This window comes from Anarhichas minor, unplaced genomic scaffold, assembly GCF_050575085.1.
Source record: "Anarhichas minor isolate MPS153535 unplaced genomic scaffold, ASM5057508v1 ptg000002l, whole genome shotgun sequence".
Lineage (NCBI taxonomy): Eukaryota > Metazoa > Chordata > Actinopteri > Perciformes > Anarhichadidae > Anarhichas > Anarhichas minor.
Genome location: NW_027466448.1, coordinates 3,313,183 through 3,422,334, shown reverse-complemented (window position 1 = coordinate 3,422,334; position 109,152 = coordinate 3,313,183). Strand labels below are relative to the sequence as shown.

The 109,152-nt window shown below is 42.8% G+C and overlaps 1 protein-coding gene across 2 annotated transcripts; it reads right to left on the bottom strand.

The window, feature by feature from the left end:
- Positions 1 to 28,963: 28,963 nt before the first annotated feature.
- On the bottom strand, positions 28,964 to 94,180 carry col5a1 (procollagen, type V, alpha 1). 2 transcript variants are annotated; one of them, XM_076098180.1, is made up of 68 exons: positions 94,081 to 94,180; positions 79,815 to 79,982; positions 74,079 to 74,292; positions 73,491 to 73,653; positions 63,572 to 63,703; positions 62,633 to 62,740; positions 62,102 to 62,530; positions 61,409 to 61,475; positions 61,187 to 61,327; positions 60,759 to 61,084; positions 60,586 to 60,642; positions 58,931 to 58,972; positions 58,335 to 58,397; positions 58,141 to 58,215; positions 56,251 to 56,343; positions 55,684 to 55,740; positions 55,484 to 55,537; positions 55,192 to 55,245; positions 54,984 to 55,037; positions 54,809 to 54,862; positions 54,657 to 54,710; positions 54,219 to 54,263; positions 53,430 to 53,483; positions 52,909 to 52,953; positions 52,132 to 52,185; positions 52,002 to 52,046; positions 51,312 to 51,365; positions 50,461 to 50,505; positions 50,181 to 50,234; positions 49,443 to 49,487; positions 49,005 to 49,058; positions 47,572 to 47,679; positions 46,528 to 46,581; positions 46,022 to 46,075; positions 45,182 to 45,226; positions 44,945 to 44,998; positions 44,819 to 44,863; positions 44,675 to 44,728; positions 44,522 to 44,575; positions 44,372 to 44,425; positions 43,697 to 43,804; positions 43,406 to 43,495; positions 42,814 to 42,867; positions 42,438 to 42,545; positions 42,229 to 42,336; positions 41,099 to 41,152; positions 40,901 to 40,954; positions 40,677 to 40,784; positions 40,528 to 40,581; positions 40,299 to 40,406; positions 37,957 to 38,010; positions 37,680 to 37,787; positions 37,480 to 37,533; positions 37,325 to 37,378; positions 37,142 to 37,195; positions 36,962 to 37,015; positions 36,743 to 36,850; positions 36,482 to 36,535; positions 36,327 to 36,380; positions 35,999 to 36,106; positions 35,814 to 35,867; positions 35,678 to 35,713; positions 35,510 to 35,563; positions 35,118 to 35,385; positions 34,234 to 34,346; positions 32,586 to 32,654; positions 29,783 to 30,016; positions 28,964 to 29,564 (listed from the first exon to the last, which is right to left on the bottom strand). In XM_076098180.1, the coding sequence occupies exons 1-68, from the start codon at positions 94,178 to 94,180 to the stop codon at positions 29,418 to 29,420; spliced, it is 6,045 nt and encodes a 2,014-aa protein (XP_075954295.1). In that variant the 3' UTR covers positions 28,964 to 29,417. The 2 variants fall into 2 exon arrangements, with proteins under 2 accessions (XP_075954295.1, XP_075954214.1); XM_076098099.1 differs by having other exon boundaries at positions 60,759 to 61,201; positions 61,352 to 61,475; positions 62,636 to 62,740.
- Between the last annotated feature and the right edge of the window lie 14,972 nt (positions 94,181 to 109,152).

The following is a 109,152-nucleotide window of genomic DNA, read 5'->3' as shown; positions in this document are numbered from 1 at the left end:
TGTAAATTCCGGATTACTGCAATTGAAAAAGTGTGGTGGAATGAATCAGTTTTCACTCATTTATCTTCATCCGGACAGATCCATGTGAAATCCAAAAATGCAGCCTTTGACGCTGGCTGTCAGATGCCAGATGTTAAACATGGTTCTAGCTCTGGAGCGATACAGGCAGCCATCTACTGTGACACATTAGTTCAGATGATTGCTCTGCATGATTGTATACCAGCTGAGGGATATTAGACCGTGTTTACAGCATCAGGTGCACACAGTGAGGCAAATACCGCTCCCATACTGCAGGATGGTAATGTCACCAGACACCCTGTTAGAGCAATTCAAGAGCCATTTACGTCGATGTCGGGATGAAGTCAAACACATAACGGCCCCTCCAATCACCACATCCAAAAATCATTAAAGCTTTATGGGAAGTTCGCAATCACAGAGACGAATTAGATCATTAACATCTAACATCCATGCCCTAACCTCGTCCATCACAGGAATGGCGGCTTTCCTTCTTTAAGGATGGACTAATATCTCGATAAATGCAGCCGACAGAACACTGAACAGTTTTAAGACATTTCTGCAATTGACAATTTGCTGAATTCCATCCCATGAGCAGTAATCATCCAATCATAGCTTAGCAACCGTAACTAGTCACGGCAGATCAAGCTTTGTATTTCCCCACATGTTGAAGTGGTGCACAAGGGGGCACAAGAGCATATTATTCAAAGAGTTTGGACAATGGTGGGTTTATATAGCCTTTCCAAAACAAAAATACAACAGCAAAAGTGTGAGAATTTGGTTGAACGGTGAGTTTGTCTGCTCTAACTTAAGCTGCAAACAATAGCAGGCGAACTAGCTGTGGCACTCTATTCGGTACACTTGTACAATCTGATTTAATTCAACAGCTCTGTCATATGTCATAAAAACACCAAACGGCACAAACGTGGAAGTCAGTAGTCAGTCACGTAAGCAAGTATGAATGTGTAATAATATCCTTAGCAAACAAAGCATCCGTGCCCGTGAGGAAAGAGAGGCCCCTGTGGGAAGGTGATGTTTTAATATTTTGGCTAACTCATTTACATACATGAGAGGGGCAGAATATAATGTACTCCAGTACACCACCACCACCCACTACGACCTCAGTAATGAACACAAAGTAGAACTATTACTCTTCTGACGGCGTGTACAAAAACTGAAAAAGTAGAATCTGTATGAAAGTAGAATCCATAGCGGAGCTATTGTATTGGGTTGCATTACATTGCTAATGTTACATTTCACACTTCATTAGGTACACCTGTATACAGAGGCGGCTCTAGACCATTTCAAATGGGGGTCCAGGCCGGGGCCACGTGGGATTTTAGAGGTACCAATAATATTAAGTTTAGAATTGCAGTTTTAAAACAAGCTAACGGACACAACGGTTTAGTCATGGAGGTAACGAATTAGCTACAGTACCTAGATGGGTTGTGACAACCCAGCTAAAATATAATATAATATGCCAGGGACAGTTGGTAGAATTGTCAGTTTCTGGCTAGAAATAAACAGCTTGCTTTTGTCTACCTCTGTGTGAAATGTTTCAGAAATTTGTAGGACTTTTGAGTGGTAAATCTGCCACCCTTATAACTGTATACACTGCATATGTGCCATGCAAGAACAGAGTACAGTAACTAAGGGGGGAAGCACGGGGTGTAGCGAGTCAAGTTTGGCCTCCTCCTGCCCCTGAATCCATCTTTTTGTACAGCTGCAGGCTGTTTAGGCGGATGATGGAGACGTTTCCGAGAGCGTTCTGTAGGTGGTGTAGGTCGCTTTGGGTGTTGCCGAGCCCACACAGTTTGCTCCGGTAAACACAGGCAACTCGAGGCTGCAGGGTGGAGAAGCCTACAGGCCAGCCCTCAGGCCCTGCCTTTGATTCACAGACTAAGCACTTTGATTTGACTAATGCAGACATTTACAACAACGGCACAAAATCCTAAATTGACAAATGTTATGCACGTCACGCCTACACCTTCAGCCAGAAACGCACCCAATCCAGAAAGATCCAGACACATTCACTGTGCGACACACTTGCTGTAGATGCTCTTTTATTCAAGGTTGTATATGCGGCCTGGTACACGCATGCTGCCCACAACCACATTGTCAAACGTATTTACAGTTGAGTGACCGTATGGGTATAGAAGGTTTCAATGTCACTTTATTAGCCTATTTGTTTTCCACTGTGTCCGTTCAGCTGCTTCAACCCTCTATTAAAACTAAGGTTTGTGTATTTCTTCCTTCATCTCTTAATTATCCGTTCCATTTATTCTTTACTACACCCAGTGTTCTGTGCCGAGATATTATCATCACTCAGACAGTGCGGTCTCTCTCCATGTTTGTCTGCCCCTGAATAGGCTGCAGTGCTGTCTGCGTGTGTTGTTGCTGGGGGGCACATGTCAGCAAACGACTGCTATGGCTCTGATTTATGCTTGTCTGTGAGTGCGAGTGTGTGTGTGTGTGTGCGCGTGCGTGTTTTAGTGACATACCGCTGCTCACAGCCCCTGGAGGGACCCCTCTGTCTTAGAGATCCATGCATCATAATGCATCAGCTATATACAAAATAGATGACCAGAGGTTATGTAGGTCATGCCAGAACGATGCTGAAGGCATGCACAGAGGGACATTGACAGAAAATGGGAGACAGCTGGGAGAAAGAAAAAATAGGAGAAAATGCAGCAGGAGACGGACTGATGGACAAGCAAAACAAGAGACAGAAGAGAGTATGTAGAGGAGAAGGACAGGTTGTTCTTTACGTTAGTATTTCTGTCATACGGTACCATCCTTTGTTTGCTCATCACACGTAGCATCTCTGCATGGTTGTTGTATTCATGTCAGAGATAATTATACGATGATGCCGCCAGTTGCCAGATCAGTAGTTAGAGGACGGAGCTGCATCTCAGCAATGTGCTTTTCACCCTACTGGGTTGCCAGATTTGTGAATGTCTTTGTTACGCCGCATAAGCTCGCAGCAATGACTCACCTTCTGCGTGTCCTGGAATAATAGCGTTGATGGGCTACTGATTTCTTCACAATGTTTTGTCTTGAAGGTCAATGCAGTGTAGTTTAACCCTCATTCAAATGTTTGTTACTGTAACTGTGTAGGGTATAGCTGTTAAAGTGTGCAAACAATATCATTGATTTTTGATAGTACTTTGCAAAAGCTGTACATGTCACCATGTTGTTTGAAATTGATGTAATCGACATTTTTAGATTAACAATGGAAGAAATGATTCCATATATGTGAAAGGATGTAGTGTATTTTAGCATATATTACCTAATTGTTTGGCTTTTAAAATGAGCTAAAAACTTTATTGTTTTGATTCACTCTCACCATTGTCATATGGGTCAAGCTGGGACACAACTGTATGCAACCAGTACAGGCCTGTTTTGTCTGTCTTCTGCAGAAATCTAGCTGGTGAACATATGAGCATTTTGCCTTCTGTATCTCAGTTTTTTTGACAACCAAAACCATTAGACGCTAGCAACTAGAGGAATGAAGAGGACGATGAAGGGCAGGAGTGTGAAGAGCTGGTGCCGAGCGGGCGGCCACCTCAGCAGACCCCCAACCAGCAGCAGACACCACATCAGCAGCCACCTGAGGTGAAGTCACCCGGTTGCAGCGCAGGAGGAAGAGAGGGAGCAAAGCAGAGTTGTAGGGCCAAGCCAAAGCAGTCTGCCAGAGGACGAAAAGGTGAAGAGGTTGAGGAGGCTCTTCAGGGGCAGCGGACGCAGTCCTGGAATACGCCATCTCTTCTTCTCTGACTCCGTTGGTAATAAAGTTGGTAGGATCTATGTGTATGAGTGCGTTGTATTATTCTAATTAGATGTGACACCCATAATTCTAAATATGTATTCACAGAGAAATACCTGAGGGGTTACCAGAGCTTCCACGAGGGCAGCTGGAGAATGCCCTCATTAAGGACAGCAGGGTAAGCTCTGTCATCTTTTTAATCGCCCACGGAGAGAAAGACCTCTACTCCTAGCTGTGCCTGGACAGCATGGAGGGCATCAGATAGTTAGTGTGGCTATCCTAATCAATTATCAGTAAGCGGCTATGACACAAGTCTGATGTGAACAGCTTCTAAATCCAAGCCTGTGCTTCTGCAGATGGTCATCCCACCTGAAGTCCATGGGCAAAACAATTACAACAACCATCGTCTACCTCCGAAATGTATTTCAGTTTGTGAAGCCCCCCACTTTCCTCCCCAGGGTCCGATTTGGCTTTGCTGCTGTTAACTATGAATTAATTATTGACATTGAGTGTAACATTTCCACAACACTACAAGATATATGAGGAATGCTTTATTGGAACCTCAGTCAGTACACAAGATTTGGTAGATCTGTCTCAGCAAAACAGTATCTCACGAGTTATTATTGTCTGGAAATTGGATTTGCGAGTCTGCTGTGAAACACTTTCATACATAAATTGTTCAATTATACATCGCGAGTGAAATTGGTTGAACAGCACCGGGGCCACAAGAAAATGAACGGCGAGATGAGTAGACAAGAAAAGTGAGTTTAGTATTCAAGGTTGGTCCGAGGGAAACTTGGCCAAGCTGTTTGCAGTGATTTATGAGGCTGAATATGTCTGATTTGTTCTTGAGAGCAAAAACTGCCCTCTCAGTTTAATAGTGATTTGAATGCGTCTCAGCGTTCCTACGTGAACGTTATATACGCTGGCACCGGGGAATTCAGTTAAACACTATTCCAAAGCCCATCAAAGGGAGCATTCGGATTATAGTGATGTATTTGATACTCTGAGACATCACAGTGTGAGTGTTACAACTTCAAAGTGGCAACTGCAGTTCCATTGGCTTGAACACTGGGGTGCTATAGAAACCAAAAAAAAAAAAAAAAAAACCTGTGTAGAAAGAAAGACAATCCATGAATCAGACAGAGTAGAGCATCTTCGGTGTCTTGTAAGAGGATAATCTTTCTAACATCCAAGAGAAGCTCTGGCTTTTATCTGCAAACTCTTTCCTTTTTTCGGTCTGTTTTTGACAGTTGATGTCAGTTGTACCTGCAGGAGGTGGTTACAACCTCACAAACACTTGTACAAACGTAATGCACCTCTGTGAAGCTTAGAATGTTTGCTTTTCTTTAAAAGAGTGTGTGAGGGAGGCTCTTTGTGGTGTTATAACGGATTGAAGTGTATAAACTGCACCTACTATTTTGTCCAGCTCTTCTGACAGTACATCTTGAATCAAGTTCAGACAACCAGGTATTTTCCCAATTTGTTATATTTATGTCTCCCCTCTCTCACTCTCTCTCTCTCTGTGTAACATAGTTTTCATCTTTTTGTGCTGTATCTGGAGGATGCCCAGGCGGGGAAATTCATCATCCTAATGCGCCGTGTATAAGCACTTGTTAAAAACCCCACACTGCATTTTTTCGATATTTATCATGGTTGTAATAATTCAGCTTTGGGTGCCGAAGGCAACTTCTGCAGCCGGTCAAAGAGCATCATTAAAAAGAGTGAAATCAAGCAGTATCCGGTGGAACTCCCAGATATGAAAGAAATGGCTATTGCCAAATTTGTTTATTTTGCTGGTGGAGAGGTCCAACACACACACACATAGCATGTCTAACAGTGAGGAAATACTATGCGGAGATCTAGATTTTTGTTTTTCATTCTACAAGCTTTTAAAACAAAAATCCATGCATAATAAAACTGAATCAATGTGCGGTAATATAACACCAGTATTGTCAAGCTACTATGAGAAAAATGTAGTGAAATGCACCAGAATGCTTTTATCTATACTGTCAGAAAAAACACAGTCATGTTTTCTTGACTTTTTGGGACACTACATTGACTTACATTTACACTAACCCTTGCTGTAACCTTAAACCAAGTCTTCACCCTAAAATGTAAGGATTTACTTTATGGGGATGCCAATTTTGTCCCCATAAGGAAGGCGAGTCCCCACAATGGGACTGTGTAAACATATTTATGTCCCCGCAACACGGGTAACACACGCCCACACACACACACACACACACACACACACAGTTTCACAGAAAGCCAGCAGCCTGCCCATCTAAATGTAATTTATTTTGACTTGTTTATCGCCTTTGTGCCACACACATACAGAGACACACCTATATGCATTAAAAATGAAATGAGTTTGCCTGGCTTCTATGAATGATAATGATGCTGTTTAACTGTTTGCTTTGTCGATGCCGAAGCCCCCCAGGCAATGCAGTCCCCTGGGTTTGTGTGAGTGCCATTGAAGCATTAAAGCCAAGTAAATGTCATCTAAGGGGATAAAACACTCTTGCTTTCAAAAATGCTGCTTGACTATTTTTTTTAGTTTTTATTTTAATAGATGCATTAAAAGTATGATCATGAAACAAAATGTTTAGTTGGTTCTCTGATGTAACAGCAGTTCAATCCTTAAATTGACCTTATTTTCCGAACACGGTCTTTAGATTATGTTGTTAGAAGTTATATAGAAAAGTCTATATTTAGTGACTGCACTTGAATGGTATCTTGCAGAAAAGCAGTATTTTATTTGATTGTAATTGAGTGAAGTCCTTCTCCTAGACCCGAGCACATAATTATTTAAAATGTGAGATAGTATAAGCGCAGAGTCACCACAAAGTGGTGAAGTCAAACAATGGAAAGAGACTTTTGAATAGGTGGCACTGTAATGAATTCTGAAATCAATGTCAACAGGCTGTGGTTTTGTGGTTTTTAAAATGAGTCCATCCAAAGCTCTTTTCTCAACAGCTCGTCCCCAGACACAAAAAAAAATCATTATAATCCTAGATGGAGACAAAATTAACCTTTCATGATCCGAAGCTATTCCCTGCCCTATTTTCTCTTAATCTTTGTGTTGCATCATCAATTATCAGCCCTGGGGTGTCAATACGTTGCTACACTAATAAAGCAAAATGTCAACATGCAGTTTTATCAATTTCATATTGAGCAGCTTCACCGCAGCTATGAACGTCTGATTTAGGGCTGCTGCCATGCCGAGTGACCACCTATTGAAAGGAATGGCTGAGCCCTTGTTAGCCGACCCATCACGCAGCACCGCAGATTAATGTTCACGTGCGTCCACAGTCTCATGATTAGTTTGAGAGCAAAATCGATAGGGAGCTCAGTCTCCCTAAATATTGGGCCCTGCAGGGGAAGAGATCAATGACCAAACCCGAGGCAGGTGGATGATCCAATTACACCTGCGTAGCAGCAAGCATCCATCTTGCTCGTTGGCATGTGCACAGGAGCATTAACCCCTTCACGAAATCTCACACCAACACTGGGATGGAGAGAGAGACCCCTGTGCTTAAGACACAATCGGACTCATCCACCCCTCCCCCATTCCTGCAGGCTACCACACTCATGCAGCTGTCCTCTCTAAAGATTAACGAAGACGCTAGCAAGCAAACGAGCCGTTGCTGTTCAACAATGCTGTGTGTTAAACCAGAAATATTTTTATTTACAGTACATGCACTCTTGAACATCACAGACAATTGTCATTGACATTTGGGCATTGTGCAGGCAATCTTGTGCAATTTTCAGTTACTGATGACACAATATTGGAAATATATCTAAAGGAGCAACCGAGGTTTTCAGCAGTATTTTGTCACATAAAGTGTGTCAAAATCTTTCACTGTTTGAGCAAATAAAAGAAGGGATTTCTTGAGTGTTGATTGATTTGCTGGCACATTGTAATGTTTTTTTGTGCAGTTTCATATCTTACATGATTATTCACTAGACACTGTGATTAACTGAATCAGTTGATTGCACAATGCTTTCTAGGTCAGCGCTACTTAGACCAGTAGGGGTTGTTTGCAAAAGAATGAATAAAAAAATATTAATGCAGCATGCCAGCAGATATGCTCTCATCTAGCTTGAGGCGTCAAACTGTTACGATTACTCTATAAAGTCACTGCCTCTCTATTATTTCAGGAGGCTGCACAGTGAACGGAGTAAATCAACACAACCCTGCAGAGTTGCTTTTTGACAAGGCATATATATATTTTTTCATTTTACATGAGGAAGTTGTGGGTCTCTTACTAACGTCTTCATATATCAGCGCTGTCTGTGAACAGAGTGCCTGCCTGATTCAGATTTGTGTTGACAGATCCACATCATGTTAGAGTGCGCTGATGCGCTGCTGGCTGGAAACAGCATGCCTATAATATCTATTGCTCCAACTGGACACTGAGTAAATAAATATAGGTAATCTTGCTAAAAACATTCACTATTCTCTTTTTTTTTGTGCGAATGTTTACTTGAGCGGAATTGACTTGTGCGTACACAACCCAAGCCTGACTTAATGCCCAAAGCATGTAATATTTAACTGCACCAACAGTTCTCTGAATGAAGTCTCTGAATGACACCATTTGCTCGGCTTCTTCAGCTCCCTCAAAAAGGCAAAGAAAGGAAATTGTCAGTGTGATGATGAGCACTGAAGACTGCTCATTTTGAAAAAGAATTTCTAATGTCATTTGAACAAGCATCTGCAAGGCTTCATCGGGATTTCCTTCTGCGTTTTATTTAGTTGCAATGGTATGAGAAAAGATATTGTGTTTGCAAGTGAATTTGGACCCAGATGTAGAACAGAGATTCCATCCAAACATCATTAGGTCTGAGTTTTCCCCCCCATCTATTCTAGGCGAAGCCAGGCAGCGGCTATGAATGATTCATTTGCATCACATTGGGCATCATTATAAGCTCCTTACGAATCTTTAGACAGTGAGTGTTGCTTTTTTTTTTTTTTTTGTCCTTACCCTCAAACTCTGCAGGCAGGAAAAGATGCAATATGGGAAAAGAGAATTTTTCTCAAGCTTTTATTCTAGTCTGAGTAATTCATTATAGTTTTTACTGTATAATAATATTGTTAGAGTCACAACCATTGCATGTAATTGACCATTAGCTCAGCACAACCCCTCTCAGCTACTCTCTTCCAACAGGAAGAGGAAGGGGTAATTGAACATCCTGTCTGCTTTTTCTCAAGTAAATATAATCTGGGCACTTAAATGAGTGGAAGGTGGACCATCGATGCCAGTAACCGTTTGTACAGATGATAACCCTTTATTTCTCCTATCGAGCATGCAGAACGGTAACCAGAGACCAAACACTTGACTTACATCATACAAAAGGTCGGGAAAAATGTAACAGACGCATTTTTCTGGATGTTCAGTTGTAGCCTAAGAAGAGGTCCAACACCTTTCTTTAGCCAGACAATGGGGCATTTGGTGAGAGGAGGAGATGAGGATTTGCCTGGAGTGAGAGTGGACCTTTCCGCCTCTGGGTAACTTGAGCTATCCAAGTGATCCAAGTATTCTGGGAAGCTACGTTTCCCCATAGGACAACACGCTGCCTTCATTAAGCTTCATTGTCTGCTAATGCTCCTCTCGGCTGGCCAATGCAGGCACCTTGCATTACACAGAGTTCACACAGAATGCTGCCTTGGATTGATACTGTGATCTAGAAGATACTCTTTATGAATAAAAACATGGAGGCTCCCTCATTTCTGTCCGGTGTGTGTATGCTATTGACTGCTGAACCTGGAGTCGGTGAAGATGTAGTGCTGTGTATCAGTAGAGGATGATAGATCTAACAACACCACCCTCTGGGTCTGTCTGGCTTTCTCACCGACTCCATCAACAGCAAAATAAAATAATAATAAAGAAATGATACAAAAATATCAATTCTGGTTTATAGAGAGCACCTCTTTAACTGCCTTTTGACACATCTGATCTGTATTTCCTGTTACTTTCCGTAAGTCATAAAAGTCAGTGGGAGAGCTTTTACTGCAAAGCATGCTGAGCCAATTAGAGATCACTACCGTCATAGCTCAATACAACTTTTATAACTCTTGACAATGGGTGTCAGCCAGGGTTTGAGAAGGATTTGTCCAGAAGTAAACGTGCTTCAATTTGTCCCATGGAGAGAGAGAAAGAGATGCTAAAGTAACACCTCAAAAGCCTTTCATTCTGCCATTTACTTTCCCCAGTCTATTCTCCGGGCTCAGCATAGTATCTTCACAACATCAGCAGCCTCGACAAGTTAACTTCTGAAATTCACATAGTAGTCTCTTTTTGATATGCAACTGCCATGCTTTTCCAGGTCCCAAAAAATGCAATTCATTGTAACTCAGCTGTTTTGCCTATTTTATTTAAAATGCCCAACAATTTTTCCACGCAGTTCAGAAAAAGCAATTTTCCTGCAATGCCTGTTTTTCTTCTATCTCTTTTACTCTCATTATGTATAGTTAGGAATTATTAAAGCATCATTAACATCCTGTCTCCCCCGGGAAATAAAAAACCTTCCTCAGCTTGCTTGCCTATATATACGGGGAGAGGAAAGGACAGCAATCATGTCCAACCACAGACAGAGACAGGATGAGAAGCGGCAGAAAATCACAGCGAGTGATGGAATATAAAAGCGGAGTGAAAGAAAATTGGTAGTTGGTGTGAAAAAAAACCCGTCAGATAGGGAAGGTAAACAAAGAGTCAGAGGAGATGGGAGACCATGCAGTGCAAGAGGAGAGGGGGGCGGGGGATTTAAATTCAGCAGAGCAATAAATGTTCCCTGAAAGACAAAATAGGAGAGCCAGACAAAGTGGTGGAGGTGGATGGACTGTGCCAAGATAATGGGGTGGAGACGTGAGTGACAGGAGTGGACGGTGTCACCGAGACCATCTTTCCACCTTTGCCTCCTCCTTCTCAAAAAGTGACAGATATGCACACACACACAAAATGCCAAAGTTAATACAGAAAGAGTGATGCAATCAAGTGGGAAATGGAGAGAGTAAAAACAACAGCAGCCTTCTCCTCATCTCCAGGTTTATAGAATAATTGTAAAGGTGACAGACAGAAGTCATCAGTCAGTCTTTCACTCTGTCAACAACTTTTAGCGTCCATTTCTCTCGCATTTTACTTCTCTTCTTTCGTTTTTTCTTTTGCAAAAACACAGACCTTTTGCAAAATCTGAAATGGTTAGAAAGGTTATAGAAACGGTTAATAAAAACTCAAACTATATATTGTAGGTCATTGAAAAATTACCAAAAACAAAAAAAGACACATGGGGCAACATTCAAATTCTGTTGCCATTTTCCTCCAAATATAGTGTTGGTCTCCACCAGCTCGTGACATTCATCCACTATGTTAACCAGTTAGTTGTTACTTTTGTTTGCTGTTTGGTGTCAAACAATAATTCTCTGTGGGCTGTGTTGCCATTATGCAAATGAATGAAATTTTTCAAAGCCCCAACATACCTTTTATCACCAAAAGAAGATTCAAATCTAAGTTTACTTTGATGGATTATCTATAACAAGCCATTTTTAATTTATCTCTAAGTTAATGAGGTTTTCTGAAGTGCTGAAATGAAACCAATGTCTGGAAACAAATGGCTGCCTGGAAGGAATGAAATCAATCTAAAAACTTCTGCTATGCTTTAGAAAACCGTCGACAGCAATGCGGATTGTAATGAATCGTCTTACACATACAAATCTGCCGGTGTAAACTGTCATTTCACTAGTTCATACAAATTAAAAATAAACCCGTTGGGAGTCTGGCTCTTCTGGCTCTTCTCTCTCTCTTCCCTTTTCCTTGTTTTGTTGTTTTTTCGTGGTCTAAATCAGCATCTCTAATTAGAAGAGGGATTAGATGGGGGGATAATGTGTTATCAACAGCTTCTGTCCGATCATGCCTTTATTAGCTCTGTTTATCATGGAGGAGTGGGGAGACAGATCTAAGTATTGATGGATTAACACTGCCCCTGAGAAACCGGGCAGCTTAAGAAGGGTACAGCTAATACCGTTTTGCACAAATTTGAGCCGTGATATGAAAGCCATTACGATCCTCAAACTACAGTAACCAGTTCTGGGACGTGAGCTGCGTGGAAGCCATCAGCACAGGAAGTCCAACAACTCAGAGGTCGATGACGTGTGAGCGAGCGGAGGAGGATTTGCACCATGGTGGGCTAGGCGTCATGGTCGCTGAATTGAAAATCTCTTTTCACATCCTCATGTCATGACAAAATAAGTGGCCCGCGGACAGGAACTGTGACTCACTGCCGGCACCGTGACTAGCCCCTGACAGCTGTTTTGGCAATGCTTCATGATCCAATTTCTCATGTTCAGTCACAGGTTTCATACAGAGACTTTAATCCTTATGAAACATTGAGTTTCTTGGCCACACGCCTAAGGGAACACTGAGACGTGCTTGTGTGTGTGTGTCTTGCGCTGCCTCTCCCTCTTCCGCTCGGTCTCTGTGCATGTTTATGGCATCGTGCTGCAATTCTGCCATCTGTCCTAGCTGAGAATCAGGTGCCGAATGCTTTGTGACTTGGCTTCCAGCTAATTCCGTGTTCCCCACTCTCATTCCCTCTCTGAGGCAAGTTCATGCCTAAATGAGCCCAATTGAAATTACAAGGATATACTGGCACTGAGCTTTTCAGGTTCAATTTGCATCCTGGAACTAAGGAGTGTGTCACAATGAAAATACTGCAACCTTCTACCGTCACTACTGAACCAAAACTACAATAATTTGTACTCCAATTGCTTTCATTTTCTTTGCTCACCCCCTGAAACGACAAAACCAATTGAAGTACAAGAAATGAATGCAAGGTGGTACTCAGTGGGGACTCAAACAGCTGTTCATCTATTAAATAATTAACACAATAATATCGGTATCAAAGCCTGGTTGCCTTGATCATCTTGGTGGCAAGAACAGCATTTTTTTCCTCATGTGTCGCAGCCCATCCTGTACTGGACACTTGCAGCGTTATCGCAGCACAACATCATTAATAATGCACTGACTGAGGGAACCATGTGGGCCGCAGTACAAAAGCTATTTTCGTGTCAAAGCAAAACACACTGAATTTGCCTTTTATTTACAGCAAAAATTGGCAACCACACGGCCGTTATGAGCCTTCGACATTTTGTTCTCTTATATACTGTCGCTCTCGCAGAGATATACATGAGACGATAAATAACCTAATATTCTGCTCACTCAGACAAACGCGGAGAGAACGCAGACATTGACGACAATATGAAGGCTGTCTGGCCTTTCTACACGCGTATCGTCAATGCAAATTCATAGCCGTGGCAGTGAATCACACCAACACAGTACGCTGCTCAGTCAGTTACTGCCACCTACATATAAGACCCTGTTGGAGTTTATGGCTCCTGGAGCCAGTTGACATGTTACACAGCGGCTCAGCTGCGTTCCCTGCTCTCTGTAATGAGTGATACCCCACCTCTCTCCACTGATCGTAATATATGACATCACACGGCCTACTCTCATTCCCTCTCGATCCAATTTCCTTCCTATGTAACCTCAGGGCATCTGACTGCTGTGCAACTAACTCCCACAGTCCTGTGCAAATCATCTCGCCCCGTTCGCCTTCCTGTTGGCTTTGGCGTTAATGAGTGGATGCCAGCACATTGCATCAGGCGCTGTGGAGATCATCGAGAAGAAATAGCGAATTAGCGAAAGAGGAAATTAAATGAGTCAACAAAGACAGATGGCTGAAAGGCATGCCTATGTCCAGAGTAATGCATGGATATCAGAGCAGACTGCTAGAGTAATTGCTGTGTTCTCCAAATGCAGTAGTGAATGAGTGAGGCAAGCTATTTAAAGTGTATTTGAGAGACTTTAATTTCTTGTTGATTTTGATGGGCCCTGTGCCCCTGAGGACCCGAGTCCCTTTAGAAAACCTGTTGTTTACTGACAGTCGGCTCCGTGCAGTCCTGGTTCTCCCGTGCCTCCCTCCCCTCCAGTGGGCCCAGCAGCACGGCCTTAACCTTCAGCAATGTGGTGTTGGTGTTGGCTCCCGGCGGGGCCCCGCGGAGCAGCGACATGAAGCTCTGCTCCTGACCGGAGGAGGAGCCGCTGCTGCCAAGCACGGCGAGCGTGATGCTGTCCCAGTGGCACCAATGACAAGCATCCCAATCTGAGAGGGTAAGGAGCAGCACCGCCTTGACTGTAATTTTGCTCACACACATTGATTTTTGAGTTGTTTCAAAGCAATAGTTTGACATTTTGGAAAGTACGCTGATCATTTTATTGTTGAGAGTTTGATGAGAACATCAATACCACTCGTATCTATTTAATGTTGTAAATGTAATGATGTAATGAGCATACAAAATGTCTTTCCAACCCAAAATGTCCTCACAAGACAGGCTGTGACATCAGTCCTCACAAGTATCGCTAAACCTTTCCCACACACGTGCAAAAAGGCAACACATGTTCCGAATAATTACTGATCACATTTTTACACTAGATGTTCTGCAATTTACCCCCAACTCTTGCACTCTCATACTTCTTTGAAAGTGGATGCAATGAGGATGCTGAGGACGGACCTCATAATAGGCCGCTGTGATGTCTGAGAGCCCGCTGTTAAAAATTCTCATGGTCACGGCCTTCACTCGCGGAGCTCAAACTGGGTTTAATTCCATCCTGTCAGCAGTTGCACCACAGCGAGGGCTGTAGCTACCAGCTACTGCAGCATACGTGGCTCCCATAATGATCCCCCTGACTGCTGCAGGGTTTTGCTCTCCTCGAAGCTAATAGACGAACACAGGGTGCAGCAGAGACCTGACAGCTAGAGATGTGATGCTAAGCTATTTATCCAGACTGTTGTGTGAACCCCCAACAAGCATTTCTCAGACAGGTGGAATCCTGCAAATTGCCATTAGGAGCGCACCTAGTGAAGCGGAGAGTTGCTATTATTTTCCAGGCATCTGGGTTTAGGTGAACATCTTTGTTTTCCTCCGAACTGGGCCACACCGTAATTAGTATTCAGAGCGGACAATCCGCTTTTTAGTTTTTGTCCTCAGAGGCCATGCATCACATTTTCACTCGTTCTAAACTTCTAATTCAAACTGTTTCTTCAATAAAATCGCCCGCCCATGTGTAGCTCACACAACGGCCTCATTCACAGTCTCTGCTTCATTTTGCTTTGCTATTAAAATGCTGAAGAATAATGCCGGTGTTTTGAAGTGGTTAGTGAGATATATCACACAGCTGTCAGAGCTGTTTCTGCGTGACACTCTCGTTTCCAACTGCACACCTGTCCTGGCACTCAGTAGCATCTACATGTCGGACAGGCACGGCTGCACCCTTCTCTGAAAATCTCCTGAATTGAACAGCAAGTGACAACAACAAATGGTGAGGAGGGGTGGAGAGGCATGGAGAAGCGTCTGGATTTTTGGTGATAGTCTGCCACTTTATGACAAACGACTGGTCGGGTCCATCCCTAATTCATTGTTTAGCGCCTTAATTAGAAAGAAGAAAAGCATATGCTCATGAGACCTATCCCCTTTTAATCTCATAAATAAGTTACACTCCAAAAAAGAAACAAATGTGAATGTGTGTGAGTGTGTATTTTGAAGCAGGAGAGAGAAATCTCTCTTCTTGATTTATCATTAATTGAATACAGTTATTCACGACTGAAAATTATAGATATGCATGTCTGTGAGCAAGAGAGTCAGAGAGAGAACAAGACACTGAAAAAGGTAATTATTTGTAAAAAAAAAAGACCAGTCTTAATTTATAAAGCAGGATTCAGAGGGTTGCAGATTCAGGTAGATTTATTGTAAGAGCGGGAGATGAACTGAGAGAGGAACGAAAATGGAACCAAATCAATTTATTGCAAAGATGTGCATTAAAGAATCTGAATCTGACTGTAATGAGGTGCTCTTATCTTATTTCCCTCTACCCTCACCAGACTGATATCCATAACGTCTGGCATATGACACCTAAAGGAAGAAGTTATCCTAAATTACCTCAAAGCATATCACAGGTGTGTTTTTTCTCTTATCGCCATTCATAGTAAAGATCTAAACCAAAGATCTTTTCACCACAATGAAACACTACCGTCTGTTGCCTTACTCGCTTGAGACTATATCGGCTCGCATTGTTTTCAAAAAATATATGAAACAGCTTGTCACAATACTGTTGCCTTGATTAACGTAATACATCATGTTGAACAGCATGTGCGCTTTCACCTTTACCATATTGTCTTTTAAAAAATAAAAACAGCTGTTTCTGTTCCTTGAATATCTGGGCCCATGTTGTTGTTTGCCGACAGATTTGAGTGATTCACGTAACCCATCAGTGAGTAAATTTACAAGACATAACATCACTGACACTTCCTGAGCCGCATGACCTGACTAACCTGTTTGGGGACAAAAAATTTGATGCTGGTGGCAATCTATTAAACCCTGTTATTCTCAGTGTGTACAGTGTTTCTAAGCTGCAATACTACCAGGACTCCAATTAATGGTAATTAAGTACGCACAAAATTTTAATTTGTCGTTAAACCTAGTTTTGCAAGAATTGTGCCTTCCTGCCTATTCTGTTGGGACTGTCATGGTCAGAATCTCAGGGTGGTGGAGAATGTCTTGTGAGGGTATCTGAGGATTGCATGTCTTCCTTTTGTGGTTCTTCTGGCTCCATCGACCCTTGATGCTGGGACGGTTTGTGAAGTGTTCGGCATGAGAGTCAGCAGCTCAGTGTCTGACGCTGTGATACTTTGCTCGATAATAACAGCTCTCTCTGGGTTGGGAGTAAGTTGCTGCCCAAAGTAAAGGAGTTGAAATATCTTGTTTTTTGTGAGAGAGGGTAAGATGGGGCATGAGATCGACAGCTGGATTCAGCGCCAATAGAAAGGCAAGCGTCGTATCAGATTTTTGCAGTGAAGAGGGAGCCGAGTCCAAAGGTGTAACACCTGAGTTACCAACCTGTCTACTTTCTTGCCCTCACCTTTGGTTATGATCTTCAGGTAGTGACCAAAAGAATGAGATTGCCTTAGGGATAAGGTAAAGAGGTCAGACATCCGAGGGGAACTTGGAGGAGGGCCGCTGCTTTTTCGTAGGTGGTTCAGGCATATGATAGGGATGTCTCCTGTCTTCCTTTCGAGGTTTTCCAGGCATGTCCAACTTTTAACGAGGGCCCAGAGCATCTGGCTCGGGGACATCTTGGTGTCCCTCAGGAGGAGCTGGAGGACGTAGCTAGCGAGACGGGTGTCTGGGCTACCATGTTTAGCCTGCTCCCATTGTGACCTGGACATAGATAAAGATGATGGATGGAGTCATCAAACACATAGGAGGAGCAGGGAAGAGGCTCTTTCTTCCACAATAGCCACAACATACCAGATAGGCAATAGGTACCATTGCAAGACACACTTACATTTGAATAAAGGGCATGACAGCAATGATCGACACTCACCAATGTGCATGTACTAATTGCCGTGCTTGCTATATTTATATGCTCTTATTTCCACCTTTGTATTATAGCTTATTTTTCTCTGGGTTTTGTTGAAAGCCTTTAGGGGAACAGGAAATCACAAACTGAAATAGAAGTCAAAGGTGGTTGGCATAAATTGGGTGCCCCACAGAAGCACCCTACCAACATTCATCACAGGAACGTCACATGTTGATGATAACTAACAGTGTAAGAGCACCTGAGGGTGGATTATTCCGTTAAAACTTAATGCTTCCTGATGCCTGCCTAGGCGCCATTAAAGATGCATCAGTCAAGTTTCTTTGATCCAGCTCGGTTTTGATGATGAAACATCTTTGTTGTACTTCTAGCGGCAGGTCCTTGGCATTTCCAGATCCAGCTGTCATTTCAGGTAACGGTTGATGACAACTCGCACAGACAAAAGTGATGTGAAGTCAGCCCTTAAACAGAATCAGTACGACTGAATCAGGGGTGGTTAGAGTCGTGCTGCCGACGCACAACAGGTGGAGACGTTTTCAGGTTCCTACAGACTAAAGAGGTTATCTTTTTGTTGAGGACTTATTTTATTATTGCAACACGGTATGAGTAATGGATCTCAAAATTTTTCAAAATGTTGATGCGATAGTTTCACGCGAGTCATAGGCAAATATAATCTTAAATGTATTCATATAGCCAATTTCAATTGGCTATTTATGCTACTACAATATCAATATGAACATCTCAAATTGCGAAACGACTTAAATGATTTGAACCCCACCCATTGCAGTCGTCGGCCGCCTTGCTGTGGCAAGACATTTGGACCCCTCTGGTGACACACCATCAACAGCACTTGTAATTGTATCCCATTCCTCGGCTATAGCAGGTCCCTTCAATCCGCTGCTGACGCTGTCAAGAATTATAGATATTCCTTTATGAACCTCAATATAGGTTAGGTTGTGGGGCACTCTGTATGTATGGTGTAATTGTGAATGTGCACTCATTTATGCACAGGTGGCATTCGTCCTGTTTACGCTGGTCATTTACACAGTTATCTGAAGTTAGGAGTGTGTGCTGAATCTGACGTGGCACACCGTACTTACTTGTCCACTGTGTGTGTGTGTGTGTGTGTGTGTGTGTGTGTGTGTGTGTGTGTGTGTGTGTGTGTGTGTGTGTAAAAATGTGGAGAGCCAACAGTCTGGGCTTCTGCTGGTACCAGGGGAGACGCCTGATGACAGCAGTGAGCAGTGTCAACGTAATACCATTAAATAAATTATTCTCCCCATCAGTCAGTCTGGCTCCGCAAAGAGAATAGCACAAGCTTGACAAGCTGTGGTCCACTTGGCCCAGTCTGACTGATGTCATTCCAATAAACGGAGCATAAGAACAGAGGCTGCATGTTGACGATGTATTGCACTTTAAAATAATGAGTTGTTTTTTTTGCGTGTGCATGAGTGTTTGTTTGCCATTCTTTAATCAGCTATAGGCCTTTTGAAATAGCGTGCAGCACAACTAATAATATTAAAGATAGTTCTGGTCACACAAATTGAAATTAAACTTTGGTGAATCGACTGGCGGATTTCAATTGTTGACCAACTGCAAGCCGTCTTGACCTCTGAAGGAACAGATATCCAGAGTGCTATCATAGCTTATTAGCTGTGTTGCACCATCCACTTTTATTTGACCCTACTCTGTCAGAGTATAAACTACTCAACAACAGAGTACACCTGTGAGGAAAAAATCATTATGGTAAAATTATGCCTTTTGGATAAACTATGTGAGGTTATTGCCCCTTTAGCGACCAGGCTAACGGCGAGATACATTTCGCCGCACTACTTTCTGGTGTGACCTGGCCTAACAGAACCAGTGAAATGAAGAACATTTTCCCAGTTTTAATCCTGTTTTCCTGTATTAATTGTTCATTTATCTCTCGTTATATGCCAAATACATGTCAGCGGCATGTATTTGAAATAGGTCACAGTGCAGAAGCTAAAGACGCTCTTATTAGTCAAACTATATGTAACCAAATACTTGGATGCTAATGGCAAATGCATGTGTGAGGACTGATAATAGCAAACTGACTTAAATCACATGAATGTATGCTAATCGTGTTTAAAATATGCATTTTGTAATACACTGAACTCAATTTGAATGTCATGGGAATAGACATGTCATTCAGGTTGACACATAATAATCTAATGCAATCCAATATAATAGCTGTAGGTGTAATACATATATTAGCTTTGTAAAGCATAACTGTCACTGTAGTTATATATATATATATTTTTGTTGAGATATTCATTCACTATTTTTGGAGCAAAGAAAGCCCTGAGACAAATGATGTTAAATTGCTCTGAGACATATAACCTCATAATTAAATGTTTCTCATAGGACTGGTTGGAGATCAGTCTTGCTTAGCAGACTGCAAAAAGAGATGCTTCACTGGTTTGACTCTCCTTGGCATCACATTCTCCGCTTGATGTTTAATCAGAGGATGGTCATTGTGATATAGACCTACAGGTGTTGATGTTGAAATGACAGTGATGAATTACCTCCATGCTCTGTGACCCCAGGTGGTACATTCACACTTCCGTAATTTAATATTCCCCTTTTTCAAATTATATCTTTTTTTTGGCAGGATGCAGTGGAGGTGGATGACTCCAGGTGACTCTAATCAATGCAAAATCTAGTTTTGGGCAAGTTGGTACCCTGGGGCTTTTCAAAATTGAAACGCCAAAAAGTGATTACAGGGGATCAGGGACAAAATGCAAGAATTGGAGCTGAGAGGGTCAGACTTTTGCTCGATGCACACACACATAAAATGATAAACCCTGCGTTGTAGAAACAGTATTACAAATCATTTAAATGGCCATTTGAATGACACGGACTGAAGTATCGCAGGCACTGAATGTGGTCAAGGCCAGTCCAAGGAGCCGACAAGTGGCTATTTTAGTGGCTATTAGGGTCAGTGTCTCAGTCTGCAGAGAGCGAAAGAGAAGAGCCTTGGTCCTCTCTTTGTATTTTGATATATAGAGCATAACAAAAAATGTCACATTGTGATATAGAAAGCCAGTATTTCAAATCTGTATATTCATGCAAGGGTATGCATAATACAAGTCTCTCTGCACTAATTCATGCATGTGTTTTAGTCGCTGAATTTGCATCAGCAAACTGGATTCTATTTTGTCATTGCGCGAATGATTTAATAGCAAATAAAAGCACAGGAGCGGAGTCGGTAGCTTCTGCCAGCATCATGAAATATTCAGTTGAGTTGCATTGAAATCATTTTATCACCTGATCCTGTTAGACATATGCTGATGAGAGCTGAGAGATGTGGTTTCCCACCCGAGAAAATACGGACGAGCTGATGACTGAATCAAACTGACATATTCATATATATTTCCTCACATTGTTGCTTATAAATGGTATGCAATACATGCTATTTTGACTATGTACAGTATATCTAAAAGGAGATATTTCGTGCTCATTTGTAGGCTAATACTTGTATTTAGGGTGTCTACTAGAACATGTTTACTTGCATTAATGTTAAAAAGGTTTAATGTTGTTTTTACTCACTGTGTTTCTGCATACGCATATTCACACTCTGTCTGGAATGCTCTGTTTCAGCTCTCTTTAAGACCTCCTGAAAAAAAGCCCAGTCTGCTCTGATTGGCTTGTGATAAAAAATCGGGTGCACCTTTGCAAAGGTAGTTCTCGTGTAGTAGTTGGAAATACTCAGATGGGGGGGGGGGGGCGGTGTATTCTAATGAGCCTGTATGTGACATAAGAAGGGGAGCCAGATCTGAATGGCTTGCTGAATCACGTTTTCTGATCTAGGAAGCCCACAAAATCTGACTGGGATGCACGAGAACTGAAAATACATAAAAAAAAGAAAAAGAGTTTTCCATGAAATGTCCCCTTTCATTGACCTTTGAGCAAACATAAATATGAATAAGTACGTATTGTTAATATGTTCTAATAATGGCTACTTAGTCGTGCACATTCTTCTTAAACTAAAGCAATATAATCCCTATCAAATCCAGACTTAAACATATAATGCATTTCACACCTTTATATACAATTAAGAGCTCAAATGATGGACACGTAAAATAAATAATGAGTCCAGAATATTTGTTCAAACAGCGTCAAGAGCCTTTGGCTGAATCCTTGAGTTACTAGAGCAGCCACGCAGCACGGTGCATGATAAACAAGTGCGCTGCTTTTCACTGTTCTTCTTTTTTAAATCCATGAACAACTCCACATTTTGCTCCCACCGGTGCTTAACCAATGTATTCAACAGCAAAGACGTGCACCATCTGTTAGGAGAGGAGGGCAACACAACGGTCGAAGAAAAATTATGAGAAATTGTTTGTTGATCCACAAAAAAAATAAAAATCACCCAATCGAGTGTGAGAGCAAACAATATTGGTTTCTGTTTTCATCGACCTCGCCCTCTTCAGTATATCATTTTTTTCTGGCTCTAAATGTCAAGCTATCAAAGAGATCCATCTCCTCCTGCCACTCTGCCACCCAATCCTTCTCTCTGTGCGCTGGAGAGTGCACCTCAGGACAGAATAACATGAGACCTGTTCATTTCCATCGGAGTTGTCTCAGCTGCTGCCCAGATGAAAGATGTGCTGGTGGAAAAGGTTAAGCTAATTCCCACCTAGTCGCCTGGTGGCTTGTCAGGGGTTATTGTCTCTCTGGTTTTATTGGGCGGAACAATTGCTCAATCTTTTAACAGTTTTGGTTATTTTGCATGGTATGATTTTGTAACTGGGATTGTGGGACTCAGTTGGACAAAAAGAGATGTGCACGTATTTCCACGCAGCGATATGAGTTCAGCAACATCACAATCTGATTGCAATTGTGGGTTTTTTGCTGATGTTGCATGCTCTGTTTTTCTGGTAGTTTTTCAATGTTAAACTCTTGATTTATATTGAATATTTGTACCCAACTTTAACTGTTGCTTATTTATTCATGAATAAATTCAGGCAACAACGCACTGACGGATGATCACATGACACCCACGGTCTTTATGACGCACCGGGCGTTGTACTAGCTCACACAACAGTTTTAGGGCAGAAATGTACAAGACACAAAGAAACCAAGTAGAGAGTCAACAAGCAAGTCCTTTAAGTGAATAATCAATGTGATCTCATGGGAATGCGTATAAAGAGCAAGCCACTCTTAACCCCTAACCTAAGTTAATGCTCCGTCATTGAAGTGAAACGGTCACAGTTATGATTAGGCAACAGGACTAAACAAAACATCATCGTTCATCTTAAAATGAGTACATAAAAGTAAAATGTGAATACAAACGTCAAAATAAGTCACCAACTTTTGTTTTTGCTCAGGTTATGGATACCGGTGTCCTAGGTAAAAATTTCTTGTGTTAGTTTGACCAAAAAGTAACCTGTCAATCACGAGGTAGCCCCGCCCTAAAGCATACCCTGCTTTATTGTCTATTTTACCATAAACTCATGTTTACAATGCTGACTGAGGTAACATATCAAGTGAGAAGTAGGGTCATTTTCTCATTGACGTCTATACAATTAGACTTATTTCTGCTGCCTGGTCAGTACAGACTGCACGGCGTGAAATTACACCTCAAATGCATGAACGGCGTTGTGATAGCACATGAAATAACTTAAGAAATTGGCATGTAATTCATATTTCATGTAGTGAGACCAGGCTGGAATAATGTACTCGTCCTCGTTTGTCTCTCTTGAATGACATCAAGGGAGAATTAAAAGCTGCTCTCACACTGTGTCCAGGAAAACTAATTAATGCCGTTAATGTGGGCCCGTCCTTGGCTGCTGTTTGGGGTCCAGTACCACGCGGGTCTCTTTGACCCTCTCTCTCTACAGGGAACCACCAAAGTGTGGAGGAGAGGCCCGCAGCTTCAAAGCTGATACTCCAGGATCCTGAAAATAGAACAGAGCTACTGTATGTGAGTGAGGGGGAGGGGGGGGGGGGGGGGGAGTGCAGGACCATATGCTCTTCCTTCTGGCAGTGAAACAAGATGATCTAATTAAATCAAGTGCTAAGTTTTACATGAGTGGGACAAAGCTTCTCCCGCTGAGAGAGGGTTCAAAGTCATATTTTTTAACTATTCGTTTTTGGCACAGATTCAATGCCAAGAATTATACCTCAAAAGCAAGCAATATCACATGTTTAGTTCTTATCCCCCGACAGTGAAACACAGTATATGTGGTAGTTTATATATGTTAATATGGTCTACTTTAATCTGTCTACTCTTCTAACTTTAAACATTTTCAATTCTGGAGACACCTGAGACTCTTCTGAGGAATATGTAACAACATCTCAGCTGTGTGTGCCCCTCATGACAATAGCAGCGAGGAACAAAGAAAAAACAACAGGACCACAAGACTAATTCATTCATCACATGCTAATGATATCTGCTGACACTGATTTGAATATTATTCTAAATATAAAGACAAACTCATGGGTTATTTACCTGCATTCCTGCAGGGAAACCATCACCGGCTGTGTGTGTGATGCATTTACACATCAAACATCTCCCTCGCAGTTTCCCTGCTTTCCTTTTTTTTTTTTGTCTTCTAGTTTTCCTCCCATCCTCTCCCATCTGCTCTCATCCCTCCTGGTCTCAAAGGACAGTATTATCCTATCATCTTCATTTGACTAATCTTGAAAGTACAATCTTAAAAAGTGTAAAATTCATTAAATTTGTTTTACATGCTCCACCGCTTAAAATTCAATGATTGCAACCTTGTAGAATTAGGTAAACAGACCAGACACGGCCACAGTTAATAATTGATTTGAGGTGAGTTTGAATATTTTACATTTCAAGCATTCACAAACACAAATGAAATTCAGAAGACTGGCGTCTTGAGCCTCTGCACACCCACACAGGTGTCGCTGCTCAGCTGATTAGACCTCTCAGCTCTGCATCGGCGGGTAGCGCTTGATTGACACCTGCCCGACTCTCCTGGCAGTCTCGTGGCACCTTAGAGATCCTTTTTTGGATTTTAATGAGAATAAAATGCATTTGTTTTTTAGTGCTCGGAGGTTTGTGTCCTCAGCAGGCATGGGCTTACCCTCCAAAGGGGGTTTAATCAGCCTTTACTGAAACACTTGTGTGGCTGAGCAGTGGCTTTGAAAAAATTACACTTTTGAAGACGTACCCGTAATATTCAACGCCTCCCGTAATCTGGTGATGCAAAAAGCAATTTCCCACTGAAACTTCTGACTTCCTAGTATAAGTGTGCAATGCACCTCTGAGTAGCGCTTCTAAGATATGTTTTAGGTGTATTCTGTGTTAATCTGTGTTAATGTGATTATTTTCTTATATCACAATATTCTCCTATATGACAGTTTCATTAAAAAAAATGGTTCTTGTAATTTGTTGCTTTGCTTCACTGGATAAAACAAATTGTCTGTAGTTTCACATTCATGATTCGGGTGTGAGGTTGTACTCGGTGTCTACTGCTCTTTAGAACTTTTGCATCATGTAATTGGATGAGCTAATGACTGAGGGCCCGCAGCTGTGAGATGGTGGGTGGAGTCCACCGGTACAGCACACTGAAGATGGCTTGAGGCTAAAATGATTTTTGCTGTTTTCATTCTGTCTTTGCTAATAAAAAATAAATGCCCAAATGAATTGGTGCTTCGAGTAGTTTTAGTCTTCAGTTGGTGGGGTTTAGATGCATCTTTGTAAGCCTCTGATCTGACTGATTATAGCTGACACAGGGCTTTGTATACTTGTGAGCCTCTTCAGGTGTGTTCAATTACAACCTGCTGAGCCAGGTGCATCCTCGCTCTCTGATACGAATCAAAATAGCAGCTCGAGGTGATAGCTGTCAACCATAAACTGCCATTTGGTCAAGGAACAAAGACAAAAGGGTTTTTCTTAAATAATACTATACATCATTTTTAATTTTCAATGGAATGAGGATGAGGCTCACACTGTTGGTGAGATGTGTAGTGCTTGGGTGGCCATCCCATAATCACATTAGAAAAAACCAACGCCTTGAACTGCAGCCACTCCTCAATCTCAAAGTCTATTAGAGCGGAAAAGCCTGTTATTAATAACCCAATATGACAGTCCCTGCGTTGCAACACTATCTCGTTCTCTCTCCGCTATCTGATTCATATGCAAGTAGGTCAGTGGTGCCGGGGCTTCGGCTATGAATGGGCTCTGTTAGCCAAAGATCCACCGGCTCAAAGCAATTACACATTAACACGGGGCTCTGTCCCAAATCTGCCTTTGAACGTCTGCCGCTTGACCCTTTAGCTATTCCCTTACCAGCCCAGACCACATATTAACAGCACTCCTTAACATTTAATAACTATTCTGTGATTGAATACATAATTATATATATATATATATATTTCTCACTTCTCAAGCAATCATAGAGAGGGAAGAGTTGTCAAATAACAGCAGCGAGGAACAGTTTGCACAATAGTGACACCCAGAAAGACGTTTATGGTCTGCTCGGGTAGACATTACCAATGTATCTTTACATGTTAAACAGCAGTTTGCTGCTGTATTAATGCTCTGAGTGTCGACTAGAGAACTTTTAAGGAAGGGATCTGATAACTTCCGAGTTCATCCTCAGGCAGCTCAGTCTTACCTTGTACACTTCAGTGTTTGGTTGATTCGTTTGCTCAACTATAGAACCCCGTGAGCGTCACTTTGCTCCGAACACATTTGCATGTCTCAAAGTGACCTCGTCACACGTCCTGAATCTGCTCTTCTTAAATGTTCCCCACGCTTATTACACTTGGATGCTGCTGTGGTCTTTTGACACATCACCTGTTGCCATAGTTGGAGGGAGCTAAATCCCTACCTGGTGTTATTTTTTTTTTCATTTTCCCATCCTCAACCCACTTTGATGCCCCACTTATCACCCCTGCATTGCAAGTAGTTCTGTGCTTGGATGAGGAATTTGCTTCGGTTTCTGCTTTTCTCACCCAGGATGCCGCCTCAGTAGAATCCATGCATTCTGATCGTCCTAAATCCATCCTGTAAACACTGCATTAAATATTGACCATGGTATCATGCTCAACAACTTGCTGTGCTAGGCTTAACGTGCAATATGCGAGGGTTTCTACTAATGACACACTAGAAGTGCTGCAAGTCATCATCAGCACCACACATCAAAGCTTAAAGATACTGATTATTGAAATTTGTGGTGCATGAGAGGGTTAAAAAGAGAAGAATTTTATTTTAACTGAGCAAGGTTTGCATGAAATACATAACAGTGCAGAAGTCATCATGAATAGTATACATATCTTTCCTGGCGTATCATAATGCGCTGCTGGCAGTGTAGATATTAGCCTGACGGGATACAAGGGCAAACATTAGCCGCCCAAAAGAGCCTCGCCAGGGAGATTCTTTAAGCAGTCTTCGTTGGAGGCGTCGGCAGCGAACAATCATTGGATGACCGCATGTCCGATCACGAGGTGCAGCCTGAGAACTTCTTTCTTTTGGAGAAAGAGTTGTTTGACACTATTAAACATACATTGTAGTAAATGAATTGTATCCTTACCTGATGCATCTTTAAACAGACGTTCATTTAGCATCCATACAGTCTAAACTTTCAACACACATTCTCTCACATACAGCAGAGACGTTGTTAACAGGACTGTATATTTAAAGCGATGTGGCCAAACGCATCCCGAAAGGCTCCGTTAAAAAGGAGCTCATGTAAAATGTGTGGTAAATATATATCCTTATAACAATACCTTTTGTTTTCCTGTGTGCATGTAAAGAGGGGGCCTCTTACACTTAACTATGGTATCATTTAACATTTATTTTTTTATTTTAAATAGTACAATAAATATACTACAAACGAACATTGGCTTTGGTAGAGTTACAAGTTCATCATTTCCTCTCCACTTCACAATTGTGGACATGACCCTTTATTCATCATTGAAGCACCGATGTATCCCGATGAATAAAACGAGGACTGGAGATCATAACAAGAGAAAGAACTTTACAATTTCATGCATACAGATAGGTTTTAATGCTTCAAAGGACATACAAGAGTGGATGGCCACAGTAAACTTGAATTTATTGACATAAAAACCAATATAACTTCTATCCTCTTATCCTTACACAGGTTTGACAAGACTGTGAAAACAAACAGACAGACAGACAAACGGAAATCTACAAACTGAAAGGAAACAAAACAATCACTGCTGGTTCTGAAAATTTACAAAAAATTTGTTTCTCCTTTTTATTGAGGAATTTTTTTTTTTAAATTTGGGTGTACTGCATCCCAATGAAAAAAATAAAGCCAAAGATCTACAAGCATAGAGTTATCTTAACAGAAATGGTTCAAGTCACATAGTTGAAGATTTTAAAAAAGGAAACAAAACAAACCTATGTTTGAAGGGCTGTAAAAGTTCTGTGGTAGATACTAGTGGTCATAAGCAAAGAGTGCATAGTTTGAACAAAGAGCATAATTACAATAAGGGCAAAAATAGTAGACCAACAAGCATTTCTGTTTGCGCTTTAATCTGGCTAATTTAGTGACCTGCTTCTACTATATTTCAAAAAATATCAAGTTGTTTCCATTACAAAAAAAAAAAGATTTCAAGCCACCATGGCCCTTAAAGCTAAATATATACCTGAAAACCTTTTGGTGGGAGAGTTTAGGGTTTCATTCACCAAACAAAACTTTGGACAATATCCCTTTACGCTTTGGCCCGATCACAACATGTCCACTCGTCAACTCCATCGGTTCGATGTGGCACAGATGATCCAACAGCAAGAGCCATAATGCAGCATCTTAGAGCAGCGATATGCAAAGCCAACAGCGACATCTTAGTTTCCTCTTGGTTATTCCAACATTTGGTACAAGTGTTTTATCTGTGCGGAGTCCGCTGAAGCGGGAGATATCATGCTGCACTGATCTGTGAGTGGAGGCGTAGAGATATGGCATGCAAACACCGCAGATGAACATGAAAAACCAATAAAAAAACAAATGAAATGGATGCAGCAAAGATCCACCTGCGTCGGATGTAGGGGTTAAGAGAGTCAGGGGGGGCTGCTGGCGGATGGAATATTATAACCACAGATTTCCTTTCATTCAAACTCAAAAAAGAAAAATACACAGAAGAGAGAAAATAGCACCTAGGTCTTGATTTCTTTGTTTTCATGAAAATGTGACATCATCTCCCGTTGCATAGCCAGATAGATGTGTTTCAGGAAAATAATGGAGGCTGTTTATTAAGTTAATGATGCGTGGCGTGTGTTCTGTTCAGATGGCACAAAAGGAGGAATGTATTCTTTCTTTTTGTTTTTGTTCGTTACGCAAATCAAACTGTCACATAATATCACAGAGCTTGTTTTCCGCTTTTATTTCCATTCTGCTCTTAAATTACAACAAGGTGTGCTTCCACAACTGCAACAAGACAGGACTTCCAAATAAGGTTGCTTTTTCTTTTCCGTTTGTTTTTGTTTTTCAATTTACAAGTCAAATTTCCTCACTTTCGATATATTTCTACAATTTAGATGTTATCCATCGTCTCCTACTTCACGATGAATAAAGTCACATGCACGTTTTGAAGCCAGAAGCAATAAACATTACCAGGAAAAAAAATATACAGAATGTACTTACAAACATAAAAATTATTTATATATATTTATATATATAAGGTCCATTCCAAGGGAATGGGGAGAGAAATTATGCACAAACAAAGCTCCCGTAAGCTAATGAGCAAACAAACCAACAAAGGACAAGTGGAAAAAAGCCGGGGAGATGAGGGAAAACATGAGATCAGAACTTGAGAAAAAGAAAAGAGCCAAATCAAATGGAGTCCGTGGCAGGTACTGCGGCCGTCTGGAACGGCTGCAGCTCTCAGGGTCGCCTTCGTTGTTTAAAGTCTAAATCAAGTGTGATGACATGGGGCTAGGGTTGTGTGTGTGTGTGTGCGTGTGTGTGTGTGTGTGGAGGCAGGACCTGACATCCAGTTTCAAAACTTGCATGTGATGGAGAAGGCACACTGAGGTTTCAAGGTTATTTCGTATTCCTCTAGAATTTCACTGCATTCTCAAGTTGATTTCATTTTACTCATACGTGTTGCTTTATGGAAACAAAAGTTACTTTTTTACAAATAGAGTTGTCCTATTGTTTTTCAATTGTTTTTTTTTTATTTTCTGAGAAAACAAATATTATGCTTTTTTTTTTCCTCCATTTGCTCGGTAAACAGTCTTAGCCGACGAAACAGACAGGGCCCACTTCAAATCCAAACTTCTGCGCAGAGCCGCCGAAATCGTTGAACATGATGTCCACAATTGGCACCTGCTCCACCTTTGGTGTGTTGATCTCAAGTACTGTCTTTTCATAACCCTTTTTCAACTGTGGGAGAGAAAAGACACAGCAGGAGGCAGAGTTAAGTGTGAAATAAAAACATCTTCTTCAGACATAAATACATCACACACTTCAGCAGGGCTCTTATTGACTGAGCCACCACAACGACAACAGACGCATCATCTTCTGACGGTGTTCATCAAAGGAGCTCCGCCAACCGCTTACGCAAACACACACACACACACACACACATCTCGTTAACTCACCGCACAGCCATCGACCACCGCGCGGATGTAGGGGTTGTTATCGTAAGACATCTCCTCGTCGTTGGAGCCCAGGAAGCGGATGGCCTTGTCGTAGTTGTCTTGATCCTGGTCGTGCCAGGCCACCGACTGGTAGCAGTTGTACGTCATGTTCTGTCTGGCTGCCGCGCTCAGCAGCCGCATGAAAGTCATCTGGACCACGCTGATGGGGTTGCCCTCCGCATCCACGTAGGAGAGCTGCGAAGAGGTGGAGTTGAACATTTAAAAATGTAACAGCAGGAGAAGGGATCAGTTTAAAGACTGAGGAGTATCCTGAGGATCCTATAAAGATTCACAGAGCACACTGTCGCGTCTCCGTTGTGCAGCGTTCTTGTCTCTTGGGGGATGTTTTGATTAAAGTTATGAGTAGTAATTTGTATTCGAGTTTTACTGCTGTGTTTGGAGTTCTAGGACGTGTTTCTTATCGACAACGGCGTTAGAAAAAGGAGGTGTCATCCGAGGGTACAGAGTTAATATACTACGATGCTCTGCGGGAACACACACAAAACTAACTAAAAACTAAAATCGTAGACGATGCATGACGGCATTTTTGTCTGATGATTAAAGGATACGGTTGGTGTTATTCTATATTTTTCTTAGCGTCAACAAATCCCATGAAAAGACCAAAATACTCACAATACTTTCTGACTTACCTACCTTGTTTGTGGCACTCCGCTCTAAGCCCATTCATTCCTATTGAAGACCTAAATTTCCTTTAACAGCAAACCACTGTAGTTTTTAGCAAACTTTACTCAAAGAAGTGAATTTCTGTGGATAAATAATTATTTAGTACACTATTACTCTACTAGCCAGTGCAACTGTGTGGCTCACTAGTGTTTTTTTATTGTTTTTTTAATAATTTTTGGACAGTGGAATTATTGTTAGAACAACTTCATCGCAGGCTTTGGTCTTTTCATGGCGTTTCGTTGAATAAAAGATGTTGAATATTACCCATTTTATTCCTAAGTAATGTGCAAATATATGCAAATGTCTCCAGGGTGAAGATGAGCGTGAAACCAAGTCCTTGGTTCTTAAACAATCAGGTGATGATACTTTATTGTTGGGGAAGAAGGTCGCAGAATATTTTGGTTTGATGCCTGGAAGCAGTACTGATAAAACATCCGCCATCAAAGTACAAAAAATAAGCATAACTAAACATCTCATTTAAATGTTGATTTTGTAATTATGTAAAATATACATGAACATGTAATTATCCCTAATAGGAAATGTGTTGCAGTAATGATATGTTAATTACCTGGTTAATTGGTATAATTAACCTCTATCGCTTTTTTTTTCTCTTTTTTTACGGAAAACAGAGCTATATTCAATTAAGCTAATTACAGTGCCTTGTAATCCTCCTGACTGATAAGATGGCAGTTTTGGATTTATGGTTCCGTTTAATGTGCGTCCGTGACTATCTACATACCAACCGTCAGGAATCCATTAGATCCACATAGCCGCGTCGTCTTTCAGACATACAGGACTTACTGAGAGGAGAGCGCATGCAGCATCCACACTGTGCAGCCAGAGCAGCAAACCTGGATGTGGTCTTTCTCGACTGGTTGTTCTTGCACATAAGCGATCGTTCACACGCATGCACATACAAACCCAGAGGACCGACACTCAAACGTCACATTAACAGAGGGAGCGGATCATCTTCTCCATCTATTTGTGCAAAAACAATGTAGTGCCGCTGAATTAATTGGCTAATTAAACACACGATTTAATAGTAATAATGACCACTTTGTTCTGCAATATGTCGATTGAGTGTCGGCATCGTGGCTCTACGTAGTGCCACTGTTTTCATCCTCGGAGTGGTCAGGTACTCCCATGCTTTACTCATTTACCCCACCACTCTTCATCCCTTTCCTCCCCTCCCAGCCCAGCGTGTGGATCCAGCCGGAAATCGCCAGAAAAACTTTACCTCTTCATCATCACAGCCGCAAGTCAACAGTGACTGAGTACCCAGAAGCCCCTGGGTGGTGACTGAGTGCCTGACCTGTTTGACTCAGAGCTACTCCGCCGGATCTAAGTAGTGTTTAAGGGAGATACTGGGAATGTGAGTGCAGCTGAATGGCTGCAGCAGAGAGGGACTGATGCTTATGTTTCCCCCCCTTGTGGAGGATAAATGACCTGCTGAGGCAGGAACTTGTTGAGATGTACAACAAAAAAAGATCTAATGTGTAAGGAAAGGAAGTGTTAAGTGATGTATTCACTCTCTGGTGTTCTTTTCCAAACTATTATGTTGTTGTCTTGAGTCATGTGAGTGTTGAGGCACACAGTCACCAGGAGATGCTCTCTTAATGTAGCAGAGGTGTGGCAGACTGGAGTGCAACAGCAGTACATTGTTTTCCATTTGTTAAACTCCATTAGATGCCAAATGTATTGATTCATCACAGGCAAATCTCGCCTGCGTGGTCCACAAACCTCTTCTTCATTGCCTCGTAAGAGCATCGCCTCTGATGTCGGACTGAAGGTGAGTGCAGCGCGTGCTGAATCATGCACCCCGACGAAGTAACAACCAACAACATGAACAAGACTCTGTAGGGCAGAACCAAAACCATGCAGAGCCTTAGGCACACAGAGTCCAGGCCTCAGCCAGGACTCTGTGACCGCAGGCGGGGCCACTTACCATGGAACCTCTCTTGTAGTGACTATACCATGTGCCTGGCGAGTCTTTGGGCCATTTTGCCATTTTGCTCTGTAAAATATAAGAGGCATTCAGGAAAAGGGAAAAGGACTTAGGAAAGTCGGGAGTGTGGCTTACCAGTTTACCACGTTTGAATTCACTGAACCATGAGCCGGGACTCTCCTTTGCCCAGGATGTGAGCCTAGCCTGGGGGCATGGATCGACAGAGAGGCAGAGGAGGCAAAAAAAGCAGCGTTAAAGAAAAGAAACAGATCTGACAGAAAATCACCCCATCTCTTTTTTTCCTCCCCTCTTCCTCCTTCTGTTTGTCCTCAGAGGAGTCTTCCGGACCTGAAACCGTATTCAGTAAGATCAACCAGACCAACCGGTCCAGGGCAGAAGATTTTAGTAAGCCATTATGCCATTTTGTACAGTACAAAACTGTGGCTGGCAGCTCATTGCTGCTGAAAAATGCATGAGTACACAGTGATTAATTAAGCAATGATCGCCTGCAAGGAGCTCTTATACCGCGGCCTCTATCCCTGCTGTTCAGTGTGAGTGCAGTGCAGCCACGGTGCACTAACTTTGTTATGCCATTAAAAGCTGTAAATTGGCCAACAGGGCACAGCTCTAATGATCTCGACCATGACAATGATGGATTTCTCTAAAATTAGATAGCAGGGTTTGATATGGAACTGTCATCGATAGCTTAATGCGTTAATGAATGATGAGCCGGAGATGACTTATCGCCAGGAGATGGCATACATTAGACCCATGCTGCCTTGAAGGTGACCGTCAGTTGTTTTCACTGGGATGAACTGAGCCGAGGAGAAAGCTATATTTTCTTTCTGCGACTTTATTTTCTTTTTTAGCATCCGTGAGTTCGTGTCTGGCTTTGTGACTGTGATTCTGCAGAGTGCGTGGACGGCGTATAACTGTGTGTGTGTGTGCTCTCATAATAGCCGTGCCAATCTATACGCACGTGGGTGTGTTTGCAGTCTCCACGCGGAGACTGACAGCAGAGGCTTTTCTTCAGCCCATCACCAGCACGCTATGAAAAGTCTGCTTCATTATTCTAAGCTTAAGCAAACCCCTGCTCCTCTGAGGCTCGGTGAGTGGGATCATTAAAATGGCTGTAGCAGTGTGCTATTACACAACCCTGACTTGTCAAAGACAGCGTTTCCAGTGTTGCACCACTCTGCTCCTCTCCTCCACACACTCGTGCGTAATGAAGCGAATATCTTCTACAGTGAGTCTGTCACCTGCCAAAGGCTTTTCTGGTCCTTAATGGCATTCAATCTAAACATGGCACTGAAACAATAGTGTGGGTGGGTGAATGTGTGTGTTTGAATGAGGGAGTTGTCACCAACTGCCAGAACTAAACTGAGATTTAGCTTTAGTTTGTAAAATGGCCCCTCGTTGTAAATGCAGGTAGCCCTGTGGCGTCATCTTCCACATAACAACACACAAGGTAATCTCATGGAGGCTAATTATATGGGTACATGAGTCGATACAATAGAGTTACTGTTGCAACCATTGCTGTCTTGAAATGTTCGGGTTGTTTATACAGTATGTTCAGCGGTTAGTCCCAGACGTGAGGAGAAAACACACTTATTTCACTGTCAATCAAATCACAAACTGGAGACTGAAAACAGTAAAAATGTTTTTTCCTTTCTCCAACATCATCTTACTGGAAAGAGTCCCAACATTTCTGTGTAACATATCCTCAACCTGGCTTTCCACTCTGTGTGTGTACAAGTGTTTGTGTACACGCGGCCAGACCTACCCCTTCAGACTTCTTATCTGGGAAGATGCAGCTCTCTCCACCTGCTGTGAAGTTGCAGTAAACCTTGAAGGAGTCCCGAGAGCAGCCCTGGTTTGGATCAATCCAGTAGTCACCTGGAGAGATGGAGATAAAGAGAGAGAGAGTGGTTATAGAGTGGTGTATATATGATTTAAAGTCTATACTGTACTCCCTTAGGTCAAGGCAATGTCTGACATTATATGGCCTGTGCTAAATATATCTTGCATGTCTCTATGTCTCCACAGCCGGTCTCTATTGTGCGAACAATCTTATTCAGAGATGCTGTACACTGCAGGAAAAGTCCCTAATATTGCCTTTCTTAAATCAAAAACGAAATAACTTGTCAAGCGGATGGAATATTATACGGAAATAGAAATACTTGCATTAACTAATGATATTTAAACAATTACAAGTACGATGCAAATCTTCACAAATGACAAGTTTGGCATTTCTGCCTGAAAAATAACCTGAAAATTGACTTTAACAATTAATATATTATCAAAATATGATGCATATATAATTAGCTCTAGTTGAACGACATACACTGAACAGGACATATTACAGGTCAGCTCCTCTGACCTGCCTAACCTTGGCTTTTAAGTGATGTTACTAAATGTGGGGGTGTGTACTGCAGTGTATGTGCGTGACATAGGTGTGGCTGGAAGGGACGTATGTTTTGGCTCCAAGTGAGGCTAGCAGCTCAAATTTGCATAGCATGAGGACAGGGCCCACTTTTTTTCCCTCTTTTTATCTATAGAGAGCTGTTGTGTGATAACGGCCATTTCAGTGGAGTAATTAAAAACTGTGGAGAGGAGGGATTGGACAATGGGCCTCATGCCTCATTTTAGACGGAGCATAATACGAACCATCTGGGAAATCAGGGTGGCAGAGCTGCAGGTCTTTGCAGGTACGAGCGGGGTTGCTCTGTGTGCCCAGCGGGTGCTTCATCTGCTCGATCTCCAGCTTCAGGGAGTTGAGCGAGCCAAAGATTTCCTCCATGCCGTCGTCGTAGTCCTTGTAGTTGGCATCCACGGCGGCGTCGTCCGACATCTCGCTGGCATCGATGCTTCTGCGAGTTCTGCCCTTCATGTTAGACATGATGGGGAGTGGGTGGATGACATCGCCGGGAGGGCCCTATTATGGAGAGATGAGAGACAAATGCCAAGTCAGAGATAAGGAGGGAGATTATGTAAATGTATGGAGATAATGACTCACAGAAGGTGTGAGATACAAAATGATGATGGAGTCTTTCACTTACAGGAGGGCCGGGAGGTCCAGATGTACCGCTCTCTCCCTTTGGTCCGGTTTGACCCTGAGCAGGACAAATTAAAGCAATGCTTGATCTTAAACTACAAATGATTTCATGTGCCATGATTAATGCTTGTTACTGTTTCTGATGGGATGCAGCATTCAGTCAGACACTTACCGATGACCCTTTAGAACCTTTGGGACCGGAAGGACCCTGAGGACACAAATATGGCAAAGTAATCAATATTGGCTCAGGCATTGCACACTATTGAGTTAAGGACATGCTGTAGTACAATACATTTGAGGAATCTTACAGGTAATCCGGGAGGACCAAGGGGACCAAGTGGCCCTGAGGGACCTGAAATACCCTTAAAGGAAAATAAATAGAGAATGTGAATACATTACTGCTGTTTTTGACAACAAAAGAAGCATTGTTTCTTCCTTATGCTACATATCGACTCGAACAGAAAGCGTGGCATGACTCGTGTTGTTTACTTACATTGTCTCCTTTGGAACCATGTGATCCTGGTGGACCAGGAAGACCTCTGTCACCCTTCTCTCCCTGTTCACCTGGAGGTCCGATAAGACCAATAAGACCCGGATGGCCCTGAGGGTGGAGAACAACACACACACACAGTCAATAATACACCATCACAAACATAAGCCATATGATGCATTTCTCTGGCTCACCCGTCTAATCATTACGGTAATGATTCGATAGCTGGAGGCAAACAACAGACCTAATCAATCTGTTAGTAAAGAGGCCCATTAGTCTTAGAATTAAGCTAATGCTCTGCATCAAAAGTTCAGTTGCGTAGGTAGCTCACCTTTTCTCCTTTGACACCAGAGTTTCCTTTCAAGCCGGGTAGACCAGGAGGACCCTGTGAGAGGGGGGACACATTGGAGAGAAAGATAACTGTTGAATGAGGATCCAGATCACACATTATGTGAGATCCCTCAGTTCAAAGTCAATTCCACTCACCATAGGTCCAGGAGGTCCATCTGGGCCTGGAGAACCAGGGAAACCTTGCTCTCCCTGCATAGAAACACAAATTGCACAGTGTTTCTACCCCCTGGCTCATAAGAAAACACGATTCCATGAATAGCACGGCTCCTTTTATGTTCAGCAGTTTATTGAAAACCACATATGTACACCTGCTCTGTAAGCTGTTTTAACAATACCACACAACATTGAGATACGACTGTAATAAACTGGTGTGATGGTAAGAAACGCTTTACTTACAACTGGGCCAGGGATACCCCTGAGGCCTTCAGAACCGGGCTTGCCAGGTGATCCTTGAGGACCAACGGGACCTGTCTTTCCTTGGGGACCTTCCATGCCAGACTCTCCCTTTCACACAAAATCAGGACGCACACAAACCATTAGATTCTTGCTCATTTGTTGGTGACTTGAAATTGCTGGTGTACAATGTGCACAGAAAGTCTGCATTGGATGTATTACCTTGCCTCCTTTCTCTCCTAGTCTCCCCTCGGGTCCTGTGAGTCCAGGGGGCCCCTATTTAAAAAAAACAATAGATGACAGAGATGAATATTGTGGAATACAAAGAAAGAACATTTCAACACTTTGACATGGATAACATTTTGCAACAACAAGGACAAGAGAGCAAAGGACAGTACTTACTCTCTTTCCTGGTGGTCCGGAGGGACCCGACTCTCCGGTGGGTCCAGGAGAACCCTAGTTTGAATTTTAACAAAATGAAAATTTAACAGTATTCATTTTGTGATTTAAATGGCCTTTATCCTAAAATAATTCCTCCTCGGCACATAGAGTATTAAAGTAACACAATTGGTAAACAACACTTACAGATTGACCAGCCTCTCCATCATCTCCTTTGTCACCAGCGGGACCGTCTAACCCCTGCATACAAAATGAAGAGAGCCTCAGTCGTGCTGCATTGCATCAAAAACACAGTGTAAGGCATATCATTTTCACAATTAATTTGCTCATGCCATACGTACAGCTGGACCGGTCTCTCCAGGGGGGCCAGGGTCACCGGGGAAACCACTTGGACCCTGAAAATCAATAAAACTTGAATCACTTTGTTTTGGAAAAGATATTGAGCTGAAAGTCACAATGGTCGTCCTTTGTGTGAGGTAAAATCAGCTTTGAGGGTACATTGATTTGTATTGTCTGAGGTCGAAGGTGGAAAAAGACTTACTGGGCTGCCTTTGGGACCATCATCTCCAGGGGGACCCTTAGGGCCAGGAGGTCCAGCTGTACCAGCCGGACCGGACTCTCCCTTTTCTCCTCGCTCTCCTCTAGGACCCTAAAATATTACGCAGTACTTTAGTAATGAGGTCCTCGTAGATTGAAGTGGAAAATGACGAATGTAACGTCAACGTAAAATTTATAACAGCCTAATAATTAGATACACAGATTTGTAGTCGACCTATTGACCAACAGTGATTCAATTGGTAGAAAATCGGATAACTCACTGGTGGGCCAAGTTCTCCCTGAAGACCTGGCTCTCCTGTTTCACCAGCATCTCCCTGATAAGAGAGAGAGAGAGAGGGAGTGGAGGGTGAGAGAGACACACAGAGAGAAAGGTGATTTGTTGATCTAACATGGTTCTAAAAATCCCATCATTTACAGCAGCCCTCACTGTCCCGGTACCCTTGTCACCAAAATGGGGATAGAAAGAGATGACACGAGAGATTTCAATCCATCAAGTGCGGGCGGATTGGGCGGCTGGAGCACCGGAGGGCGCTGACCTCACTGTTCTCACTGGAAGCGGCCCATATATCTTGTCCTCTTTCCCCCTGCCTTATTGGATAGTTGCTCTGTTGACTCACCTATACACTGGGCACTACCGTTATTCTCTGTCACATAAGCCTACAATCCTCGCCGCCGGGGTTTTACTGCAGAGGCAGTCTGCCACACCTGCTTAAGGGACAAATGTTTGCTTTTGTCATATTTTGAATCGATAGGACAGCTCTGCAGAGCCAAAGCCAAGCTGAGTGGTGATGTGTTATGATAAAGATATCCAGATTCCCTCTAGCAATGAACAACAGCTCTGTATTGTGAACATCAGCTGATACGCCAAATTAGTGTGTGGCTGTCTTCCAAACCGTCTGTTGTTGCTGTCAGGAAATCCACTCTTACCAGTCGGTACGCCTGTTTCAAAGCATGACTGGTCCTCCTGTATTAGAAACGGGTCTTTATGCAACATTGCATCTGAGGAGCCCTGAACATCCTTACAACAACCTGCTAATGTTCACCTCGGGGCTGCCTGGGAAATCTGCTGACAACAGGGAAACTGAGAGCATTAAAGACAGCTGCTCGTCACAGATATATGAGGGATTTGTTAACGAAAGAAGAAAAAAACTTGAGCTCAGTCTTGGGAAGCTCGGAAGCTTTATTGGCCAGCTCCCCTGGGCTGGCCACTAAAATGCCAGATCAGCTAAAGAGTGATTAGGCAAAAGAGCTGTGTTTGTTTGCACAGGAGAAGGACAGGCTATCCTCAGGGAGATTATAGAGGAGCAAAAGGTGATTCTATTGACTGAACCCGATTAAAAATAATCACACCATCACTACGGAGAGAAAGTGATGAGAAAGTGCACAGCACAGCAGTCCAGCTGCTGCCAAAGTAGGCCTTTTCATAATGAAAAAGCAGCAACAAATAGGAGCTGATTATATGAGCGCTCCCTTATAATAATGCATTTATCACACAGTGTCTTTGAGAATTAATTCATAATCTTTGCACCCAGCAATAGTACTGTTGCGGGTGGCAACATGTCCACTACATTTTCTGTGCATCTGTCACTCTGCGGCAGAAATAAACGTCACGTCTCATTCAAAAGGGTATCATATAAATAGGAATGGGAATATTAATGGCCCAGAAGCCTTTAAATAACTATCATTTACAGTCTTTACCACAAAGCACTCAAACAAACTGCTTGCGCCCCGAATCCGTCGCTTCCAAAGTGAAGTAAAAACCAGTCAACCGGACTAAAGCTGCATCATGTATTTCTGATAGGGTTGTTACAATAAAAAATGTGTATGCAATATGTAACACTTTGTTTTGTTGTCTGCGTCTCTGAAAAATGAATCGTTACTCAAACAATACACATCTAGAGAGACGTGGCACTCAGTGTTTTTTGGAGCGGGACCAGAGGTGCCATCTGGAACAAAAAGGCTGGAGCACGATGAATACATTGTCAATTTGAAAGAATACATTTCAGCAGGTTGAGTGGACTTCCATGATGGACAATCACAACAGCTACTCCCATCCACTTTATGAGCCATAGGCAGCTTTAGTCCAGGCTGGCTTCTCCCCGCAAAGTCTTATCCTACCTGGAGGTGGGTACCGCAACGCAGATACACAGCACTGCATACATGACTGAACAGTACAACACAGTATTAGCATGGGTGGGGGATGTTCCTTCTTCAGTTGAAATATTGTTTAATGAGACAATTAAATCATAATGTCTGTGTGTAAATATGTGCACAAAATAGTTGTTGTAGTCAAATACCTAGGTTTAGCGTGTCGACATGAAGCTCAATAAAATGTGCTTTTATAGTTTGTTTACTGAAGTGATTATATTGTCTATTCACTTAATTGCTTGCAGGACAGATATAATTAGTATCAAATGAAAAGCGGCACAAAACAGCATAACTGAAATGATTCTTTGTTTTGGAGATGTCTGTGTTTACACTTACACCAACTAAAGAAGTGGCAGGTGTAATGTACAAACATTTCTTGCCAACAACGAAACAGCATTACAGAACCTCAGCTGCACCGCTCCACTATCAAACCGAACGTAGAAGAGAGGTTTACCTTTTCTCCAACAGAACCAGGGTTTCCAATACCGCCAGGAGGTCCCTGAGGGCCATCAGCTCCTGGGGGCCCTGAGGGGCCTCTGGGACCAGGGGGGCCGGGTGGACCCTACACGGGAGAGAGGATACGGTTTAATGAGTAAAGACAAACATCTGACGCAGGACGATGCAAAAAACCGTCTTGTATTGTGATGTATTGAATGATAACACAGTCCCTTGTATATACTTACCATTTGACCAACGTCTCCAGTTTCACCTTTTTCACCAGGTGGACCAGGCAAGCCCTGTGGGAGTGTGCAGAGGGTTTAACCATTATTGCCTCTGTGTTTCTCAATGACAACATTTGACCATAGTTTATATGTTTCATCGCAGTCCGCACCTGCAGCCCGACTGGACCTGGAGGTCCGGGGAATCCTCTTGACCCTTCATCTCCCTTCTGGCCGAACAGACCCTGCTGACCTCTGGGACCGGGCTCGCCATCTGCACCCTGCGCAACGCGGAAGATGAAAAGGGGTCACAATCAAGGAGACACAAAGCTTGGTGGGTGGTGCTCTAGATGAGGCGTTGGATGATCTGAACCCCCAATGTAAACTAGACACTTACAGCAGGACCGGGTGCTCCAACGGGCCCTTGAGGGCCGGTGGGACCAGGTGGACCCTGCAGAGGAGAAGGAAAACATCGAAGGGACAATCAACTCAAAACTGTCGAAACCCACAAATATACAGTAAAAATGGATCAGACTCAAAGCCTCCTGCGGTAAAATGATAAACAATGTATTTATGCTATAAATAAACAACTTACATGCTCTCCTTTGTCACCCTTGCCTCCTTTCTGGCCTGGCTCTCCAAGCTCTCCCTGTGGAATGACATGATCACAGCGTGAAACGAAGACAGTTAAAACTCTCAAAGTAAAGTCAGTAACACAAGCGAGAGGGAGATAAATATGTGTGACAATGAATTATGTTAAAATACCATCAAACACCTCATATCAAACATATCAAAGCACAATAAAACCTACACTCAACTACATCTAAATTTCAGGGGGGGGGGGCTTATCATGATGGCTGAGTCACTGGTGCTACTAGCAGTCGAAACAGAATAGATAATTAGTCCCATCTCAACCTGTTTGCACCAGCATTCCCAGAGTGAAGAACCTTGCATCATTCTTTCAAAGCCTCCACATGCTGTGGGTGTTTGGAGAGATAATGTTAATATCTGTCCAAACCCAAAGGCATTTACTTTTGGGTTTGAGTCAGACGGTGCTCTTCGTGAGGCAGTATTAATCTTAAAATAAAGGCCTTGGAGTTGTTCGCTCCCCGTGGACAGGACTTATAATGAGAAAGTGTCTGAATGAGTGTAAACATTAGCTCGCGAGATCCTTTTTATCTGCATGGCAAACACCGTCTGTATTCTCTGTGTCCGTCTGCACCGCCGGGGCCGGTGCAAGTCCGGTTAAGAACTGAGGCATTCGTCAAACGATAAGAGATTATCCTCCGAGTATCTATGTGGCTGATCTTCCTACAAATATTTTTCGAGGGGATGAAGAGTTGTTCTCGCTCCTGAATACTAAAGGGTCACTTTCACACATTCCGCCATTGCCACAAAATGCCTCCCTCTCATCTGTCTGTTTGTAGGGAGGAGAACAAAGCTGCAACAAGGCAGGTTCGCCTTTTAAAGATCCGTTAATCGATGCAAACTCTGTCAGACAAATTCCCCTTGGAGCGTTTAAGGTCACAGGGAAAGAGACAAGAGGATGTCTGGCTTAGATCTCAACTGCAACGTTCAGTGTCTTTGTGAGGTTCTAGGTGTGCATTATGGTCTGTATATTAGTGTGTGAGCTCGCAAAAAGTGAAAGCTTCAAAGCAGTTTTACTGAATTTCATCATACTTCAATCTACGTGGGCGGCAAAACGAGACATGAAGAGCAACCCACCTTGTCTCCGTCCTCCCCAGATGGTCCAGGAGGTCCTCCAGGTCCTGGCAGACCCACGGGTCCCTGAATACCGTCTCTTCCAGCTGGGCCTTGAGGTCCTTTCTCTCCCTGAAATATTTTTTTTTTTCAGAATTTTGTCAGCCATGCTTTACTCTTTACTCGCTATTTTTCAGTATGTCGCAGCAATCTCTATAATGTGATGCTCTTACCGGTCCACCTTTCTCTCCGGAAGGGCCCGGAGGTCCCTGGGGGCCAGAACGTCCAGGGAGACCTGTAGGTCCGGCTGAGCCAGCAGGACCACGCTCGCCAGGAGAACCCTACAGCACCACCGCACAAAATATCAGAGAAATCAAGTGTTAACACTGAAACAAAATCATAACATCAGGCACATCTACCAAATAGGTCAGACCTCTCTTATGTAAGTAGCACACTGTGCATATCATTATATTATGTAAGTGCCTGGAACAACTGAGGGTGGGAACTTTGCCGTGAAGACAATACCCAGAGATGGAGACGGAATATGGAAGGTGAGAGCGAGAGTGAGAGAGACAAACTGAGGATGAGGATGCAGTAAATTGTACTCACAGCAGGGCCAGGTGGTCCATGAGGTCCTTCACTCCCTTTCAAGCCGTGAGCCCCCTGCAGAGCAGAATAAAATGAAGGCTTGAGAAAACAAACACATCTGTTGGGGAAGCACACGTCGTGCCTTGCGCTGGACTGCTTCGAACAGGCCCAGCGTGAAATGTAAAACCTCCTATAGTCCCCAAAGTGGAGGCTGAGAGCAGCCGGGGAGAAGAGTTCTTTACTAAAACTGCTGCGAACATCCTTTATATTACAAATTAACAGGTATGTCGTATAATTCCTGCACCCTAGAGTTAAACGAAAAAGCTTTCTGCAATTTAATTCTTTCTAACAAGTTGGCAGTAAGGAAACAGTGTGAATTGCATAACTAGCACAACATGACTTTGTCAAAGAATAAAAGATTTAAAAAATAAACAGCCTCGAGCACACTGTTCTCTTGTAAAGCCCACTCAGGGACGTGATATCATGTCTGATTCTTGAAGTTAACCAAAGTCTTACAGCGATTTAATAGCCCAGAACTATTATGCAACAACCAAGCTGTGAGAGATATTGACTTTGTGAGATGCTGTTGTTCTGAGCAGAAGGGAATACTAACCACAGGGCCAGGCAGACCTCTCTCTCCCGGGAATCCTCTTGGCCCTGGAGGGCCATCTTTACCTGCTGGGCCGGCAGGACCGAAGTCACCCTGTAGGTCAAAGCACGATGGCATTAATTCTATAAATGCATTGTTAGTGTCTTGTGATTGCACGACCCAAATTACACCCAGATGAGTGTAGTTACATCATCCTACAAAACAATGGATGGTTGGGAGCAATGTTATTACATGCATGATGCCGATGGAGCGCTAAACAAAAGATACAATATTAAATAGAGCTTCAGGATTCACCTTGGCTCCTTCTTTCCCTGCAGCTCCCGGTAGACCCTGCTCACCAGGTGGGCCTGGGGGTCCGGGATGACCTCGATCTCCCATTGGTCCAGTCTCGCCTGTTGGTCCCTGCAATTTGAAAAAATTACAGCGATAAAACCCAGTTGCAGAGGAGGTGTGAAGAAGATAAACTACAGTGAGAGGAAGACTGTGAGCAAAATCAGCAATTCAATACCAAAAAGATGTTACAATTTCTCGGCATGGAGAAGCTGAGCATTTGCTGCGTAGGAGGCCTACTCGTCATTAAGGCCACATACAGCTCCGTTATCATCAATGTTCTCAGCCGGCATTAGCAGAGCGGCCGGGAGGGAAAGTCTGTTAAATGCTTATGCATAATGGACGAATTGCTAATGTGAAAGAGGATCAACAACACTTATGTCATGGCTGGTGAGATATAGGTACGATGATAAATCCTTTCATTTTTTTGTGGGAAATTCAAAATGCGGAGAGCTTTCTGGTAGTTTTACTGGTGCACACTGGTGAGTGTAACTTTTAAAACATTTTGAGATACTTGTTAGTTATTTTTCTGCAACTTAATGGAGATGTGTCTCTGCACAAAAGAATATAATCAATAAGTTGCACTGATAATACATGTGAGGGAGCCACACAGCAAGCTGGTCAGTGACTGTGACCCACCTGAGGTCCAACCACGCCGGGAGGGCCAGGAGGGCCAGTCTTGCCTTGGAATCCCTGTTTATTACAGAAGAAAAATCAGAGTTACATTACCATACAACTGACTCCGTTGAATACAGATGAATTGCTGAATAATCAAACTAGTTTACTCACAGTCTCTCCTCTCTGTCCAGGATGTCCGGGCAGTCCGTCTTTCCCTGAAGGTCCCTGAGAAATACATATGAATGTGAGTGTAAAGAATGACAAAGGAAAAGCGTGATGGGTGTATATACACAGTTGTGTGTTTTTGAAAGAGTTAGAACTCACAGGAGGTCCCTTTGGTCCTGGGAAACCTGTTGGTCCCTGAGGTCCTGGAAGACCCTGAAAGCCACAACAAACGATTCCTGGTCAATAATCACTTTCACTCTACATGTTATGAGAATTAAATTATAAACATGCGACGGTACGTACCCTCTCCCCGAGAGGTCCTGGTGGGCCATCATTTCCTGAGTTACCCTGAAAAGACAAAATAAGGAGTAAGTGGTGAACTTGTACCACAAAATACGCAAGAAAGCACCAGTGAAATATTTGACGCACCTTTGGTCCGGCTTTTCCTGTTGGTCCTCTTGGTCCTCTCTCTCCTCGAGGCCCCTTGAGAAAAAGACAAAGTGATTAAAATCATACAAAGTGTCCTAAGACATATTTGTGACCTGAAATGACTCGGTTGAATCGGCGTGGGTTCCCCTAATGGAAGCCGAGGTTGAACTTCCAGTTTCACCCAAGTGCCAAGCTCGCCATCTGTCCACAAGCACGAGTCTGCTGAGTAAGACTAACCGTTGGTCCTCTCTGTCCGCGTGGGCCAGACTTTCCCGCTGTTCCCTGTGGACATGAAGGACACACACACACACACACACACGATGATCAAAGGAGTCGCATCATGGAGAGGCTGCTTCCTCTAAAAGAACCAATCTAATGGCAGCAGACGGTCACATTTGCAAACAGATTTCAACAAAAATGGGCGGTTTAGGAGATCTGAGATCACCTTTTATCATTAATTAGGAATTAGCCGTTTCAAAATTACCATAATTATTGATTAGATTCAGTACTTCCTAAGAATAGGACACTTTAATAAACAATAATGCATAGTATAATGATTTTAAAGCGATATTACTATTACAGTGGCTTCATACAATTTTAATGAGGAAAACAATTATAATCGTTTGTGTGGCTTTTAGGTTTTAAAAAAAAGAGCGCTGGAGCTACTTAATGGCACTATTATCCCCTTCTGTCTGGGAGCTTGGTCTCATAAACCTCGCAAATGTTTTGTGAAGATGAAAAGCTTTATGTGCCTTGTTCCACTCGTGGTGGCGAACCATTACTCTTGCAGCCATGCTAATGGCCCATCCCTTAAACAAAGAAAATGAAACATTGCTCAAGGGCCGCAAAGTGATAAACAATGCTTTTGGTGGTTTGAAATGAGTTGCGTGAGTTGTAAAGAAGAAGGAATGCAATTGTCTCTCTGTCCTTGGTGAAAAATCTTTATTTTAGAGCCATGCAACTTCCTCTACATTGATAAATGTGGAGCTGGGACAGCAGCCTGTCTCCAACGCTACGCCAGTATTGATCCAACCCTTGTAGGAATGAGAAGAATAATAAGAAGCCTGTCTGACATACCCGCGTTCCTTTCTCTCCATTGGCGCCTGGGAAACCTTGGAAACCTTGAGATCCCTGTGTGAGAGTAAGAGAGTAATTAATCATTTGAGAGACAAACCTTCAATATTATATCCCTTGTTTACTCCCCTGAGATATCCCGTGCATATTCAATGAAACAGGAGATAGATTAAGCCGTGGATAAAAGCAGTGTTTTATTGTTGTCATGCGAGGAGCTGAGAGCTGACACCAAAAAGCATATTCAAGTCCCCGGCTCTTTGATCGGGGAGCTTCAAGCATGTCCACTTGTCAGACTGCGGCTTTGCTAAAGAGGCTAAAAGGATGAGCCATCAAAAGTTCAGCAACGCAGACTTCACATGTATGAACTTTCCTTCAAATACACACAGAAACGCAAGTGTGTAGGGACATTGTGGCCAATTGGATTGGGTCCTTTTATCAATAGCGGTTTAAAGTTACTCTGTACTGATCCCTGAGCAATTCATTGTTGAGCAATACATGTACGCATTTACCTTTGGTCCTTGTCTTCCTGGGTATCCTGGCAATCCGGGGACTCCAAGTTTACCCTGATAATGAGAAAAGCCAAATTAGAGACAGATTAACACCACGGTCCAAATTGATTCCGAAATTTAGCTCCTTCCAGAGCCACAGAGGACATTATTTACTGTCTTTTTCTTTGGTCCCACATTGTGTAATTCTTTTGTACCCGATGCTTATGATGCAAAAATTAAACAAATGAGACCCCTGGTATTAATCTGACTTCATAAAAGAAATATATTGTATTTTAATGAGTTATCAGTAATGCAAAAATATTAGAATCAACAGTAGAATTTATATCCAAAGTTGATCTCCTAATGAGTAGCTTTCCAGCCTAAATACACGGCAAGCCGACTGCACTATACTTCTACCCGTACAGCTGTGAATGTATACAGAATAGTAGCGTTATTCTAGCAGTAAAACTAAATTAACATATGAAAACCTGCTAAACACAGCTCCAGCGTTTGAATGATGAAATGTTGGCGTCTGTGCAGGCTTCAATCAAATATGAGAATGACTCAGCTGTCCCCTCATGTGTGATCCAGATACAGACCGGTGCCCACATCTACCACACGGTGTTACCGCCATAATGCAAATGCAATTCAGATTAAGAGCACTTTAAGCTTTAAGGATAATCAACACATCCACTGTGGTTACTGTGGAACACAACCACAGCTGTCATTCCAACGTTTGGCCAATGACTTGCCGAATCGGATTGTGCACAAGTATGTTGGCACAGTCTACAACAACTACTCAAGACATTTTTTATCCTCTAGAAAAGAACCACAAACAATGTGTGAGGGATTGTCGGCAACAGCTAACCCAGTGTTCAATTTAACAATAAGGAATGTTTAGAACCACTTTATGCTCCCAGCTGGTTAAAGAGCAGAAGCAATGAACAATGTGGGTTGCTGTTCAAGCCCTGCTGAGCTATCATCCTAGATCAAACATTTAGGACACATTATCTGTAAGGTGTGAGTGTTTGAGTCGTGGAAGCAAAACCGGCCAAAGCAGCTTACCTTGTCACCACTCGTTCCGAGAGGACCGGCATCTCCTGGGAGACCTGAGCGACCTTTCGGTCCCTCGGGACCATCCTCTCCTCTGGGTCCTCCTGGTCCAAGCTCTCCCTGGAAAGCACAGGAAGCGCAAAGCACAAATATCACATGACTTATACTTCAACATAATCCCCTCGCATACTTGTACATACTTTATGCCAACTCTGGGTGTATTTGCTTATGTTACCGTGTTCTGTAAACATTACATGAATATTTCATGTTATAGAGACATACTTAAGATTTGGAACCACATTTTCAGGAGCATTAACAGCAACGGGGAAGTCATTCGATATATGAGGTAATGTCATGTCATAACATTTTCATTTGTGTCGCAACCTTTTTTTCTTGGAAAGCAAACAAGTCCATCCGCTCTGGGTGACTCGGTTCGCCCTTTTTAAACAGTTGCGAGCGTCAAGTTGTAGAAATAATCAAGTAAAGCTATTTTCCCACCGCCGCCTGCCCCTCAGAGCAGTAAGCGATCCTATTATTGCTTCTCTCGGCGAGCGTGCTCCCCTTCTAGCAGGACACCGGCTAAATGACGGAGTACAAACTCGCTCTGACAAGCAGTCGCTGCTGCGGAGACCCAGTGGTGTGTGAAAGGTATCTTAATGAAAGGCCCCACACTCAAGTCCACATAAAACGGCATCAAGCAAACTGTACTTGACTCACACTTGCAAGCTCATCAAAGAGAACACTTGAAATTAAGCACTCTCACACACACACACACACACACACACACACTCTTTCTGTAGGAATGCTTCAAATGAGTCATTTAGATTCTAGTCCATGTGTGACTCCTCCAGAACAGAGGGCCTCCTCAAATCCTTGCTTTCATCGGGATCCGCTACATCTCCGGAGGAAAAAGGGGTGTCTCTCTCTCGGGTTTGAAGGGGTTTAGAGCGCCATTGATTTCTCCTTCCTTTCTGTTCTCAGCTATGGTCAGGGATTGGGGGATTGATGTTTGAAGTACGGGTTATGTTTCTCACTGTAAAAGAGACTGTTTCCCGACTACTTGACATTGTAAATCCCTAATGCAGTTTGCAGAAGGAAACTGTTCCTGGTTACACCTGTCAAACTTTAAGTTGCCGACTGGAAAGTGACAGATGGGGCTAGAAAAGGGATTTGAAACTGCTCACGCACACACACACGCTCACAGCTGGCAAGAGGGGCAACACCTTATGTTTGCTCATTACCCACAATTCCACAGCAGTCACAGAGGCTTAGGCTAACATCTCAGGAGGTGGCTGGTGATTTGACTGAGTTCAGGTAAAGGTCACCTCCCCAACAAAACCAACGTTGAGAGCAGACGAAAGAGTTGTCTAATTAGCTTTTTTTCTCAGAACGACGTTTCAAACGTTCGAGATGTGATTGAGACAATGTAAACGAATAAGCCTTACCCTGTCGCCTTTGATTCCCATATCTCCCTTGAAGCCGAGGAAGCCATCTTCTCCCTGGTGAGAACATGAAGGAGGCAAAGAGGTGAGGATGCAATAAAGGATAAAGAATGGAATATTACAGATGTTGAAACCGTTTGTGTGGTGTTAACACCCAGAACACACTCAAAGGCGAGCGCACACACGCACACGCACACACACACACAGATGCGGAGTCTTGGCAAGATCCCCTGTTGCCATAGAAACTCTTGATCGCCTTTTTTTTTTTCTCTCTTCCGTACCAGCATCGGTTCAACAGGATTTCATTGAGATCATCATTAGCATGAAACATTCCATGAAGGACCGCAACAAATATTCAGTGTAATTCATACAAATACTACAATTTCAGTCTTTTCCTTTCACACAGACACTTTCTCAGCAAATAAGCCCAAGCTCTCTTACCTTTCCACCCTTATGTCCTTTAAGACCGCGAACACCGTCCGCTCCCTGTGATGCAAGAACACAAAGATGTTACAGGCCGATAGCTAATTGTCAGTTCTCTTCAAATGTGTCAAACAAGGGTGTTATGGAGGGTACACAATGTAATGGGTTCATTAAAGTGTCTACAGATTAGAGAGTGACTGTAAAAGCATTTCAAATCCTCACAACTACTTTTTTCTTGACCATTCTTCTCATCCTTCCCCGAGGGAGCAGACACTTCAGACTTCAGCCATGTGAGTGGGGGACTTTTAGCAAGAAGTCAAAGCACTTGTGTGATCCCCTCTCTCAGTGGGAGCTTTAATGATTGGATCAGTCACGCCCTCTTGCCAAGATTTTATTTGATGGGATTTCTTTTCGTCTTGGTTTTATCGGCGGCTGATAAAGGGCTGTGCGCCTTGAGCTGTCATCAGCCCCTGTGACTAACCTTACGTGAGCAAAGTGATGTAAGATCTGAAAAGATGACTTTCCTGTCCTGATCTATTCATTACAAAGATCGTTTTCATGTCTCTGTAACTAAAGCAGAGGCTATTCTATTCCAGACAGTTCCTGGCAGCTAGGCAGCTAAGGCTTTTATTTAGTTAAACTACAGCTTTTTTACAAAATAACACTTAATTGCTGGAAAGATTTTAATAAGATAATTGCAGGGTACCCCAACCTAATGATATCAAAAATGGGTTTATTAGAGGTCGATAATCTCACCTTCACGCCTCGGGGCCCAGGATAACCAATGGGTCCTTGAGGGCCAGCAGGGCCCTGGGGACATAGATGTTTAGCGAGAGCTTGTAGCACACACACACACAATTACAATACACACACAGTGCTAATGTTATCTACATTTATGCAAAATGTTTTATGCAAATGTGTGTCTAAACTAGGACAAAGGGAGAGGAAAGAAACCTAGAAAAGCTGGAATAAATTCAGAAAAATAACTAATGTAGTCTCCAAACGTAAGAAAGGCAGAGAAAGAAATAAACCTCACCAGGTGTCCTTTCTCTCCAGAAGGCCCCTCCTTTCCAGGGTGACCCTGTGAATTATTAAGAGGAAACATTATTGAATCTCATCTCAGGATAATTACCACCATAAATACTACAACACCCACCTATAACTGAGGGATTACGTTGTAAAACTATGGGAGGATGTATCAACGTGGAACATTGGAATAAGAGCCTTTAGAGTTCAATCTCATTTGGGCTTTTTAGCCTTAATGCACAAGTAATATAGAGGCACTACCGGCTATTACTGGGCTCTAAAAGCCAAGACTGCCGTTTTGGGACTTCAGAATACATTACACACGAACCGTACACATGCGTGTATGCAAACACAAAATTCAGATGACGCAGAACACAAGAAAATTGATTACATTCTCGTGAGACAAAGGAGCTCTGCAAGGCCTCTGATGGGCTTTTAGTGATGTGAGAGAGGATGGAGAAGGTAATAGATACGAGGGAGGACAGAGATGAGGGGCAGGGAGGGAGCATTGAGATTGAGAGAGAGAATATTGCGGTTGATGGAGGAGGCAACACATGGATGAATAAAAAATAAGCAGAGTGTGTCAATGGCGGAGAGCTATTTCTAATCCAAAAAGCCATTAAAGGACCAGGAGACATTGTACGGTGTGCGTGGGCGGGTTGTTCAACTGTTACACAGCTGTGTGAATGTGTTGTATCATACATATGTTTCAGACAAATAATCATCTCAGTGTGTCGTTAAACGTGGAAATTCCATGTGCTGCTTTGAAAGTGTTGTTCTTCACAGTTATGAGAAATTATAAGCGGAGCTGTTTCACCTTGCATACATTTCTTTAGATGTGTGTGGTATGTATGTACTCACCGGTGGACCATCAGCTCCTGGCACTCCCGGCAAGCCTGGCTTCCCTGTAGGACCCTAGACAGAAGACAAGATGTTAGGACAGAAAAGACATCACTGAGTAAGACAATCAGAAGTTAAAGGTATCATAAAAGTCTTGCTAACAGCTCTGTCAGGCTGTACTTACACACAGTGTTGTATTGAGCTTAAGGCTAACGTCAGCATGCTAACTTCTACTTCTTCAAACCAACGTTTTACATAATAAACAATCTATTCCTTATTTTATTATATTTTTGCTTCATCAAATATCACAGCCTTCTAGTATTTCATTCATAAATCAGGAGAAACATAATACATACATTATTCATTCTCACACTGTTCAACAACAAACTGGATATAAACAGGCAAATGTGATTTAGCTGAAATTGGATTAAAACGTATCGGGATTAAAATCTGTCTACTCGGCACTATGTGTGTCCTGCGTTGGGGATGGGGAGCCGTTTGCATAATAGTGTGATAAGCATTTGGAGCTGAATAAGAGCAACTTGGCTTTCAGCTCATGCAAATTAATAAGACAACTTCCAGCAATTTTACAGATTTCGGGTCTGCGTTTATTAACATTTTATCAAGCTGGCAGATTTTTCTTTTCCTGTGGAGTTGCAGAGACGGCACGTTACACGGTTATTGTAACACGGTGATCATGTGATATCTTACCTTATCTCCTGGCGGTCCGATGGCTCCTTGGGGCCCTGCGAGTCCCTGTGGAGAGGATAGAAGATGCTCAGAACAATTTATTTGATGGATGAGAGAAAATCAAACGTCGGACAACCTGTTCATCACTGACCTGGGTACCTGGGTTGCCTTGCTGTCCAGGAGGTCCTGGCTCTCCTTGAGGTCCCTGAAGAAAAACAAAAGTTAATTTTAGAAATCTCATTTAAATACTTTAAATTATTTAGTTGACTAAAACCTCCCTCGTAAAGGGAAGAGAAATCCGTTGCTCCATAAGGTCCATTAAAGACGAAATGCTTCCCTCAACCGATATAAATCAGAAGCTGTCCAACAGTGCATTACTGCATTATTACATTCTTATACCTAAAGGGGCAAATAGCACAATATCTTGCTCGGGACACACACACACACATTCTCACACCTGCTTTCCTAATGACAGAAAGTGGTGAACCACAAACACACGTTCACTCTCGGATAACTGGCAATCAATTACATGGCCCTGGTCCAAGAGTCTGGGAAAGGTGTTGATCTTCCATTTCTACCTAGTTGGAACATTCCCAACAGAACAGTCAAGCTGCTTCAGCCAAGTATTCTCTCATTACGGCCAGGCGCTACAAGAAATTGACCTGGAACGATACAATCGGCGGTGGTGGACTGCTCAAATGGACCTAAACACAGCCGGTCTATTCTTCGTTATCCGTTAAGTATCCTCTGATTGTACTGGTGTGTGTGTGTGTGTGTGTGTGTGTGTGTGTGAGGAGGAGTGTTTAACCCATGTTGTGGGGACATAAATCAGATCAAACAGTCACATTGCACTTCCCGAAATTGCACGTTTTTTGGTTTAATTTGGGGAATAATACGAAACATTTGAATCAATTCCAGCTTCACTTACTATGTTTCCTTTGGGTCCAGAGTGGCCATCTGTTCCAGTAACGCCCTACAGCATTGGAGATGAACACATGTTTAGCACATATAAAGGACGGCCAGCACATCTGTAATACACTGAAAAGGGTATAGTATTTCGGCGACACTTTTAGCTTTCTTTGCGTTTTTTTTGAGGGTATGATTTATTGTATGTGATATCTCTACTTCCTGCACAGGGACATCAGTGCAAAATAAGCCACTTGATTGATGCGCACTGTCCACGTTAAATTAAATCAGTTGAAACAGTATTTACATTCAGTTTTAGCTTTGCTGTCGACATTTGTCTGAAACGCTGAAGTTTAACTCAATAACGTATGCTACTCTTTGTGTATGCTGTCTGAAATATATTGAGTTAGATTTCCCTGTGGGTGTTGTTTCCTGTTGTTTTATGAGATGGTAAAATAAAAAAATATGATTCTGCTCACTAAACAGTAAATCTAATGAACCAGCATGGATATGAAAAGGTGAGAGGAGGGTACGGGGACTCACAGGGGGTCCTGAAGGTCCCTGAGGTCCTTTTGGACCCAGCAAACCACGGGGCCCCTAGGGAGGAAAAAAAAAACAGGAGGGAAATGAGATTGAGAAGGATATCATACTTGTGAAAGGCTTGATGAATTATTAAACACTCAGGTATTAAAATGATACTTCTGGAAACAACCTGACGCCCCAAATGTCCTTGAGGATATTCTACCAAGTCAGATTGTGATGGAAAGCTGAAAACCCTTCTTTCTTCTCTCTCTCTTTACTACACATTAATTCCCCACAGCTGTGCCTGTCAAACATTGCTTTGCATTTCTGTGCTTTGCCTCATAGCTACAGTTACCTAACGAGACCTGCTGTCATGTCATTGTGAATGCAAACCAATGTAGCACACCCTGGTGGACAAAATAAGTCACAACAGCAGCTATCAAGCGCTTTCTGTTGGTTTCTCTTTCCCTGTCTTTCTCCTCCGTGGGGAATATCCTGCCTGAGTGAGTGGGAGGCTATTATAACAAGCTTGATGTGAGCTGCCTGCATTTCTCACCTCCAAAGCTCCTCTTGTACAGATGAAACACCAGCAAAGCCTCATCAACATTCACTTTCCAGCAATATAACGCTGAGAAAAACCTCAATTTATGTGAATATGAACAGCGGCTGCAGTATGCAGATGATATATCAGATCCCTTGATTGTTCGGCAACACAATGACACGATGAGAGCCGGCCCTCTCAGCTCTATCGAACTCAAAACTCAGAATCTCTCGGTGTAAGATCGAATGGTAATACGTGGGATCACTCACTGGTTCACCAGGAAGTCCCCGGGGCCCGATCTCTCCATCATCTCCCTGGGAAAGAGAGAGATAACGGGTCAGAGTGAGGAACAGACAGAAAATATGTGCGTGTGTTATGAAAGAGATAATGGGAAGGCACGGAGAAAAAGCCGGGGAAAGAGGGGATCAGGTTGCATCAGCTGTGGATAATGAGGATGGTGAGGGAGATTAGAGGCAGATAAAGGTGTGCAAATACAAAAGATAAATATTAAGTGGAGTGGTAAGTCAAAATTCTGGGGCCGACAAAAGAAGGTGACTTTGGTAAGAGGAAGACGTAATATATCTGACTTCCTGCAGCATAACAATAACGACTAAGGGGGGAGGAACATCAGACACAAGCATAGACATGCTGCTTCTTTGAAATGAAAATAGAAAAAGGGAGGCGTGAAATTGTGATTTTTCTGTTACCCTTTCTCCGTCCTCTCCAGGACCACCAGGAGGTCCAGACGGGCCAGATTCACCCTATAACAACAAAACATTTAGATTAAACAGTGGCACGCGTCAAAACAATACACGCACGTACAAAAACACACTTCTCACGGCACCACAAAAGAACTTACTCTGTGTCCTTTCTCACCGGGAAGTCCGGACAGTCCATCAAACCCTCTGTCTCCCTGAAGAGCAAAGAACAATCAGGCTGCATAACTCTTGTACAAGCTTCAAAAACAGGCTTTTAAACTGGTATTACGAAGCACGGTGCATTGAAATGCCTTATGAATGTGGTGGGCAAGGTACCTTGGTTCCAGACTGTCCCGGCATGCCCCTGGCACCGTCGGCTCCAGAACGACCCTGTAAAAATGAACACAGTTACATAACATGACTGTTAACACACGGCCTTGTGAATATACTATGAAGGCTAGAATATTCCTGGCTTTTAAATCTAAAGCACGACCAAATGTTTATATGTCTTTGCTGTTCTCGACTCAGTTTGTGTTACACTTACCCTTCTGCCAGGCTTTCCGGAGGGTCCAAAGGTACCCAAAGGTCCACGTGGTCCCTGAAACGAAAACACTTCGATTAAAACTCAACTTTTTTTAAACACACTTTGCTTTAAACATACTAAAACAAGAAACACTGCATACCACTTTGATACTAAAGGGTTGCAAAAATAATGAGTTTGAACTAATCCAATACTACACATTTTCAGATGGGGTTTGCTTTGACTTAGTTGTTTCTGTTTTTCAGAAATATATATATATATATATATATATATTTTTTTTTTTTAAATCTCCTACCTGAGGGCCTGGATCTCCAGACTCTCCCTTCAGTCCTGATCCACCGGGAGGACCCTGAGAGGAAAGAAAATAAAAGCTTTAATACAAGTCTTCAACTCAGCTACAAACTGTTTGTATTATAACTGTTGATTATTTTTTTTACACAATATTTCTATTGATATTTAGTCTGTGTCTGTCGTAAGGTGCTTTGAAATACATACCAGAGGGCCGGATCTGCCAGTCAAACCCATTGGACCTGTAGATCCGCGCATAGCCAGCTGAACACAGGAGGGAAAGAATAAGCAATAAGAGGAAACAATATATATATATATATATATATATATGTATGTATATAGAAGAATGTATAACATTGAAGGCTGCTGTACATGTAGCTGATGTATGATTAAATATAACATGGATGTAAATCCATTTGCGTGTGTGTGTGTGCTGTAAGTGTATTTGTGTGTGTTCATGTGTTCTGTGTGTGAAATTGTACATGAATTATGCATGCTTGTGAGCAACGGCGGGGTAATAAAATGTGACGATGAAATAAAGAAAATGAATGACGATAATAGAGTAATGATGTGTATAGATACAAAGAGACGCATGTCAAAAATAAATGTATTCATGCAATTATGGCAAAACAAGTCAAATAAAAGTATTTACAACACAATAAGAACTAGTTAGACTTATTTTAACAGGAGAAGCAAATTTGGTAAATGGAGAAAAAAACAACGTGCATTTCTATAATATTGACTGCTGCAGTCTGTCTATGTGTGAACTGTTACCCTAGCCTGCTGCATGATGGCTTGCATCTGGGACTCCTGTGCTGACACAGCAGGTCCCTTCTGGCCAGAGTCGCCTCCAGCGCTGAATCTGAACTGTGGAGGGAATCACAGATTGGTGACACTATCGCTGCAGCAAAGGTGATACCAGCACACAGGAGGCACTGGCAAAAGTAATAGCTGAGAAAAATGTGAAATGGCCATTGCAGCAACATGAATATTTCATTTGAATCTATTCCCAACAATGTCTTAAATATTTTTTTAATACGGCATTCCCATCATGAAACTCTGCAGCAGATGTTGAGCGAAGCATCTGCCTCTAGCTGTCAAACCTGCACCATCAGACGTTGCCTTGAGCTTCGAATTCTACTGGCATCTGGTGGTGATATGCCAGCATTGCACCATAGGTGGATATCCAGGACTGTGGCGCAACGCAGGTTTGTTCGGGCCAAGCATCCCGGCTTGGATGACAGAGCACAGTCCTCGAGAGGCTGACTGTCCCCGTTGGTTTACAGACGCGGAGCAACACAACAGTGAAATACTCTGCAGGATTTCACCATCACAGAAACGTTGTTACCAAGAATACAAACCGTTGATTCAGAACATCAGGGATGAGTCAGAGCCGCTGCAGCTCACCCACAATAAACCACATACATCCAGAACTTTTCACAAGCATTGTGTAAATCTCACATTTCCTTCTTCTGACTCAATTTGCTGAGTTTGATTAAATATTGGCCCTTCCCTTTTCTATCTTAAGTCACAATCAAATACATGCCGCTATTTGTTTTTTTTTTGTTTCCTTCCTGCCAATCTGTGAGAGCCTTTTGGTGTGTCTTCGATTCTCTCTTTCTCTTCTTTCCTTCTCCAATATGCAATTCTTTACCGACATTCCTGTGCATCATCGAACCTTGAACAAAATGTTCCGCGACATCAAATTGTCGACAAGGGAGGCGAGGGGAAGAGAAAAGCACCGCGATGGGAACTACATCATTTTTTTCTGACTTATGGCAGAGAACAGAGAATAAAGAGAAGATGCATCTCTAGTCACTGAACCATTTAAGCAAAGACATCGTGTTAGAAAACGCAATTTAACCCTGTTTAAAGCCACAATTTTTAACACTGGGCCATAGAGTCGTCTGGTGAGAGGAGGGCGAAACAACAATGCATGTTTCCCATTAGCCCAGGAGCTCAGGGATCAGATTTCAAGCTGCGCTTTCTGCCAGTGGATACACCAGAACGACTTGGGTTCCTGTCCAGACGGAGCTTGCCTCATGGGCTCACCCAGACAGCTCATGTGGACCCCCGAAAACCACAACCTCACATCTGTACAACTAATCAGATCCAGCAGCAGCTGTATCAGACATCTTGCAAGTACAAGGGGAAGAAAAGTCAGAAAGGTAGACAGCGCAGGAAGCCGATAGCATGGCTGTGTAACTGCAATGGTTGAAAGCCATTAGATGCAGCTGAAGCTACAGAGAGAACTGCACTGCTTTGCTTCCTGTCTACAGCTAGACGACTTCCTGGAAGGACACGTGGTAGGACATCTCAAATGTTGGCGAAAGAATGTGGCACTAGTTAAAACTATGTCGGGAGAGAAAGCCCTTACATATGCAGATTTGAGTGAGCACTACAAGTGATAGAGAAGGAGGCTCTCCAAGTTACTGAACATACCACAAGGGGCTGCAAAAGCACATATTTACATATCAAAAATGGTTTCAAAGGAAACCCCCTTCATTCCACTACACTGTGAACCACATGTCAGTTATTGATAACACAGGGAAGGATGCATCATACTTGGCTTTAAACAAGGCTGAACATGGATGTAAAGCCACATGGAAAACGTTTTCGAGCTTTAAGTGTCGGTAAACGTGAAAACATGATAATTGTACTTACAGGCAGCATCAGCACAGTTCCAGGGCTTCCTGGCAGACCATCGGCACCAGGAAGACCAGAACGACCCGGAGGACCCTTCCATGGAAAATAACACAAACACGAGCACACACACACACACGGGGACAGAAATGTGGTTAGTTTCTGTATTCCAAGAGCTTTGAATATCTGTGTGACATGTACAGTTTTAAACACACCCTCTCTCCAGAATCTCCAGAACTGCCTGGTGGGCCAGAAGAACCTGGGGGTCCGGGGAGACCCTAAGTTAAGCAAAAGATCTCATTTTACACACACATCATAAACGCATAATGCATCACAAAGAAACAGTCATATTTGCTCGACTAAAAGTCCTCGCCTTTATCTTTCAAAGTGGTCACACATGGGAGAAAGGAATGCATGAGGCAATATGGGACAGCTTGTTGAGTAGTAAATCCAGAGCGAGGCGCTCTTTCTTTGTCTATAGCTCAACGCTTGAATGGCTGGCCTCTGTGGGACTCCATCGGCAGGGTGTCAAGAGCAACGGTGTCTGAAAGAATCGTCCTCGATAAATAATTAAGTTCTTCAACATCTGGGCAAGTCCATATCTCTTCGGGGGAACAGTTTTGGCCGCTCCCTTTGCATTACAAATCAGGCAGCCGGGGGGGATTTTCACAGCAAAGCACGAAAACTTTTTTTTTGTTCTTATCCACAGGACGTAGCATGCACGGACTAGAAGACTGGGTAAACCGTTATCAGCTTTTATACATAGAACAGAGACTATACAGAATAAGGGAATAAAGAAGGAGAGACTTACTGTTGGCCCTTCAGGCCCAGGCGGACCCTCCACTAACATTCCCTGAAACACACAAGCACAGATATCATCAGTTACCACAAGAGTCTATATCATGGCCGCACATATCTGTGCGCAACGATCTCTCAGCGTGCAGACGCACCCGCAGGCATATTCTTTGTTCATTAGCACAAGGCTTTGGTTAAAGGAGCTAAGTGTACATGAGTACATGTCCCGACACACCTGCCTATCAACTTTCCACATCTCAAAGTCCTTGTTAATTTAGCATTAATCAATTAATCTATGGAGGAAAGCAGGGTGAGTGAATGCAGAGCCAGAAAGGCAAAGACGCCCCGAGGTGCTCTCCTACCTGGACAAGCCAAGGAGATTACGAATGAAATTAAAGTGATAATTATTAATTTACACTGTCGGATAAAATATTTGCTCATGAATGCGATAAAAAGACAAAAAGACAAAAGGTTTATACATGCTTCTGTGCTTCGACATTTATTCAACAAAGTCATTGAAGGGTATTTCTGCCATCTATCCCCACAGCTAAAGAGCCATCTCGGTTCGGTGTGGACGACTCACAGATGCATCGCTGCAGCTCTTTGGGCCCCAGAGATATTTTTTGTTTGGTTGCTCTTGTGGTAACATTTAAACTTTTTTTTGGTATGAGGACAGAAACCCACACATTATCATAACTCATTTGAAGTTTGTGCTGTTTTCCATCAAACCCCAAGCTGTACTCGCTCAACGTTTTGAGCTCAATTGATCTTTGACAGTCCTCAGGTTATGCCCGTGTCTCGCCTGCAGTGTGTGCGTGATGGGAAGAGCTGCTAGACCTTGGGGGGGAAAAAGTGTGTGTGTGTGTGTGTGTGTGTGTTCGTGTTTTTTTGTGTGATAACCCGCTTTTTGCGTGTTTACAAGAGGAAACGTCATGCTGGGTGGTGATGTGTACACAAATGTGGTCCACGAACATGCTTACACTCACACATACACAAGCGGTCATCTAGGGAAGTGGACTTAAGACACACACTCCTCTCTGCTCTCACACATATAAACATGAAGATACTCAGTCACAGAGCGATGTATACTTAGTGGAGTTCAGTGACATTTGTTTGAAGCGAAACAGCTGTAGCTGTGTGAGAGATATAAATTCCGTCTGTGTCTGTATGTGCCTATACAAAGAAATCAAAGGAGTTGTCGTCACCTGTAAATACTGTGTGAGTATCTGAATAAAGGTTGGATGTATTTACCCTGCTTGTGTTTAAAATAAGCTTTAAGTTTAAAGTTTTTTGGCAGAGAGGCTTGAAAAGGATTTCTTGCTCCCTTTTGTTCTTCTTCTATCCCTTCCCTCCCTCCATCTCCCCATGTTTACACACTACCCACACTGTGTTTAGAGATGACAATCCCTGCATGTCCGTTCTCCAAATGTTTAGCTGTTGGGTCTGATGACCAGAAGGAGCGAGGCCTTGCTTAAGAACACTGTGAGAAAGGGCCCTGATGTTTTAGGCCATAGGATTGTCATTCAGAAGTGAGAGGTTGATTGTGTTTGGATGTGGATCATACATATGTACTGTATGTAATATAAACATCCACGCACACACCCGTGTGCACGCAAGAGCACGCGGCCTACATCTGTTGCTGAAGTATGTTGTTCAAATAGTGATACTCACAGGCTCAATAACAGCAGGCTCTCCCTTCTGTCCCTTCTCGCCACGAGCTCCGTCGACCTGCACACCAAACACACAGACATAATCAGCCAACCCTCCTCTTCAACACCATCATCATGACATCCTCATCTTATAGATCATGTCTTTTGCCAGTATGTCCTGCCATTATTTTTCACCTGATCAAAATACTGATCGGTCTTAGCAGGCAGCTTTTTGTCTTCGTATTCCAGGTCCAGGTCCCCATAGTCCCCATAGACATCTAGTCCGTCATATTCAGTGAGGGGCTCCTCCTTGAACCCATGCTCCATATCCAAGTCGTCGCCCTCGCCTTCCACGCCCAGGCCCGTTCCGGTGGCGATGGATCCCCCTGCTCCGGTGCCAGCGCTGGCCGATCCCCCTCTAGTGGTGGAAGATCCTCCTACGGACACAGAGCCGTCCCCGATGGCGATGGTAGAACTGCTGCTGCTACCTCCACCTCCAAGGTGGACTGTACTGCTGCTGCCTCCTCCACCACCACTGACGTGAACTGAACTGCTGCCGTCGCCTCCACCTCCAAGGTGGACTGTACTGCTGCCGTCGCCTCCACCACTGACATGAACTGAACTGCTGCTGCCGCCACCTCCACCACTGGCATGAACTGAACTGCTGCTGCTGCCGCCGCCTCCACCACTGGCATGAACTGAACTGCTGCTGCCGCCGCCGCCTCCACCACTGGCATGAACTGAACTGCTGCTGCCGCCGCCGCCTCCACCACTGGCATGAACTGAACTGCTGCTGCCGCCGCCTCCGACGTTGACTGTACTGCTGCTGCTGCCACCGCCCAAACCAGTGGTAGATTTGCCCTCCAAGTCATAATCGTATTCATTGCCGTAGTCATCGTAGGAGCTTCCTCCCTATAAAAACACAATCACAGTCAATTAAGTGTTAACTGCTGGTTTCAGTTAGACGCAACTGATGGTGGTAACTTCCTGTGTAAACAAATAACATACAAGAAAAAAATATTACTTTGCATTGCGGAGCTGTTAAAACGTACACTAAGCGGACTAGAGTTGCAACTGAGGATTATTTTTATAATAGATACATCTGCACATTATAATTGAAATAGTTTGCTCTGCAAAATGTCAGAAAATACAGAGAAATGCTGTTTCTCAAATTCCTAAAGCCCAAGGTGACGTCTTTAAATGTTTCACCCGACTGGCCACAATCTTTGTACACTTATCATTCTATCGTGTCCAAAAACCTCAATGTTGGAGATTTTTCTAAAAGTATTTATCTCTTCATCCATTGGCTTTGCTTCCCCCGTGTGGATTGGTAGATTATAACACGAGGATGAGCCCAAAGAAGCCCCTGCTTATGTCTCCAACACATAATTACAGGCAGGACTTGCACAGAGTGTGTAGCTAAGTAAAGAACAGGACTTCAAATGTTTCTAACAGTTCATCAATACACCTGTTAGACCTACCGGTCCAAAACAAACAACAATTAAGTGAGGATGTCAGTGTAATTAACGTCAACGTACTGATGTGTTATTGGCGGTGATGGTTATCGAAGATCCTCCTCCACTGGTGATGACCTTTCTCTCGATTCCAGTCCCTGTGCCCGAGTCAATCTTTCCGCCTGCACCCAGATCCAGCTCGCCCCCGGCGCCAATGTCGGTGCTGGCGACACGTCGAGAGGTGTCCCCGTCGGGTGACGCCGTGGACTCTTCGTAGTAGCCGTCGTAGTTACCGTAGCCTTCATAGCCGTCGTAAGGACTGGTCTCCCCTCCGTAGGCGTCTCCTCCACCAGTGGCGGTACCTGAAGAGCTCGCCGAGGAGCTGCTGGATGAGCTGGAGGATGTGCCAGAGGATGTGTCAGAGGATGAGCTGGTCAATATTTTGCCGCCGATGGCACCAGAACCCCTCAAAACCTCCTCCACTGTGGTGACCACTCGGTCTCCATCTGTCCCCTGTAAGGCACAGACAATATATGGTTTACTTTGGCGCATTTGTATGATTGTATTTGCATTACTACACGACGTATATTTGTGGCAAAACACTTATTGGTAGACTACCTTGACTTCTTCTGTGGCTGTCTCAGTATCAGATTTTGCTTCCAAAGGCTTGCCATCCACGTCCTCATAGTAAGGGTATTCATAATAGTAGCTGTCCTCTGTGTTCTGAAGGAGAGAAACATGACACTCACATTGAGCAGGAGTGTGACTGAGAGAGAAAAAATAACTATCAATTTAAAAAAAACATGATTTTCAAACATGATCCACTGCTCCGTTTGCCGCTGGGTCCGGCTGATATATATGCGACAGACTGGCCATCGATCAGCAGCACGCAGGAATGCCTTCTACTCGGGGAAACCTCATGCTGCATCCCCCTGTTGCAACTTGTTACGACTGAATGACAAATTACTTTTTCCAGTGCTTCCCTAATTAATCTGTCACACATCTTTAGCAAAAAAAAAAACAGGTCAAGTTTTTGTGTACTTTGCAGGCATACTGACAGGCCCCGGGGCAAGGAAAACTTGACTTCCTGTTCCCTATTTTAACACTTCTCTGACACACCTTTATTCAGCATGCAGTGTGCTGGTATTCAGTGCAGAAAATGGCGTGGTGCAGGGATGCAGGCTTAGGCAGGCACCACATCATTCCTGAACATTATTAACTAACTGCATAGCCTGATAACCCTGTTCTTCCCAGTCAGCACTTTCCTCTGGCAGAGTGCAGTTTTCTTGTATAAGCCAAGAGGCTCTTTTCAGCACAGGATCCAACCGAGTTCTGATTTGAGCATTACAGGCAATTATGGATTAAGGGAAATGAACTTCCTTGAGTAAGGTCAGCCATGAGAACACTCTTGCTGGTTTCTACAATGTCCTGTATGCAAAAATCCACCAGAATTACTCTAGTTATGGGCAATGTAATGGTCTTGTGTTTGCAAAGCCGCATTGTGAGCTCTAAGTTTCAAGGAACATAATTTTAAAGAAAGGTCTTGTTACTCACATATTCATCCGTGTTGGGGTCCTGGTTCTGAGGCTGGTCGGGCACAGGCACTTCACAATCGGGGCTGTAGTGCTCACAGTAGTCATAGGCAGCACGATGGTCTGCTACAATCATTAGCTGCTGGATGTCTCCCTGGAAACCACAAGAAACAAGAAGTCATGAGACCCCCCTGGACACAGCTACACAAGTCATGCATGACAATAAACAAGCAAACAATCGGCAGCGACAGAGACGTCGGTCTCACACTCTGTGCCCCATGGGGGAAAATTAAGGCATACAAACAAATGGAGATGAGGGAGAACATCTGCGTGCGTTATTATCACATGCAGAACAGGCAGTCCTGAAACTAGGTCAAGTCAGGGGAATCTAAGGCTGACAGAATGATGAAGAACTTTGTCCGGGGTCCAACAGTGTTGTTTTGCATCAGAGTTGAGCACCAGAGTGTGAGACAAAAAGCTTACAGCAAACAGAGCGGAGCTACACGAGAACATGGAACAACTGACTGCATGTCGCTGCGGACGATGACACAAACAAACACACACAACCACAGGCTCACACACACAAAGTGAGTATTCAACAAGATGATAGATAGATAGATCGAAACACAAACCATGCCCCAGAACTGAGGACATTTCACCTTTGAGCTGATTGTGTAAGATGAATGGATCAATGTGACATGGTGAACATGAGCAGACCTGCAGCTGCGGAGCCATTTGACTGAAAGGAGTGTGTGCGTATTACAATTATGTTGAGGTGAAGTGGAGTGGAACAGTAACATAAGTGAGAGATTTAAAGGAAGAGAGGAAGAGGAAGGAACAGAGATTGATAGAAAAAGAGCAAGAGAGAACAAGAGGGAAAAGTGAAAAAGGCTCAGAAGGATCCCTGGGCTACATAGGGAGCTGGGTGTGTGTGTGTTTGCCACATGTTTCTGAACAGCATGCATATATGGCAGCGGAACACTGTATTGCATCTATCCAAACATGTCCTAATCAAATGCAGTGATGTCATTCAACATCAATCAAATACAACGGCTGAAAACAAATGAAACAAATGTCTTTTTTTCGGGGGGGGGGGGGTATGAGAGTGAAGTGATGCAACTATGGGAACGGACCGCCACAGAGGATGAAATGTTTTTAATTATGTCCAATTGCAGAAAATGTGAAACCCCTTAACATATCTTTCCAGCTGAATTTCTCCCAGGATGGATGCATTTGTGGTCTAACCAGTGACAGTTCACAGAGGAGCACCGGTCCCACTCCCCCGTCTCCGGTCTTTTAATAACTCTTGCAAAAGACTACGCGAGATGATGTTTCTTGCTCCGTCCACGGCTCATGCCATCAGCGGGGTTTATGGTGGATACGAGAAAACAAATCCCAAAACTTCCTCCAAGGCAGAAAGACTGGAGTGGCCATTACACAACTCTTCCCAGCTATGAACTCGGGAGCTCCCAGGAAACTTTCAAATGGCTACCTCTGAGCCTCTGACCCTTTTGTCCAAAGTCGGGTTCTGTAAGGAGCCTTTACTTGGTATCAGTTTCTGTTTCTCCCTTATCCTGGCAAGACTGTGTGCAACAGCTGCGCTGAAAGGGGATGATGGGAATTCAGTGTTTGAAATGAGGTCACATTCAATAAGGAATAAGCCCTCTGTACAACAAAACAGCCCTGCAGTCTGGAGCATTGCAACTGCTTTCCTATTCATCTGCCATTCTACTGCTTTCCTTTTTCATTTCTTCCACACCAATTTTTCTCCATCTTGCAAAGCGGTCAAAGATTTGTCAGGGCACATCCTGACCACAAATGGTTTGATCCTAATTGTACCAGAATGAGATAATCAATCATACACCTAAGCATTTAATGAGAACATTCTCGCAGCGCAGAGAGCACCGTGGCAGAATGTTTTTAATGATGTGGTGTGACATGTACACAGAGAAAGAAAGAGGCGTCTGCATGCCTCGAGAGAAAAGTGTGCTGTTGTAAGGATCTTATTGAGGCTGGAAAAGCTGATGGCTGCTTTTGATTGTGCTAACTCTATAGCCAAAGGCGTATGAGAGAGAAGAAAGGGATGAAAAGAAGCTGGATGGGGAATGTGGACCTGAGTTAAGCTGTGCTTATTCATTTTGGACCATTCAGCACGAACAGTTCCAGCCGTCTGAAGTTTTATTCTGTTAAGTTTTGGGCTATAAAAAGGGAGGTTAGGTACTGAGAACTGCACAAAACCAAATGCAGATGAATAGGCTAAGAAACATGTTGTTCACTTGGCCAAAGTAAAAAAGAATGGCCAAAAAGCAAAGCAGCCATCTCAGAGATAGCCTCACTTGTAGTTCTTAGTGTGGGTGAAGCTCTGACTACTCAGCATCCTACAGTTCCCATAATGCAGCTCCATAGCATCCCATCATTAGACAACCCCTGCCTTGCAAATGCAGACGTTTATCAGCCTGTTTGTGACGCAAACTTTCTATTACAAACTATCTATTATATATCCCTGATGACATAAAGACAGAAACTCTAAGAAAACATAATACAGATCTTTTGGAAGGCTTTGTAGTGCTCTCCCTGAGTAGCAAATGGATTGACATGAAAAAAGGGCCCAATTCATTTTTACAGAACATACAGTACGTAAGTTCCCATGAACCCGCACACCTTCACAGTAAAACTATTGTCAACGTCTGGACCCACTTAATCACTGGTTGTGATTTCCTTTCTTCGAACCGGAGCTGCTCTTTTCCCCACACGTCGCTCCACAGATTCTGGTGCCAAACTTTATATAAGCTGCTGTTTAATAGATGTAGGAAAGCAGTCAATATTCCTATGCTGCTCTCCAGCTGTATGCTAATACCAAGTTTCTCATTTAGTATTCTGCCGCTGAATGGTAAAGTCAGTCCAGCAACTCATTTAAGCAAGAGATATTTACTTCATTACTGTATATGGGGGCTACTTCTCTATATTTTGACGACAGGAAACCGCACTGCAACAACTGTATGTGCAGAGTCAGGGATTCGATAACGAATTTGATAACGGCGCTTAGTTAAACCCAACACTTGAAAAAGAGCAGGACATTATAACTCATTGCTCACTTCAAGTCACATCAACGGATGCCGATATGTGACATGAAGGCAGACCGAAATATACGTCAAATGATTAATGCACGGAAAAACCGGCAATTCCACACCGACAAACAGAGCACACCACAGGAAGAAAAAAAACCTGGAATTATACAATCACACCCAAACCCCTGGGGGAACCATAAAAGACATGCAATCAGCTTTCATATTTGAGAGGGGACAGCAACGTTTTTCACTCTGGAGCATCATGTGGCACATCAGAGTGGTGCTTAGGGCAGAAATTTCAGACAATAACAGGGTTGCTGCTGTCAGCATCTCCCTGGACTCAGCTGAAATATGACTCTTCTCCGGGCCAATGCTCTGGTGGAAAAGCCATTGCCTGCGGCTGTTGTGAGCAACAGTCGATCTCACTTCACATACTTTGTCCTAAAGAAACTGTTGAAGACACTCGCATGCACACACAAAACACGCGCACCAATCGAGAAGCGAGCTGCAGTTTTTCCAAGATTACAGAAGCGGAACAAAGACCGATCAATAACACTAAAAAGCGTCAATCTATTCCTCTTTCTGTATGTTATTTACTCAAATGTCACATCAACTTTTTGGCTTTCATTCCCAGACCTCACCCAGTTCGGCCCACACACATGAATCCGTGCTGGATGTTCTGGTCTTGTCCAGGTGAGGGCAGGAGAGTGCTCTCGTGAGCATTAAGCCAAACATTTGTCTCCATCTGAACCTGACCCACAATCATGCATGATCATGATCGAGTTCATTGTGATCCATCTTCTGAATTAAAAGATATGATTGCATGGGACGGAAATCAATATTGGTGCGGTTTCCAAAACATCACGACACAATGGACAGCTAATGAGTGGGGTAAATTATTGCGACACGAGCGGCTAAAACGTAACAAAATTAAGTGCATGCAAATAAGCTCTCCTCCTCTCTTTCTTATACACATACATACTTTAAGCATAAGGTGAGGGGGAGCCTAAAAAGGCTTAATTTGATTAGAGTAAAGTGATGTCAGGCGACCCCCTGCTGATGCTTAGAGCAGCATAGCACAAAATAGACAGCACAAATCAATGCTCATTATTTCTCCATATCCTCGGGGACACCGGTCAATGGCTCCGGCACAACAGGAGGTACAGAACTTACTATGAAAAGAGTCTAGGTTTTCGTCATTTTTCTGGATTATATGTCAGTAAAGAAAAATTGGGCAGGAGGGCCCCACAGGGCAGGATAAGACTCTGGGAGGTCCGAGCTCTGGCAGCATTTTAAGGCGAGCTACTTTCACAACATATTTACACAGTCACCCCTGAGCTCTGAGCCAGGCCTTGGTCCCTCTGCCAGCCCACACCGGCACACTCGCAGTCCCAGCGCCTGGCCATACTCAAATCTGACCACGAAAACCAAATAAAACATCGCAGAGGTCAGCCCGCCGCACAGAGGCCATTAATCAGCATGGATTGGACACACACACACACACACACACACGAAAATGCACATGGACACATAAACAAACTAGCTGTATGATGCGTTTAAGTACATGCATGCATGTTTCAAAACACGCATATGCCTTCAGAGAACTTCCACTCCAACAAATTTACAGAACTTTACCAGACATGAGGTACGTTTTCACCCACATACCCTTTCCCCTCCAGACTGTAGCTCAATCCCAAAACTCAGAGCAGCTGCCAAGAGCAACAGGCCCGTCTGCCACCCCACTTCTCCACCGCACAGCACCTTAACCAATCCCTCACCTCCGTGCCCCATATCCTGTTTTTTTGGATCCCATCTGGGCCTCTCCATCATTTCAATCCTCAGCGTCTCAGCCCCCATCCCACTCCCTTCTGTATAAGATTCTAAATCCACGTCTCTGAGGACTACGGGCAGCCATATTCACATTTCCTGTTCATTTGGGGTGGTGGAAACCAGAGCGGGCTGGCCTCATATAACAGACGTAGATTCTGACTGTTTGGCTTGGCCATTTGCTGAAATCTGCATAAAAGTGCTGAGGGTACACTTCAGGGCTTGCTGACACAGTAAAGGAATAACAGAGGGGGCGAAAGACAAACATCTGACATGAGTTAGGGAAATTCTCTTAATTATCATGGTGGAAACTCCATCTTCCCTGGGGCTACTGAAGTCTACGTCCTATTCCGCAGACTGAAACGTATGGAGGTAGTGTGTTCTGACAGTGAAGCATGACTTATACCTTGGACAAGATAATGCATACAAACGTGAGCACAGCAATGTACACGCATAGGGATTTCATTTTGTATGCTTTGGAAAAGTTTTTTGGATGTTTTAAGCCGGGATAGAGTTGACTCCAAAACTACCCCACAGCATACCATTCAGAAGTGTCATTATGGCTACAGTTTTACAAAGTGATATACACTTAATATTTACACTACAAATTCTCTACTTGAATCTTTGAAACTATCCATTATCATTTGGATAATAACATCTGGATTACTGTATGTCTAAATCCAGCTGGGACAGATTGCAGTTCCCAGCTTCTCCACTGACATGATTGTTTTTTTAGTAGGAAAATTGTTCGACCCTTAAAAACACACACATTTGCACTCGACACTGCAGAAAAATACACTACACTATCTTCAAGTAAGTTATGATTAGGCTTTTCACACTGTCCTTAGCCACGGGCTAAGGGAGCTGTTAGAAAGCTTTCACGCTGGCACAATCCTGGCACATTCCAAAGTGGGCTAGCCCCGATTTTAGCCCAGGGCTTGCTGGCCCTACTCCAGAGCAGGGTTAGCACCGAGTTTGCTGGGTTATCCCCTTAAAATCGACTAAACACAGGGCTAAAAGTTGCCAGCATGAAACGGAGCTAAAGTTAACAGTGGAATTGTTTGAAATTCATGAAGACCCAAGCAGGGCATAACATTTCCAGGTCTCCTCTAATGGAGCTCCATAAGAGAAACCAATATCCATCTGTTAACCATCCATCAAACTGTTTTTTATGACAAAAAATCAAAGAGGCAAGGTACACTGATTCAAAAGCGTTACTAGAGCTACTGAGTGTAGCTAATCACAAGTAATAAAACAGAAGCCTAATCAGAGCTGGAAACATCCGTCTAACCAATTGTACTACTACCTCAGGCACCGGGCCAAAATGGGCTTAAATAGGATTCTGAATTCGGAACATCAAGTGGTGTCAAATCTGTAAAACCGTCACGATGTAAATCAGGAGAGCCTCCGCACATGAATACATGTGAACTGTAAATAAGGGGCGCCGAGTTAATGTCAGGAAAACTGAAGATAAGTCATGGGGTAAAGATGAGGAAACAGGATGTGTACAACTCGTCGTGCCATTACAATACTAAAGCTACTAGCGCAAAGATACTAACGCATCGAGTGCGTTTTTTTACTACTTTTTCCTGGCTCTGGTTGCACCACGTGAGCCACACAACTCACTTCATCCCAGCCCTATTAAAGGCCTCCCAACTGATGCGGTTGTCCCCTCCCACTCTTATCATATTTGCCTTAAACTCCCCCACTCATTCCATCTCTGATCCTTTATTTCATTACATCTTTACCCCAATCCTCCTCTTCTGAAGCACATCACGCTTTCCTACCTATCCTCCCCAACTTATCCCCACATGCACTTCTTCCACCACCCACCCACCCTCCCTCCCCCTTGTTCAGACCATCAGTCTGGGACAGCCTATCAGCGGATACCAAGGAAACCTCTGGATGATGTCATGTGGTATGGTTGCTGTTCCAAGACTGACATCAGCGGGAAGAGAGCTCCTCATTCTTTCCAGAGTGTGACCCAAAGGTTTTGGCTCCGCTACCCGATCCTACCGCTGCAGCTCCCCCACTCCTCTCAATCCTGAACATCTTGTTCTTCTGATCTATAGGCTAGTCTGCTCAACTCTCCAATACGCTGAATTGATGTCTCTCTGTGACAAAAAAACTGCACTATATGATCGCCCGCATTCATACCGGACTTTCGCTCTGCTTGGACTGCAACAATGGAGGCCGGACAACAACTGCTGTGTTCGCGCAGCTCCACCTCGGCCACTTCGATTCACTCGAGGTCCCCTGGGGTCCCCTCTGAGTGAGGCCAAGTGGTCCATCTGTCCTGTTTGTGTTCCCCTCAAATCAACAGCAGCCATTTATTTCACTCGACGCTACTTAGGGCCGAGGGATGGGCATTAAATTATCTCTGTTTTTTCTTGGCACACTCTCGGGAAAACAACAGTGAACACGGAAAGCAAGGAACACACTCTGCAGACAGACTATGTCTTGCAGGCCCTAAATTCTGAACAGAGATTAAACTACACATGCTTTCAACATCCATAACCCTACAGGCATGAAGAAAAACAACATCACTAAAAGTCATTAAAGATACTGGTTCTTAATGACTGATTTGAATGTTTACATTACAGTCATTACCAAGGAGTAATTACTATTTCCTTTAAAACGGATGAGCATTGATTGCCAAGTAAAATACCCGTCTTCTTATATAATCGTTACCTTCACAGTCTTTACTGGCACGCGTTACAGTACTCTTAAACAAGCTACAAAGAAAAGAAAGTAACATGATAGTACTTATAGAGGGTAGACGCTTTCTGTGACCACAATAACCATGTCAGAAACCAAACCACAAACCACCTCTGCATACAGTGAGTACAACGTGCCTACTGACTGCTGTGTGTAGAGAAAAGGCCCAGGCTCCTCTACACCATTCAGTGTAAATCTAAAGATTATATGTACATCCTCAAGTCTCTTTATGCAAATATATGTTTTGATTTTATGATTTTTAATCTATTTAATCCAAAAACATTGATTTTCTCTCTTTTTGTAAAGGGAAATTCTTTCTCAGCGGTCATCCGTATGATGCATTGGGACTCTAAAGGAAAACATGTATTTTGTGGGTGTTTTCATGCTCAACTTTCATGCTCTCTTGGTGGTAACTGACTCTGGCTAAAGTCAACACAGGATCAGACTAAACTACAGAGGGGAGAAGGGAGTAAGAGGAGGAAAGGAGCGCAGCCTGAGCATAATTTGGAAACTATGTGGCATATTTTCCATTTTCTGCACGCACTGGAGCCTGTCCCGTCTCCCGGCTGGCGGACGCACAGCAGGAGGGCTTTTAAACATCTCACACGAAATATCTGTCTGGTCCCACGGTAACCAGTGGACTGTTATACTGCTGCTCTGATTGCTGGGTAGGATTTAAATTGTTCCTGTATCAATTCGATCTCATGACGAGTGTGCAACGGGCAGTAATGAAATTACAGCAGTAGTACAACTGTGCCGGATAAATGCAGTCATGCTGTTGGCAACTGGAGGAATTTACGAGTGGCCATTAGGCTTAGGCTAGCTGTAACACACATACACACACACCAAACACTTCTGTATTCATGCCTCATTAAATAGCTCTAGTCAACAATTTCAATTGAATGTGAACACGATCCGTGCAACATAAAACAGTGGTTCACTCATGAACCACATCTAACCCTGTTGTGTATATAATGACATACATATACAGTACAGTACATACTGTGATTAATGGTTTTGACTGATCATATGTCCATCTCCCCTATGGCTTGGCCAGACCAACTTTGGGGATTGTGGAGGGTGGAGTGATGTCATATTTCATTCTTTTTGTCTGCTCTCGCTGAGCAGCAGTGAGGTTAAAGGTCAGCTGGCTCAGCATCAGTCACATCAGTCAGCCTCTGTTACTAATTATTATTGAGGGCCTCAGCGTCACAGACTAATCCCCCTTTAAACAAGCACAACTCCGACGGGACAAAGACAACACTATTCCTTGTGCCTTGTGCTCCCTCTGTGTGCGCTTTGGTGTGTTTGTGTGTGTGTGTGTCCCTCACAAGCGTCATGTTTAAGAGCCACAAATGTCCACACAAAAGCTTGTTTAAGGCGCTATACGAACTAACTCTGATTCGTCACACTAGGTAGAAGCAAAAAGTGTTTGACGTCATGATGCACATCAGGTATCTGTGGGTATTAGAAACCCCCAAAAGGCTTCCTGTCACTAGTCACATTAAACATTCATCTTTCAGCTCCCGCCACGAAGCATTTATACACATGAAGAGAAGCGGTAGGAAGAAGTGAAGCCCCCGTTCCTATAATGAAAACCTGTCACCACTTGTTAAAAACCTCTGTAAACAAAAATGTTGCAGCCAAATTGAGAAAAATAATTCAGACATGAAACCATGAACAGAAATATAACGTTTAAGTTGGACTGGGTTTTAACTGCAGAGCAGCCACAAGAGAGAGGCGAAACTTCTAAACGGCAACAACAGATCCAGAGTTGAACATGCAAAAAAAATGTGGTACAGTTGTAAACAGAACAGACTTCAGGGACATTGTGTTTTTTTGTGTGGAAGATGTGGAAAATGTGTTAAATTAAATTTGATTTGTGAGATGTCGGGGGATGTGACACTACACTACACTACTATTGAGGATGTGGACACTACCACGATCCCCATTCTGTGTGCCATGACACGCAGACTTTGGGATTGGGGATTGGCCATCATTTATACCACAGCCACATGTGTGTCTGTACTGAAGTTGGAATGGAGAATCTCTTAATCTCTTAAGGATTTTAAATCAAGTTGGCCTGAGAATTGTCCACAAAAAGGATTGTTTTGGGCCTCCTTACTTAGTAGCCTTGGAAATAGCGTAGAACGGGAGATGCCAAATACCAATCAATCAATTCACACACAGATACCAAATGGACACAGTCGAGTGGAAAACAAGTGTGCATCTGGTAAGATTACTTAACATACAGACAGTCCTAAGCAGTGCAATATTAGAAGAATGCCATTAAAACGTGTAGATTAGGAGTGAAAGTATAATGCCTACCTCAAAGACTTCTTCATCAAGTATTCTAGTTCCAAATACTACAATTCCCTTGGTATCGATGATGGGGTGAGGGCTTCGGAGCAGCTTCTGGGTGGCCTTCTTTTTACAGTCCAGAATGAGGGTGATGGTCTGCTGGTGCACACTGATGGCCACTCGATGCCATCTGAAAGGGGAAGGTGAAGTTAATTCACACACTTACTGGGTTACATGCTGTCCACTTACACACTGCTAAGGCACTGTCAAGAGTGCCTTTTGTGTTCGGCCTCTCAAATTCAAATACATCCCATTCTGTTTTTTGGAGTGAAATTGAATCTCATTTCACTCTTTCTTAAAATACCCTTTTTTGTTCGGTGATACAAATTCAACACTGTGTTTGCATGCAAAAGATCCACATTTACTTTAAGGGATCAAATGTACAATATCACAAACGAACACTGACGAGGTTGCATGTCACTAACAAATCTGTTGCAAAACGGGACACCTGGGCAAGGTGCTGCTTCACAAACTAAACCAGCATCAAAGTCTAACACATCCACCTGGACTTTGATTAGAGGGGAAGCTGCATGAACCAACAACCGGAGCACCTACTTTCCGTCAGCTAGGTTGACTCCTCTGAAGAGGGGGTAGTCCTCAGGGCTGGGTTTGCCTGTGTGGTCCTCGTACAGGAACACCGGCGAGCGGCCCACTTCCAGTCCGAGCTGCTGGATGCCCTGCTCGTTGTACACAGACAACAGGAAGGACTGGCTGCCCTTCTTAGGCTTCACTGTGGCCAAGATGGAAAAGTCCTCCGGGAACACATCACCTGGCAGGACGGACGGCGGGTTGAACAGAGAGAGAAACGTTTTGGAGAGTTATACGTAGCAGTAATCATTCATCATCAAAAGAGAAAATGAAATACTGTGTTTGTGTTCAGGATGTTGTAACCTTAATATTATTTTAGGAGACAGGCTGTGCTCTTCGGTGTTAAGAGGGAATATGTAAATTTTTATTTATTTTTTTACTTCAAATGGAAAGAAATGTTACAAAAACAGACAGTTTAGAATGGAAGAATTGAAAAGGATGGGCTTTGAGCACCGAAAGGAAGCACCAACAATTTGTGGAGTGTCCAAAATGTAACAGGATAGGATTAATCTGAAAGGGTTGGCTGGCAGACTAGAGGCCGGTCAGAAGGGGGAAAAAAAAAAAAAAAGTTAGAAGTGCAAAGTGGAGCATTTCCAGCGCAGCACAGGATGAGAAGCATAATGACAAAAGCATGTGATCCTGGGAGACTTCGTCGAACTATCCTTCAAACCCCTCCTTTTCCGCTCTTCTCTCTCCTCCCACAGCTGATCGGTCTAACAGACACTGAAGTGCTCCAAAGAAAGGTTGGAGATGAGGAAATGGGAGTAAAAAAAACTTACAGGAGACAGAGTTAAAGACACATAAGTATGGAAATACCAATAATACTTTGGTATTCAAACACATAAAAAGTGCAGAAACAGACATTAAAAAAGACGGGTTTGCTTCCAACTGTTCCACTGTGCAGCCTCAACTATTTCCTCCATTTTGCTAGTGTGGGGCACATCTGCCAGACAGATTCCCTTCGTGGGGTGTTCTGAGGACCCCAGAAAGAGGGCGGCCTCTCCAGCCACCCGGGGAGACTGTTGCTCGCTAATGTCGAGATCAGACTACACTTGAGGCTGTCTGATCTTTTAGTTTGAGAAAAAAGCCAATCTGACTTTGTTGAAACCACTATTGTTAAGAGAAACCCAGATATCTGGATTATATTTACCATAAGCAAAGAAACCACTCGGATTCCAGTAACAGATCTTTGCTGTGCGGTATGTGCAGAGCGGAGATTTCCAGATGGCCAGAAAAGAGAGGCAGGGTTTGCGGGTGCGGTGGTTTTGTAGCACCTCGTGCAGCCATTAAACCCCCTTACTCTGCCACCATTTCCTCAGAATTGTAGGAGACAGGCTGGAAAAGGCGAAATCGGAGTGACTAGCCAATGAGTGGCGTCTCAAAGGGAACCATAGGTTAGGAAGAGATAGTAGAAAAAGAAAGAAGAAAGTAAATGGAAGCACCGCCATGCATTCATTCTATTCTCTTTTGTCTTTCACCCAGTCAGCATCTGGGAGTCTGTTTGCCTTCCTGTCATGTCTTCCTCCCTTTTTTCTATGATTCCTTCTTTCATTAATGGCAGGCATCAAATCACATCATGCGGAGAGAGCACATGCCTTGGCAGTGCGCTCCCTCAGGAATTCAGCTTGGCAACATATGAGAAAGATTGCTTTAATTGACAGATGCTTTGACAGGATGGTGTAAGACAGCAGAGGAAGAGACCCTTCAAACACCATCGTATGGATGAGTTTGGTGAGAGAAAGACTTGAGCGGGCGGAAATTTATGAAATGACAGTGTTATGGTGCAAAAAAAGGACGACGGGAAAAGAAACCAGATGAAGGACAGATTGTCACTACATCCTGTTGGATGAGCCATGTCTGTCCAGAGACAATGGGCCTCGTGCAGGAAGAGATATAAGATATTCGCATCCACGATTTGTTCTTATTCTGTTGGTACCCAATGGTTTCTAGGATTCACCAATGTTTTCTTATTTTTGCTCTTCTTTTAGGTAATGGAAACTTGTATGAGTGGTCGAGAGCATGTTTACTTTCTTTAAGTTTCTTTAACAGTACCTCAATTTCACTACTGCTGAAGTTCTTCTCGCTACAGCCTTTTCTTGGTGGCATCTCTCCAATTCTTGGGCATTTGCACAGGGCACAACACCTGCCCTTTTATATTTTGTTTAGGGGGCATCACCTATGTTAACAATAAAAAATCGCCCATCAAGTGGGATTTATGATTCAGCACACCTGGGTAATAGCAGTTATTTTGCATTAAAGTAGACCCAATGACTCAGCGCTGGCTCAGGACAGGCTGTTTGTGTGGGGGTCGAGGGTCAGCTGTGGGTTGAAAGAGACACAATGGCACTGAAGAAGTGGGACTGCAGGGCAGAAAGAAATGACTCAGACCACTCAGGGCTGAAATTGAGAATAAAACTGCCTCTGAATTAAATTGAAGTAGCATTCATGCAGCAGGGTTTCTCATCTGTGGGTTTGTGTTTATGCAGTGTGGCCTGTCCTCCCTGCCATCACTACGAGGACTGAGATGCCCTGAGAGAACCTCAATCTGAGAGGAGGCGGGTGAAAGAAGGTGATTGTATTGAAAAATAGAAAATTGAGGACGAGAAGAGGAAATAGGAGCAATCTCTTGTTTCTGTGACCTTTTCTCCTGCTTACTCTCTCCTCAGGACCCCATAGCAAAGTGTGTGTGTGTGTGTGTGTGTGTGGGGGGGGGGGGGGGGGGGGGGTCATTCAGAAACGCTCAGGTTTCTCTGGAATGCATCTCTCAAGCCGCTACTTCGGGCCACCAGATGAGCGATACCTCATTCCTCATTTAGTGTGTGTGTGTGTGTGTGTGTGTGTGTGTGTGTGTGTGTGTGTGTGTGAGGACATGGTGGGAATGGGAGGGCTGTGGTGCCAGAAGTCCTGGGAGTTTACACTGGCAGCACCATCATCAGTGTCAGACTCAAAAGGTCCCGGAAAGTCAGAGACACAAAGACAAGACATCGCGACCAGCCAACCAGGCACGACCCACCAATTTCTTCTAGATTAAATAACCAATTAAAGTTGCTTTTTATTTTTGATATAATGTCTCAGGTGTGATATAACTAGTTTTTTATTTTTCTTGGACTATTCTCTGGGTTGATGGAGAGAGGTCTTATTTGAAAGTTACAAGAGACGGAGAGAGTGGTTTACCACCCTGTCTCCAATTTTACATTGGAGGCATTGGGAATCTACCAAACTTCTCTGAGAACGTCAGGGAGGGGTAGGAGCTATGCCAGCATTTTGACTGATCCTCTCCACCATCTGTCAGTGCGCACACAAGCAGGTAAATGGGGTAGAAAGTCTTGTGTCCAGTAATTGGTCATTCAGTCATCGCTGTGTCCAAATCCCTCCTTCTGTATGAGAAAAGCAGCATTCCAGTGGGATTGCACATTGCTGCAGAGACAACAAGTGTACCTGTCTGCTGGTGTGCAAAAAAGGATGGGAAACATGGACAAAGAGAGTGAAAGAGAGGAAGATGGATGTGTGTGTCTTTGATGTACAGGGCTCTAATGGGCAAAGGTAGGACTCGGGATGGAAGTGTTTCAAGCTCAGGGCCCAAATAACATCATGCGACTAAAGCTCTATAGTTTGAGAATAGTCTAAGATTTATTCTTGGGGGGGTTCAACCGTAGAGACCTGGCGCTACAGCATCATATGTCTTTCTGTTTGTTAACAGCCAGATCAATCGGAGATGCAACTCTCGCAAGAGTTGCTAGACGAGGACAGACTACTGAGACATGGGGAAGTGTGTGGTGCAAAAGTTAAAGACGGCCGGCGGCTTCATTGCCCTGTTTCCTCATTTCTCAGTCAGATCGTAAAGGTAAGACAGGACTCTTCTGTTTTCAGTGACTCAGTAGTTTCAAATGAATCATCCCTTCCACATGTTTGCTTAATGATTGCATGTCTGCACTTGCTCGTTTTTCCCCGACACATCGTCACAGACCGTCTGTGGTTATGGGGTTACGAGCTGGAGTGTTCTCAATCAGAGCCACTGTTGTTTTTATTACCAACATTATAACAAAACGAGCATGTCTGCATGCCTTTGTTTCCTAAATGTGGCATTTTTCGAACCTTTTGGAGGCAGGATGCTGTGATGATAATTTGGGCAATTTGCACCTCGAATGCCTCAGGCCAAAGTCACAACTCAGTAGCAAACTTACTTAAAAGGAAAAAAGAAGAGATGGATGAAATGAGCTCACACGTTTAGCTGCCCTCTGGAACATATTAGCTGTACATTTTCTTAATGTCAAGACAAGAGAGGGATCACGTCACAGACGCTTCGACTAGACTTCGTCAAGCCACAGGCGGCTAGTTATTCGGTTTGCACCTTGAGACTACGTGGTGCCTGTTGTGAACTCCTCTAAGTCTGTTTGTTTTATGTGGACTGTTATTTCGGATGATCCATTGTAGCGTGTATAATTATAGCATGTGTATCTAAACAGAGACTCATATGGGCTCTGCTGTCATGGAGCTTCAAAGTGAGCAGTATTTGTTTGATTGGAGAGCATGATAGGGCACGCCAGCCACATGAGCTCTCTTACTCTGCTCTAAGCCCCAAAGAAGAGCCACGACATGGATCAAAGGTCCACTGAGGCCAATGCAACATCTCAAAAAGACCATGAGTCGGGCTGCCATCCAATCTAAGCTTCGTGGAAGATTAGCTCACAGGAAGAGGTTTTGCTTTTTGCTTTTTTTGGAAATCTAATCACAATAATTTCAGAAGTCGGCAGTCTCGGTCAGAGACTTATGGTTTTGAATTTCTGGACTGTGAAATAAAACAGAAAGGGAGCCTAGCATGTCTCACCAGACAAAGTTTAGATGAAACACAAAGGGGGAAAACACAGCGGGGCAGCAGTGGTCTCGGAGAAATGATAGAGGGAAAATAGAAAGGCATTTGAGGGAAAATAAAAAAGGAAGGAGGGAGACAAGCAGGGAAAGAGAAGGGGGGAAAGAGAGGAAAGTACTACTGCAGAGCACCATAAAGCAGTAACCCAAAGCCACGTCAGCACAATAGAACAAGGCAAAACCCCAGACTTCCCTCCCCTCTTCCACCCCTATTTTCACTGCTTTTCCTTTGTCAGGCTCCTCCTACAACATCAAATATTACAGGGCTGGATTTCTCATGCATCTGCTGTGTGTTTTCAAAGGGGGGGAATTAGCATGCATTATCTTTTTCTATCCCTAAATTATCTTCATCATTCGAGTGTGAAAGAGCAGCAGGACTAACTCAGAGTTGTCCAGATGTGCTCGTATTTCTTTACATGTACAAGGCTGTGTACATACAGTATGTTTTCTAATAAGAGGGAGACAGGGGAGTGAAGTATGAAACAGCAGGCATACCTTGCTTGACAACCCATAAAGCAAAGATAGAGTTGATGTAAATAATCAAGTTACAGAAGCCAATAAAACTGCTGCTGTGAGGGAAAGGACAGGAACTGGCTAGGTGGGAGCAGAATCAGATATAAATTGCTTTCCAGCCACGTTTAAATGTTATAATCCCAGTTTACTATGATGTGGGGTAAAAGGTCATAAAGCGAACCAGATGGCCAAGAAAGATCTTGGAAAAGAAAAACATCCGTAGTGATTAACCTGGAGTAGTTAGTATGGAAAAATGATCCTGGTTTGTTTGAAGTCTGGAGAGAAAATGAGTAGTGTGTGTGTGTTGAGTCAGACACTCACCTGGATACAGCTGTATGGTGGGGGCGCTGAGTTGGGCGTCTTTGGATACTCTGTAAGCCACATCGGGTCCTTGTGTTGACCTCCGATGTGAGCAGAAACCCGTCGTTTTTTTAACACCCTCAGGTGAACTGTGAAAATCTAAAATCTTCAAGAGGTCTGCTGGTTCCGCTGCAGGGAGGAGAAAGAGACACAAAGAGAAAAACTATTTAATTGTCATGTTTTAATTGGTTAAAAAAAGCACGTAAATTGTGTCCAAATTTACAGCCCAAATATCATTGGTTATATATAGATACAACCCTCTGAAAGCCCAGAATTTTTGTCTGTCAAACACCTCTATTTTCTGTCTTTAGCTTTAGTTACTCAGCAGGAGATCCCACTGTAGTGGTTCAGAAAAGGTTTTAGTTGTCTAGGCGCTAAACAGAGATGAGCCCATTTATAGATCACCATGATCATGGGTTACAGCTGCAGAATAAAAAAACCCGTCCTTCCATCCATTCCCCTGCGATGCTAAACCTACCAGTGCCTCCCTTTGGCCACAACCATGCAATTAGCACACATTCAGGCCGGCCGTCCCGGCTGTAACCAGGCCACCGCAGAAGTAAACTGGGTCAGAACAATGTGACACGGGGTTTGACCCTGGACCGCACCCTCCAAAAAAGCCACCCAGGACAAATTAGCATTAGCATTAAGTCTGGAAAAGAAGGGACAATGGGTCATGTCTATAGGGACAGTCACATAAGGAATGGGAGCTGTCAGGGTGTTTTAGAGGAGGGCAAACACTAAAGCAAGGGAGCTAACCAAACAACAAATTTTATGGCACAGTTCTAAGAAATAAAACAAAGACAAAAGCATGCTGTGGAATTCTGCTGGATGCATTTTTATGTCGTCATGTGAATGTTGAGTTTCAAAGGCAACCCCTCGGACAAGTATAAAAGCATGCACATTATACCGATATACACACACACACACACACACACGTACAGAAGTCCCAGTGTCAGGCTACAAAGACCACACACACCGTTCAGAGGAAAAAGAAGAAAAAAAAACGTTCAATAGCCCCATCCATCCGAGAGTGAAAGGTGGAAAGACGAATGGGCAGAGCGAGAGTGTTTGTACACTCTGCGTCACTCTGCAACAACCTCCAGCTGGATGTCATTATGGCTCACGTGCAGAGCAGATCAATTAAAAAAAAAAAAGACAAAGTGGACATTCTCAAACAGAGGTCTCTATTTAAGAAGCCTCTGGCTGCACGTGTCCGTCCACAGCTGTACAGTGACGGTGGGGGAAAAAACAACTTCCTCCTCATCTCAACTGAAGTCTGATTGCATGTTGCAATCAACAAGACAAAGACCCAACTAAAGCGAGCCCACAAAGTATTCAAGACCAAGAGTTTGTAAAATGTATAAAAACTTCAGTTTGCCCCACAGACAGTCATTGAGTAGGCTGACTTTTTTTGATTGTATCTTATTTCACTTGTTGACCAAACACACTTTATACACATAAATATAAACCGTCTGAAACAAGTCTGTGAAGACCATTTCGAGGAGAAAACGTGGAATTTGAGTTCAATTTGGTGTGTGGTGATTTCCCCAATCAGGATGTTCTCATCTCACTCGTTCTATCTCTCTCCTGAGCCAGCCCACTCTTCCTGTCTTGGAGGAAGTCTGTTATCCAAACCAAAAACGCTGTAATTGTTTTTCTGCACACAGATCGTAGTACCTCATCTGAGAGAAATATATTAATCCGAGCACCACGCCACATCAGCTGCAAAACCAACCTAGTCCGGCATTTAAGCATGCCAAATGGATAACTTTATTGATAGTCCTAGAAGTGCATACCACAGGACGACAGGGCCTCTAAGCAGGTGAAGGGTCCCAACAAATACACAGCTTTGTCTGTCATCAGCTCATAATGAAGACAGACAGAAACTCCCCCACCGGCCAGAAAATGTTCCATCACTCACCATGAGGTGATGAAGGAGGTTCATTTAATGAGCTCCTCTGAGCGCTCTGCAACGGGGTAATCATTTGTCGGAATGACAAAGTGTTCTGTTACAAATGCTCAAATTGATCTGTCATGAATCAAAAATGTCTTCTACATCGTTATCAATTATTTGTCTGGCATATTTGGCATTTGGCATATTTGTATGCCAACGACAAACTGAAAAGTTGAGTAAATGTCAGAAGATACATCATTAAAGCAAAGGACTCCGTTCACTATAAATTCCTTGTGTCAGTGAGGCAGGCACAGGCAGTTACGGTTTCTCAGTCACCAGTATGAGAGACGCAAGTGACGCATAAACCGGCACTTAAAGCGTTTTTATTCAGTACATGTTTAACAAGGACTATGGTTGACCAAAAGCAAAGCTCACAGTTGTTGCCCTTTACTCAGAGAGCCGCAAATGTTCCTTGTAAAAGCCACACGAGTCTGCTTCGACACTGCAGTAATTCCCTCTGACCAGCCAACGGCACATTATTCCCATGGGAAATAAAACAATCGATCACTGACGGTTGCAAAGACGGAGCCCATACAAGGCACGGAAATAGCGTAATTGTCGAACAATTAAACACGACGACCACTGTCTAAATGATGGAGCTTATATGTCACATTGAACCCAAGCCACAGTGTAAAGATCTGCCGACGGTTGATCACGTTCATGTTCTCATCTTCGTGTAGTCTCGCCCTACCACAGTTTCCCCATTTCCTTATATGGACACAACCTTGCGTAGGCCCTTCTGCTAGAGACTCTGATGGTGACACTTCATATCTTACCTCATATTATCGTAACACTCATAGAGGTGTAAGAGTACTCCAACATCATCCTGTCAACATGGGAGCACATTAGCTCTAGTTTCAGTGTCACTTTATGTGCAAAGGTGCTCATAATGCTGGTCTTGTTCTTAAACCTATTTGTCAAGTCTGTCCCCACACTTAAGTGTCTGAACACTAACAGATAAACACCGGCAGTGGAGCGATTAGATGTTCCCGTCAAGCCACAGCCATTTCATTACTTTACAGATGACAACAGCACACAAATCGTGATAGATTATTTAAATTAGTTCCTTTGGGCAATGGCAGCCTACATTCACAGAACATCAAAACAATATGGCTGTCATAATAACAATAACAGCATCATAGTAACCGCCAGCTCAGCACCACAGGGAAAGAAGGGAAGGAAAGGGGGGGGGGGGTCTGTAAAGAGCATCCAGTCGATGCTAACTGTGTCACGACCCCTGTTGAGGAGTGTTGCTTTTGCTAATCCACACTGACACAAACTAATCCCATGAAGATCAGCCGCTTTTTGGGAAGGAAACAATCGTCATCGGGATGCCCCTCGTTCCAAACCCTGATAACCACTCTTTTCCTTCCATCAATCAGCCCGTCATATCATCAAACCGTTCCACTTTCTCATTTCCATTTTCCATTGTCCTTTTTCCTCATGCAAAATCCGTTATATTTATTTTTTCCACCCAAGTTTTTAGATCCCGTGATTGATCTGAAGGCGGCCACGGGGGCCTCTTCTGGGTCATCTGGAGGTGAGCCAGGTGGAGAGGGCCAATTAGCAGCTTACAGGAAACGAGGAGGAAGGTGAAAGGATAGCATAATATATCTCGCTCAAGACGGCAACTGCAAAATAATAGACCCATCGGAAACCCATCTGGGAGCAGCAAATGTCTTCCCCAATAAAGCCCATGACTCGCCTAATGCTAAGAGACATTTTCTCAGAGAGAGAAAAAAACTGTCAGACGGGCACAAACATCATCAGCTCGATTTCCCTCCATCTTTCACATGTCCTTGCACACCTTCATTCATGGATTTCTGTCCCCGGCAGTCGACCTTCCAGCGGAAGCTGTCCCGACCGCATCCTATGGGTGCGAGTCCCACCTTGTTAAGCTGAGATGTTTACCCACTTAGCATGGCAGATGCCTCGAGAGACCAACACCTCTGGCACCGGATGCTAAAAATACTTTCCCCCTCTGACCACAGCCCCTCACATCCAAGAGGCAGGGTACACAGTAACTGTTTACATGACACGGTCTTGTGTACATTTGCTCTCTGCCGGTTGGCCGTCACCTTTCTGCTGCTTTTACTAAATTCCATGTGACGGAGCAAAGCAAAACAGAAGAAGCAATACTGTCAATTACTGCACGTAGACTTAGTAAATAAAACTCTACACAACTCAACCGTGTATATTGCTATGAAACCCTCTTAAATGCTTCAAAGCTCTTTTTTTCTGAAAGATAAACTCTTAAATGGATGAGGTGTAAAGTGTCCACTTCTACTCCCACAGGTAGGTCTTCTCAATGTGCCATGTGCACAGTGGGAACTTGAACAAATGAGTGAGCAAAGCGCTGTATCTTTGATGTGATGTGATAAAAGACGAGCGGTTGACTTTGTCTTCAGCCTTTTATGGGTTTATTTTGTCAGACATGGGCTGGATGAGGTCGCAGCAGTAGAAGGATAATGAATTCATAAAAGTACTAGTAGTTTACGTGTGAATTATTTCAAAATGTGTGGTGACACCAACTGTTTTACAACCAACTGTTACAGAGAAAAGTGGGCATGGTGTGGTTTTGCAAATGTCGTCCCCTCCCTACCTCACTTCGCTTCGCTTTCTTTCCACCTTTTTTCTCTCCTTCTCTAAACAGTAGCTTGAGTGCCAGATTCATAATCCGGCTCTCGGCTCGGTGCCAAAACTGTGGTGGATCCCATTCCCCTAACCTATCCATCTACCCTCAATTTCCACAAATGCACACATACATACACACATTCTGCAACAACACTTGTGTGACTCCAGACGGCACCATTTCATTTGACAGGCGGAGGGGTGCCGGACCAGTGAATTAGGACTTTTTCATAGGGGGGGGGGGAGAGATTAACATTCTTCCCTCTTTCCCTGCCCCCCCTATCCTACTCCAGCCCTTCCTGAAGTGAGGCCTGACTCTCCAGGCACATGCTTGACCTGGCGCTGAGGACAAGGAGTAATTAGCAGCCATAAAGAGGACCCTGCCTCTCCTGGAAACCAGCACAGCCGAAAACAAGAATGCCCAAAAAGAGACTTCCCCCTCCTAGAGCGCATCACAGACAGGGAGGGTGTGAGACATTTTATTATTTTTCCGTTTTTTTTATTTCACCTGATTCTGTTTAAAACTTAAACTGAAGCCAACTGTATTGAAGCTGGAGCCTCACTGTGAATGCAGCTGGCTACAATTAAGGCCCTGACTTTTAATTACTTAAAGCAATACTCTGTAACCAAAATAAGTAAGACATTCATCTTCTCGTAAATTATTAGTGGAGTTAATAATAAAATGCTCTGGCTCAATTTAACACAAGCAAGGGTTTGCAGCTATACAGCCTTATTTGGTTTAGCATAACCTCTGGCTGAGATGGTGCGCCAGCTGGATCCTGAAACAAAGCCTATACTCAATACTACAGTGTGAAATAATGCCTCTGATCCTTTTCCCCTTAAGGGTATTTGTTTATTCTCATGAAAGTGCATTAACTTGTCCCTCCTCTGCTACTACAAAGTACTAAAGGCATCAAGATATCAGGTCCAAGAGTGCTATAACAAACCCGAGTCACAGAACCATCAGCATTGACCTTAAGTTGTTGCTTCTGGGTTTCATGTGACCAGACCTGCAAATCATACTGCGGGCATTAACGCTTGCTAGATTGAACGCATTATATACACTGCATGGACATCCTGTGGGAGAACACACACAACTCTACTGCAGACATGCAACACATGAGTAAACTAATGCCAGCACAAAACTGAGTGAGATTTCAGTCAGCAAGATGCTAAGCAATCTCGCACACCTCCGCGCCTCGGCTTAATTAATCACTGATCCTCCACACGTAAGCTTTGCAGCGAGGATCAAACTCAGTTGCACCAACATGTGCAGCATATTGTACTAGAAAAGTTCAGAAATGATTCTTAAAGTAGAATTAACACATTTTTTCTCTTAAAAATGAAAAGTTTCATTTATATTCAATACACACAGGGGTTTTGCTGCTGCAGCCTTACGTGGTCTGGTAAGACCAGTGGCCAATGTTGGCAAACTTTACAGAGATATTGCTGAGTAACTGACAGTCATGAGTCAGTTCATTGACTCGCCTTTCTACTTTTGCTTGCCTGTTACCAGCTTGTTGCCACATTCCGTGTTGTTCACGAACAGCACAGCTGCTCCATTAAAAGCTAAAAAGGCAAATTTAGGTGGCAACTCTCAAAAGGCAACTGAGGACAGTGTTTACCCCGACATGAGTAAAGTGAAGTGACTTCACAAGCCAGGATCCGTTACGTTTCATTTTATCTGACAGCTTTAGTCCAGACTTTTCAGGACACTGACCCAGTGACCGGGACTGAGAGCTGCACATGAAAGCAGCGGAAGGGAGGAAGAGGCAAAGAAGGAAATGAGAAGAGTGAGAGCTTTTGGTTTATACATGCAATGCCCTAAGTTGTCTGGTCAAGATCAACCCACTCTGACTCATTCATAATGAGATAGTCAAAGGCTAAACCCAGCCTCTGATTGTAAAATTACAGGAAACACCAATCAAGATTTAGAAACAAAAGAAATGATAAGCAGTCTGACCGAAACACATGCAGAGGCAGAACGAAAAATCCACCCAGAAGCTGCAGATATAGTCGTGCATATCTACCCGTACATCCACAGACGTACTGACTCTCACACACACACAAAACCCAAGCACACAGTCCTGAAAGATGATCCAGAGAGTTTTTTGACCAGAGCTTCTCTCGTGTACTCTGTACTCTCCGTGCTTTAGCCAGACTCTTATTGCTTTAACAGGGGGAATACCAGATGGTTTACTTCACTGTATCCTGCTGCAGCTCACAGCAGTGAGGTTAAATCTCTGTCTGCCGTCTACCACAGAGTAAGATGGAAAAACTGACTCAAGATTCCAATGTGCACCTCTGAATGCTCATTTCACAGTAAGACACTGCATGAATGGTTTATATGTGAGGTATGTGATGGCCTTCATCTCTTTTTCTTCTAATTCCACCCTTTGTAGTTTTGTCGGCTGTGGCAGCTTCATTCAGTTTATTTTTCTTGCCTCCATTAGCAACTTTATTTCCCTCTGCCTATTTTATCTTTTCCTCATTCTGTCTCTCCCACAGCAGATATGGTTTTGATGGGTGACTGCTGAGAAACGTATGATAAAATAGGTCCCCGCAGCACTGACTTCAGAGCACCATTTCCTCTCACCCAACCAATATTCCACCGCCCAACACACAGACACAAAACAATGACACTGAATCTAAAAAATATGAAATCCTCCACAAGAATGAAGCTTTTTTTCCTTTTTATCCTGCGCTGACACACAAGTAAGGCCTTTCAAAAGCTAAGTGGCACCATTTTCAACACGTCACTGAGGTGAAGAATGATGGGAATCAATCTAAATATGCAACGTACACTCACAAAAGGAACATTGTCATCAGCAACAAGAGTAGATGACAACGCAACACCAAAATGATTTACAAGGATATTTTTCCTGCAACTAAAACAATCAAACTCCTAATTAAAATCTTGTAATGCTTCTAGGGATTGCTGAAAAGAGTGACAACACAAACATGGAAAAATAAAGGGAACTTTTAGAGGTTATCAATCACTGTTCTGTGAAAGGGATAATAACACCCACTGATAATAAGAACATACTGTATTTGCAGCCTGGGGTAAGGAACGTTTGCCATATCATGTAGTGCCAAATAATCTGCCGGAGTTGCATTGACAGCCAATTCAACCGTTAATTCATCTCCTACTGACACTTTAACCAGAGTCGCACTTGAGCAACATCAACCCTGTGGGTGAACAGACGTTACCGTGTGAATAAACTGCCAGACTGACAGTAGCCTACTTTACCTAAGTCATCATCAGCTGGGTTATGCTCCCTGGCGTTTTGGGGGGTTTTCATGCGTACAAAGGTCAAGACTTTGACATAGACTTGCACAAAAAAAGCATTTTAGCTCAGTGTGGGAAAAGATGGTGGTTTCGGTTACTTGTAACAGTAAATCATTTTTGACTTTTTCAATTGGTAAACAAGTCTTTCCTTAAACTTAACCACGTGCTGTGAGTGTGTAAACGTAACCATAGTTAAAGGGGACATGTCATGCTCATTTTAAGGTTCATACATAATATTTGGGTTTCTACTGGAACATGTTTAGATGCTTTAATGTTTAAAAAAAACCTTTACGTTTCTCATACTGTCTGTCTGAATATATCTGTATTCATCTTCTGTCTGAAACACTCTGTTTCAGTGTCTGTCTCTTTAAGCACCCCTCCTGAAAAAGTCCACTCTGCTCTTATGGGGCAGCATTTCCTCTCTTCCGCATCTGTGCTGTCGCTGTGAGTGTCAACGACACAGAGCTTAGCGGCTCTTCTCCTGGTGACCGTATAAGTGTGACATCACAACCTTATGGAAGTCCTAACGGCTACTTTAAGGCACGGTTTCAAAAAAACAAGTTGTGTGTAATGCGTTTAGATAATTTCACAGTATTTACATAGCACAGACATGCTTTATATTCAATGGAAATATCACTTTCTACACTATGGGAGCTTTAGGTTTTGTCATGCTTTAATTGCTATGATTGTAGCGCAAGAGCGGGTGTTGTAAAGTCAAGAAAAATATGTTGTCAGTGAACATTTTACTGATATGTTCATCTTTAGACACATTCATTCAATTTAGTGATGCAAATTAGTACTATGTGACTGTAATTTCTAGGTAACGGTGTTGCTCAAACACTTTCATCTTTCTCCATTTGTCTGACACGTTTCCTTCAGCTTGCAGTGAAACTCAAGATTGGTCCTTTGTTACGACAAAACCAAATAATTACAAAGTACTGCTGAATAATCGGAAACTCTGAGGCTTGAGTTAATGCTGATTTAATGGCTTGATGTTTATTTCATCGCCTAGTAAAGTAAAAATAGAATACATCTGACAACAGTGAAGTTTCTGGAGTGACCAGAAACCTTTGTATTTCCCCAAGTAGGAAAGAAATGCTTACACTCAGTATTCCTACAAGGCTGTGGCTAAGCTCGGGCTGGGGAAGGGGGGAATGGGGTTGGAAAGGATGAGTCATACATTGCTTTCCATGCTCAATGATTATAATACCCATTACAGAGAAAAGCACTGTTCCCCAGCTGAAGTGAACACTCAGCTTGTGAGCCTTTCACTCTGCCATGCACTGTATGCTGCAACAAAGCATACTTAAAAAAATCAAATCCAGGAGTGGGAGTTGCATCATGAGGTAGCACATCCAACATTTACACTGATGCGTTCGCGTTGACTTTCCCAACACAAGCGCCTCCATTTTGTTTCCCTTTTCTCAGGGAACAAATGATCCATCTTTGCCTGGGTTTTTCTAGCAGTTTCTTGCTTTGGGCCAGCAACACCTAAAGAGAAAACCATCTGCATCTGGCTTCAAATCAAGCACGCTGTGTCGTGAGTACAGAGGACCATTGAGCAGTTCGAAACAATTATTTGGCCCTTAATTAGTCTGGAAAGGAATAAATGATATACTGTCCAGGATATGGCAAATAATGCACTGTGTGTGCTGCACAAAGGATCTCCTTAACACTGACACGGGGTCAAAAACTCGCCCTGCATATTTTGTTTTATCTCCCATGTTGTTATCAGACATTAGAGCTGATTTACAGAGTCCTTTCCACAAAGCGCGCATTTACAGGCTGAAGTGGCACATGCAGTTGCAGGGTCACTGCTTTTCTCCACAGACCAGCTAACTCTGATTCCTTCCTCAGCGCCACCTCAATAGGCGCACACAAGAAGCCACTTTTTCTCACCGCCACTTATCTGATTGAGTCAGAAAAGTACAGTTACATGATTACTGATGGGAGCGGGTGATGTCAGTGTCTCGAGACTCATGGCTGCCATGTAGCTAGGTGATGACTCAGAGGCACATCTGTGTTAGAAAATTTGAATGACCTTAGTTCGATAGCATCTTTCATGACAACCAGCTGTAACATTTACAAATGAAGCACACCAGAAGTTATGCAATTTGTTCAATTTGGCATGGATTCAATCACCTATATAGGCTTCTAATTGGCCTCATGAATCACTTTACACACCGTGACAAAAAGGCACAATTTACCTATCCATATAAATTCCTTTAGAAGAAGAGCTGTCCAGATATAAAGAGACTAATGAAAGAAAGCTGCTGGCCAGCTGTATTCAACCTTTAACCCCGTCATGAAGTTGGCTGGCTTAACAAAAAGAACCTTTTAATGACCTTGGATGTGGAGGCACGCTGCTATAAGGCTGCAGATGTTAGGCCCCATTCGATTAGGACTTTTCTCTAAAACCAGCACAGAATGGTGTATTTTCTTTTTAAAATGCAACAGTAGAGTTTTTTTCATGGTCCCCTGTTCCACCAAGAATGGAAGGAAAACATCTGGAAGACATTTTTTCGAGGTTTTTGGAGGGCTTAGCAGACAGCACAATGGAACTTATCGAATCCAGATGTTAAGGCGCTCAGTAAAACAGCAAGGCCTTATTCTGTTCATTCCTTTCAAATGTACATGAGGGTAAAACAAATGCCAACTCCTACTAAATATATAGCTTCATTCTTGAATTATGACCACATTTCCTTCTTTCTTAGCATATCCAGTGGTCCTTTCATTGCTGCCCTCTATTAGCATCAGTAGCTTTGGCCAAAATCCATCCTTGTTTTCATTTGCACAAGGTATTCAAAGAATGTTATTTCAGTATTTTTGATGACCAAAGTGCTCGACGCGGGTAAGTTCTGGTCCTGCGTGGATGTTTGTTACAGATAAAAAACATTTGGTTAATTAATGATAACAAACCACAGCGCAATGAGTCAAAACTGATTTTCTACGATTTATGAAAAGAGTTCATTGATCGAGGAAACTAAGTAGAAAAAGCAACTCAGCAAAAAACACAAAGGAAACCACTTGGAGAAGAAGGTATATTTGGTCTACAGCGGTTATGCCGATCTTTAAACTACAAAGCAACTGAGGTCCCCCACTAGGAGGCCAGGGTGTCTATTACATGTAAATGGCTGTTATTCAGTCAGACATCTGGAAACATCAACTAGCTAAAAACAAGAAAGACAAAGCACCTAAATCAGTTTAAATTCTGCATCTCAGGCTAACGATACCAATCGGACCGTTTAGTCCAACAAGAGGAAAATTGCTGCAGAAATTCTATTCTTAATTAGAATTACCGCCTTGCTTTACTTCCATGTCTGTCCAAAATGTCCTCACGCCATCATTTTATTCTATTAGATATTTGTGTGAAATTGTCATAATTAGCATATGAATTATTGAGTTTCAGTCACCTTGACCGAATTCTGATCGGTACATCCTATAGCCCATGTGGAGGTTTGTGCGAGACGTAATGAAATTCCCTCCAGGCATTCCTGAGACACTGTGTTCAAGTTAACGGGGCGGACGGATAACCCGAAAGCATAATGCCTTCGACACGGCCGCCGGCGCAAGAGTCAGACTCCAAGACTCAGCGGAGAATTTACCGGTACAAGGAGCAGTGGAGCTTCAACAGCAAGAATTCCTTTCTTCAGGCAATGAAACTGTAAACCTGACAGCAGTGGCAATCCCAAAGTCCCGGCCTTCACCTTCGAACTCTGACCCCTCTTCTCATTCTTAACCTCGATGTCCTATAGGCCTCCTGTTAATACCACTTGTCACATAGGATAAAAAGTAAGGTTTCCTTATCAATGCCAAGGACAGATGAACTCCGTGAAGAACTGGGGACCATGACTCAGTCTTGACTTGCATTTACTGCGCCGATCCTCAACCTAAGGTTGCTGTTAACTTCAAACGATTTGGTAGCGTGCAAAAAATGTTTTATTCATACATGTTGAGAAGGTACTGCAACACTGGAGGTATATCTCAATCGTTATTATTTGTCTGTCAGTAGACCTATGTAAAATGATATGCTATCATTTTGGGCAGGCTAACCATTTAACAGGCTAATGAGCTAAGCTACATTGGACTGCAGACTTATCGTTTTAATTACACCAGTACAACCTTGGAGCTAAAGTTACAAAATATAAATCAGAAAGCAGCTGTTTTCCGTGAAAAAGCTCAGGTAAATCAACCATAGCCTACGCCTGCCTGGCTTCCCAACACCTGCCAGGACACAGACTACATTAGCAACGTGTTAGCTACTTAGCACAGGGGAACCTTTCAGCTAAAGAGCCGCATTTGGAAATAGGCCGCTGTTTGCTAACACATTGAACTTTATAATATGATTGTCAGTGTCGGGTTTTAAGTTTGATCTGCTTCCTCCAGGTGGTGAAAACATCATCACCAGCATGAATACAGCTTTATAAACTATAAAATCTGCTATAGTATATACTATATACACTATACAAAAGCATCATTAAATGGAACATGTAACAGCAGCTCTCTAAACTGTGTCTACTGTTTTATTATAGCTACCCAATAATACGACAAATAATTTTGCTATACCTGCATTTGAATGCAAGTATACTGTGTATAGAGTTGACAAGTCCCAGATAACCAGTGCTGGTGAGTTTGGCAGGCCTCTACAAGCTTGAATGTAGGTCCTCCCTGAGGCTAAGAGGTCATGTGGCTTGAGTCAAAATTAATCTTTTACTGCTGACAACGTGTTTGCAATTACCGTTTGTATGGGGAAGGCACATACCAAAATGTATTATTTTATCATAATTCCACATTAGGGTGAGTATTAAAGCAAAAACTGAGTTGGTTGCATGTCGAATAAAACTAAAATGTTGCTCGTCATCAAGTATTTCCCACTATGTCAACTTTCAAAAAAAGACTGAGGTTGCTCTCTATCGGAATTATGAGCTGATCAGATCCAGCTTGCAGCATCAAAATGGTTTCAGTCCCAATTTCTTTTATGTCCCACCAAAACTCAAGTCCATCTCCTCCCCCGTCATTAAAAATGACCCAGATATGGATGCAACGGTTATAAAGTGACCTAAGCTGTGTTCAGTTAACAATCATTGTTTATAGGCAACATGAAAATAAACAGGCTGCAGTAAATCCTTTATATGTTTAACAGGACAGCCCATATATGAGCTTGTAAAGCCACTTCAGCTGCATCTGCTTTTTATTTCAATCATTTTCAACAGTGTGGACTGACTGAGCTTCAAATTGAGCCTCCGACTCGGTCCACACCATCAGCACAATCTTGGACACTTTCTAACTGTCCGTGAAGCAGACGGAAGAAACCACCTGTTCACCTCAAAGCCCCGTGTCAGACAACAGACCACCAACCATGCCAGGCAGTCTTGAAGGTGCTAATAATACATGTAGGCCAGACCCCGGACCCACTACCACAGCGCCGCGTGACCTCCGAGCACCCATGGGACACAACAGCACCGCACAGAAGGGTCTAATGATAAAATAAATCTCGTCTTCCTTCCAGCCTTATTCGCAGACTGGGTTTAATTAATTAACTGATATTTAAGTGGCATGCTAAACTTTTACGTTCATATTGTCACACTCTTAGTTACATAACTGTTACCGAGAAGCATGTGGAGAATTTGAAGAATGCAATTCATGAACTATATGGGGGTTTTGAGCCTAAGTAAAGGGCACTTGTGCTTCAGAAACTGTAGTTCTGATGTCAGTCTTTAAGGCGGCTCCACCCTACCACTCCAGATGAGCTGCAGCCCCTCCTTCTCATGAAAGTTATGCTCACACCTCTCATCAGTTAAAAAAAAATAAAACTAGAGATAAAGCACTTTTAAATTGTCTTGAGCTGCTCTACAGAAAAGTTGTAATTACAGCTTAATAATAAGTCTGCAAAATGCCAAAAAAGAAATGTGATATCTTCTTCAAGTGACATCTGAAAAAGACATTGCATTTGTAATTCAGGGACATAGTGTGCAGTTAACCCTTTCACCATCCTATGCATGTAAACTTTGCCACAACAAGCCATTAAGCTTATTTATGGCCTAGATCTATATATTTATCAGCTGCTGGATGTTTTTTTGCAAAACATTTTTTTGCACAACTTCACAGCAGCGGAGTACCAGTTCCCCAGACACAATATAAGTGGCCAGTTCAATATGAGCCTCTCTCAAAAGAGTCTTTTGATACACTGACAAGTCCTATAGTTTTCAAACAGACCAAACTGCATACATTACAAAAAGGCACAAAGATGAGTTTAGGAGGAGGGGCGGTCATCACAGTGAAAAACTTTTTCTTTTTTTTTTGCAGCGCAGCTCCAAACTGCACGCGCAGATCTCACAGCTCCATCTTACCTGAACTTGCTTGCGATGTGACAAAAAGCAGAATCACCGCTAAAGTGATTTGGGCGTCCCTTATCCTCCGTTTAACTTTCCACCTTATATGGGTATCCATGACCGCCAGAGACGTCCACGGCAAGTGGATTCACCTTTTCTTTTCAACTTGGAGCAACTAATTACACTTGCAACAGCTTCTGGTCAGGACAAAACTAAAAAAAGCCAAAAGTCCCAGAGAAAGAGAGAAAAAAGGGGGAGGGGGGGTGTATCGTTATTTCTCAAGCAGCCATAAGGGTTTGTTGGTGTGCGTTCATCCAGCTAGTTGACGGATGGGCGCCCGTCTCTCCCGCACTGCTCCTCTCCGCGCTGCGTTTCTGAACTGTCCTGCACCGCTGCGCCTCCGTTCAGAAGTGTTGCCCACTCTTTCGGTCGTCACGTAAAGCCCCCTTCAAGTCCAACGGGGCAACACAGAGAAGAGAAAAAAAGAAAAAGTCTCTCCCCCCCCTCCTAGGCTGTCACTCACTCCGCGGACAGGAAACCCGGGCAAATCAGAGGAGTCCATACATTAGAGCCGGCCCTGTTATTGGCCGTGGGTGGGGAGGGAAAGTTTTCACGCCTACAATTCTTGCGCTCCGAATCCTTTTACAAGGAGTCGCTATTTCCAGAGGAGTAGAGTCAGAGCGGGAAAAAAGCAAGCTGCTCCTGAGACAAATGATGAAGGAAAAGGGCATGCAGTTGAATAACTTTTTTGTGTGTGTAGTTGGGATTCTTTAATCTGGATCTAATAGCCTGGGAGTGTGGGGGACATTTGGTATCAACAGGTGGGCACCGCTTAACCCAGTATGTACCTCCACATGTTAGGGTTGGGCCAGTATTCTATTGATGATCTATTACTGAAAAGTTATTAAGATTTTGTATTTATTTCATGTAACCAGCCATGTTGTTGTTTCAAAAATGATTGTTGAATACTATTATTACTAACTTTGTCTTTATTATTTAAAAATCACCAAACTGGGTAACTGGTGGACCCACAGAGGCTCCCAGAAGCCCAAGGTTCACTGCATGCCCGTTGGTTTTCGGTACTTTGCCAGTCAATAGTGCTGCACGGCTGTCGTATCTTGTTTGGCCCACAAGACCAGCAAGATAATCATAAACGAATACCAATTTACACTTGAAACGCAATTGGAAACTAACGTCAGGCTATAAACGAACTACATCGTGGTCGCATGAGTGCGAGTATACAAGCCGGACTAGTCGGCGCGATGCAACCCCCTTTTTTAAGACACGTAAAGCTCTGAAATTCATTCAGGGCTTTCCATTGATGTATTTTATATCGTAGAACATCATTATAAAATCTCTCAAGGTTGTAACCACAGACCTTATTTCAGGCACCCAATGAACCCATTGACTTTGAGACGAGGGAACCGGATGTGCAACAAAAGCCGACTCATTCCTGCAGCACTCTGCAGGCTGGAGGATGAGTAACCTTGACTCCCAATGGACAACTGAAGCGCACCTGCAATACAAGTTATGCTCTGGCAAGAAAGTCCAGCGTTTGGTCATTGGACATGCTCAACCAAAGAAAAGAATGAACACTAAACTCCACGTAAAAACAGTAGTTATGTTTGATTAATCAGGTGTTACAGGATGTACCAGTTGGCTTTAACTGATCAGTGCCAAGAGCACATTTTTTTCCAGGTGGCAGAAAAAGTGTACCTCCCGTGGACTTGCTACTGTGAAATTCTCCCTTCAAAATTTGTATTTTATTACATTTGAGAAAGTTCAACTCCCAAATCAGATGTTTGTACCTTAGGAAGATCCAATTTCAGCATGAAATATTGTACTCTTGTTATATAATACAAAAATGTAAAGGGAACTCTAAATAGTTAATCAACCAACCAACGTTAAAAGCCAACCTCTCATGGAAGCGGTGATCAAGTACAATGTGAGATATCACTGTGGTCTTTTATATAGTGAGAATAGTCACAACTTTGGAAAAGCAGCTCATATATGACCTAATTACAAAAAAACGCATGTCAAATATGATCTACACTGAAGAACATTGTCTCAAGAACGGCCAAATATGGCAGCTGTCTTTTATAAGCTGTCATGTGGCTGTTCCAGTGGGGGGCAGACTTCCATTAACAGCCCAGTAAAAGTTGGCTTTAGACAAAACGGCACGATATTGTGGCCACATCTGACACCCAGTCACATTCTGAGGTGTTAAGTTGGACCATCTTAAAAACTCTAAGCTTTGGAGCATAGAGTTAAAGAAGAGACCAATTATAACACGACTGGTCCATATCTGCATTCGCATTTCAAAAGGCCCTTATGTAAGAATCAGACAAGCGGCAACATTGACAGACAGAGACACCTATAGCAAAAAGAAAAGCACACACCTGCAAACCCCTGTCAGATGTTATCAGTACAAGCTGCAACTATTTGTGCTGTATGATCACGTCGAAGCATATCAACCTTCTGCCTTTCACCTCGGGTCACCCCTGTTACCATGTGTTTACAGTCTGTTGGTTTTTTAAAGGCGTTAAATGTTTGAATCAATTATATCACATGAAGAGCTTGTCCTCAAAAAGGGGAGAGGATATTTACATCACGAATACACCAGCCTTTCTGAACGGACCACTTTGCCATATAATGGTTACTTGGTCAGATATATGGTTTAAATTATGGCCTGCGCCCTGTATTTAGGGTGGCTTTATACCTACACCACACTAATCTCAAAGCTCTGTAACTACTCCTGTACAAGGCTTCCACTCGCTCCCTTAAACTGTCTTCTAACCAGAAACATGGTGTTTCATGAGGCTGGACCATTGGTGGTTATGTCTCATTTGAGGACTTTCGGACAGAACATTCTTACACTAAATAAGTCCATGCGAGACAAAAGATACACAGTGAAACAGAGAGATGAATTACGAATAGGGGGCTACTACGATTAGAGCCATTCTCTTTGTCCAGCCCGACACTTGGTGAAGGTAAGAGAGAACCTTCTTCAATCCATCATTATTATTGTCCACTGTTAAAGCAACACCTACAGATGATTGGACTCATCTGAGAAATTCCAGTTTTCTCGGCACATACACACACCAGGAACAGTTTGAATCAGCTCTTTCCAGGTTCAAACTTAGTTATAACATAAGTGTTTCGTGAAGGGAGATCACTAAATTAAAACCGGTTGCACACAAATTGTCTTAGTCTTATGTAAAGACTTGTTGGAATATTCGCATAGCTGTCCATGGTAACCCTCGATTTGGGAAACTCTGGCGAGATAGTTGAGGTTAGGCATTGACCTCAATTGGTTAAGGTTAGGATAGGTTGTCGGGCCACGTGTCTCGCAACAGTTTTTACAAATCTAGGGTGAAAAAAGACACTTCTTAGAATGGCAGAACTTGAATTTTTAAGTTTTCTTCAATATCAAAGTTATCCAGTTGTCTGTACATTCATGTTCATGTCAAATTTTGCTGACGCCATCATAACTATTTTCTGTTGAAGTTCTTGACTTGAAACAAATGCCTGCATTTTAGCATATTGCAACGGTTAGAATGGTGTTTTTTTAAGGTTTTAATTGGACATTAGCATCTTAAAATCTATGGAGGATTTTACTAGCACATCTTTATTGGCAAGATTGTAAAGAAGAGACAACACAAACAACAGCTTGCATCTGCAGGTCCTCTTCCTCCTCAGGTTCCCTGTAAATCGAAGCATTTCATTTGTCAAGAACTCGTAAACTTTCGACAAGTTAAATTACACATTTAAACTTTGCGATTTCTTGCAGTCTTTTATGACCTTTTCAATCATTTCCCAAACACATACCCTGCATCAAAATATAGCTCTCTAGAGTTGTGATGGAGATGAATTACAGAATGAAGTTGATTCTGTGGTGTCACTTTAATGATAGATTATAGAGGAGCCAGAAGGAGGAAACTCAAATACAGTACGACAAAAGACCAGATAAATAGTGAATCCTGGCACTGAGCAGCTCCTGGCAGCTTCAAACAGAGATTAGATTTTCTTTTCACAATGTAGGATGTTGTGCTGAAGATCAAGAATCTGGCAGTAACAAAAGGTATTTGAAATACCGTTTCGCAGTGTGAATCTGCATGTTTTCGTCTCTTGTGTTGTTTGCTCTTTGGCATAGAAGCAATAAAGAAGGCGAGTGTAAAAAGGGGCAAACCCAATAGCTGACTTTCTCTTTCAGAAAAGAAAATAGAAAAAGACAGCGTGAGTCGACGCGGCAGTTTTGTATTTCAAACCACAATCAAAGATGATTAAGACAGACAGCCATCTGAAACACAGATGTGCAATATCCAGATTACTTTGCAGATCTTTTTTTCTCAATTTGTAGTGTTGCGTCATTAGATTATCAAGACTTTGCAGAATGAATATATTAAAAACTGTGTAAAAAATAGTTTTTCTAATATTGAAGAAAGTAGTAGAATCTTTTGAAAATAAAATAAACCCGCAATGCCTTCCCTGTCAGATGGACACTGGTGAAGTTATGCATTGTTAAAGCCTGTTTGGCTCGGTGCTTCATGGCAGTACACCATATTTTCCATTCCTCAATGTGGGTGACTCCATCCTGTGCCAGATTGTATTATGGCACACCTCCCTAAACACACTGCAGGGAAACTTTGTAGTGTTAGGAGACCTGACTGTTAAGTCTAGAAAGAGAAAAAAAAAAAATGTTAAGGTTAGACATACACTTGGAATAATGACAAAGCAATGTCTGTCATCAGAGAAGAAAAACACACCGGTGTTTAAGGAGTCAGTTGCACCTGTCTGCTCACGCTCCCCGCTGCAGCTCATCCACATGTTGTATTGGAAAAGATTTGAAAGCACAGATTTCCTCTTCTACAATTACGCAGGCCAAAAGTATTGATGCCAGGCATGAATCAATCAATGAGTATTAACTATACTAAACACAACATGACAACCATGCATGCATGGCCTTGTACTGTAAGTCCTGCAAAAATAAGCTTGAAGCAGGGAGGATCAGGGAGCATTACCCTTTGTGCTAACAGTGAACTGTTGCTCTAATCCTCAAAAGGTTGCAGAGACAACGTGCTTTTGTAAGAGCGCATCAATGACTTTGGTTTATACCCATGTGGCAAAGGCAAACTCTTGTGTTCTCCATGGTCCTTGAGTTCAGTGGGGCCGTGACCTTCTTCCTGTTTTAACAATACAGAGCTTGATCCATCTTGTGCTATTCAAGAAATGCAGAACATCTGCTTACATCTGCTTACAGTCTTCGAAAGTGTTCCGAGAACTCCCCGATAACAATCGTCAGCCAGTTGTTTCTCATTGTTAAGCTAGTGCCTGTTACATATTTATTTAACTTTTACTTTATCAGGTTAGTCCCATTGAGATTTTAAATCTTTTTTTTTTTTTCCAAAGGAGTCCTGGCCTAGATGGCAGCATAAAAGGTTCACATTAAAGCACAAATAAGAGAACAATTGACGTAACAATGTTTGCATAAAGAGACAAGTTACAGCAGTGGTGTAAGGTAGTTACAACTGGCCCAAGTGCACTCTATTATGATGGACCCTGGTTACTTACCGCCACTTTTATGTGTGAAACTGCTCACTCAGCTTGCAGATGTGTTCGGCTTTTTGAAGCGTCAATGCAATCTCCAGAGGTAAAAAGCTAACAACTATCTACACCACGGTTGCATGAGTGTGAATATACGCAAGGCTGAAAACGCAGACTAGTCAGCAAAATGATGTAAGTGCTTGTTAGCAACCACCTTTTTTAAGACACGTAAAAGCTTCAAAATTTGCATGCATTTATAAAATATCACCACAGTCAATTGCTTGAATTCATTTTTTCTTCTTAAACAATTGTGGCTCATGGTGATGTTTTATGAAACCGTTGCATTGGTGTTCTTAGGAAGGGACTTGTGAGTTTGAAACCCACACTGGATTGTTTGATCTGTACTTCAACACACTTATTAGTTCAGCACCATTTATCCCTGCACAGGATGTAGGAACAATCTTTTTTTTCCCCTTCACTGAAAATGTTACCTACCGTCCAAATTTGCATTTGTAGAACAGGCACAGTACGTTTTTGGAGTGCTAAAATTTGAGCAGGTGACTGAAATAGGAATGCATATCTAAAATGAGCTCTGTTGAAACACTTTGGATGTCTTAAGAATATACCATTGAAACAACAAAGGGCATCTTTCACCATTGTATCACAGGTCAAGATATTGCATATGTCAAATAAATACATGGATGCGTTCTTGGATTTTCACCACAAATTAAGTTTTTTAAATCATGATCTGTACATAAATTAGTGAAAGTTTAATGTTTTCTGACACATGAAGTGCATAAGGACCGATGAACAAGAAGTCACAGAGTTGCCAAAAACAAGAAGCTCAAATCAAGAAGATGGTGAGAGAACAAAAGAGCAAGCCTTTACGTGTTTTCTTCTTGAATGTGGGGGGAAGACTTGAACAAATTACACTTTGAGTCATTACACTGGCTTTGATGTAGAAGTTAATTAGATGAGGGTTGTCTAGCATCATGAATGTACTGCTGTGAAGTGTGTTATGTCTTGACTGACTAAATTGCACATGTTATAACTATGTAAAGAGGCCAATCTCACATATAATTGCAAAGGTTTCCCCATTGACAAACATCCCTATAAAACATTACAGTGCATTTTGAAGGCAACTCTTTTCTTTTTTCTTTTTTGTAAACTGCTGTATCACCTCTCCAGCGAAGAGACCTAAAATGAAATGCCTCGACCAAAGCAGCAAGAATAAAAGTGCCAGAGTTGTCGCCTGTCGTCTAAGGGATTAACTAACCATGTCTCCTTCCCCAGCCCTGCGAGCCCAGCTCCGCCCTGTCGGCTGTTTGTAGTGGTGACTGTAATTATGGAAGGCAGTTCATACCCATGTGTTTTAACAAGACCCACTCTTTATGTTCTTCTCTCACTGAAGGCGGCTCGTCACATTATTGCAAAGGTCTGAAGAGTGACACTGTGCAAACAAGTTGCTAGTCTGTGTCCATTGAGGTTTGAAGTGTTCATTTTAATACAGGTGCAATAGTATGATACGGTATTTTTTTTAATACAAAGGACATCACTCTTGTAAAAGTAGAACAGCTGATTTAAGATTATATCATTTTGTTGTTTCCAAATCAGTTTTCTCAAGAAGAAGGACCACGTTTGGCTTCAACAGTTTCTTGAGTATGAGCTGAGTGTCTTTTGCACCGATTACCTTAGATGTGAGGATATTTTGAGTAAAATGTCGAAACATTTATAAAAATAAAAAAAAATGCTTCAAATGCGTGTTTCCTCATTGGTGGTTAATTTGACTGCCGCCAGACTCCAAGCTGTTTACTAAACTGAAATCTCTAAAAGTGGTAATAAGCATATTTCTGTTAGGGAAGGCCAAAGTCAGTGCTGGAGAATCTGAAAAATGGAGTAACAGTTTATATTCCACTCACTTCTTCAGACCATTTTCCATTTTATCCCACTCAAAAAGGTTAAGCCCAAGCAGTTCGCCAAGAATATTTTTACAAACTGTGACCGCCTGTAATCTTCCACCAAAGCTCAGAACTGCACTGAAACAACCGAAATCAAAGTAACAATTGACTTAACATTAACGTGATGAGTGATCCAGAGTCAGCTTTTATCTCAAGCTATTCTAGCAGCGAGGCACTCGGTATGGCACCAACGATTGGTCAGTCCACCGCTTTGGACTGAAATATCTCAACAAATTTTGGATGGATTGCCATGAAATTTGATGCAAACAGGTTGAGAGGGTGATGATATCGTTGTTCATCCCTCAATGTCTTAGTCTTTGGTTAACATACCTGCAAAACGAATGACATTCATCAACCTCAGCTGTGCTTTGTGTTTAGTACCAATTAACAAATAATAGCATGCTAACACGCTAACCTCAGATGGTGACCACAGTAAATATTACATCTGAAACACCAGCATCTGATTGTGTTCAGCTTTGAGAGCATGTATGCTGACCGGAAGCACCATGTTGCTAAAGTGGCTGCAGACTCTCAGTATTGTTACTCTTCAGCTGTACTGCTCCCAAGTTGTACAGCATTACATAACATGGGCATCCCAGTATGTCATTAGTTCACAAGCTTTCCACATTCTCCGCTTGCAGGATTTAGAAATTGTTCCCGTATTCAAAAGGAACACCTTAAGGTCAGGGTCATCATTTACGGGGGCCTGCTGCCTCTTGAACAAGCCAACAGCCATTGTGTGGGCAACACACACGGCTTTAGGATCTCCCTCTCGTCGAAGTACAGTTCCGCAGTGATTTGAACTTTCTGTAATGGACAACTTGGCAGCACCGACTGACTTGATGAATACAAAATATTAAAGTTTTTGCTGACATTTGCTCAACCTTTTGAAACTCTCAAATGGGGCCAGTGTACAGTGCCATGTCACCTCAACCATCACGTCATGGCTGAGTCTACACAGTCTGCTTGTGGACCACGTAGACTCAACCATGAGGCAGGCAGCACTGTGGTTGGAGATTTGGCTGCTCGTTCAGGCAAGTCATATAAACAAAATACAGAAATAAGGAAAAAGAAATCCAGCCACAATAAACCATGAGTAAAGTTTTAATGGTCTACAACATCATGCAGCCTGTGTTTTATGTTTCCAACCTTATATATTTGAAACCCATTTTGATTGTGAATGAAGGCAGACCTATTACACTCCGGTGTGGTCCATCACCAATTTGTCACAACCAGGCTCAAGGCTGGACAAAGGAGGAGAGTCCACAGGTTGTAACTAAAAAGAAGTCTAGAAGATAAATAAGTGTAATGATAAACTAAAAGTGGAAGGAGTGGAAGCCAGGAGAGAGAGAAAGACTGGCTGATTGCCACCAGCCTAAAGTGATCAGGTGAGCTAAATCTCTGTGATAGCCACGCAGCCAGACCAGGTGGGCTGAATCTCCCTAATGACCTGACTCCGCCCATCAGGCTCCTGGAGGGAGAGGCCTGCTAAGAGAGGGTCGTCACACACTCGAATAGAATTTCATATTTTCATTGGGGGAAATATGAGGCCTTTTCTATTTCCACGCAGACAGGCAGTTGTGATGTTTGCTTATCCATTGTGGGGGTAAAGGCACCTATACAGACAAAAAATGAACTCACAGAAAACACCCCCTACTTCTGGTGTTTGTTTTAAAGATGATGATATGAGTGCTTAGGACAGAGAGAGTTTCCATTGGCCTTTAGTTAGAACTGGGCTCACATAAATATTATAAGAGTACATAATACTTGTGCAGATGTGAAAGTGTTCAGCAGCGTTCTGCTCGCAGGAGAGTAATACATCAAGTTGGACCATAAAAGCATGGCTACTCACACACTCGTACACGTTGGTGGATGCAACCACATCTCCATTCCACACACACACACTACACACACTTGACACGTTGTCATGAACTCACCAGCTGCCAGTTATCAATTGAGTGCAAATCCCCAATTGGCAGTGCTCCCGCGGCCTGCATGTTTGTGCTCTGGAGAAATACCTCTCCCTTGAACCTGGGGTGTACTCCCTATGGTGAAAATTTTCAGCACATAAAACTAGTTTGAACTGTAACTGAATAAAATGAGTGGGCTGAAATCATCACTAAATGTTTAAAGGTGACGTGTCATGCTCATTTTCAGGTTCACACTTGTATTTTATGTTTTTACTAGAACATGTTGAGCCAATTTAATGTTTAAAAAAACACTTCATTTTTCCCATACTGTTTGTCTGAATATACCTGTATTCACCCTCTGACTGAAACGCTCCGTTTTAGCGCCTGTCTCTTTAAGACCCCTTACTGAAAAAGCCCATTCTGGACTGAAAAATATGGCGCACCTTTACAAAAATAGTTCTCAAGCCGTGGTTGTGGTATATTCTGATGAGTCTGCATGTCACAAAGGAAGGGGAGCTCAATCTGAATGGCTTGTTGAATCACATGTTTTCTGACCTAACCATGATTTCTATGAATTTCACGTGCGCAGCTTAGTATTTTTTTCATTTTTCCATCATGTATATGTGGTTAAATTGTAGCAAGTTAGTAAAAACTTGTTGCTTTTTGCATAAAGAATTTGCTGTCTGACAGCCAACTTTAAGATCTTGGAAGCATAACTATAAGCAACTAAGCAGTCCCTAAAAAATGCACTGTGCTTCTTTACCTCCATCAAGTTTCACTTCTTTGCAACTATAGTTAAGGCTCATAATTTATAGTTCAAGAATTTCTGTTTGGAATTGTTTTTTTGTTTGTTTGTTTATTTTCACCATGATTTCATCCGGCTGCATATCCATGTTGTGTTTCCTGCTGCCAGAACACACTGTAAACTGTTTACAGTTCACAGTGAATGAAGTCTTCTTGTGGAGAAAACTCACAAAATGTTTTCAATCAAAGTGAAGAGAAAACGAGGAGAAAATATAAATGAGCTGCAAGTAAAATAGAAACAAATTGGTCAAACCACAGCAGAACGTTTGCTCTCCAGATGTGATCCGTTTTATCTGATTTTTATGATTTAAAAAAATCATTTATTATTATCCCCACCAGGATATAAGGACATTGGCCACGTGTGTGCGTGAGTGAGTCTGTGCGTGTGCATCTATGCGTCACGCATAGATGTCCATGGCTACTCATCCAAACTGCATGATATTGTGGTTGCTCACTTATGACTGTATGCTCATGGACCTCTCATGGTTGCAGTGACTCACACATTCTCAAAACACCTTATATTGCCTGTTTAATACTGCCATTGATTGACTGCTGACTGTTGACTCCTCAACCACTATCTCACTTTTATTATTTTGGACTAACCGCTAACAGCCAACGGAACTACCCACCCTGCTGACTGCATTGCCTCCTCTCTGCGGCCAGAGACACAGTTATCCCATGCTTTTTTATTGAGCATCAACCTCACGTTTACATGTGTATTGTTGAAACAATAGATTTAAAGCCTAAATATACGCTTAAAGTTGCGCTTACGAGCGGGAAACGCAGCTGAGAAACATGCCTGTAAAGACACGTGCATATATTAAAATGAGAGCGCATCTGCTGTGTGAGATCGTGAAGAATCTAGCCAAACGTTTAAGATCTTTGTGTGACATAAAACATAAAACGACATAAAACATCTGAACGCATGCATATATATATATATATATATATATATATATATATATATATATATATATATATATATATATATATATATATATATATATATATATATATATATATATATATATATATATATATATATATATATATATATATATATATATATGCGTTCAGATGTTTGATGTTGATGTTATAGTCATAAAATGATGATAAACAGATTAACTTTTCAGTAAACTGTTCATCGTATCTGCTGATTTCTCCTGAAAGGCTGCCCAGTGTTTTGGGTTTATTTATTTTTTTGTAGCAGAATATATCCCTCGGGCTCATTCTTTGGCTGCTGTGTATAATTATAAGAAATTACATTCCTGTCTTTTTTCACCACTGCTATATATTTGTTGTCTTACAAGTGTAAGTAAATGTTGGGTGGTGGTGTTATATGTTTATGATAGAAAAGATTAACAATCATTACACCTACTTGAAAGAAATCAAAGCAATAGAATTCTTGTCATGTGTTTTGTGACCGCCTGTCACTGTGCCTTTGAGGGAAGTTTTTTGCATCACTTGTATGTAATCGAAATGAACCCAATGACTGAATGAATGAGTCAGCAGCTCAGAAACAGTTTGGACTGCTCCTTGACCCTGGGCTGACTGTACACGCTACTCTGTAGGCAACCAACCACTCAATACACTACCTTGATCTCACATGTGGCATGCAGCCCCTGTTCTTGGCTCACATATTGGTCCTGCTGCTTTCTGTCCCTCTCTGTATTTGTTGTACTCTTTGGAGAGCTGATGTCATAAATTAAACATCACATACATGCTGTAATAATTAAGAGCCAGCAGGATATGCTAATCAGAGAGTTGAACAGTGGAGATAGAGCGCAGGCCAGCTGGAGTCTGTTTGGGTGGGTCTCAGTTCAGAGCAAAATGCCCACATTGCATGTCTGAAGTGGTGATGTTGAAACATTAGCGATGTCACTTGGGGTAAGAAGGGGTTTTCCCAAAGTCTGGATCAAATTTTGTAATCGTATCTCAGTTTCTGATGGGTTTGTTGTAGCTTTGATGATTTTTGGATGTTCTGAGAGATCTTATTCCCAGATGGCCTACCAGATGATAAAGCAGATGCAATTAGAATCCCTCATAAATGCTGAATTAGTAAGTCAAAGTTTGCAGAAGATGACTTTTGTGGGGAAATCTTACCCACATGGAAAACATGCTTGGAGTGGTGCTAATAAGCTAACAATGTTTCTAATCAACTTGATATCTTTTATGTAAATTGGCCATTTAGTCAACACCTGCATAAACACCTTGCAGTATAAGTATAAGTATAAGCAAATATAAGTTGACATGTTTAAAGTGCATGTTAACCAGAGGATGAATTCTCCATGTCTTTGGTGATCCCCTGACTTTTCACTTAGCACCATCAAGTTGACATTTTTGTTTTCTATTCAAATGTCTTGACAGCTATTGGATGCCCTCAAATTTGGTCTGGTTGTCCCCAGAGGGTGAATCCTGACTCTAGTAATCCTCTGACTCTAGCGCCACCAGCAAGTTAAAAGAGTCGATTATCCACCGAAATATCTCAACATGCTAGATGAATGCACGCAACATTTTGTACATACATTCATGGTTCCATGAGGATGTATCACATTGACTTTGGGGATCCCATGTCTTTTTCTCTAGAGCCACAACGCCCTGACATTAACATGCGTTTTTCCTTATCCAGATACAGATCACATGTCAAAGCCAGGTGTAGTTTGTCATTCCAAACCTATCTTAGAGTTCAACCTTTTACTCAAGAGTTGCATCAGATATTCTATGCATGAAGCATATTGAGATATTCAGGAAATGGAAACAGTGAGAGTGCTGAGTCAAGCACTCTGTGGTCATCTTTTTCCCTTAACTGGTCATGATGCCATTTGCTCAGTAACCTCACTAACAAAGAAGGCCAATCTGAGGGTTTGGATTCAAACTCACACAGAAACAAAGCAGTCCCCTCTTCGAAAAGAGATTTGGGTCTTTGACTTTTCCCTTCTATCGTAAGATTCATTTTTAGAAAAAAAAGATACAAAGGTCATAGAGATCAATGACTGATGGACCCTGGCCTTCCTCTCATCCTAATCCCACCCCAGATCTGCCCAGCAGATGTTATTACACACGAAAAAGACCCACCCTATGAAATACGGTTGTGAAGTGCTGAAGTTGATGGGCCTTTCTGAATTCCAGGAGCACCCGTCTCAGACATTCAAACTATTTCCCTGTGGTGTTTTAAGCCTCAGGGACGAATCCTTCTCACCTCAGTCCTCCTTTCTGCTGGCTGAGAAAACCATGGTTATTGGATGCATGGATGAGCGTATTAAAGAGACGCATTAACAGCCAGGAGGAGCTGCAAGTGGGCAGGAACTACACTGACTTGATTTGAATTCACCAATCTTCCCCTCCCCCTGCTTTACTTCAAGGCTTTACACAGAAAGAGTAATGGATTTCTGGGAATAACGCATGTTTATACAAGCATCCCTGCTCCTCTGTGAATTGCAGTACGCACACACATATACAATACATACATACACAACTGTTCCATCGCTCATCATTTGACTGGTAATCTTCCTGCTCGGCCCTGTTTAATACACTTTCCATCTAAAGGGATTCATCACAAACATCTCATTGAGGTTTGGCAGCTCTCCCATGGAAAATCTTAACACTGCAATCCATGCCAAAGTGCTCATTGGTTTTGATAAACATTGTCTGGAGAGGGGACTCGCTGAAGAGTGGTGACTTCTTGCTGTGAATTTATTACTGTAGTATGTTTGAAAATCAACTTTTTTTTATCAAAGCGCATTTGAAAGGAACATAAGGGCACAATTTGCCCATTCATTACATGCCCGTTTACAGTAATGCCACTCCTTGGATGTTTGTCAGTTTATGGCTGCTACTTGCCACTTCTCTCCGTAAGATCATAAAGGCTGGAGCTGTTACCATGTAATGGTCTGCAGTTGTAATCCAGATGTCTGCTGGTGAATGCACACAGTTGGAAAAAGATAGATATGAGGAGAGAGTTTGGGGGGTCTCGGGGGGATACATTTGGTGAACATGGAAGATGTGGAGAATTGGGGAAAAAACCATATGTTTTGGCGTCTTTGTTAAAACACAGATGGGCACAGACGATGCCGGAAATATGCAGACAGCCACAGGTCATGACGGTCTGAGGAAAGAGCTGCACCAGGGGGTACGTCAGAAATCCCAGTGTGCTGGCTGTTTCATGTGGCTGATGACACACTCACAAACCCAGACCACGAAACTCTGAATGAACAGAAAATGTCTGTAAAGATTTTCCTCTCATATAACTCCAGACTAAAACAGACTGGCAGAGGATTAAGTCGTTTACTCCACAGACGGGACAAACTGTGCATGTTGAAATGCTGATCGACACATAATGGAGACACAACTATCCTGAAGCATGTCTGTGGTGTTCGGTGGACGATTCTGCCTACTGTCTGCTCAGTGTCTAACCTTGATTCAGTCCAGTGCTCCCATTCAGACCTCGTCCCTGATGACTGGAACCACCGATGAGGGAGGGAGGGAGGAGATGTAGGGAGGGAGGGGGGACTTTCCTGCTATTCACTGGGAGCTACTCATCCGATGGACATTTCATTTTCCTCCACTCTCTTTCCTTATATTCTTCCACTATTCTGTCTTGTTTCAAAGCTTTTCCACTTTGTACTGTTTTAACCTAGTTTCTTTAGTCATGCTAGCAGTGTGATTCTATATGGTAATGTCCCAGTCATAACTTCTTACATATATATATGGATTGCCATGAAATCATGGGATGCATCCTAATGACTGAAAGTTATACAAATGTTACCTTGATAGTTCAAAAGTCATAAAACAAAGAGTAGCAATTGCACATGTTTGAAGCTGGATGTCATGTTATTTGTTGCAGTACCACAGTTTGCCACTGGGACAAATTATAT

Coding starts and splice junctions, on each gene's coding strand:
- col5a1 (XM_076098099.1), bottom strand. CDS start 94,180: ATGGATACCCATATAAGGTGGAAAGTTAAACGGAGGATAAGGGACGCC. Junction 50,506..51,311: donor CAGGAGCTGATGGTCCACCG/GTGAGTACATAC, acceptor AATAATTCACAG/GGTCACCCTGGAAAGGAGGG. Junction 47,680..49,004: donor TGGGAATCAAAGGCGACAGG/GTAAGGCTTATT, acceptor TGTGCTTTCCAG/GGAGAGCTTGGACCAGGAGG.